The sequence below is a fragment of the Gopherus flavomarginatus genome, chromosome 5 (genome assembly GCF_025201925.1).
Source record: "Gopherus flavomarginatus isolate rGopFla2 chromosome 5, rGopFla2.mat.asm, whole genome shotgun sequence".
NCBI lineage: Eukaryota > Metazoa > Chordata > Testudines > Testudinidae > Gopherus > Gopherus flavomarginatus.
Window position 1 is genome coordinate 17171807 of NC_066621.1, and position 130766 is coordinate 17302572.

Here is a 130766-nt window from a genome sequence, read left to right on the forward strand (position 1 = left end):
GAGAGAGAGAGTGGTATAAGATGTGTATAAGAGAGAGTATAAGATGTGGACGGGGAGTAAGTTACAGCACTGTAAAGGCACCACCAGCGCTGAAACTCTCAAGTGTAGCCAAGCCCTAAGGCTGGTTTACTTCAAGGGAACTGTGTTGTTGGTTTCTGGGTAACCAGTGAGGTGTTATAGAAACTGGGTTGTGTGGATTTGGTAAATCTTAGGCCTTGACTACACTGGCGCTTTACAGCACTGCAACTTTCTCGCTCAGGGGTGTGAAAAAACACCCCCCTGAGGGCAGCAAGTTACAGTGTTGCAAAGCGCTAGTGTAAACAGTGCCCCAGCACTGGGACTGCGGCTCCCAGGGCTGCAAGCTAATCCCCTCAGGGAGGTGGAGTACCTGCAGCTGGGAGAGCTCTCTCCCAGCTCTGGCGCCACGACCACACTCACACTTCAAAGTGCTGCCGCGGAAGCTCTCCCGTGGCAACGCTTTGGAGTTTCGAGTGTAGCCAAGCCCTAAGGCCTGAAGAGTTGCAGTGCTGGTAGTGGCTTTACAGCGCTGCAACTTACGCCCCGTCCACACTGGCAAGGCACATACAGCGCTGTATCTCCCAGGCAACAGCGCTGGTTGTACTCCACATTCAGGACCTGCGCCAGTGTTTTTGGTGCCCTAGGCGCAAGGCCATTTCACCATCCCGCGCGCTGCTCCCGCGGCTTTGGTAGAGCTGCCGCAGGAGTGCCTGCGGGAGGTCCACCGGAGCCGTGGGACCAGCGGACCCTCCGCAGGCACACCTGCAGCAGGTCATCCGGAGCTGCCTGCCGCCCCCCCCAGAAAAATGCAGCCCCAAAATAATCCTGCCGCCCTAGGCGATTGCTTAGGTCTCCTAAATGGAAACGCCGGCCCTGTCCACATGGACGAGAGGAATAAAGAGAACAGCGCTGGTGCTACAGCGCTGGAGTGCCAGTGTAAACAGTGATTAATCTTACTACACTGTAACTGACCTCCGGAATTTTCCCATAATGCTTTTAACTAAAGAACTCTCTTTGTTTTGTTGTGAACTTGGGGCTCCTGGAGCTGCTTATCTAAAAAACAAACACAGCAGTTGTTTGCTGGAGCAGAGGCAGACAGGGAATGTCCACAGCTAGTGTTTGCCTGAGGAGGGAAGCAGCATGGCTGGTGGGGGAGGGAGTCCCTCGGAGCAGCTGCTTGTCTGGTCTGAAGGCTATTTGCATTTAAGAGTGAATGAGAGAGGGGTGGGGGAAGTGGTCGGAATTTGCAAGGCAGTTGCTGACACAGTGTCGGCTCCAAAAATCCACTCTCTCTCTCTTTCTCTCTCCCTCCCCCAGGCTCCCTGTCACACTCCATCCCACCTCCCTCTTTTGAAAAGCACGTTGCAGCCACTTGAACTCTGGGATAGCTGCCCATAATGCACCACTCCCAACACTGCTGCAAATGCTGCAAATGTGGCCACACTGCAGTGCTTTCCCTACACAGCTGTACGAAGACAGCTTTAACTCCCAGTGCTGTACAGTTGCAAGTGTAGCCAAACCCCTGGTCTTCCCTAGGGGGCGGGGTCGATGTAAGATATGCAACTTCAGCTACGGTAATAGCGTAGCTGAAGTCGAAGTATCTTATTTCAACTTACCTCCCGCCCTCATGGCGCGGGATCGACGTCCGCGGCTATTAAGAAATGTTGTTTTGACAAAAATGGAAAATGTCTCCCTCAAAAATCAGGATTTCTTTGAAATTTTGTATGTTTTAACCCCAAAACACCTTTCAATTGAAATATTTAAAAGTTTGGAGTTTCTTTTTAAGAAAGTGGAAGAAATGTTGATGGAAATAAAATGTTTCCATTTACATGGAAATTTTTTACAGGAAAAGAAATGAACCAACCAATTCTATTCTAGAGCAATGTCTATATGAAAGACTTTACAGTGGCAGAGCTGTGCCGATGCACCTGTGCCACTGTAAGATCTCTCGTGTAGCTGCTCTTTGCCAGTGCGAGAAAGCTTCCCCATCAACATAACTAAACCACCCCCAATGAGCGTCAGTAGCTATGTTGGTGGGAGAAGCCGGTGGAACTTATGTGACCCCGGTTTGTGTGTGTGTGTACGTTTTCACACCCTTGAGCAACATAAGTTTTGCTGACATATGTGGTAGTGTAGATATGACTTAGATTTACATTGGGGTAAGTGAGAGCAGAATCTAGAGAATGTAACCTCATATAACTGCTCGGCTCCACCATTAGGATTGCTATGGGTTTGGGTTAAACCTCTTGAAGCTGGTAGGCATAATGGCCGTCTTTCATTCAGGATAAATGTAAAACAGAATGGACTTCCTTCAAGGCATAAATAGCTGAAACAATAGAAACCTCCACCCAAAGCAAAACCACAGGCAAGACGGGAGTAGGAGCCAGCTTTGAGGCCCAAAGGGAGTTCTGTTGCGCTCACAGCAGAACAGAATTTTTGGGCTGAAATTTTTCCACAAAAATGCAGTTTTGTTTCAACCAAAACATTTTGAAAATTTGTTTTAAATTCACCAAATTGTTTCAGTTGAAAAAACAAACGAGTGTTTAGTTATGACATTTTATAAATGAAGCTTTTTGAGTGAGTCACAACAAATTTTGTTTAGAAATGTACTCCTAGTTTATTTATTTATTTTATTTATTCATGAATAAGCTCAAAAGCAAAACCAAAGGCTTTGTTCTGGGTTAAACAATGCACTTTGACCCCAAAATTTTTTTTAAAGATCCAATGATCTAAAAAAAAATCAGTTATTCACACAGCTCTAACTGTGATCCGATAAACTCAGGATTGAGGGATCGATTGGACTGGAGTGGTGTGTCTGTGTGTGTGAGGGAAGAAGAGAAACACCACAGAAACAAATTCAGGAAAGTCCTGGGAGAGTGGCTCTGAGACAGAGCATAGAAAGAGGGAGATTTTGGGGCTAAGTGCTAGCTAGAAAATGGCTTGGAACTGTGAGCAAAAAAACTTTCTCCTGATGTTTGATTCCTGTTGTTTTCACGGAAACAGGACTTTGTATGGTCTTCGCAAGTGAACCAGATTGCATCAAAGAAATACCTGACTCCAACATGACTTTCTTCTCCTAAGCAAAACAATCAGCAAGGCCTTGAATTTTGGCTAACCGCTAGGGTCAAAAAGAGAGAACTGTATCAAATTTCTATCCATTGCAGCCAGCAATGGATTTCTTCATTTTTGGCAAGGAAGTTTTGGAGCAAACAGATAAGGCTCCAGTGTGTTGACATTTTGACAACACCTTTCTTTTGTTGTGAGCAGATGTTTGCTTCTGAGCAGACCTTAATTGTTTGATCTTGCTGTCAAAGGTGCTAATTGCTTTACAATCTCAGCACCCGACAAAAGAAACAAACATCTTCATACTTCACGGGAGAAATAAAATACACCAAGTGTTGACGTTGGGTAAGCACCGTGATATGAGAATTTGGGTGCCAGCGCATAATGGAGCAGGGGGCAGTGCCCAGGATATAAAAGTAGGAATTGTAGATTAGATGCGTCAGCCTAGTTTTGCGGCAGTGACCGACGTGTTCTGATCAGGAGCTGCTTGGTGGAAAAATCGAGCACCATGAAGTGGCTCATCCTGGCTCTGGTTTGTCTCCAGCTCTCAGAAGGGCTGGTGAGGTGAGTATTCCAGAACAAATATTGTAGTGAGGAGTGCATAGAAGTATCCACATAGTAAATAAATGAAGCATTTCTGTATTCCGCTAAGTAATGTCCTTATGTTCCTTACAAAGTGCTACTAATTGTATGATATTTGTAAATATATTTCTTCCTCTGCTCAGGTGTCCTCACTTTGGGTGGTAACACACTAATCTGTAAGAGGTACTTAAGAGGAAGGAACAGCATTATGGCAGGATACAGAGAGGAACAACATGAGAGATGCTTGGGAGGACGAACCATTTCCTGAGCTGCTCTTGTTCTTACAGAGTCACTCTGAAGAAAGGAAAGTCTATGCGAGAGGTGATGAAGGAGAAAGGAGTTCTGGAGGATTTTCTGAAGCATCACAAAGTTGATCCTGCCAGGAAGTACCACTTCAATAATTACAATGTCGCTGATGTCCCAATAGCCAACTACCTGGATGTGAGTATTAAAGCTCTCTCCCTGTCTCCTTTCTTTATGTAGTCTTCCTAGCCTTCTTTCCTGCCTTATTACCTAGTCAATCTATGTACTTCTGTGGTTATAAGTCAAAAGATCCCTCTTTTCAGTCTTTGGAAATCTGTAAATATATTGAAGTGGTTTGGATGAAAAAATCTAACAGAATACAATGAACACACAGGTTCTGCTTCCAATTGTATTTCCGTTTGGAGTAAAAGCAGAGTCTGGATTGCCCTGCTTCCTCCCACTCCCACTTTATCATTCCCAAGTGTTTGCTGTGTTCCCTGAGACACATCATGTGTCTTCTCCAGAGACTGGATGTCAAGAAGTCACAGTTCTGTTCCTGGCTCTGACTGACTTGCTGGGTGAATTGAGCAAGTCACTTCTCTTCATACCTCAATTCCCCCATATGCAAAATAATGGACCACCCCTGTGGACCTTAATTCCTTAAAAGCTGTAAAGACCTTTGGCATCTTCAAATGGAAGATGCTAGAGAAATCAAAATTTTGGAAATTGATTAAGAGCACAAAGGAATCCCCCGGCCCACAAGTCTTCTCTCTTTGTAGTCCTTCTACTTTGGAGAGATCAGCATTGGAACTCCGCCCCAGAACTTCTTGGTTCTCTTCGACACGGGATCCTCCAACCTGTGGGTGCCCTCTACTTACTGCCAGACTGAGGCCTGTTGTGAGTACTTCTCAGCTGTTAAATATTCAGTAGATGTGTGTCCTGGGTGCATTGCTTCTGAGAAGTGGAGTCAAATTCCAACTAGGCAAGAAGCTACAGCATCTTCCAAACCAAAAATGATCCTCTCAGACAATATTTGTGAATGTCATACTAAAATATCTGCTAGCCTGCTAAAGCTCTTTTCTAAACCTTGAATACAGTATGAATCACTCTTTCCTTATAAAAGGTACTACAGTTTTCTAAAGTGGTAGTCCAAAACTCTACAGCTGAGATACTGCACTGTAGAATAGTGTAGTGTGTATACTAAAGTTTAAGCAGTCGTGCTGGGAGACAACAAATGCTGTGAATGGAATAATTATTACCCAGAGTTTTAGCTGGTATAAATTGACTTCAACAGAGCTACACTTATTTATATCAGTTGAGGATCTGGCACATAATTCTTAAACGTTATGGTTACAGGTACAATATAGGTAAATAAAGAAGATGGGCATTAAAAAAAGTCTGAGGTTATCTGGCTTAATATCCGTGCTTTGCTCTGTCATATAAGAACTCCTGGGCTGAGTCTTGGTCCTGTTCTTTCACTCCATGGGAAGTCAGCTGTTGGAGAAATGCTGCCTCGTCAGGGCACTCAGTCCGCAGTTGGATGGGACCGGCTCAAATCACATTGCAGCCACCAAAGAGAATGGCCATGATGTTGTAATCTTGTTTTTAATCTAGCCAATCACGCAAGGTTCAACCCCAACCAGTCATCCACCTTTTCCAATATTGGAGTGACCTACACCCTGGACTATGGGTTTGGAGACCTGACTGTGGTTTTAGGTTACGACACAGTGACAGTAAGTGAAAGTTGCGCCACCCCCGTCACACATTGTCATTTGAGCTGTGTCTCTGGCACCGTCAGAGAGCATTGGGATTAAAAACATGTGGGGTTGTGGATAATAAAGTCTTGTTTTGAATGCAACTTATTGAAGCGCGTACCCCACATAGCAGCAGAAATACGTGATCTGCCTTTCTAGTTTAACTGCAGTGGGCTTGGAGACATTTATCTGAGGACACTTTATGAGCTAAATTCCACTGGCCTCCATGTTGTGACACCAGCAGTGAATTTGGTCCTGTACATACGATTTTTATGTTGTTAATTAGACCCTGTTAATACAGGACATAATAAGGGCTTGTGTACATGAGAAACTTGCACCAGTTTTAACTTAAGATGTGAGTTTAAACCAACTTAGTAAAATCGGAGCAAACCCCAAGGTGGATGCCCTTGTGTTATTTTGAATGGCTTATTTTGGTGTCATTGAAGTTGATCAGGAACATAAGAGTGGGTTAGCTTCGTTAAGCAAAGTGACATAAAGCCACGCTTAAAGCGAGAGAAGAGCTTCTGCAAAGGAGTTCGTACCAGTTTAGCTGAACTGGTTTAAAAAATGATTTAAGTTAAACTTGTCTTGTGTAGACAAGCCTTGAGTTAACCAGTGCATAGGTCAGTTAGGAATAATGCTAGCTATACTGACAATTACTTGGCACAAATTCGATTTTGCTGTGCCTTGAATTTTCTTTTCTGATTGAGACACTGTCCTCAGCTGACTCCCATCCCATATAGAGTATATGCAGCTGCACAGAGAAGCATTAGGTCGGCATCTAACCCTAATGATGTGCTTTATCAGACTGTCTTGAGTGTCAGCCACCCTTGAGAATGAAATGGTTGGTTGTTTTTGTTGTCAACATTTAGAATAAAATTCTAGCCAAGAGCAATGATTTTTTTCCCCTGGTAGATCCAGAACATCGCCATTGAGCACCAGGAATTTGGTCTGAGTCAGGATGAGCCTAGCAGTCCCTTCTATTATACGTATTTTGATGGGATTTTGGGAATGGCTTATCCTCCCGTAGCCATACCGGGGTACAGCACACTTATGCAGGAGATGCTGCAGCAGGGACAGCTTACTGAACCCATCTTCAGTTTCTATTTCTCACGGTAAGATCTCTCTCTCACACCCCTCCTTTGTATTTTCAGTCTATATTTCCATCTCTCTCTCTCTCCTTACCATATATTTACCCTTTAGTCTGGTTTCTTACTGTCAATCCATCACCCAGTCCCCCCATCCACATGTATCTTACGCCCCATGCTCCACAGGGCAGAATTTGATTCCTGTCTGATATTTTAACCATTTTGTGTTTCCAGGCAACCCACGTATGATTACGGAGGGGAAGTCATCTTGGGAGGCGTTGACACCCAGCTGTTCTCTGGCCAGATTACCTGGGTATCTGTTACCCAAGAAGTTTACTGGAAGATTGGTATTGAGGAGTAAGTTCTGTTTGCAATCCTCCCTTTATTAACGTGGGCGTGAGCCTTTCCTCTTTATTGTCCAAGGGCACTTTCCAGCTGCAATTAGTGAAGTCAGCTGCCTTTGGTGAACTCTACTTTTCCATGCTTGAGGCTGAACAAAGGAGGGTTTCTGTCCCATTCTCTAGCTAGCCTAGAGAGATTATTACTTACACAAGATCTGATCTTGGCCCAGGATAAAGGTTGGGTCTGGATTTCAGACATTCTCAAAAGATTTTGAATCCAGGGTTTTGGTTCAAATAATGCTAAAAGTGCCTCTCCTAGGCCCCAATTCAGCAGAGCTCTTAAGCAGTATTTTTAAACACGTCTAAGTCCTGAAGCAGCAACTTAGAGATAGGGGCATGCTTACGTGCTTTGCTGAAGAGAGAGGGAGATAAGCATGCACTGAAAGTTAAGTGTGTGCTGCTGTCCTTTGCTGAATCGGGGCCAGTGACAGTGCTTGGCTCTATAGAATAAGAGGTCACTGAACTGCACGTTACGGAGTATCTGAAGCCTTGTGCTCTTGGCTCAGCCTGCATCAGAGGCATTCTTGTGGCTGATAGACGTGCACAGTGAACTCTGTTGGGTTTCTCTCCTTAGGTTCACTATTGGACAGCAGGTGACTGGCTGGTGCAGTCAAGGCTGCCAGGGCATTGTGGACACTGGGACGTTTCTGCTCACCATCCCACAGCAGTACATGGGGGACTTCCTGCAGGCTGTGGGTGCCCAGGAATCCAATGGAGAGGTAGGAGCAACAGGTGCCTTGCCGCACTGCTGAGGACGTCTGTGAGGGATTTTGCAATGTCTGACACGAGGAATCCAAGACACAAGAAGATGAGACTGATGGGCTTTTGGGTGATCATACAAGGGTTCCTAGAAGAGCTCAGGGGTTTAAACCAAAAGTTTAAAGCTGGTGACAGCATTAAGTACATCTGGGGAACAGAAAGTCTCCTCTGCGTTTGGGGAGAGAGCTTCTGATCTCCCTTTCCCCAGTGTAAATCAGAAGCAAGTCTGCTGAACTCAGTGGTCCAGATCATTGGTTGGTGTAAATGGGCGTAGCTCTGGAGTGACGTTGATTTACACACCCTAAGGTGCTGTCTCAGTGTAAAGTCAGCATGAGATCTGAAGCAGGCCGAGTGGGTGTACCATTGTGGGTGGCCACACATCAGGCAGAAGAGCATGTGTGAAGCTGGTGAACTGCTGCCTATGTAATGGCAGAGTGCTGCAGAGGGGTTTTTACTAGAGCTGTGTGAATAACTGGTTTTGCAGTTTCTCCAGACAACCAAAAATTCCGGGGAGATATTTGGTTCTGCTCCAAAAATGGTCGTCATCTTTCAGCAGATTGGTAAAGTTCATGTCAAGCCATCAAATCTGGTGTGAGCATTTCCCTTGATAACCGATAGCCCCCTGGTTAGGGAATGGGAGAGCCCCAGGTCTGAACTGCTGCTCTGGAGCAGGGACTTGAAATCAGCGTTTCCTCTCTCCCAAGGGAGTGCTCTAACCACCAGGGCCAGGCTATTCTGGGCTGTTACCTGCAAAAATCTAGGGCACTGTGCCTATACGCTATCGAGGGCTCACGGCATGACCCGGTTAATTTAGGTACCCCCACCTTCTCCCTACCGAGGGCTTAGGGATGAGTATAAAGCACCTACCCTTACTCACGGGGCTCAAGGAAAACCTGGTCAGTTTAAGTACTCGTCCTTACCCACGGTTCTCAGGGCCATACGGGTCTGCGGGATCTTTTCCCCGTCAAGACCCTCACACAGCTGTGCTCTGAACCTCTATTTATTAGCAATGTACAGAGAACACATATGTCAAGCCAATCTCTTATGCTCACCACTCCCAATATACAGACAAACTTCACCCAGTCAGGATTCACTCATCCGGGAGTGCCAGTTGATGCCTCTGCACGTCATGGTCATGCAGAGCGCTCAGAGTTCTAGCTCTGGTTCCCAAAGAACATTGCTTTTTATTTGCATTACATAGGTAAACTAGCGACCACCTTTAACTTCACTAAATCTATGACATTATTCGATCCCCCTAGGTAGCAAAATGTAACCTGTCGTGCACTAGTACCTATGTTTCCTCCTCCCTGCTCAGATCTTTTTCGTGCTTTATCTTTCATGCCCGAATTGTCACCTATTTATAATCTTCTTTGTTTGTGCACATGATCAGCATAAATTCTCGGGTCAGAGCTTATCTGATCTATTTCACCGTTTGTTGGGGTCTTTCTGTATCCTCCCTAAAACTTCCCAGTGCCTGGGTGTCGCTACGTTACAGCCCTTGGTGTTATAACTCTTGGTGGGGGCATTCCTGAGGTGGGGATGCCTTAAGCACTGGAGTAATTTTTTCTCAATTTTAGTGGCTGATCAAGGCTAGTTTAGTATAGGGGTGAGTCAAGTCACAGGCTTACAGGGCTGGGTTGCTCTCGATTGCTTCTGTTGAAGCTTGTTCCCCTTTGTATAAAAGCTTAAATATTTATAATGCCAAAGAGATTTAAATCATTCTCTGCCTGATTCTCATGTTGAAATGGAACAGCTTCAACAGGAGAGACTGAGAGAAACACACCCCGTAATAGCCTAGTGGTTAGAGCACTCAGCACAGGAGAGCTCTGAGTTCAAGTCCAGCTACCGGGTGGGGATTTGAATGTAGACTTCCCATCTCCCAGGAAGGGCCCTCACCATGGGGCTAAAAGTTATAAAGAGGGAACACATGTCTGAGCGTTGGCATGTGGTTTCCTGGCCCTGAAAAACTTTCCACAGCTGAAACTATCGGGTCAAGTTCACAAATAGTTTTGGTCTACCTGAAACTGCATTTTTCAGCAAAACGCTTCTCCCAGCTCTAATTTCTACCCTCAGTTGGGTGAAACTGTAGATACCATATAGTGGCCATTCTCCTCTGTTGGGAGCAGCCTCTGCTCTAGGTTGTTACTGTCTTAACCCGCTCTTGTTCTTTTCTTCCACAGTACATGGCTGACTGCAGCAACGTCCAGAACATGCCGACCATCACCTTCATCATTAACGGATCTCAATTCCCGCTGCCCCCCTCCGTCTACGTCCTCAATGTATGTATTACTTTAAAGGCAAAACCAACTTCTATCTTACAGAGACAATGAACCATGCATGGTTTCCCAATCAGGAGTCAGAGCTTCTCTGCAAAGGCAGAGACTTTTCCCCCATCACCCCACCCCACTGTAGCGCTGTTTGCCTGTCATTTCTAACAACACTCAAAAAACGATGGGGTGTTTGTGTTCCAACAATGCGAGCTTATGGGATCCTGCTCCTGCTCCCATCAAAACCATTGCGAAGCTCCTAAAAATTCTGCTGGCAGCCTACACAGCCCTAGAGACGTGTCTAACTCTTTTTCCCTCTTACAGAACGATGGCTACTGCAGTGTTGCAGTTGAGACCACTTACGTATCTTCTCAGAACGAGCAGCCAATCTGGATCCTGGGTAACATCTTCCTTAGGGAATATTATTCTGTCTTTGATATGGCTAACAACAGAGTGGGCTTTGCCCCATCAGCCTAGCCCAGCCAGGCCTCACCAGAACCGGATAAAGGCATTCCCTTTCCTGTCTAAATCTTCTCTCCTGGACACTGTTGGAATCAGACTGAGTTCATATGGACAAATTGAATCATTCTTAATGTACCTTGCGTACAGCCATAACTTGCTTTTGGCTTGTGGGTAACAATCAGTGCTCTCCAAATGTATTATTGTGAATAAACTGCAAAGAGTCAAATTCCTTTTTGTTGAGTGAAGATGGAGCCCAGCTGTTTGTTGGTGGTATCACAACCTTATCATCACACACCACTTGCTACTCAGGTATAAAGGAGGAAATTAACCTCTCAGTGATCCATTTCTGCCCCAATTTCAAAATAGCTAAGCACTTAGCAGCTCCCATTGAGAACAATGGATTAACCCCCTCTTTTGTTCCTATTAGGAAATCTTCTGCAGCACAGAATGACCTTTCTTTGCACAGCTGTAATGGAGAAGCTGATTCTTGACTAGCTGGCAAGGGGATGTGGGCAACTTCATCCCCTGATGTTTGCAATAGGTTTTGAGATTCTCAGATGAGATGGGGATAGCAGGCCAAAATGTGGTTGCTGTGAAGGAGGTAAAGATCCTGTTTAAGCTCTGTATTTACACGCTATTACCATCGCATAGACACCCTGAGGCTGTGCCTCTGTTCCTATCAAGACTACCCTAACCAGTGGAATAGTATGTAGTAGGGCTCTCAAGCAATTAAAAAAATTGATTGTGATTAGCCATGCAATTAAAACAATTAATCACGCTGTTAAACAATAATAGAATACCATTTACGTAAATATTTTTGGATGTTTTCTACATTTTCAAATACACCTCTACCCCAATGTAACGTGACCTGATATAACATGAATTTGGATATAACACGGTAAAGCAGCAGGGAGCCCCAGGCCCTTTGAAGTACCACCCACGCCCCTCTGCTTTACCACATCATGTCCGAATTAGTGTGGAGCCCCAGGCCCTTTAAATCACTGCCTGAGCCCCACTGCCAGAGCTCCAGTGGTGATTTAAAGGGCCCAGGGCTCCCTGCAGTGGCTGGAGCATGGGGCCCTTTAAATCGCTGCTGGGGAAGCCGGTCCAGTCCAGCATGGCTTGCTTTAACCTCTGGATACAACGTGGTTTCACCTATAACGCCGTGAGTTTTTTTTGGCTTCAGAGGACCATGTTATATCACGGTAGAGGTGTATACTGATTTCAATTACAACACAGAATACAAAGTGTACAGTGTTCACTTTATATTTATTTTTTATTACAAATACTTGCACTGTAAAAAACAAAAGAAATAGTATTTTTCAATTCACCTACTGTGGTGCAAACTCTTTATCATGAAAGTTGAACTTACAAATGTAGAATTATGTACAAAAAAAAACTGCATTCAGAAACAAAATAATGTAGAACTTTAGAGCCTACCAGTCCACTAAGTCCTACTTCTTGTTCAGTCAATCGCTCAGAGAAACAAGTTTGTTTACGTATCAGAGGGTAGCCGTGTTAGTCTCATGCATCTGAGGAAGTGGGTATTCACCCACGAAAGCTCATGCTCCAAAACGTCTGTTACTCTATAAGGTGCCACAGGATTCTTTGCTGCTTTTAAGTTTGTTTACATTTGCAGAAGATAATGCTGCCCTTTTCTTGTTTACAGTGTCACCTGAAAGTAAGAACAGGCATTCGCATGGCACTGGTATAGCCAGTGTTGCAAGACATTTACATGTTAGATGCGCTAAAGCAGGGGTGGGTGGCCAACCTGTGGCTCTGGAGCCACGTGCGGCTCTTCAGACGTTAATATGCGGCTCCTTGTATAGGCACCGACTCTGGGGCTGGAGCTACAGGCTCCAACTTTCCAATGTGCTGGGGGGTTCTCACTGCTCAACCCCTGGCTCTGCCACAGGCCCTGCCCCCACTCCACCCCTTCCCGCCCCCTCCCCTGAACCTGCAGTGCCCTTGCTCCCCTCCAGAGCTTCCTGCATGCCACGAAAGAGCTGATCTGGAGGTGTGGGGAGGGAGCAGGAGGCGCTGATTGGCAGGGCTGCTGGTGGGTGGGAGGTGCTGGGATCAGGGTGAGGGAGCTGTTGGGGGGCTGCTGACATATTACTGTGGCTCTTTGGCAATAACAATATAACAATAATAACAATATAAAGTGAGCAGTGTACACTGTGTATTCTGCGTTGTAATTGAAATCAGTATCTTTGAAAATGTAGAAAAACACCCACATTTTTTTTAAATAAAATCCAGTTGGTATTCTATTGTTTAACAATGCAATTCAAACTGTGATTAATGGCGACTAATTTTTTTGAGTTAAGCATGTGAGTTAACTGTGATTAATCAACAGCCCTAGCACATGGAGTTCCTGATTTCCCATGACTGCAGCTTTAGTTTTGCCTAAGGCTGGTTACTGTTTCACATGTTGCCAGTGCAGAGCCTAATACGAAAACACAAGCTCAGCTTGAAAGAGGTGATGGACTAGGAAAGAAAACAGACAGTAGTTGTCCAAACCCTGCTCCCGCTGAAGTCTCTGGGAGTTCCGCCATTGACTTCAGGGGGATCAGGATTCGGAGGGGCAGCGCAGGCCGGCAGAAGAGCTGCCAGGATGGCTGAGGACTCAGCGGGTGGGGGTTCTCTCAGCTGATGCGTGTGGGGAGCTGTCCGCTGAAACTCCTCACCTGCTAATGCTGCGTTTGCAAATCGGCCTTTGGCTACCGCTGGAGAAGGGGATCCTGGGCAGGAAAGTGTGAGAGAGATTATATACTACAGTCCACAGCATAGTTCAGTTCGTGTCTAAAGCATGTTGTCGCTTTGTGTGCTACTGGAAGGTGCTCTGATACTATGGTGATGAGCACAGTATAAGAATCTATGTAGACTAGACTAGAATTTCCAGGAAAATGCAATGCAGCCCTTCCAGCATTGTATGTGTGTTACTATGTCTCTGGGTCCATTGGATGAGACTTTATGATCCACAGTTATTGGATTCCAGGTCACTTCTGTAAGGTTAAGGATTTACCCTGGAGAACTTGCTTATTACTATTTAATATGTATATTACAGTAGCAGCTAGAGGCCTCAATTGAAACTGAGGTCTTATTGTGCTAGGTGCTGTATGGACATATACGAGAGAGTCCCTGCCCCAAAGAGCTGACCATCTAAATACACAAAGGGTAGGAGGGGAAACTGAGGCGCGGTGATTTCTACAGCAGGTCAGCAGCAGAGCTGTGGCAATAATGCAGGTCTCCTGAGTCCCAGTGCACTAGCCGCTGCCTCTTGGTCAAAATATCCTTTCTCCTCATGGTTGTGTATTGTGTTCTGTGCTAATTAGCTGCTGCCATCCATCCCAGAAGCAGCTGCATTCTGGTAGTGCTTTGGTAGTCTGTCTATAAATGTTGGTTTCCCAGCCCACTCTTCTTCGGCCCATTTTGCCTGAGGGAAAGTAAGCACACAGTGACCTCAAAGCCGGAGGGCTTGAATGCAAACGATCAGCATAAAGGACCCAAAGAGTCAGATCCTGCTTTCATTTAAACTTGCATAAAACCAGCAAGATTCCACTGATGTTAGTGAGGTTCCTTTACTCACAGTTTTCACAGATGCAAGAAAGCCCAATTTGGCTTCATCATTTTACCACTGAGAAATGTCCCTGGGCCTCTATATTTGGCACAAGGAAGGGCATGAAAAGCTTTTAGATGTAGTCATGTGCCAGGGCAAGGGCTGTGAACTGGGGTACTTTGTTTCAGTTTCCAATGCCCCTCATTTCAGAGCCAACTGTTTGCCACCAGGAAGCATCTTGGCCCCTTGTGGTGGCATGCTGAGGCGCATGCATTGCTATGGCAGAATCTATAGGGAGCAGCGGGTTGGGAACTTCCTTGTCTGAAGGCTGGGAAAGGAAAGTGCTTCATAAACTAGCCAGAAGGCATGAATGTGCCAAAGCAGAACTGCGAGAGCGTGCTAATGTTGCCCCAGATTTGAGAGGGGGGGTTGGTGCACAAACCATATTGTGTGCATTCAGCCAGCATGAATTAATAAAACAGAACTCCACATCGTTAAGGGTTAATTTGAAGAAGCAGAGCTCCTGGAAGCAAGTTCAATGTTACCTATAGGTTTGCAGTTTCTGCTAATTGGAATGGGAGGAGAGGAGAAAAGAGTCAACATATTGAGACTGAAAAAAAATAAGGGGATGAAAAGCTTGAATTTGGATGCCTTTGAGAGAGAAGCTTATTATGACTAAGATTGTTAGGAATGTTTGTTGATAAGTAGTTTACTGAAGTTAGGAGAGGTGATGATCCAGTAGAGCAGGGGTTCTCAAACTGGGGGTTGGGACACCTCAGGGGGACATGAGGTTATTATACGGGGGGTTGTGAGATGTCAACCTCCAGCCCAAACTCCGCTTTGCCTCCAGCATTTATAATGGTGTTAAATTAAAAACACTTGTTTATATATTAATAAGGGGGGTTGCGCTCAGAGATTTGCTATGTGAAAGGGGTCAGCAGTAAAAATGTTTGAGATCCACTGCAGTAAAGGGTCAGTGTGTGTTTTGTAAAGTTATAAAAATACTAGATAATAGAGCGTACTTTGGAGCAGTTCTCTGAAGCTATCCTGTGAGACTCTTTCCTGACACCTTACTCCGCAGTGGGGAAGCCACCGGCCATCCTCACATTCCAAACCAGTCACATTGAAATAATGTGGCATTGGGGTGTTAGGAAGACGATCTGGTCCTGATAATGCCCATCACCAGCAGATAAAGAAACAGATCTTAAGATGGTTAAAGAAAACTTCATTTGATAGCATCCTGCCAGGAAGAAATCACTTATCAATGGTTGTGGTTGTGAAACCTCCATTTCTGTATTGTTTTATCTTTATGGCTCCCACTTTTCTATTGTTAATCTGCCTGGTTCTCTAATTGTTTCTGTCTGCTGTATAATTAATTTTGCTGGATATAAGTTAATTAGGATAGTGGGATATAATTGGTTAAAGAATTATGTTACAATATCGACAAGGAGTCCGGTGGAACCTTAAAGACTAACAGATTTATTTGGGCATAAGTTTATGTGGATAAAAAACCTCATTTCTTCAGATGCATGGAGTGAAAATTACAGCTGCAGGCATTATATACTGACACATGAAGAGAAGGGAGTTACCTCACAAGTGGAGAACCAGTGATGATAGGTCCAATTCAATCAGGGTGGATGTAGTCTACTCTCAATAATAGATGAGGAGGTGTCAATTCCAGGAGAGGCAAAACTGCTTTTGTAATGAGCCAGCCACTCCCAGTGCCTATTCAAGCCCAAATTATGTATTGTAACATATGTTAGGATTGGTTAGTTAAATTTCAGTAAAATGATTGATTAAGGTATAGCTGAGAATATTACCATATAAACTGGGGTCAAACAGGAAGTGGGGGCAAGGGAAATTGGAATCATGTTTGCTGGGAGGGAACGGGAATAGGGAACAGGGACACAGGCAAGGCTCTGTGGTGTCAGAGCGGAGAAGGGAACACTGGGGAACAGATTCTTTCGGTGTATAGAGATAAGCTTGACTGGTGTGAAGGGCTTTGGAATATGCTTGCTTGGAAACTAACCTCAATAAACATTGCATTGTCTGCGCTTCGAACTTCTGGTCTTCTGCTTTCTGTCTACGTGACAAGAACCAGGGGAGAGGGTGCAGGCAAAGCCTTCTAACATACCATCTCAGATTCTAGATAATTATGTGGGATGTTCTAAGCCTATTGCTTATGTCTCTGTGTGCATAAATCTAATAAATTATAGTTTTAGATAAGAGCATGCTGACTTGTATCAATTTTCATCAGCTGAAAGCGCTGTGTTACCATTGATTTATTCCTGATGCTGACTGGTGTGAACCTATTAAGTCACCATTGCTGTGGGTTCTGAAAACCCTGGGTAAAGCTATTTCCAATGCACTGCTGCCTGCGCCACTGTTGCTGTCCAATGTCCCTGGGGCCTCCTTGTATTACATCTGTTCAAACAGAGGATCAGTAAAAAGCTGTTGTCAGGGCATGTGTGATCCAGCATCCAAGAAGGGGTTAAAAACGTCCACCTGTGTAGCTACAGGGATATCTTGGAGAGTTCCTGGAGGCCTCACCGTTCCTATTATTTCAAGTGGCAAGAAGAGGAAGGCTTACACCACATACAGTCAACCGGTGGAGTGCCTTGCCAGAGGATGCTGTGAAGGCCAAGACAACAACAGGGTTAAAAAAAGAACTAGATAAGTTCATTGAGGATAGGTCCATCAATGGTTATTAGCGTGGATGGACAGGGATGGTGTCACTAGCCTCTGTTTGCCAGAAGCTGGGAATGGGCAACAGGGGATGGATCACTTGATAATTACTTGTTCTGTTCATTCCCTCTGGGGCACCTGGCATTGGCCGCTGTCCGAAGACAGGATACTGCACTAGATGGACCTTTGGTCTGACCCAGTATGGCCGTTCTTATGCTCTCACAATGAGCTTTGTCCTCAGATCCTGTGCAGATCTAGGACTGTGGGACTTAGCCCCTGAGTTCATGTTACAGAAGGTGAGTTGGTGTCAATGACACTTACCTGTTTTGAAGTAACTCCTTAGGAAGTTGGGGCCCAATTGTGATGTCAAGCACAGTGCCCTCAGCTGCAATCAGTGGGAATAGCTGAAATCCTGTCCTGGGAAAACAGTTCCACAGAATTTGAATCCTGGGTTTTCCTGCCTCGTGTTTGCTGACGGACGGTAAAATCCTAGCGATGACAAGGCAGTTAGGGGTTTTCACGTGTTGGAGCAGCTCAAGATTAAGAAGTTGGTAGAGCCTACAGTTTACCTTTTCCTGGTCACGTGTTAAAATCACAACACCTTTTCTTTGCTAGATTTTACCTCATTTCAGGGCTTATCTACGTGGTAAATTACCGTATGGCAAGCGAGGGTGTCGATCTACAGTGAATCTTTTTGCTATGCAGTAATGGCTACTGCTACAGTGCACAGAAAGTCTCCAGGTACAGCTTGGTGCACTGTGCTTTCAAATAGTAAGCCAAGCCACACTCTCGCACTTTCAGTGTGCCGGAGCAGCGTTTGCGTGGGATATTACTGCGTAGGAAGATGAGGCCCTGCAGTGTCACGCCCTGGCTTGCTCCACAGTAGTTTGCCATGTAGACAATCCCTTAATACCACGTGTCAGCTTTTCTGAGGTAAGAACACACCTTTTTCCTAGTGGTGACAAGGCCTTCCAGCACTAAGTGACTTCAGATTAGAGCTGGTTGAAAAGTTTTTGTCTTAAGTTTTTTTTGTTTTTTGTTTTTGTTTTGTTTTTAATGAGCAAATCGAAGCTTGCTCCAAATAAAATTCTGATCTTAATTTTTAAAATTTTTTAAACAAAAGAAAAGAAACGCAAACACTTTACACTGTTTTTTGTTTAAGTTTTTGCTTTTCGATGGAAGGTCAAGAAATTTTGATGCAAATTAAAATGTTTCCCTTTCATTAACATTTTTTGTAGGAAAAATAAATTTTATATACATTTATACACTTTACATAACTGCCCCTTCATTAGTATTATCAATTTCCATTCAGTCTAAAGAATGTCTAAAGAATGTTTTCCTTTGTTTTTGAAAAGAATGGGCCTGTGTTTGAAGCGAACAGATAATAGTCCAGTGTGCTGATTTTTCGATAAGACATTCCTTTGTCAGACGCAGAAGTTTCCTTCTTATTGGACCTCAATCATTTGATCTTGCTATCGAAGGCATTAATTGCTTTATAATCTCAGCACCCAAGAAAAGAAATGAATTTTTAAATACACAGAAGGTGTTGACATTGGATTAGTGCGGTGAGATAGGAAATTGGGTGTCAGCAATTAATGGGTATCCTGGGTACAATACCCATGGTATAAAAATAGGGACTCCATATCACAGACTTCAGCCCACTTCTGCTGTGGTGACTGACACATTCTGTACAGGAGCCGGCTGGTGGAGAAATCGAGCACCATGAAGCGGCTCATCCTGGTCTTGGTTTGCCTCCATCTCTCAGATGGGCTGGTGAGGTGAGTATCCCAGTGCCAGTATTGTAGTGATGAGGACATAGAAGTACCTAGACAGGTAACAGAAATACGTCAGCATTTCTGTATTCAGCTAAGCCATGCCTTTATCTTTCTTTAGACCGTCTATAATTTCTGTGATATGGGCAAATCTATTTATGCCTCTGCATGGCCTTCCTCACTTTGGGCGGTAGAACATTGACCACTAAGAGGTCCATAAGATGAGGGAACAGCATCATGGCAGGGACAACATGACAGGTGACAGAAGGATGAACGCTTTCCTTGCTGATTTCTGAGTTCTCTTCTTCATTCTGTGCAGAGTCACACTGAGGAAAGGCAAGTCTGTCCGAGAGGCGATGAAGGAGAAGGGAGTGCTGGAGGACTTCCTGAAGAACCACAAAGTAGATCCAGCCAGAAAGTACTACTTCAATAATTACAATGTTGCTGAGGAACCAATAGCCAATTACCTGGATGTGAGTATTAAGGCTCCTTCTCTCTCTTCCTTGGCTGTTCTATAGCTCTAACTAGCTATTCCTTGCTTATTACCTACCTACCCACACAATTACCTAATGCATCTATGTACTGGTATGGTCCCATTAGTCTCAGACCTTGGAAAACTGTAAGTATTTGTAGAAAAAGGGATGCTTGGGTTCTGCTGTTTATTTTCTGCTTTGTTACTCTCAAGTATTTGCTGTATGTTCTCTGGGACATTTCCAGAGAAAGGTGTTAGGATTGTAGTATGGACTGGGAGTCAGATCTGGGGTCTGTTCCTGGCTGTGCTACTGAATTCTGGGTGAGCTTGGGCAAGTCACTTCCCCTCTTCATGACTCCTTTGCCCAGTATGCATCAGGGGAATAATGGTAAACATCTTATCTCACCCCTTGTGAAGCTTAGCTTGTTAATGGCACTAAAAACCTTTAGGAACCTCAGCTGGAAGTAGTTAGAGAAGGACAAAATGTTATTTTAAAATGATTAATAGTGCAAAGGAATCCACCTGCCCCCACGTCTTTTCTCTTTTTTACAGTCCTTCTACTTTGGAGAGATCAGCATTGGAACTCCGCCCCAGAACTTCTTGGTTCTCTTTGACACTGGCTCCTCCAACCTGTGGGTGCCCTCTACGTACTGCCAGAGCGAGGCCTGCTGTGAGTACAGCTCGGCTCCTTAGCATAGGTGCATGTCCTGGGTGCATTGTTCCTGAGAAGCATAGTCAAATTCCAACCAGGCAAGAAGAACTGGTCCTCTCAGACAGGCTTTGGGAATGTCATACACCCCTATCTGCTACTCCTGTTCTGGAGAGCTTCACTAAGCTATGGCGACAATATGGATCGCTCTTTCCTCATAAAAAGGTACTATGGTATTCTAAAGTTGTTGTTAACAACATCAGCAGTGGTGCTGTAGTGTGTTCTGAAGTTCAAGGAGTCACGCTGGGAGGCAACTACTGCTTTGAATGGCATAACTATTGGCCAGGCTTCAGCTGATGTAAATTGACATAGGTGCATTGGTTTCAAAAGAGTGACATTGATTTACAACAGAGGACCTTGCCCAAATTCCTTAGCTACTCTGGTGTTGGGTGCAATAGAGATAAGAAGATAGATAATGTTGGTGACGTACGAACTCATGCTCAGTGGTTAGTGCAGGGGTCAGGTTAGAGGAGAAGGTGGTAGTCAGGAACTGGAGCTCAGGATCTGAACTAGAGTCAGTGGCCCCATGCCAGAAGCAAGGGTCAGAGAGCCGAAGTTAGGAATCAGAGCGGAAAGTCAGGACCCGGTTTCCTGGAGCAAGGCAAGGTGGGAGGCACAGGAGCTATCACAGCTGTAGGCAGATGCTTTGAGCAAATGCTGTGCCACTGCTGCTGCCTTAGGCAACTAGTTTGCTGACTCTTCACAGCAATCAGGAAACCTACCACAGGCCAGCTGTGCTCGTTAGGTTGCCCAGGGCTCTGCTACAAGCCCTGATTCCTAACAGATAGTTACATACAGAATGAGGTGATGCGCTTTGCATTAGTGCTCTTCTCTGTTATACAGAAACTCCTGGGCTAACTCTTGGCTCTGTTCTTTCACTCCATGGGAAGTCAGCTGTTGGGAAGTGCTGCCCTGTCAGGCTATTCAGTCACCGGGTGGATAGGAGGCGGTCAAATCCAAGAGAGTCACCATGATCTTGTTTTTAATCCAGCCGATCATGCCAGGTTCAACCCCAACCAGTCATCCACCTTTTCCAATGATGGACAGACCTACACCCTGAGCTACGGGAGTGGCAGCCTGACTGTGATTTTGGGTTACGACACAGTGACAGTAAGTGAAATACGCACCGTCCTATCCTGCATTGCCATTCACACTGTCCAAGACCAGAAGGGGCCGTTGCGATCATGGAGTCTGACTTCCTGTATAACACAGCCCACAGCACTTCCCCAACATATTTCTTAGAGCAGAACTTTTAGAAAAACAGCCCATCTTGATATCAAAATTGCCAGTGATGGAGAATCTACCACAACCCTTGGTAACTTGTTCCAATGGTTAATTACCCTCATGGTTAAAAATGTATGCCTTATTTCCAGTCTGAATTTGTCTATCTTCAATTTCCAGCCATTTGATCATGTTAGACCTTCCTCTGTTAGCTTGAAGAGTCTGTCATTAAACATTTGTTCCCCCAGAGATACTTTTAGGGTGTAATCAAGGCACCTCTTAACTTTCTATTGGTTAAGCTAAACAGATGGAGCTCTTTGAGTCTATTGCTATAAGGAATGTTTTCTAATCTATTTGGGCTGCATCTCTAAAATCATCAGACTGCGTTACTATTAAAAACAGCAGAAATCACTGATAAAACTTTTCTCTAGAATATGTGATACATTGCTCTAGTTTTACTGCATGGGACATGGGGACATTTATCTGAGGATACTTCATGAGCTAAATGAATCCATGATTGGATTCCATTGGTTTCAGTGTTGTGACACCAGGGATGAATTTGGTCCTGTACATTTGATTTTTATGTTGTTGATTGGACCCTGTTAATACAGGACAAAATAAGGGCTTGTGTACATGAAGCTTGCACCAGTTTTAACTTAAGGTGTGAATTTAAACCGATTTAGTTAAATCAGTGCAAACTCCAGTGTTTACAGTCCTATGTCTGTTTAAGAGTGGCCTATTTGGGTATAGCTGAATTGATCAGAAACATAAGAGGGCACAGTCATCTGATTTTGTTACTGTAATTTTGTGTAAAATTCCAGGTTAGAGCGATTATTTTCTTCCCTGCTAGATCCAGAACATTGCCATCACCAATCAGGAATTTGGTCTGAGTGAAGATGAACCTACCAGCCCCTTCTACTATGCCTATTTCGATGGGATTTTGGGAATGGCTTATCCTGCCATGGCAGTAGGGGGCTCCTATACACCTATGCAGGAGATGTTGAAGCAGGGCCTGCTTACTGAACCCATCTTCAGTTTCTATTTCTCCCGGTAAGATCTCTCTCGCTACCCCTCTCTCTGTCTCCATTACCACATATAACACTCTATTTTCCCATTTCTCTTTCACATTGTACCTATCTCTCTATATATCATATACCAACTCACTCACCCACTCTTTATCTGACTCTATGTATCTATACATCTGCTCACCCACCCACCCACCGCTATGTCTCTTTTCCCACTGGGTGACACGGGATGGATCACTTGATGATTACCTGTTCTGTTCATTCTCTTTGAAGCATCTGGCATTGGCCGCTGTTGGAAGACAGGATACTGGGCTAGATGGACCTTTGGTCTGACTCAGTATGGCCATTCTTATGTCCTGTCTGTCGGTCTACTACCACAAGTACCCCTCTGTTTATTTTCTGTCTGTCTAACCATTGACCCCCACACATACCATCCCACTCCCCATCCACATATATGTTACAACTCCTGCTCCATAGGAGGGTAGTTTGTGTAACACATGTCTGATGCATAACCATGTATGTTTCCAGCCAACCAACATATAATTATGGAGGAGAAATCATCTTTGGAGGTGTTGACACCCAGCTGTTCTCTGGCCAGATTACATGGGCACCCGTGACTCAAGAGGTTTACTGGCAGATTGGTATTCAGGAGTAAGTTCTGTTTGCAACCCCTCCACCCCCCCTACCCTTTATTAACATAGGCATCAGCCTTTCCTCCTTATGGTCTGTAGGGAGCCTTTCTGGCTGTAATTAGTGGAATCAGTTGCCCTGTGTCAACTCAAACTCTCCCTGGAGGAGGATGAATTTGGATCAGATCTGGATTTCAGGCACCCTCGAAAGGAGTTTGGATCCAGGTTTTTGGTTCTAATAATAAAAGCTCCTAACCTAGGTTTCTATTCTGCAAACCAATTTGAACTTTAAACACATGAGGAAATCCCATTCATGTTAATGGGACTTAAGCATTTACTTAAAGTGAAGTGTATGCTTAAGTGTTTTGATGAACAGAGATGGGCTTAAGCTTGTACTAAGAGTTAAGCATGTGCTTCTGTGCTTTGCTGAATCAGGGCCAGGGACAATGCTTGGCTGTATAGAATAAGGGTCCCAGGGCTGCAGGTTATCGTGTATCCAAAACCTGGTCTCATCTTGTATCAGAAGCAGTTCCTTTTGCTGACAAGTTGCTATAATGATGTTTCTTGTATTTCCCTCCTTAGGTTCGCTATTGAACAGCAGGCGACTGGCTGGTGCAGCCAAGGCTGCCAGGCTATTGTGGACACTGGGACGTTTCTGCTCACTGTCCCACAGCAGTACATGGAGTACTTCCTGCAAGCTGTGGGTGCTCAGGAAGCCAATGGAGAGGTAGGAGCAACAGGTGCCTTGCCGCACTGCCGAGGACGTCTGTGAGGGATTTTGCAATGCCTGACATGAGGAATTTGAGACACAAGAAGATGAGAATGATGGACTTTTGGGTGATCAGGCACAGGTTCCTAGAGGAGCTCAAGGACAGAGTCTTAAAGCTGGTGATGGCACTAATTACAGCTGGGGAACAGGAAGTCTCTCCTGAGTTTGGGGAGAGAGCTCCTGATCTTCCTTTTTCCAGTGTAAATCAGAAGTAACTCTACTGACATCTGTGGGCCCGAGATCTGGCTGGTGTAAATCAGCACAGCTCTGGAGTTGTGCTGATTTACCTCAGTTGAGGAGCTGGCCCAGTGTAAAATCAGCAGGAGATCTGAAGCTGGCATGGTGAACGTAAGCGTGTGTGGGGCTGGTGAAGCTGCTACCCATGTGAGGGCGGAGTGCAGCAGGGTGGTTTCTCCCCTCTATTGGCTAGAAGGGTTGATACCTGGCAGTGCTACTTGCATCTACTGAAGGCCCTGTAAGGGCAGCTTCTGCTCTCGACTGTCACAGCTGTAACCCTCATTTGTCTTTCGTTTCCACAGTACGTGGTAAACTGCAACAACATCCAGAACATGCCTACCATCACCTTCGTCATTAGCGGATCCCAGTTCCCGCTGCCCCCCTCTGCCTATGTCTTCAACGTATGTATTATTTTAACAGCATAAAACACTTTTATCTCACCGAGACAGTGACCCAGCAGGAAGCCAGAATTTCTGTGCAAATGCGGAGACCTTTCTCTTGCACTGCAGCTCTGTTTGCCTAGAGTGGGGTGGTTGCATTCCAACACTGTGAGCTTGTAGGAGGGCCTGCTGCCACTCTCATCAGTCACTACAAAGCTGCCACTAATTCTGCTAGGGCTTCCATGGCTAGCTTACATAGCCCTCTGCCTAGTCAAACAGCCCTGATGCCACCTCTCTCTGTTTTTCCCTCTGATAGAATAATGGCTACTGCACAGTTGGGATTGAGTCCACGTACCTGCCTTCCCAGAATGGGCAGCCCCTCTGGATCCTGGGAGACGTCTTCCTCAAGGAATATTATTCTGTCTATGACATGTCCAATAACAGAGTGGGCTTTGCCCCATCAGCCTAGACAAGCAGTTCATTCACCTAAAGCGGACGAAGCCTTTCCCTTCCTCTTTTCCGCTGGACACTGATGGAATCAGACTAATTTCATATGGACAGATTGCATCCTTCTTCATATGCCTTGCATAGCTTTTCTTTGGTTTGCATGCAACAATCAGTGCTCTCCAAATGTATCATTACAAATAAACTGCAGTGAATCCAATTGTCTTGTGTCGTCTTTGGAGTTTGTTGAGTGAAGGTTGAGCCCAGTTGTCTGTTTGTGGGTCCCGCAACCTTATGATGGTGCACACACTACTCACTGGGACACAAAGCAGCAAGTTAATCTGTTGGGTCCTTCTACACTGCCGTAAAAACCCTGCAGTACCGAGTCTCTGAGCCCAGCTCTGCTGACGTGGGCTGGGGCTGCAGGGCTACATATGACAGTGTAGAGGTTCAGGCTTGGGCTCTGAGACCCTCCCCACTCGTGGGGTCTTGGACCCTGGGCTCCAGCCTGATCCTGAACAGTTACACTGCCATTTTTAGCTCCGCAGCCTGAGCCTCGCAAGCCCGAATCAGCTGAGCCAGGCCAGCTGTGGCCATGCTCTGGGTTTTTTATTGCAGTGTAAAGGTACCCTCTGTTATACACTCTGGGCCAGACTTTTGAAAGAGCTGGGCACTTAGGCTATGTCTACACTTCAGTGCAAGCGTGGGCTCAGACCCAGACTTGAGCCCAAACCCCTTTCTGTCTACACACACATCCCTCAAACTCGGTCCCAGACCTAGGGTCCTATCATGAACTTTCCCATTATAAATCAACCTCTGTGGTCTATGAGGGCCTGCTTCCAGACAGTTATAGCAACCCGTTTCTGGACTGGTAATGCTGCCCCCTTGCATTTATTGTTACACAGGAGGGTTAGGCCAAGCTGCTCACAAAGTTCTGTATGCAAGTTCTGGACCTGCTGCTGGTCATCTGAGGTCAGTATGACAATGTGATCCCACCAGTCTGTGTTTGTGGCCCTGTTCCAGAAGGGCTGGTCTGCACAGGGGGCATCAGTGGCTATACCGGCTGTGTTGAGCCACATCAGCCAGTTCATGTCTGCTGATGTCAAAATGTCCGCTGTCAAAATGTCCACCAGTAAGTCATGGAAGCGCTGCCCGTTTCCTGACACAGAAGTGAACGCGCAAGCCACAGAAGCTCTTCAAAAGGCTCCTCCTCCATGTTGCTGGCACCTGTAGATGGGAGCGCACAGAACAAAATGGCGGCCCGGCAGGTTGTCTTGGTGGGCTGTTCAAACTTCCTGTAACACGCTGGGTGGACAGGCAAGATTTCCCACTCTACACCACAGTGAAAGGACTAGAACAGCCACATTTCAGCAGGGTGCTGGGAAGTCCAGGGAATGGTTGATTTGATGCGTGTCTGCGTGCTACAGTGTGCGCACCAGAGCTCCAGGTTTGCACCCAGATTAGAAAATACTTAAAGTAGGGTTAACCATCCGTGTAGATCAGTAGTTCCCAAATGGGGGTTGGTGAAATATTACTGGGGGTTCTCGGGAAAAAATTCCCTAATGGTGGACAGAGCTGTCCCTAGGGACTCCGGACAGCATGGGGCCAGCAGCCCAGAGCCCCTGGATTTCCAAGAGCCCAGCAGATAAAAGCAAGTATATCGATCACACTGAGGAGATTTAAACTTCAAGACTCCTTATAAGAAATGGAAAGGGAAGTGGATATTTTTTGCTGTTTTTAAAATGAAATTGTCAGCTAGTATTGTTTTTAAACTTCTTATGAAGAACAAGTTTAAGCTTTGTTGTAACATGTGTTGTCTGCCTGGACTGTTTAAGACCTGAATGCTTGTGTAGGAGGAACTCTTAAGTTCGCTTCTTAAATACCTTCATGCTGTTTCACATCTGATACTCTTTGATTTCCAAGATCACTGCTTTTATAATTTATGCTCAGGTAAAGGAGAAAATCCCTGGAAATATAGTCATTTTTAGGAGGGAGTTCGTGAGACTTGACATTTTAGTGAAAGGGGTTCACGGGTTTGTTAATGTTTGGGAACTAGTGGTGTAGATGCTCAAGGTCTGGAGTTTTTAAACCAGGGTGAGCTGACTTGAATCCCACTAACCTTGGGCTTACATTGCAGTGTAGACAGACCCTTTGAGGACAATGGAGAATTCCTCCTATATTCCTATTGGAAACCAAAGTTCTGAATTCTCTTTCTTTGCACAGCTGTGATGGAGAGGCTGATAGTTACCTAACTTACACAGGGAAGCTTCATTCACTGATGATTGTAATATATTCTGAAATTCTCAGATGGGAGAGGGCATAACAGGACAAAATGTGGTTGTGGTGAAGGACGGAAGGACCCTCTATGTTCCTTATGCATGTACAGTATTCATAAGAATGGCCATACTGAGTCAGACCAAAGGTCCATTCAGCTCAGTATCCTGTCTACTGACAGTGGCCAATTCCAGGTGTCTCTCAGAGGGAGTGAACCTAACAGGTAATGATCAAGTGATCTCTCTCCTGCCGTCCATCTCCACCCTCTGACAAACAGAGGCTAGGGACACCATTCCTTACCCATCCTGGCTACTAGCCATTAATGGACTTAACCACTATGAATTTATCCAGTTCTCTTTTAAACACTGTTATAGTTCTAGCCTTCACAACCTCCTCAGGCAAGCAGTTCCACAAGTTGACTGTGAGCTGTGTGAAGAAGAATTTCCTTTTATTTGTTTTAAACCTGCTGCCCATTAATATCATTTGGTGGCCTCTAGTTCTTATATTATGGGAACAAGTAAATAACTTATTCACTTTCTCCACACCACTCATGATTTTATATATCTCTATCATATCTCCCCTTAGTATCTTCTTTTCCAAGATGAAAATTCCTAGCCTCTTTAATCTCTCCTCATATGCGACCCTTTCCAAAACCCTCATCATTTTAGTTGCCCTTCTCTGAACCTTTTCTAATGCCAGTATAATTCACATGCTGTAACACTGCATGGACGTCCTGAGGCTCTGGTTCTGTTTCTAGACAAGACTATCCTAACCAGTGGAGTGATTTGTGGTGCCCCTGCCTTCTCATAGTTGCACCTCTGTAGATTTAGTTTTGCTTGAGACCCGTTACTGTTTCACACGTTGCCAGTGCAGAACATAATACAGAAACACAAGCTCAGCCTTAAAGAAGCGATGAACTAGAAGAAACCATGAGCAGAAGCTGTGCAAACCCTGCCCCCATTGAAGTCTCTGGGAGTTCTGCCGTTGACTTCAATGCACTCAGGATTCGGTGGTGCAGCGCAGACAGAAGCAGACAGCACCAATGAGCTGCCGGAGTGGCTGAGGATTCAGGACAGAGGAAGTTTCTGTTATTTGATGAAGCTGATGGTGGGGAGCTGGCTACTAAAACTTCATCCTTTACCAGTGAATGGACGAGAAAACTCCATCAGCCATGAATGCAGCATTAGTTAATTGGCCTTTGGGCACCAGTTAAAAGGGGCGTCTGGCCTGGAGAGTGTGAGAGAGATTAGATATTACAGTATACAACGTGGTTCAGTCTGTGTCCAAAGCACGTCGTCACTTACTGCACTACTAGAAGGTGCTCAGACACTGTAATGATGAGCATGGGATAAGAACCTCTACAGAAAAGAAATTCCTAGAAGGTGCAATGTGGCTTTTCTGCTATTATGTTCCACTCAATATGTGTGGGGTCCATTGGATGAGATCTAAAAATCAGGGTGGTTTGATTCCAGGGCACTTTCATAAGGTGAAGGATTTTCCCTAGAGGCCTTGTTGTCGTTATCATTACTTAATATTGATATTACAGTAGCACTTAGAGGCCTGAATTGAAACTGAGGCTTATCAGGGCTGCCCGTCGGAGGTGGGGGGCAAGTGGGACAATTTGCCCCGGGCCCCGCAGGGCCCCGTGTGCCCTGGCCTGGCGGCAGTCCGGATCTTTGGCAGCATTTCGGTGGCAGGGGGGGCCCTTCAGTGCTGCTGAAGACACGGAGTGACTAAAGGACCCCCAGTCGCCAAAATACCACCAAAGACCCGGACCACCGCAGGGGTGAGTACAAGTGCCGCAGCTCCCCCGCTTTGTCCTAGGGCCCCTGAATCCTCTGGGCGGCCCTGAGGCTTATTGTGCTAGATGCTGTACAGATACATAAGATCCAGAGCAGCAAATTAACCCCTCTGAAGCAAAGAGAGAACATGCCCATGGTCTGACATTTTGATAGGAGCTTTCTCTGTTCTGAGCAGCCATTTGGATCACAATCATTTGACCTCGCTATCTTTGAAACATAAGCCTGGCTTAATTTGCTTAAGCTACATTGAAATAAAGCTAACTGTTTATCGAAACGAGCATTCACCGAGGGGTTTGCAGTGGTTTAATTAAATTGGTTTTAAAAGCTTTTTAAGTTAAACTAGTGCAACTTTTTCATGGAGCCAAGCTCTGACTTAACCAGGGCGTGGGTCAGTTAGGAATAATGTTAGCTACACTGACCATTACTAGGCATAAGTTCCACAGCTATACAGATGCCCCCCAACTTACGCAATAGTTCCGTTCCGGAAAGCCTTGAGTAACTCAAATTTTGTGTAAGCCCGAAACGTATACCCATATGTTACGCAAAAATTTCTGCAACTTGAAAATCCTATTTCTGGCTTATGGAACTTTTCCATAAGTGCGAATTTGAGTAAGTCAGGTCTTGCGTAACCCAGGGAGTGTCTGTATATATAAAGATATAGATATTTATTTGTTGTTTTTCGTCTATATAATGGTCTTGAATTTTCTTCTCTGAGACAGTGTGGTCTCCACTAACTCCTGCCCCAGATCAAGTATATGCAGCTGTTAAGAAAAGCATCAGATCAGCATCTAACCTTTGTGAGATGCTTTATCTCATTTTTTTGAGCATCACTTACCCTTAATAATGAGACAGTCATTTTATTAAGTTACCATAATTTTGTGTAAAATTCTAGTTGGGAGCAATTATTTTCTTCCCCTCTAGGTCCAGAACGTTGTCCTCAAACACCCAGGGCCGTTCTTAGGCATAGGCAACATAGGCAGCTGCGTAGGGCACCTGAAAATTTGGGGCACCACTGGGTCTTAGTGTCCACCCTCTTGTTTTCCTATCCCTGTTTTGACCTTTCCTGCAGGCTCCCACAGATGGCTGCTCTAGCCTGGTGAGTCTTCCTTGGGAGGGAATCTAGTAGTTAAAAGTGAAAAAACCTCCAGCCTGCCAGACCTATTAGCACAACATTGAAACTGTTAAAGAGACATTCAAGGGGTAATAAAGCCATTTAACAGGCATTTGCCAACCCCAAGGTATATACTGACAGGTTTCAGAGTGATAGTCCTGTTATTTTAGTCTGTATCAGCAAAAACAAGGACGAGTCCTTGTGTCACCTCAAAGACTAACAAATTATTTGGGCATAAGCTTTTGTGGACTAGAACCCATTTAATCAGATGTCCACGAAAGCTTATGCCCAAATAAATTTTTATACTGTCAGTTTCTGACTTTACTGACAAAAACAGTTGTGCATTAATGTAATATTTACACAGAACATGTCAGTCTACAGGACCTTAGTTTAAAATTTGCTTTAAAAATATTTCATTAGTGAGCTGGTGAAGATTATAAAATCACATTTCTAAAAAATGCTTGCATAGAGTTTTAGATGCACAATCATCTTTAGCCTTAAATGTGTGGATCTTCACACATAGTTTTTTAAATAAATCCTTCAAAAGACCTCCCTTATCTAAAATACACATTTTAATTACTATAGTTAAAAAAAAAGTGCTTCCAAGTCTTCCTGTTCTTTCTGTCCATCCCTTCACCACCTCTCCCCCCACTCCCCACTGAAGAGAGCCCTTAAAGGGACAACAGTCCTTCCCTTCCAGATAGCTGGACAAAGAGTTCCCTTTCTTTACTTCTGACTATCCGACAAACTAGTTTTAAAAGAACCCTCCAGCAAAATCAGTACCTTAGTAAGACAAAATCCTTGTTATACCTAAAATCTTTGGAAACATATTTTTTTAAAGTTGGTGAAATTTCATAACCATGTCTCTTGTTATGGAGATCACACAAAGTAAATTACTGTTCCCTTTTTCTAAAAGCAATGAACATTGTTATGAACACACTAAACCTCTCTGATTAATTTAAAAGAAAGTCTTTGTTTCAATGAGTTAAATATGTAGTAATTTGGAATGCTGGCTTAAGATTTGAGTACATTTAAAATATAAATTCAACTTAGAAATACTGATGAAGAAATGTAAAACAGAGAAGAGCTGCATCATGTATTCCATTATATGTAATGTTGTATTCAGCAGGACAGCTGACTCACCCTTACTATGAAGTTTTTGCAAATAAATCTCTGACAAACTTCAGGGCATATCAAAAAACCTGTGACTGACAGTTTTTATTCCCAAATTTTAGTGCTTTTAATTAGGTACTTTCTTCATGTCCATTCTGCATGAGGGAGAGTGCATGGAAGTCTCTGTGGGGAACTGTGACTCTCCGCCACCATGAGGCAGGCCGGGCATCTCATTATCCTTTGCTGTCAAGTCCCTCCTCCCCCTCCCCCACCAGGCTGTGAGCTTGGGCTGCCATCCGGCATAGGGGCACCAGTTTAATAATACTGCCTAGGGCCCCATAAATCCTAAGGACGGCCCTGCAAACACCAGGCATTTGCTCTGAATGAGGATGAGCTTTCCAGCCCCTTCTGCTATTCTTATTTCAATGGGATTTGGAGAACGGTTTAGTCTGTCTTAGTGATAGCAGGACACAACACAGTTATGCAGGAGATGGTACAAAGCAGAGCCAGCTTACTGAACCCATCTACAATTTCCATTTCTCCCGGTAAGATCTCTGTGTCTCTTGCTATAATTCTCTATATCACCAAATGTTGCTTGTCTGTCTTCTGTGTCTGCCAACGTATAATTATGGAGGGGACATCATGTTTGGAGGTGTTAACCTTCAGCCTTTCCCTGGTCAGATTACATGGACATCCATTACTGTCAGTTCAGTACTGAGGAGTAAGTCCTGTTAGCAAATCCCTGTTATCAAAGTGGGCATGAACTTTTCCTTCTTATTGTCCTTTGGGGAGGCTCTCCAGATGTCATCAGTGGAGTCAGCTGCCCTGTGTCAACCCATTCTCTCTGGGCAGGAGGCAGAACAAAGGAAGAAACCCCTGTGCCAACCTCAAGATAAAATGGAGGGATTACTGCTTAAAGAGTGGTCTGAACTTGGCCCAGGTGAGCTTGGCATCGGGATCTGGATTTCAGACACTCTCAAAAGGTGCTTGGAGCCAGTAATGATAAAAAGCTTCTATCCTAGGCCCCAGTTCAACAAAGTTCTTCAGCATGTCCTGGACTTTAGATACATGAAAGCCCTTAAAGTTAGCTGCATGCTTTGATGAACAGAGAGGGAGGTAAGCATGCCTTGAAAGTTAAGTGAGTGCTTCTGCCCTGTGTTGAATCAGGGCCCATGACAGTGCTTGGCTCTATAGAATAAGGGTCTCTGAACTGCAGGTTGAAAATCAGAAGCCTTGTGCTCTTGGCTCAGCCTGCATCAGAGGCATTCTAGTGGCTGACAGACGTGTACAGTGAAATCTCTTGGGCTTCCCTCCTTAGGTTCACTATTGGACAGCAGGTGACTGGCTGGTGCAGCCAACGCTGCCAGCCCAGGCTATTGTAGACACCAGGACGTTTCTGCTCACCAACCCAGAGCAGTACATGAGGGTCTTCCTGGAGGCTGTAGGTGCTCAGCAGAACGACCAGGATGTAGGTGCTACGAGCGGTTTGCACAGATACTGAGGAAGTCCTGTGAGGGTTTTTGCAAGGCATGATACAAGGACTCCAAGACCATAAAGCTGGGCTGTGGTATGTTCAGGCAAAGATTCATAGAGGAGCCCAGGAGCTGGAGGCTTAAAGCTGGTAACAACATTAACTACATTTGCAAGTAAGTTCAGAATGTCCTTCTCTGAGTTTAAATTTGGAGAGAGAGATCCTGACCTCCCTTATATTGCTGTAAATCAAAAATAAATCTACTGAAGCCCAGGGGGCCTATCACTGACTGGTGTACATCCACGTAGCTCTGCTGAAGCCTGAGGAGTTATGTTGACTAACCTCAGCTGGCCCAGTGTAAAATCAGCAGGATATCTGAAGCAGGCTTGGTGAACATAACCTTGCTGCTGTTCCCATGCAAGGCAGGGGGCAAGGGAGCATGTGTGATGCTGAAGAAGCTGCTGCCCGTGTGATGGCAGAGTGCAGCAGGGTGATTTCTCCCCTTTGCTGGATAGAAACATTGATACCTGGAAGTGCCAATCTCCTCTGTTGATAGGCACTGCAAGGGCATCCTCTGTTCTCATTTGTTAGACTTAACCCCTCTGTCTCTTTGCTTCCAGAGAACATGGTTGACTGCAGCAATGTCTAGAACATGCTAACCATCACCTTCTTCATTAATGGATCCCAGTTCCCTCTGCCTCCTTGAGTTTCGGTGCAGATTCAGAGACCTTTCCCCCATGCTGCAGCTCTGTTAGATTGTCCTTTCTAACAGCTCTCTAAATGATGGAGTTAGTCTTCTAGCAATGTGACTTTCTAGGAACCTGCTCCTGCTCCCATCAAAGCCACTTAAATCTCCTGGTGCTTATGCCAGGGCTTCAGGGTTTAGGCTACATAGTCAAATCACAGCACTGAAGCTGCCCCTCTCTGTTTTCTCTCTTACAGAAACATGGCAGAGGTTGAGATCACTTACTTGCCTTCTCAGAACGGGTGACTTCTTTGGATCCTGGGTGATGTCCTTCTCAAGGAATGGTCTTCTGTCTATGACATGGCCATCAACAGAGCGGGCTTTGCCCCATCAGCCAGGAGTCAGCTGGAAAGGACCACACCATTCCCTCTCCTGCCTAATCTTCTCTCCTGGATGCTGATGGAATCATACCAAGTTTATATGGACAGAGTGTATCATTCTAAATGTACCATGGGTACTGTGTGAACCTGCCTTCTGCTTTTGTATATTAATCAGTGCTCTCTACATCTATTGTTGCAAGAAAATGGCAATGAGTCAAATTATCTCTTGTCTTCTTTGGCGTTTTGTTGAGTAAAGATTTAGCACAGCCGTTTATTTCTGAGTCTTGCAGCCTTCTTATTGCACACAAACTAATCAGTGGGTATAAAGAGGCAAATTAATCCCTCTGTCATATGTTTCTGGCCAGACTTTCAAAATAGCAGGGACCTCAGTAGCTTCCCAATGCGAACAGTGGAAAATCTCCAGTATGTTCCTGTTGGGAATAATGGGTGCTACTCTGCGCTGAGCACTTGTAAAACTCTTGCCATTTCATGTAGGTGTTTAAATGGGAACTGAACATTATGGAAAATATGGTCCTTCCTAGTTGACTTTTAATTTTAAGGGCCAGACTTTCCAAAACAGCCTCTGAAATGGCACTAGCGGATTTCCAGGTCTATGTTTCTACATGGACAAATATCAGGTTGGAACCTCAGCTAGTGTAAATCAACCTAACTGCACTGACTTCAGTGGAGCTGAGCCACTTTACACCAGCTGAGGATCTGGCCCTTGCATCTTTGCACACAAACGGATTGGGGAAGGGGAAACCTTGTGGTTGAGGCACAAGATTAGGGCTCAGGACAATTGGGCTGTAGTTTCCTGATCTACTTTAGACTCCCTGTGTGACCACTTGAGATCACATCTTAAACCTGCTGAATACCTTGAATTCACATCGAATTCAATGGGAGTTGCAGGTGCTCAGCACCTTTCAGGATTTGACCCATTACTTATCAGGGCTTCATTTTCCCTACTGTAAAACAAGGATAACACTGACTGACCTCATGGGGGATTGAGAGATTTAAATTAGTTAATGTTTGTAGAGTGCATTGAGATTATCAGCTGCAACGCAGCTGAAAAAATGTCAGCTGTTACCGTGTGACTGCTTAGATCAGGGCGCAACATACAGAACTGTTTGATTTTCATGTGTAAATGCAGTTTGCACACACAAGTCCAGGTGTTTGCATGCGCACACACAAAAACGTAGAGGTGAAAATGTATGGATATAATTTTAGGGGTTGTCTGAAGGTCTTTTGAAAAACTTCATCCTGAACAGTTGCTCTCAGTTCGAGATGAGCCTAAATTGGGGAGAGGAAAGTTCTAAGCCACCCAAACTTCGGGACAAGTTGGCTTTGGTTCTGAACTGCTAGCCTCACTCTATGACTCCTCTTCAGTCCTCATAGTCTGTCTCTTTATTACTAACAGAATCACAGCGTTGGGCGAATGGCTTTACGATCCCTGTCCCACCTGGTTCATCAGCTGCAAGCAGCTTGCAGGCTAATTTGGCTAGGTACTACAGCAGAGAGGAAACAGAGTGAGCCATCATATACACCATTTAGCATCATCATGGAAATCCTCAGCAACCCGTCCACATGGAAATATGCATAACTTGGGAGGTGTTGGATGTGCAGACAGAGCAGTGACATGAACATCCCTTTATCGTCTTAAAACCTCAGTGCTTTTCTGCACATAAACATCAGGTCCTATGCATTCAGGGTGGGATTTTCCAAGGAGTCTGAAAGGTCTAGATGTCCAAACCCCAGTGAAAGCCAGTAAGATTTGGGCTCCTAATTCCATTACACTCCTTTGAAAATTCCAGCCTCAGCAGCTGGCTGTATTCACCTAAACTGGGGTAAAGATTGCTCAGGGCCCAGCAGGAGAATCCATTCTGTCTTCAAATACTAACACTGAAAAGTTAACTCTAAAGACCCATGGGGGAGAGTGAAGGTTCTATTAATACTTTGCAGAGACAGAGGCCTTTCATCTTTGGATCTCAATAGTGAGATAATTTCTCCTCTTCCCTGCAAGGAGGTAAATAGTTTACAATGGGCAAAACCATGGCACAGAACATGGAATTGACTTGCCTGAGATTACACTGTGAATCAGTGACAAAATGGGGAACAGAGACCAGGTGTTCTCCTATCTCTTCTGCTACTTCAGCGTGTGACATGAGTGTAACTGAAAGCTGGCTTTGGCTCACTGATCACACTCTTTTGAGAGATGTATCATGGGCTCAAGGCACCAGGAACAGCCTGCTTATTATGTATAACTGATGATTGATATTACCATGTTCTGGAAGGTTTGATCTCGCACTACTATAGTGGGGTTTCCTATGTGATACAATTACAAACAGATTCAGTATTTCTTATTCCCCTGATCCCTTCCACATTCAGCCACCCACCAACCCTTTCTGGGTGTGTTTCCAGAATCCTTTGCACTGATTCCCATGCCTAATCAATGGAGGTAGCTGGGACATCAGGAGAAGACGGTTTAAGAGATGCTCTTGAGGTCTGAGCAGGACCCAGCTGCAGCCAACAGAGCAAGCCTGTTTCAGGAATGGAGCTGGTTCATGAACTGCCCAGGTGAGCAAACTTTGTACTTCTTTCTCTTCTCTTGACCAAACATTTATACTAAAGAAGTGTGTAAGGAGGGGAGCCTGAGGGCTGAATTTGCTTCAGCTGAGTTACATACTTTACAAATATTTTACATTAACATTTTAAAAAACATGTTATTTTCATCTACATGGTTTAAAAGCCGCAGGAGCTGAATGCTCTGATTGAGGGTATAAATCTGGCTATAATGCCATTATCTTCAGTGCCGTTACTCCAGACTCTTTTTGGTTTAAATGAGAACACAATTCACCTCACAACATGGACAAGGACTAAAATATTTAAACTCTAGTGAAGTATCTCATAAATAAAATCCATTTCACTTAATTTTATAAACATGCACCATCTAGTGGATGTTTTATTTTCTGAAAGAAACTTTGGACTGAGGTGACTAAAATACCTGAGTCTTTTGACTTCTTGATCACTCCAATTTTCTTCCTAATTTATCAGCAAGTTTGTCCCCCCCTTATCAGATTCTAATCACCTCATGCTACTGTAACTGGCAATACTTGCTTTTACTGAAAGGTCAGTGGCGCTGTAAAGGACTTTCTCAGCATACTTAAGGAAAGAAAACACACACAAAGGTTTGCCCTTGGGTGAGTGCAGTGATATGGGAAACTGAAGTGTAAACAGATAGGGCACCATGGGACAATGCCCAGGGTGTAAAAGTAGGGATGCTAGACTTCAACTCACTTCTGCTGCAGTACCCAAAGTGTCCCATATAGGAGCTGGTTCGTAGAGAAACCAGTCACCATGAAGTGGCTCATCCTGGCCCTGGTTTGCCTCCAGCTCTCAGAGGGGCTGGTGAGGTGAATATCTCAGCTCAGAGGCTACGGTGGTGATTGCGGTCAGAGTAATTCACTAGCCAGCCAGATAGCTGGAGCAGTGCACATGTATGCAGCAAGGCAGCACCTGGCTTTATCACTAGCAGAGTAGGTCATGCTGGAAGTCACCCTTGAAGAGCCATGGTAACTAATACTATGTTAAACTCTCAGTGAAGACAAGGCCATTGCACCAGCTAGTCATGTTTAACCCAAGGGCAAACTCTACAATTAACTATCAGCTGCTGACATGATACTAAACACAACAGTCCCTGTCTATAGTGAGTGGTAGTTCATGGCTAACCTTTAATTGCCACAACTTCTCAAGCCCTGTGAGTGGCAACATAATTAGCGGTGGGGGGACCCAAATGTAGGGAACAGCATCATGGTAGGTCCCTAAAAGGACAAATGCTTGAAGGATGAGCAATTTCCCTGCTGAGTCCCTGGCCTCTTCTCTTCATTCTGTGCAGACTGACCCTCAAGAAAGGCAAGACTATCCGAGAGGTAATGAAGGAGAAGGGAGTGCTGGTGGAATATCTGAAGCACCACAAAACCGATCCAGCAAGCAAGTACCGTTTCAATGAGTACAATGTTGCTTTTGAACCAATGGTGTATATGGGTGTGAGTAATGGTTTCTTTCTTTCTACACAAATCACTCTCTGTTCATCTCTCTTCCATAGGCCCTGTCACCACAGGATACATTATCTTTAAGGGACATGGCTTGTACCATGTGCCAGAGAAGATGCCCCCAACTTGCAAGATCTTTGACAGGCATCTTGTCACATTTCATGCTCATTTGGCCAAAGGGTGCATCTGAAACTCAAATCTCCCATTCCCTTTGTGAGCACCCAGCCCTCAGTGACCATCCTGAAGAAACAGGAAATTTATCTGATTTGGGGATTACTGTCTGTTCTCCAGAGTGTACAAGGGTCCAGCATTATTTCTGGTGTAACTCTCTGGCTGCACGGGGAGTTACACCACAACTCAGTCCAGCTCACCATCCTCTTTGGGAGAACCTTTGTTGAAATTCATATTGCAATGTGCCCTCTCTAGGCATCCTACTATGGGGAGATCAGTATTGGAACCCCTCCCCACAACTTCCTGGTCCTCTTCGACACCGGCTCATCCAACCTGTGGGTGCCATCTGTGTACTGCCAGAGCCAGGCCTGCAGTGAGTAATCCATCCCGGCCGTCTTTTAAGAATTTTGCTTCTAGGTGATTAGAGCCTTCAGTTAATGCACAGACATGTCCTCAGGACAGCTCGATTCCTGAGAAACTGAATTCATACTGAATTCTCATCAGTCAAGAGCCACAACCAACTGGATTCTGAAGGCCGATCTCTTTATAATAGCCCCTATAATGAATCATAAATTCCTGGCCCTTTCACCAGATGGCTGCAACACACTTTCCAGGCATCAGGAAGTGTTATTACCTCCAATATATAGATGGGTAACCAGAGGGATGGAGCAGAAATAGAACCCTGGAGTCAGGGCTCCCAGCTCCCCCACTTCAGCTAGGGATGCCATGTGTCCGGTTTTCGAACGGAACACCCCATTGAGAAAGGACCCTGGTGGCTCTGCTCAGCACTGCTGACCAAGCCATTACAAGTCTGATTGGCGGTGCTGCGGGTCTAAGGCAGGCTAGTCCCTACCTGTCCTGGCACCCACTGTGCCCCACCCCGAGCACTGGCTCCACACAGGAACTGCAGCCAATGGGAGCTGGCAGGTGTGTGGTGTGGGGGCAGTGCCTGTGGGCAACAGCAGCGCATGGAGTTTCTAGCCCCCTCATCTAGGAGCCAGACTTGTTGGCTACTTCTGGGGCACAGCGTGGAGCCAGGACAAGCAGGGATCCTGCCTTAGCCCCACTATACTATTGACCGGGAGTGCCTGAGGTGAGCCCATGTCCCAACCCCAAGCCCTAACCCCCTGATACAGCCCTGAGCCAAGCCTGTGCCCCCAAACTCAGAGCCCCTTCCTGTACCCCAAATCCCTCATCCCTGGCCCCACCCCAGAGACCACACCCGCAGCCCAGAGCCCTTGCTCCTCACCCCAATCCCCTGCCTCAACTTACAGCCCCCTCCTGCATGCCGAATCCCTCGGCCCCACCCCCAGCCTGAAGCCCCCTCCTTCAGCCCAAACCTTTCATTCCCAGTCTCATCTCAGAGCCGTCACCCCCTCCTGCACCTCAACTCCCTGCCCCAGCCTGGAGCCTCCTCCAGCACCCTGAACCCATTTCTGATCCCACCCCGGATCCTGCACCCCCAGTTAGAGCCCTCACCCCCTCCCACACACCAACCCCCTGCCCCAGCGCAGTGAAAGTGAGTGAGGGTGGGGGAGAGTGAGCCATTGAGGGAAGGGGAAAGTAGTGAGTGGCAGCATGGCCTTGGGGAAGGGGGTGGGGCCTCTGAGCAGGGGTAGGCTAGGGTTTCTGGTTTTGTGCAATTAGAAAGTTGGCAACCCTAACTTCAACCCTTCAGAGCTAGGAATTAAACCCAGGATTCTGGTCTCCCACTTCTATCCTCTAACTCTGAGACCACAGAATGTATGAATACAAATTTATTTGGAAAGCAAGATGGGGGGACAACTAGTGGTAAAATTGTATTGTGTTTCTAGGCAATCATGCAAGATTCAACCCCAACCAGTCCTCCACCTACTCATCCAATGGGCAGACCTTCTCCTTGCAGTATAGCAGTGGCAGTCTCACCGGGTTTTTCTGCTATGACATCATGACAGTAAGTGTTATTTCTGTGACACAACAATCCGTCGAGTGAGTCAGTCTAGTGATGACTAACAATCATTAGGATCTTTCTGGCTGAAACCTACCAACACAGAACCCTGGGGCGGCACTCCGCCACGAATCCCTAGGCCTTCCCTCCCTCTCACAATGGAGTTGTTCTGGTGTGAGTGAGAGGAGAACCAGGCCCCAGGGCATATTGTGGCTACTAATCTGAGGCCTTTCACAATCCCTTAGTACTGATGTGAGTTACCGCTGAGGAAGCTTCCCCTCGTCCTTCCTGCTGTGGTAGCCACTCTGCTCCCTGCGCCCCCCCTCCCACCACTAGTGGAAATGGTGACAAGGAGACCTTAGAATGGCATTAGTGAGGCCACTTGGCCATAGGACAATCATGAAGCATTCTACCTCTCCATACCTCACAGGTTGTATCAGTGAGATAAGGTGCGTGAGGTGATATCTGGTATTAGATCAACTTCTGTTGGTGAGAAAGACAAGCTTTCAGCCTACCCAAAACTCTTGTGTAGCTCAAAATCGTGTCTCTCTCACCAACAGAAGTTGGTTCAGTAAAAGCTATTCCCTCATCTCTCTCATATTCTGGGATTGACATGGCTACACCACCACTGCAAACAGACTTAGTGACACTTTCCCGCCCTCTCTTTAGCTCCAGAACATCGCCGTCACCAACCAGGAGTTCGGTCTGAGCAAAAACGAGCCTGGCACCAACTTCATTTATGCTCAGTTTGACGGCATTCTGGGTATGGCTTACTCTAGCCTGGCGGTAGGAGGTGCTACCACTGCTTTGCAAGGGATGCTGCAGGAAAACCTGCTTTCTCAGCCAATCTTCAGTTTCCATCTGAGCAGGTAACAGAGCAATCGAACCATCCATCTATCCTATTATTTATTTTAGTGACAAGAAATAAAGGCAGTCCAGGCCCCAAATCGCTCACACTGGATCCATCTCCCTGTGTTTTCTCATGTCTCTCTCCCTGCTTTGTCTTTTTTTTTATTTTGTCTTTCTTTTTCTTTATTTTTCTTTTTCCCTCTGTTTCTCTCTGCCTCAGCTAACCACTCTTCGCTCTCTGTGTCTCCTTTCTCTTCTCATTGGTAACTTAGTCAGTTGTAGAAATGCTAACCAAGGACATCATCACTTTTGATGTAACCAGTGTCGATTGTGATGGCCCATGTGGCGCTCCCTTCCTTGTACTCCACTGGCCTTGGCTGTATTGTGTTGTGAATGTAGGTAATGTCAATAGCCAGAGGGACATGCTTTCTTTTTTTGCGTGTTTTCATTTAAGTTACCTTGAATTGAAATCCCATCCCCGTGTTAACTGTCGATCTGTCTCAGACCCATGTGCTTTGCTGGGAAACCAAAGACAAACAAGAAGGGGCTTTTCTGTATGCTGACAAATCCCCATCACCAGGCAGGGAATGATGTTCTTGTCCTTTTAAGTCTGGAGAGCTACTGAAAGCCTCTAATCCCGCCAGATATACAGTGTCTTTGCTAGATCATTTAGAGATTACTGTGTGTAGCTGATCCTTTCCCTTTGTGCTCACAGCCAGTCAACCTCTCAATACAGTGGGGAGGTCGTTTTTGGAGGAGTGGACAGCAGCCTTTATTCCAGGCAGATTTACTGGGCTCCCGTCACTCAAGAGCTATACTGGCAGATCGGCATTGATGAGTGAGTTGAGTTTCCGATCTCTAATTTCAAAATCATTCATCGTCTGTAGTGGGCTTCTGCAACTGAACATATGGGGCCATATTGCTCGGTCTGACCCTTGCACGCAGCTCAGGAGGGGACTTTATCATCCTCAGTATAAAATGCATTGATGCCCCCATGAGCAAGGAAAACTCATGGCTCTAGGGGTTCAAAATAAGGAGCTGAATTCTTGTTTTGACTCATACTTTTCCCACTGAGCTCAGTGGGATTTCGGGGGTGCGACACAATGCATAAGTTGGCCCAAGAGCTAGTACTGGAGCCTGGCTTCCTAGCAGGTAGGCAATGCTGAGTAAGGATCCTTAAGCCATTAGTGTATATGGGGAACCTCTCACACTTGGCTCAACGTTTGCACCGTGAGCCCAGCTGCATTTTTCTCCTCCTTAGGTTCGCCATCGGTGGACAGGCAACAGGGTCGTGCAGCCAGGGCTGCCGGGCCATCGTGGACACAGGGACCTCTCTCCTCACCGTCCCACAGCAGCTCATGAACAGTTTCCTGCAGGATGTAGGTGCTCAAGAGAATAAGTACGGCGAGATAGGTGGAGCAGCTGCACTACAGAGTCACTGATGGTATCCCTATGCCAGTAATTCTCAACCCGTGGTCCTCTGGCTACTTGAGGCCCAATCAGCACACAGCTGTGGCCCATGTGAGGTCCTCAGGGTCATAGAGGTAGTATATATATTGTGTGGATGAGGCCCACATAACACACAGAGAGCTGCATATGCGGCCCACAATGGTTAAGAGGTTGAGAACCACTGCTCTATGCTCATGGAATGCCAGGAATTGAGAAGCACAGCACATTGGGCCTGGTGAGGCTGAGTACGCCCCCCCAGTGCTTATGAGAGCCTGGGTAGAGGAAGGAATGAAGCTGATAATCAGCTTTTCTATCTGCCAAAAGTGCTCAGTGCACTGTGAAGGCTGGGGAACCTCCTCATGGTCAGTGCTACAGTGTCCCTCCCAGAGTCCCAGCTCTCTGCTGGTACAGGCTGTTCAGATGACCTTGCCTTTCTTTTCACAGTATGTGGTTGACTGCAGCAGTGTCCAGAGCTTGCCCACCATTTCCTTTACCATCAATGGAGTTTCATTTCCTCTGCCTCCCTCGGCCTACATCCTCAACGTACGTATTATGGGTTTGGAAGGGACAAGCTCCTCTGATATCTCTTTAGAATCTAATCGACAGAGAGGAGAGCCGTGATTCTTAGTCAGTAATAGGACAGTGTGGAAATATTTCTGATGATATGATATCATACAGTGCAGTGCACTACAGTGCCACATAGCAGAATGCAAAGCAATGCAACGCGGTATCATGCAGTACAGTACAATGCACTGCAATATAGACTAATGCAATGCAACAGAGTATATTACAGTGCACTGCGAAGCAGTATGGAACAATGCAATGCACTACAGTACAATGCAATGCAATAGAATAAAATTGAATGCATGTTAATATAACTTAGTTTAGCATAGCCTTCTTCACACAATAACTGTGTTCCAAATAATTTTACACAACTAAATAATCACTAGGAGAGGGAGGAAAAAATTAGCTGACACAGGCAAAAGAGAAAAGGGATGTTTCCAGCTGAGTCTGGGCATGAGATGGAGAATCAATGAAGAGCAAGCACAAGCAGTTAGTTCCAGATTACCAGACTCGGAGCTGCAAAGAATCATGACAGGTGGAACAGAAGAGTAGGAATAACAGATTTCTTTGCACCTGATCCTCAGCTGGTGTAAACTGGTGTAGCTGCATAGACAACAATGGAGAATCTGACTCTTTGTTTATATAAAATAGACGTTTGTGAGGAGTTCAGATAAAGCTGTGGTGAGTGAGGTATAAATACCTAGATAGAGAGAAACTTTCAGTATTGCCAGCCACCAGCATATAAAAATCATGTGTGAGACTGCAAATATCATGAAATTCACTTACAAATCCTGAGAATTTTAAAACAATACATTTCGGGTGCTTTTTATTTGCCTATTGAATTCTGAGCCTTTAAGGCCCATTTGCTTCATGTTTTCAACTTTTCATTGCAACCATGAGAACTCGAAATGTACTTTAAAAAAAAAAAGAAAAGCTTAGACTTGCATGCTTTCTCCAGATTCCAGCAGCTGGGCCTTTTAAAAACCACACCCATATTGCGGGAGTTAGTTAGCTACAGTGCTGGAAGGTTGGATGGGGTGGCAGAGAGGAGGCTGATGCTACGCAAACAGTGGGTATAGAGAAGGCAGAAGTTTGAGATCCTCTCTCCTTGTGTGTTTGGAGTATGTGTAGCCCATTGTGGGCGCTGTGGCAATATAATAAATAAATCACATATCAGGCTGGCAGCAACAAGCCTGTGGCGCATTTTACAGATGAGGTGGGCAGCTCTGAGCTGGCTCCTGCAAGGAAGAGGGTGTCAGCAGAGCTGTATGGGCCTGGGGATGCTGCAGTCACCTGTTTTTCTTCTCCTTGCTCATTGTGTAATGGCCAGCCTGTCACTTGCATTCTCTCAATCCCCGCAGAGGGCGCTGAAACAGGGGAGTGTTTATACGAGTTGGATGTAATTTGTTCAGTTTTCCACCCAGGGCTACCTTGTGCTCATGATGTCCCAACCCTTCTGAGTCTCACTCATCATGTCCTACCTCTTTGGTTCACAGAACAATGGTTACTGTTCCGTTGGGGTTGAGCCCACGTACCTGCCTTCTGAGAACGGGCAGCCCCTCTGGATCCTGGGAGACGTCTTCCTCAGGCAGTACTACTCTGTCTGTGACATGGGCAACAACAGAATTGGTTTTGCTGCCGTTGCCTAGACCTCCAGATCATCACTTGAGCTGGGCTGGGCAGCTTGTCTGTTTTTTCCCACACCCTTCAGTTCCTGTGGATGGATCCTTCTGAACTAACCTTCCTCTCGGCTCTCTTTTTCCTTCCTTCAAACAGTAATAATAACCTTTGCTGCAATAAATCATTAAAAGCAATGTATGCCTCGAAGTCTGTCATGCATGCCTCAAAGTCTGTCTCAAAGTCTGTTCCTGCCCAAGGGGGTGCGAGAGAGCAACACGTATTGCTACAATGCTCAGGTTCTACCTGTAATGGTCCGCAAGGTCAGATAACAGCAGCCAAGCTGACACTCAGCACCTGCCACAAAGAGTTTGGGAGAGGTTATTGGGGTCTCTATAGCCTCAGTCTCTCCATGCTGCAAGTTCCCCTTCCTTTCCCTTTCATGGTCTGCCTCAACATACATACTATCTTTTCCCCGTGGATCTTTGCCACTCTGTTGTCTGGAAGAAGGAGACGCTGCTGCCAGCTTCTCATCAAAAGGCCAGTGAAGAGTACAGCAACCTTTGCTCTGCTATCACAGATAAATGATCACTTTGCTGAGGCAGCAGTATGACCCACAGAATTGCTTTAAGACCCCCTCAAACAGCAAAGCATTTAAGCACATGCTAAAGTCCCACTGAGGTCCATGTTCAAGCATGTGCTTAAATGCACAGCAGAATCGGGACCTTAATGCAGAATTGCCCTGCAAACAGCTTGCACAGCATTCTCGAACCCCTGAGCAGTCGCCGATTGTTCACTAGCCTATGGGAGTGTCTGTGGCTTTGCCACAAATACACAGGAATGATCACATAGAATCATAGAATATCAGGGTTGGAAGGGACCTGAGGAGGTCATCTAGTCCAACCCCCTGCTCAAAGCTATTCACAAGTTGTTCCTGAACAATTCATTAAGTGTGCCCAAATATCTGAGTGCGTGCATGAATTTTTCATTAATCATTCATGTGTATTTGCAAATAATTGGGGAGCAGAGCGGGGCAGAGCTTCATGACTTGACTCTGGATTTGAACTTCCCCAAAGTTTGGAGGTATTGGAATCTATCCCAACATGCAACCCCACATCTAGATGTTGCAATGTCCAGATATTTGTCCTATAGGACAATTGGAGAAGATGGTAACTGTAGGCAATGTCTTATGTAAGGTGATATCAATGCTGCTATATTGCCATCTAGCGGCCTAACTGATACTCTAGTGGTAAGGGCGACAAGGTGGCTCTTTTATTAGACCAAATTCTGTTGATGAGAGAGTAAAAAAAAATCTCCTGCTCCCCGCCTTGTCACTGTAATATCCTGGGACCAACAGGGTTACAACAATACTGCATACAACCGAGTGGGTGACCAGAAGTAACCTGTACAGCAAAGACTGCAATACCAACTTGGTGAAGCAGCAGGACAGCTGCAGACAGTTGCAGTGAGATCTGACCCTATAGTCATAGCGATATTTAGGGGAAAGAGAAGACAAAAATGCCTTTAATTTCACTAGCGTGCACTGGGGTATGACACAAACTGGATCAGGTGAACAGTTTATGAAACCCAGTCTCCCGCTTCCTGCTAAATCCAACACCTGATGCGTCACATGATGGGGAACTCTCCCACACTGCTCTTGGGCAGGGTTACAAGTGGGAGGGGGAACTTCCTTCCAGCTCCCTGCAGTGATCAGTTTACATGGGATCTTATCTGCATAATGACAGACATTAATACTGGTCATAAAAGTATCCCATCCTTTACAAAAAATCTAACCGCTGGTATTTGACTCTATTACCTCCTGTGGCATGGAGTTCCACAGGCCAACCACACACTATAGCCCCGTTTTTATAGTCAAAGAATCAAAAGGCTGGGAAGGAACTATCAGCTCATGTAGTCTGACCTCTTATATAGCACAGGCCACCATAGGGTGACCAGATGCCCCAATATCAGGTACTTTGTCTTATATAGGACCATATTACCCTCTCCCCAATTTGTCACACTTGCTAGTTGGCCACCCTAGGCTAGTAGTTCTCAAATTTCATATCATCGTGACCACCCCACCCTTCTGACAACAAGATTACAACACAACCCCAGGAGTGGGGACCAAAGACTGAGTCTGCCTGAGCCCCACCACCCTGGGCATGCAGGGAGGGGCGGGGGGCACATAACCTTAGCCCTGGGCAGTGGAGCTTGTGCTCGAGACTTGCTGGGGCCCAGGGCCAACACCAGCCTTGGTGATCCCATAAAAATGGGGTCCCAACCCACAGTTTGAGAACTCCTGCCGAAGGCCACCAACACCACCCACCCACTAGACCCACCCACTGAAATTAAACCACGGGAGACTAGACTACTATGTGCTGCAGGCAGGGAACAGGAGGGACTCAGGTGCACCAGTGCCCGAGGCTCTGCAGTGGCAGGGAAATGATTCAAAAGAGCCCAGCACTCATTTAGACACCTAATAAAAATACTCCGGCCAGGGCTACACTACAGACCTATATCGATATAATTACGCTGCCCAGGGGTGTGAAAAATCCACACCCCCGAGTGATGTAGTTTAACTGACCTAATCCCTGGTATAGCCAGCGCTATGCTGGCGGGAGAGCGTCTCCCACTGACACAACAACTGCCTCTCACAGAGATAGATTAACTATGCTGACGGGAGAGTTTCTGGAGCAGCTTCACTTAAGCACTACAGCGGTGCAGCTGCATCGGTGCAGCTTTTGAAGTGTAGACCAGTCCTCAGACTTGCAAAAGGGCTCAGCAGCAGCCACTGAGAACAACAGAGACTTCTCCCACCCTGCGAGAACAATGGGAGCTAATGAGAGCATTTTTGAAGCGCTAACAGCTTCTTGTGAGAGGCCTAAATGGGAGGCGAGCGCCTTTGGAAAGCTGGCTGTTTAGGTCTGATTTGCAGAGGTGCTAAGCACGTGCAGCCCCCATTGACTTGTGAGGTGACTTGTGAGGTGTTTAAAAACCAGGCCCAGGGCATGTCTACACTTAAAATGCTGCTGTAGCACTTTAATGAAGACTTTCGCATCAGTTTAGTTAATCCACCTCCCCGAGAGGCAGTAGCTATGTGACAGGCAGTGGCGCATTAATGCACGGCCCCCAGCCAATTTGAGAGTCCTCATAGGAACGCTGGAACCTGGGTAGAAGTGGGGGGACAGTGGCGCCAGAACTGTGGCTCTGCCCCCTGCACCTCCTCTTCCACTGCGGCCCCGCCCCTGCTCCACCTCTTCCCCCCAAGGCCCTAGGATGACCAGACAGCAAATGTGAAAAACTGGGACAGGGGGTGGGTATAATAGGAGTCTATATAAGAAAAAGACCCAAAAATCAGGACTGTCCCTATAAAATCGGGACATCTGGTCACCCTACAAAGCCCTGCCCCCTGGCCAGGCCAGAAGCCAGAGACAGGCAGTGGTAAGAACTGCCCAGGGAGCTTAGGCTGCTGTGGGGCGCTCTGGACCCTCCACCTGCCCTGGACGGGGGCTGGGGTGTCCAAAAGCAGCCACCAGCCTGTGTCTCCGCCCCGCCAAGGCACGATGCTGCTGGTGGGACCCAGGGGCAAGGGCTCTTCTCCAGCCTCTTGTCACCTCCCTGGGGTCTGCAGACACACAGCAGGGAGAGGAGGCCCTGCCCTGGCTGGAGGCAGTGGGGAGCCCCGGGAAGGTCACAGGCAGCAAGAAGCTGGACAGGGAGGGCTTTTCCAGGACAGCTCCCACTGCTACTGGCCCAGCCTTAGCGGCCACCGCACTTTGCCCAGGCTTGCTCAGTGTCTGCAGCTGGCTCCTGGCCTCCCGCTGCCAGGCTGCCCGCCACCAGGTCCCTCCTGCTCCCAGTGACAGGCTGCCCCGCTGCCGGCTGGGATTTGTGCCCAAGGCAGCAACCATGTACAGCACCACTCCTCCTGTTGCCTCTGGCCTGAGGCTTGCAGCTTTGGGGGGGCAATGCCTCTTTTCCCCCTGAACTATGCCCATGCGGCCACTGCTCTGTGCCTGCCTGAGGCTACTACACTCATGTTATAAAGTAGACAGGCATGGCCCTCCCACTTTCAAAAGTGTGGGAAGACATAGCCCACTGACGTCCCTGGCTCTGGCACCCCGGGGCCCCCAGGGTGTGAGGGGCCCAAATGTTCTTCGTGCCAAGAGCCCCAATAAATCTTAATCCGCCTCTGGGGACAGGAGAAGCTCTCTCACTGACATAGCGCTTAGGTTGGTATAACTACATCACTCAGAGGTGTGAATTTTTCACACTCCCTAAGCGATGTAGTTATAACAAAAGAGGGCTGTAGTGGAGACCAGACTCCGGTGTGAAGAAATGTCCCGGATGTATTTCCCTGTTTGTCTCATCTCTATTTATTATGATTCATTATTAACTATGATTTATTAATTATTATTATTATTTTGTTTCGTATTGAAATAGCACCTAGGATCCCTGGTCTCAGATCTGGACCCCTGCTGTGCTTGGCGCTGTACAAACCCTGAAGAAAAAGAGGCCTCAATACCTCTTAAAACTTTCCCCATGAAAATCAATTTTGCGGGAAAATATAGTAAAAATGAAAAATTTAAAAGAAAAGTTATGTGGGGGGGGGGAGGAAAGAAAAAAAAACCCAGGGAACAAGGACAAAACTACAAGTCCCAGCATGCAATGGGCGCCGGGTGGCTCTGGAAGGGTAACCGCCTCTCAGCGGCCCCGGCGAACTACAAGGCCCGGCATGCCCCGCGGCGGCGCGCCCCCGGGGAGTGCTGCCCTCTTTTGGGTGCCGCGAGGAGGCGGGCGAGAAGGTGCCTGACAGCGGGCGGGGGGAGCGCTGCCTGCCCGGGGTCCCAGCAGGGGTGACGAGCCCGGCCGGAGGCGCAGCGCGGGCGGCAGCGGCTGGAGCGGCCCCCCCGGGCTGTCCGGCCAGGCGCGCGGGGCTGCCGGGACTTGGAGCGAGTTGGGGAAAGTCCGCGGCGGGCGCTGACCTTCACGGGAGGGTAAGTGCGCGGGGCGGGGGCGGCGGCCCCTGCCTGCAGAGCAGCCCGTGGGGTGGGTGGGGGGCGAACGCAGCTGGGGCACAGGGGGTGTTGGGGGGACGCCCCCGAGTGGGGCAGGGTGCGTGACCGGAGAGCGGCCCTGGAGCTAGTGGCGGACCCGGGACCGGCTGGGGGCGAGCGGGCAGGTGGGCTCCCTGCCCGGGGAGGGGGGTGCAGCCGGGGGCCGGAGTGGTGGTGGCAGCAGGGGTCTGTAGCCGCTCAGGGAGAGAGGGGGCAGGCTGGACTCCGGTACTAGCACCCGAGGGGCAGGCATGAGTGGGTAGATGGGACATCCTCCCGGGGGGGGGGGGGACACCCAGTGCCAGAACCAGGGGCTCGGAGCTGATCACAGCAAACGGGGCGGGAGTTACCCCTTTTCCCAGCAGACCCCATGGCTGTGGGAGGGGGAAAAGCAGGAGGGGGGGTGTATTTGGGGGGGGGGGTGTCTGCTTTCGCAGCCGCGCAGAAAGCAGATTAAAAGTGAGTCTTATGGATCTTATGTAACTTGTTACGGTGGGAAGCCAGCGCTTGTGTATGAGCGTCAGGCAGGGCTGCGCTGCTCAGCAGAGTTGTTTCGTACTTGTTCCTTTTGCCTTCTGGAAGTGACTGCTCAGGGTTTTCTTTAAAGATGAAATCAACTTTGGAAAGTCCTTCCCTGTGCTTGAAAACAGCACCAGAAGTCCAGCAGGAAGGAGCTTTCTGCTGTCATTGATACTGACAAGTGTTTGGAAAATATTGGGTGGCAAACTCTCTAGGCAGTTGTTGTGTGATTGCAGTGGGATGTTTAGACTGAATGATGAATAAATATTTAGTGCTGATTTGAGAGTCCAGCTCGCAATGGGCGCAGTGTGGATGCAACAGTGCTTTTTGCTTTTAAAGCACTCTGCAAACATGGTCTGTGCTTTATTATTTACTATCTAAGGATTGAGTGTACGCATTTGGTGATGCATGCCGCATCTAATGTTTAGAATCTGAGGCCCTGATCCTGCAGTTGTGTCAGGGAAGAGGTGAGTGGTGCCTGTGCAGATCCTGTTTCAAGATTAGAACCTTTAACACACAAAACAAATCGTACCCAAAGGGCTGTATTAGAGCTATTGTTTAAAATTGTATGTGAGTTCATTATTAATAGCATTGTTAATAATAACTTAGCACTGCTATTATACTACTGTTATTATTTAGATTGTGATAGCTGCAGGCACTTTCCGGACACAAAGGAAGATACACTGTCAGCCTTAATCTGTGTGCAGTTTTAACATGTTTTCAAAACATGTTGCAAACCTTAGCTAGCTAGTACTCACCAACCCCTTCTGAAGTAGAAGGCCCCAGTCCTGCCTTGGGATCCATTAATGTAAGCCCCTTTGCTTGTACTGATTCCCACTGACTTCAAGTGTTGTTAATCCCCATTTTATTGATGGGTAAACGGAGGCAGAGAATCCATATTTGCTGTTACTCTGCACCTTGCTATTTACACCAGTGTAGAGTGGATGTAAAATGCTGCCCTTCTGATTTGGTGTGGTTTTCACATCCATGATGCACTGGCGTAAATGACTCCACAAAGTACAGGTCAACTGTGAGTTCGGCCTAGGGAAGCTGGTTACTTGATAAGCAATTAATTGTGTTAGTGTCAGGGATAAAATGCAGGGGTGCCTGGCTTCCAGTCTTGCGCTGTTAGTGGTGAGACCACACTGTGCCAGATTCAGATTGGGTGCAACTACAGCCTCTGATTGATTAATTATAAAGCAGGAAGGATTGCAACAGCCCTCCAGCATGTTTCCTGATTCCACTGAACCTCAGTAAGTCAGATGATGGAGAAATTTCCCTTTAAAAAAATGTGGGTTTTTTTTATTGTTTCTTTTAAAATGCAACAGATTCTTCATGTGACCAGGAGGGCTTCTCCTTGAATTGTTTGCATGATTTTGGGTTGCTTCTTGCCTCTCTGAGGGCCTGAGACCTTTTTATTGAAGAGAGTTGAACAGATGGTAAATGGTTAGCTTTTTCTTTCTTTTTTTTTTTTTTTTTTTGCCTTTTAATTTCCTCTGCCATGTTTGTTTGACTTCATGCCACAGTGCTCCTGTCTGTGGGGGCTTGGACTGGGGCTGGGTGGAAAGATCCCTGCTTAGTGCTTCTCCTTGTACTTCTGTTTATGAATGCTGGATCTACACCTAAACATGACTCTCTTTCTCTGTCAGGTGGGCGGATCTGATAAATAGCAGTAGTGGCTTGCTTTATTTCCAGAGCATTTGTGTCTCCGATTCAAAGACAATTAGAACAGGACTACTAAGGCCCTGATCCTGCAGTCAGATCCATGTGGGCTGGGCTTCTGTGCTTAGGGCTCTGGCTGAGTGGATCTAACTGCAGGATCAGGGACTTGTCAAGTGATTATTTCTACTATGCAGAGTTCATGTCAATGAAAGGGTCTGGATTGACATCCCTGCAGGCTAACCACAGAGCAGGCAGCAGGGAAAGTGGTGCCATGTACTTTTAGGGCTAGGGAGTGGCCACTGTTGAAAGCTTTTTAGGTTTTGGGAATAATCCAATTGGACAGCAGAAGCCATGTGATTTAGGTGACCAATTGTGCAGCACCAAAAGCAAACGATGAATCCCAAGTACTTGAAGCAGTAGTCAGGGAGCACTCCTTGGCAAGCAGCTTAGTAACATGTTTACTGTGGATAATCTGCAAATACAAAAAGGGGCGGAGCTTGTTCCATGAATTGTTAAGAAGATAAAAATGATGAGACTGGGTCAGACCAATGGTCCCTCTAGCCCATAGCCTGTCTTCTGACAGTGGCCAGTGCCGGATACTTAGAGAGAATGAACAGAACAGGCCAATTTATCGAGTGATCCATCCCGTCATCCAGTCCCAGTTTCAGGCAGTCAGAGGTTTAAGGACACCCAAAGCATGTGGTTGCACCCCTGACCATCTTGGCTAATAGCCATTGATAGACCTATCCTCCATGAAGGTATCTAATTCTTTTTTGAACCTGGTTATACTTTTTAGCTTTCACAACATCCCCTGGCAATGAGTTCCACAGGTTGTATGCTGTGTGAATAACTATTTCCTTATGTTTGTTTTAAGTCTGTTGCCTGTTAATTTCACTGGATGACCCCTAGTTCTTGTGTTATATGAAGGGGTAAATAACACTTTTTCTCCATGCCATTCATGATTCTGTAGATCTCTGTCCTATCCCCCTTCTGCCTGGCCCCTGAGTTCCTGGCCTGGGAGACTACCCCCTGACCCCTTCCCCGCTGTTCCCCCTCTCCCGCAGCCTCCGCTCACTGCGTTGCCAGTGCAATGCTCTGGGGACGGGGGCGGCGAGCTCTTGCTGGGCTGTGCAGCTGCAGAGCCGCGGCCTGACCCGGTGCTCTATGCTGCGCGGTGGCATGGCTGGCTCCAGTCGGGCGGTACAACTGCCTGTCCTGGTGCTCTGGGTGGTGCGGCTATAGTGCTGCCACCTATCAGTGCTCCAGGCAGCACAGTAAGGGGGCAGGGAGCAGCGGGTGTTGGATAGAGGGCAGGGGAGTTCGGGGTGGTGGTTGGGGGCAGGGGTGTGGATGGGATCAGGGTGGTCAGAGGGCAGGGAACAGGGAGGTTGAATGGGGGCAGGGGTTCCGGGGGGGGGGGCAGTCAGGAAGAGAAGGAGGGGTTGGATGGAGTGGCTGGGGGCAGTCAGGGAGAAGGGGTGGTTGGATGGGACAGGGTTCCAGGGGGCAGTCAATAGTAAGAGGAGGGGTTGGATGGGGCGGTGGGGGGCAGTCAGGGGCTGGGGGTCAGGGGACAGAGAGGGATGGGTGGGGCAGGGGTCCTGGGGGGGCTGTCAGGGGACAGAGAATGGGGAGGTTGGATGGGTCAGGAGTCCTGGGGGGTCCGTTGGGGGCTAGAAGCAGTGGGGAGTCGGCGGGGGGCTGGGGGGCTGGACCATACCTGGCTGTTCGCGGAGGCACAGTCTCCCTTAACTGGTTCTCCATACAATTTTGGAAACCTGATGCGGCCCTCAGGCCAAAAAGTTTGCCCACCTTTGCTGTAGAGGCTCTTGCTGTATGAGTGATCAGTTTGTGCGTTGTGGGCCGATCACCTTGTGGGAGGGTGAGCAAAAGGGTAGCAGGTCAACTTGTGTGTCTACATAGCTGGAAAGTACACACTCTAACATCCAGGGTATTTGCAGGGGAAGTCAGGGATGTTTTCAAAGGGACACTGGGCTCGCCTGATTCCAGGGTTTGCCCTTATCAGTAGGAAATTACACCAAGGTGTGGCTCGGTGGGACAGCATGAGTCCAGTTTCCGGGTGCTTTGTTTGAAGCCTCCGTTTTTCGATGCAGAGCAGCAGGTCTGCTGCGCACATGTCCCAGCGATTGAAATTGGGCGCCGCCTCCCACCCTGCAATGAGGTTTGCAAAGCCGGCCGGGGGAGTCAGCAAACTCTCTGCAACGCTGTCTGGAAAGGGAAGAGAGAGAGCCATGTATTTCATAGGAACTGAAGTGATTAGTCATTGTGTGTGTTTGGAGGTGAGGGTCAGCCACAGTGCTTGGAGGATGTAATGGTAAAGCCTGACCTGCAGCAGTAGCAGCAGCAAAACCTATTGTATATTTTAAAACAGAGAGGCTGTGGAGGCAGTGCAGGGGACTTCCCCCGCGCCACGCTGGGGAAAGAGGTTGAAGGGACACTCCTGTAAACGCCCTTCTGCTTCCCCTACACCTTTCCCCACCTGCCGAGAAGTATGAAGCTGGGGCTCAGCCTGGGAAACCCGGTGCTCTCCTGTCGTGGCTTTGTGTTGGTTGACCTCTTGTCTCGTGACATGACTCTGTGTGATGTGCTGGGAAGCTCTGTGCAGTGTTGTGCCGTGTCCGGGGTTGTTGAGTCATAGGGTGTGATGCCAGCCCTGGGCTGAGGGTGCTGGGGCTGCTCTGGCAGTTAAGATGCATTCAGCTCTTTGCAGATCTCTGGAACGCTGGCTCAGCATGGCTTTCCCCGGGGTTTGGTTATTGCTTTAATGGCATGATTAGCTGAGGTTTATAGAGTCTCTCAGCACCTGTAGCCGACAGGGAGGCTCTGGAGAGGAACGTAGGTGGTGAACTGCAGACTGTGATATGATCTTATTCCTTGTAATCTAATTTAGTCCTAGTGAAAGTTGCTAGAATGACAGCCCTGGAGAATAACAGCTTCTAGTTCAGAGTACGGCCCGGGCCGTGGCAGGGCAAGCGTCTCCATCACGATGCATCAACTGGCTTTTAAGGCGGCCCCTAGCAAGTAGTTCTCCATGGCCTATTTGGTTGTTTTCCCTTCTGATGAGGCCAGGTACAGGGGTGGAATGAACTCCCACAGAATGGTCGCAGACCTCACTATCTTCCCCTCCCTCTGCAAGGTTGTCTTTCTTCAACCTGCCTTCTCTGACGTAAACACAAAGCAGCGTGGACGTTTGAAAAAGCCAGCCCCCCAAAAACAAAACTCTCCACTCCAGGCACAGTTCTTCCCCTTGGATAAGGATGAGAGAGTGAGCGAACCACACCTATTAGTCATGTCATTTAATGCACTGCTGGAAGGTGCCCATGCACTGCCGTGAGGAGGGCAATAAAGGAACTTAGCTGGAATAGAATTGGGATGGGGCCCAGAAGGCACTGGACTGACACCCACCAAACTGATTCCATCTCAGGGCGATCCAGCTCCCTCTTTCCATCAGTGTCTGTGTTGCTAGCTCTCGGTCACTTTCTTCCTGTTTCTGTCCATAGATACGGTGTATTTGTAAATCTCCCACTGGGATTAGCTAAAGTCCAAAGGCCTCCATTAAACACAGAAAACTAGGGTGAGTCTCACTTTCTTCTCCATATAGATTTCCTTTAGCAACACTGACAATCCAGATTTTGGTCTGTCTAGGTGCTTATATGGCCAACATTTGGATAGCATCTGAGCGCTCCCCAAGTGTGTTTAGAAATAGCACTGAAATCTCCCTTCTTCCTCCTGGCCTGTAGGAGAAATGGCCTGATTGTGTATCAGCAAGTGGGTGTGTTGTGTGTTCATGTGGTTGCGTTGTGTTGTGTTGTGTTGCGTGTGTGTGTGCGTGAGATGATTACTAAGAGGAAGCTGAGTCTTAAGCTTTGCATTTAGTTCTGAGCACAGTGAGGCCTATGTGTCTAATCTCATTGTTCTTCATTATCTATGTACTGTGGTAGTACCTAGGAGCTGGAGTCATTGCTCAGGACCCAATTATACTAGGCACTGTACAGATGCAACAAGAAGATGGTCCCTGCCTCATGGAGCTTACAATCAAAGTATAAGGCAAGAGATGACAGGTAGGGACAGACAGACAGATAGGGGAGTGCAGGGAATGAGACAGTCTCTTGAGGCAGTGAGTTCCACAGTCTAGGTCAATCTCATGTGAAAGTTCCATCTCCTGCATTTATGAGCCTTTGCCTGTTGGTCAATCATTTCATTGTTCTGATGGGATGTACCCATTCTGGGCAGTGTGGGTTCCAGAGAGAGAGAGAGATCACCTCTCAGGTAGTCAGGACCAATCCAACTGGAGTTCTTGTGTGTGCTACATCAGTAATTTTTTTGGCCTCTTAGACTTAACAACTCTCAGACTTTTGATACCCTGCCACATGCTGCTGATAATTCATCAAAGGGTTCCCACAGAAATTCCCCCTCAAGAAACTATGGCTGCTTCCATAGAAATAAATAGCAAAACTCCCATTGATTTTTAAAGGGCCAAGTCATTAGTCTTTAACAACCCCCCTGTCCTGGGTAAGTGTGTTTCATTCCTTTGTTTCCTCACTTAACCAATGATGTTTCCTCATACTCAAGAAAGGAGGCAGCACCAGCTGGCAGAAAGAAGTCTGTTTAGGGCATTTGCTGGAATTGATCCTGAGGAGGATCTGAATTATACTGGTAGGAGAGAATGTGGGCAATTGTAAGTCATGGCAGTGGGAGTTAAGACTCTGGGGTATCCTGGCCTATTCTTAATGAAAATGCTCCCTTGCCATGGGTATGTGAGCCCTAAGGATAAATACTCTCTGGGCGGGCTAATCTAGCCGTATCCAGGGGGCAGACATCTATTGTAATGTTTGTTATTGTTACACATATTTATTGTGGCAGCACCTAGAGGGAAAAGGGTGGGAGAGGAAACAGAGGGGAAGTGACCTGCTGGAGATCAGACAGCAGGTTAGTGGCAGAGTTGGGAGTAGAACCTAGGTCTCCTGAGTCTCAGTTTGGTGCCCTAGCCACTAGCCCATGCTGCCTGTCAGTGATACTGATTACTCCATTATTCCAAGTCTGGCAAGGTGTCAGGAACTGTGATTTTCCAGGGCAGGATGCCTCTCTTTGTAGCACTCCCCAGTGCAAAAAGGCAAGGCCGGCTGGAGAAAGCATGGGATTGTGTTTTCCCGGGTCTGATTCATGCTAGCTCACGGTCACCGTTTCTGGTGAGGGGCTGCCATGGTGCCATATTTGTTTTTGGAAATTAGAAGGAATTGTACAAGCTGCAGAAGCTGATATACTCAGCGTTTTACGGTATTGTACAAGAGTGCATGGGTTGAGGCTCGACGCACGTCTAACGTAGCACTGCATCGCAGCTGGGCTACGCAACAGGCAAGCAGACGTGCTGGGGTACCGGCTCTTGAAGCTGTAGATGGCGTAGTCAGACAACGCAATTGTCCCTGTACTCATGGTCAATATTGGTAAAGCACAGTATGCGGGGAGGGGGAGGAGAGAACCTAGGATTTCATGAGCAACTGGATTCCTCTTGCACCAGGTGTGGACAGTCCGCTCAGGTCATAGCTCGAGCTTGGTGTCATGTTGGGGGAAACAACATGGTTTCAGTGGAAGCTGAAGACTGGATGAATATGGAGACTGCATTTCCCCATAGTGATAACAAGAGATCGCTCTATTGCAGTTGATGGCTCTCTGAGTGGCGCACTCTGGAAGGCAACTGATGCCTGCAGGACTCTATGCCAGCATAGAAAACCATGGTACCCCAACCGTACCATATTAGCACCTTCTAGGTTAGGACTGTGTTGCATCAGCATGAAGAAGCTTGTTAGCACGTCTTCCCACTTTTTTAAATCACCAGAAGGCAACTCCCACTGCCTCGTCCTGCTTCCCGGTTGGCTGATGGCTGTTTCCCAGGAAAGGTTTCTGGTGAGCCACATAGTGACTGAGAGGAAGATGAAAGCTGGAGGGGGCCGTGGTAGAGAGTCCAAATTTGCTGTTCTTATTTTAATAGCAGGAAATGCTTTCTGAAGTGCAGAAAGAGAAGTTTGGGCTTTAATGTGCTGGAAGACAAAGGGATTTTTTTTCCCTGATGTATCACAGTGACAAGAAGTATGAGTTAACTTTTTTTTTCTTCATGTATCTTCCTCAGCAAGATCCCGGAAGATCCCCTGTGATTTTATAATAATGCCATGCCTTTGCCTCCTGACAGATTTTGAGGCCTTGCAGGTTTCCTGTTGGAGGAGAAATCAGTGAGACTGAGACAGGGCGTTTTCATAGTGTGACTTCTTTATTTACACAAAGACACACTAGTCTGGGAACCCCGGTGGTCACAAACGGCATACAGGCAATCCCTTTTAGAAATCTCAGATCAAACACCTATGTCCTGTTCTCCAGAAGCAATCCTGCACTGAGAATTAACTCTAGAAAGGGAGAGACCAGTCCTTCTTGCTGTATGCAACAGCTCCCTCCAGGTAATTTGCCTCAAAAAGCTAGTACAAATATCGCATATCTTCAGAGACACTGCTTCCACACTAAAAACCCCGCCCCCGTGTTACACAGTTTTACATTGCCATCTGCTGACTGCCCCATAGCAACGATATCTCATGTTTATATAGTACCTGTCACCTTGAAAAATGCCAAAATTTGTTACAAACTTCTTTGAAATTTTTGCATTTCAACATTGCTTTTGCTGATGTAAACAAGTAATGTACCTATAGATAGTACATTATAAAGAAAGAAAAATGCCACACAATTTCCCTGTGAATAGAGGAAGAGAGAGAGATAAAGAACCACACGTGACAGATGTTAATCACATTGCTCAGTGCATGTCTGGGAAGCACTCGTATTATGGTGATGAGAACAGTACAAGAACTTCAGAAGAATGTAACTTCAGAAAAGTTTAAGTGAATTTAGCACTGGACACAGGTGCTGAATTGACTCCTGGATTCTTTTCAAGATTCTATCATTAACTTGCTCTGTTTCTAGCTACTAGACCATTAGAAATAAGGCTTGCATTTTTAACGGTGTTGATGATTCACCATTGGAACAAACTAGTGGTGATTCTCCATTCTTGGTGTCTTCAGATCCAGATTGGATGCTTTTCTGAAAGATAAGCTTTAGTCAAACATAAGTTCTTGAAGTCAGCCAGAGATTATGGGTCTACTTCAGGAGCAAGTGGGTGAGATTCTGTGGCCTGTGATGTGCAGGAGCTAAGATTATATGATCATGATGGCCTCTTCTGACCTTGAAGTCTATGAGTCTGATACAGAAGTGTAATTCTTGGGCCTGTGTTATATTGGAGGTCAGATTAGATGATCACAAATGCCTTCTGATTTTAAAAATATGTGGATCTAGACCATATTCCAGCCTTGAAGTATATTTTGGGGAGGCCTTCATTGGCTGGGTAGGTTAACTCCAGGATGCTGCTCATTCTCTGTTCTGTCTGTGCCTCCGTTTTCCTAAGTGGGATAATAATACCACCTAAATAAGGATGATAATACGTAACTGCATCCCAGGGAACGTGTGCGATTTCATTACTATTTTTAAAGTGACTTGAGGCTCTTGGCTAAGAGTTACTCTCGAGGTATTATTATTATTGTTGATTATGTATTATCAGCTTTCATCATATATTATTAACAAGAGCAAAATCCAGCAGGTTTTTGGGGGTTATTGGATATTCTTAGGCTCTAATTTAGGTTATGTGGTATAAATCCTTGCTTTTATGGACTTAAATGGTGTGGAAAACTTGGCACGAGGCTTTGGAGTGATTTTTATTTTTATTTTGTTTTAATTTTAGAAGCAAAACACCTGGGGTGGTAATTCAGTGATTTGTGGTGGTTTTGCTTTTTTAAAGCTTTTATTTAAAATATATACCGTATATACTCCTTCACAAGCCGCATTTTTTTAGTAAAAAAGGGAAGCACCAGAGAAGGGGGTTGGTTTATGAACTGGTATAAAAGGGGGGAGACGTGGGACACAGCCCCATCCCCCAACAGAGGGGGCAAGGAGAGGCAGCAGAGCCAGAAGGGAAGAGGTGGGGCCAGAGTCTCTCCTCTTCTGGCCACGCTGCTCTTCCCCTAGACTCCGAAGCAGCTGCAGCTTCAGGGCTGGCAGGCTGCGGCCGTGCTGCTCGGCCCTGATTGCTGGAGCATATTGTGACCGTGCCGCCCAGTCCCGCCTGCTGGAGCACGCTGCGGCCAAGCCAGAGACATCCTTCCCTGGCCCACCCCAGCTAAGGTGGGAAGGGATGGGATGGGGAGAGTGTGGAGGTCCTGGGCTAGGGGTGGGACAGGGAGGGGCTACATGGGGAGGGGTCATGTGCCGAGGTTCCAGGTTAGGGGTCGGGTCATGTGGGCGGTGGTCACAGGGATTACTCCCCTGACCTCCAGCTTCTTCCCTTCTAAAATATTTCCCCACCAGTTGCTGTCCCGGCCCGTCAGGGTAAGCCGCTGGCAGGCCAGGACACTTTGTTTAATAAGGTTTACCTCCATGCCTGTAGCGGCTTAATCTGATGGCCCGGGAACCAAAGTTTGCTGACCCCTGAATTATAGAGTCGGTTTATGAATGGGTCATAAAAAATTGCCATATTTACTTATCTATCTTGTGGAGGTCGGCTTATAAATAAATTGGCTTACAATACAGTTCTTAAGAAATTCAAACAACTTAGAGCCAAATGCAGTGCTGGTGCAGTTCCTACGGACATTGCTGTGGTCCGACGGTTGTAATGGAGAACAGAATGTGGACACCCAGGATTTAAAGAGACTTTACCTGGGTAGTGGGTCCAACAGAAGAAAAAAGGTGGGCTCAAACCTAATGGAAATAGTCATGAAATGGATTTAATTGCATTTCTCTGCATCTCTCTATCCATGCCTTTCAAATGTCCCTCGTCTTGGGTCTTGTCTACATGAGAACATTGCAATGGTTTAACTTAAATCAGTTTTTAAACTAATATAATTAAACTGGTGTGAATGCCATTGTTGATGGTCCTGTTTTGGTTTAAGAGTGGCTTAGCCTGATTTGTCTGAAACCTGTGCCCAGTCAATGTAAGTGAAACTGAAAAATGCCACTTTTTTGTTGGAATAAGAATATTCACACGGGGTGTGACCAATTGAACTGAATTATTATTTTTTGTATTGCGGGAGCAGCTGGGAACCTGAGTCTGGGATCCAGCCCCCTCTGTTCTAGGTACTGCACAGACACAGAACAAAAAGACAGCCCCGGCCCCAAAGAGCTTACAGTCTAATCTGTTTAAGTTCATACTTTAAATTAAGCTGGTGCAACTTTCTTGTAGAGGTAAACCCCAAGACCCAGAGACACTAATGTTTCATGCAGATTGAGTGTCTCCCCACTTTTATTGTTGAAAATTTGCTTCAGACATAAAGAATCCTGAAACTGAAGTTATAGGTAGTCATTTATGTTAAAGGGAGGAATTCCAGAATATTTCAGGATACCTACACGAAGATTTTATTATATTGCATGCATCTAATCTAATCTATCCGTCTTCCTCCCCCATCACTGTGATATGTGGGTAGCTCTGTTTTGGATTTAAATAGCCCCCGAGAGGGTTGAAAGTTAAGCACAACTGTGCAATTGTTGCATGAGAACCAGGAATGGAAACTTAGTAGAAACAGAAAGTGAAACTGACCAGGCTGGCTTCAGGGTTGTATATGGAGCTAGCGCCCTAGATGGTACTGCCAGCACTTGTGCCATCAGTGTTGAAAAGTGAGCCAATCAAGTGTTTAATGTGGGTGAGTTTTTGCTTGAGGAGGGAATTGCTGATTCATCCTTTGTATTTCTGAGAGCAGGGTGCCTCATTGGTGCAGGCTGGAATCAGAGCAGCCAGTCACCTGACTGATTTGTCAGATTCCCTAGCAGCCTGGTGGGAACTCTCAGAAAGGCCTCAAAGCTGCAGCAAGACTGAGGTAAACAGTGTGTTGTAATATTAGCAGATGATAATGCAAAAAACCACAGGCAAGCCGGGGGTGGGGAGGAGGAGGATGGAGGCAATAGGAACAGATATGCTCCCCTCCCCTGACTGGAAAGACATGTTTACAGCCAGAGAACAGAGAGGGGACTTTTTGGAAAGGTGGGAGGGAATGGGAAGAGATTCCTCTAGCTTCCTGAATCGCTGAGGACAGCATTAGCTTTAGACCATTTCCTCCTAGTGTGAAGGCTACTTCCCTTGTCCTTTGAGGGAAGATAATGGGTGAGGTTTGGTTTCAGCATGGAGTGACTGGGGGGGGAGGAAGGGGTGTGAGAGGAGACCCTTACCCTATCCATGGGGTGAGGCTCCCAGAAGATGCTCAATGAATTGGGACCGCAGAGTTGTGTAACCTTGTGTGGAGGGAGCTGTTCCATGCTATTGCCCTGCAGAGCTCTAGCTCAGGCCAGAGGGGCATGGGGAGAATGATGCGAGCCACTCTGGGTCAGTCGAATTGCCAGATATTTCTCCAAACCACTAAATATATTTTATTAGCCATTAATATGGGAAATACAGCCCTGTCACCTCACCTCTTTTCTTGTCTGCAACAGGTTCAGGGCACAGGGGGCTGATCCATCTGCTCCGAGTGAAGGCCCTTCTCTTGTCTTTCAGGACTCTAATCTATGCCCTTCTGCTCCTCTGGATTGTTCCTTTCATAGGCTCAGTCTCTTCGTGCCTCTCCTCAGTATACCCTCCTTGGGAAGCTAAGTGACAATGTTGATAATCAGACCCAGCTGCTTGGGCCAGAATCTCTCAGCTCACTAGTGATTTGAGTTGGCACCTGATAGTTGGAGCCTTGTGGCAGCTCTCGACCCCACTGAGAACCCAGGCCTAGAGGGTGCCCTGTTAGGGCTAGACCCTGATCTTCGTTGTGCCAGCATCACTCTATAGTTTTCAGTGGGATTACTCTGAGGTCAGACTCAAACGTCACCTTCAATAAACACTAAAATGCAGGGCTGGGGGTGAGGTGGAGGAGGAGCAAAGCTGGTGTTGCTGATTTCTCCATTGTCAGTTACATTTTTACAGCTGAGAACTCTGCCCTCCATTAATTAACATGCCTGAGAAGTGGGCTCCGGGCTGGGACAAAGGTAGATCCGGGTGTGAAAGCAGGGACAGTTGTAAGGGCTATTTGGGAAGTCAAGTCACACTCTGTCCTTTTGACTTGTTTATTATTGGGTGTGAGTAACAGCTGCAGCTCCTGTGTCCAGAGAGGCCAAGAACTCACAGAGCGACGCAGGCACGGTACAATTACATGCAATCCACCTTGTGTTAACCCTCCCAGCAGCCCAGTAGGGGCTGGCTGATGCACATTTATAAATACTACCTGCTTCCCAGCACTGTGATGCATCTTCCAAAACAGCCAAGGTGAGGGGAGATGAGGGGGATGGATGGAAGTTTCATGTAGGTCCATCTCCCTTAGGAAGATTCCTTCAACAATTGGCTGCTTTGTCCCTTTCGTTTGAGATTGCCAGGAGCTTACAGGTATATCTGTGCTTCTAGCTGGAGCTGTAATTTCCAGCTCAAGGAGTCCCAATGCGAGCTCAGAGCTAGTATACTGATCTGATTCTGATCTGCATTACCCCTAGTTTACATTGCTGTATCTCCTTTAACCTGTCCGAATCAGAGCAGATTCAGATTTTGCTTGAGTACTGATCTTCTGTGCTAACTACTGGACCATGATCCATCTTTTTTTTTTTTTTGTAGGGTTCCCCCCCTTCTCCCGCTCCGTTCATATGAGCTGTACAGGGATCGCTCCTCTCGGGGTAGCCATTAGAAAGTGTGGCTTTTGCTGAAATTAATCTGAAGAGCTGCCATTTCCCTCGTGTCTGTGGGGAGAGCCTTTCCCAAGGGTTTGGCCAAGGTCATTCTGATTTTTCCCTTTGCCCTTTTGCTCAAGGATAAAAAGGATGGGGGTGGGTGGGGGTGTTCTAAACACTCGGTCCCTGAGTGTTGCTTGGTTCCCTTTGCCTCGTTTCCTGGGTCACTGAGCTCGAGTTGATTTATCTTAAATGGAGGATTGATCTCCTACTGTGTCTCCAGGGTGTGTGGTCTTGTGACTTGGTCAGGACAGTGTTTTAGTGAGCTTTGCTCACATGTCCCCTTCCCTCCCCCGCTGCCTGGCTTGTGATGTTTAATTCTGGCGGGGGATTGCCACCCCTCCTTGTGAGTGCACAGCTAGCCAAGTGGACTACAGAGTAGTTCTCCCTTTGATGGACGGCTCCCCAGGCAGAGTGGAACATTGGGATGATCAGCTACGGTGATCCCTGTGTGTTTTTCTGTACCGCCTTCCCGCTTCCAGCAACTTGAGTGCGTACCCAGAATCCTCTGCAGCAGTTGCATGGTTCCTAAGTCAAGGGATGAGGGGAATGAGTGCGAAGGCACCCAGTGTTCGAGGAGGACCAGATGCCAGGGACGGGCATGGGGCCAAGCCGATCCTACTCCTTCCTCCTCCCACATATAGGCACATTGGAGGCCACGACCTCCAGCTGTGCTGGGGGCCATGCTTTGAAGTGTGATTGATCATTGATCTCTCTGCCCTGGGTTTGCTTTCCCTCACCTAGGATGGGGGCACTGGCAGGTTTAGAGAGCTGCTTTTGTTAACTCTGTTGCTGATACCACAGAGAGCAGCCAGGGGCATGGCGGTTTGACCAAGGGGATGGATGTACCTGCCACATTGAGTCAGAACCAGATCCTCCTGTGTGCCTGGGGCAACACCTGTCCAGTTCAGGTGTCTGTGGATGCTCCGGAAACCCTGACACAAGTGCACCCAAGGTAAATAGGGCTTGCATGTCCCCCTCAGCTCAGGTCCTGCTGTTCCACGCCCGCCTGGAGGGTAACGTTTTCACTGTGCTAAATGTCTGGGCTGCTTCTGACTGTGATATTTAAAATAAGGGAAGGGAAAACATTTGGCCTCTGACCCAAGTGCCTGTTAACAACACAGTGGTCCACGTTGCTGAGATGCCGGAGCTAAAAACAGGCCCTGTGACTCAGTCGCTCGTTGGCCTCCTGCCCTTATTTGCTAAGGTCTCCCCTCCTGAGGGGCTCTGGGGGGCCTGCCATGCCTATTAAAGGGCCGCTTCTCCCTTTCAAGGCTGCGTGTCTCTGGTGACATGAAGGGGGCCCAGCCCAGGATGCCGCCCGTGCGGCTGTGGGCGGTTGTCTTCCGTCCATCTGCCTAATCGATTTCTCCGCTCCTGCCTGCTTTAGCTGTGAGGTAGCAAGGGCAGAATTTCACAGTTTGCCACTGGGCTTATGCAGCTGGGTGCCAAGGATGTTTGGAAACAGCAACATCAATCAGCTTTCCCCTTTGGTCTCCATCCCCTTGCATCTCAGCCCCTTCACAAAGCCAAGTGAATGGCTGGCAGGTTTCATTCCTGTACCATCTTCTGGTGAGCAGCAGGGCATTGTTTCCACATAGGTGTGTGGCCCATGTTTTGCCCACGTTGCTTAGTCTAGGGGCCTGCACTAGATGGGATTGGATCGGAGAGTGACTCGGTTGAACTGTCGGTAGTGCCCGTCACGAAACGTCACTAGTGTGACAAAAATAATAATAGTATGTTGGTGGTGAACCATGAATGCACAGCGAGTGTGCAAGTGGTGCAGAGCTCGGACACCAGTGATATACTACCAATGCACAACTACTATGTCAGTACACAGCTAGTACATCCTTAGTGCACAGCAAGTGTGCCAGCGGTGCATTACTAGTATGCTAGTAGTGAACCGGCAGTACATAAATAGCATATTAAGGCTACCCTGCCAATTCACGACCAGTTTTCCAGAAATATGCCTCTGCTGCTCCTCCAGTGCACCAGCAGTTGGCTCTTTCACTATTAGTACACCCAAACTACTCTGCTGGCACTCCAGCATGCCACCAGCTCATGAGATGGACTCCGGCAATGTGAGCGTGCAAACCCCTATTGCCATTGGCCTTTCTGGGGTTGGGAGGGCTTTCCCGTGACTGAGAAGTACCACAAAGGTGGCAGGCGCTATGGAGAAGATAGTAAGGATCAGTCCTAGAGTTTAAGGCCAGAAGGGACCATTAGATCATCTAATCTCACCTCCTGTGTCTCACAGGCTAGCCCTCCCTTCAGTGTTCAGCGTGCGAAGAGACATAGCCTCGCGGGAAGCTGCCTGAGCCACAGAGATGGCTTTCCGATGATACAGCCTTCCAGGGCCTGCCAAGGGCTGTAAATAGCCCAAGCGACAGCAGTCAGTCGTTGTCTCAGTGTAGGCTCATAGGATACGTCTCCTCAGGTTTGCCCTCTGCTCCCCTACGTAAAACAAGACTTGCAGTCCTTTGGGGACGCTAGCCTCTTGTTCACAGTGCCCCTCTCATGCCTGCCTGGGGTGGGATGTACCTCTGGTGCTAGCTGCTTTGACCCTTCTGTTTCAGAGGGCTTGGGTGAGGAGGCTTTCCGCAGCTTGTGGTCTCATCTCTCTGCTCATTTTGGGCCTGATCCTGGGAATTGCAGGGCATGGCAGTTTGGAATCCATCAGGATCAGGCCTTTGGAGAGGTGGCAGGATTAGCTGGACTGGCCCCTTTGTTGCTGTGGCTCACTGAGAGATGCGTGTTGCGGTAAACTGACTGGCTTGGGGATGGGCTACTGTGGAGCCTGGCACTGGTTCTGATCCCACCTGGGTCAGTAGAGACCAGAGTTGTTTGCATTTGGCTATGCTATGTGATCAAGATGGGAGTCGGTCTGTGGGGTAGCAGACAGGTGCCCAGGTCGCATAGGTTGCCATCATGTGGCTGGGAGCAGGGGGGTGGGAAGTGCTGCCCTTTGTGTCAGTCTAACAGGAGGAACAAGGACTGGAAAGTCTGTCACACTGAACTCCCCACTCATGCCCCACAGGGTCCTGCCAGGGGAAGGCTGGGGCCAATGACGGAAGCTTGCTTTGCGGCTGCCAGTGCTGTCCCTGCTCTGTGCTCGTAATGGGGGACTCCTAAACCCTAGGAGGCCCCCCAGCCGAGGGGGGCATAGGATGCCCAAGAGATCTGTGCCCATCTCCATACACACGGGGAGAGAACTAGCCCCTGGCTTGCAGTTGTAGGTGCCCAGTTCTGATCTATGTGAACGGGACCTTGAAGGATTCTGCTGATGAGAAGGGCTCTCAGCCCCGCACCCTCCTCCAGCAGCGTGTGGATCAGGTCTGTATGCATTAACTGATAAATAAACAGAGGCCTTCCGTGTCCCTCCTAGCTATTTAAATCCACATACAAGTGAAAAGATAAAGATAGGCCTTCAGTTCAGCTGGCCTGGGAATACTGGCAGCGGGAGCCCTGCTGTAGGGGCCTCTCTGACACCAAACACAAAGTGGGGAGGTAGTAAATAGACTCTCCACAAGGGAGGGTGTGTACTGGAGTCCCTGGGCAGTGGAGCCAGCTGTGTGAGCCTTCACACAGAGTCCTTGTCGCTGTCCCCCTCTGAATCGGACTCTCGCCCTGGGGGTTCCCGCTGGTGCCAGCTTGGAGTGAAAGGCTCCTGGTGTCAATGCCGCATCTGTCTGAGCTACCGTTGTGTCTCTGCAGTGTTCCGATGGCCACAGGGAGCGCGAGGCTCCTGCTATTGAAGTCTAGGTGGGGGCGATATTAATGAGAGTGTAGCAGGGGGGTTGGGGAAGAAACAGCTGACTGTGTGCGTGCAAGAGCCGTCATCCTTCCCCCAGAGTATGGGAGCTAGCTGTGAATGTCCTGCACCATTACCTGGTCACTGTCAGCTGTGGGTGTGCCTAGGGGCAGGGGAAATGCTGCAAATGGGGTTTTGGTTTGTAGCCACAGCTGCTCCTCATCTGCTTAGCCCCGCTTTTCCACATGCATTGTCTTTCTGAGCGCAGCAGCTTTGCATGCTCGTTTGCCCCTGACAGGTTAGTGCCTTTTCACGTGGGTTGGGGGCAAAAGCTGCGACGGTTGTGCTTCCCCCCCAGCTTATGCAAACCACAAATGATGGGTGCGCAGGAGACCAAGGCATGAGACAGCCTACAGGTTTGTATGTTCAGAATGGACAGGGGCTTGGGTTGTTAGGAGCAGAGATGAGGCCAAGCCAACGTGGCCCCCCCCCCCCATCAAGGCACCCTGAACTTGGGGGCCAGTTTGGACCTGAATCCGGACTTTGTACCTGTCGGGTCGGGAGCTGACAGCCATGCCCCGGGCCACTGGAAATTCTAAGGTCTGATTCTCTGTGATCCCACAAAAGGGAGTGTAAAACACTACTGAATGAGAGTGGCAAGGATTTACATCTGCTCTGTTCTGGTGGAAATAACCCCCCGAGGTGTAGGGAGAATCATGCCCCTGGTGTGATCACTGACAACACCTGTGCAAGGTGGATGTAAAACTTTAGCACACCAGGCTTCTTCCCTCATTCACACTCGGGGCAACAGTCAATGTCCTCTTTGCCTAGGTGGCATTGAGTCTGCAGGCGGCAAAGCAGGACTTGGCTCGGGGTGTTGGCTTAGCTCTACATTAACTCCTAACTGCTGGCCGGGGACCCAGCTCATGTCCTGATCCTCAGCCGCTGTAAATCAGCACAGCTCTCTTGAAAGTAGTGAAACTATGCTCACTTACACTCGCTCAGGATCTGACCAAATATGCCTAGCCACTGGACTAGAATGCGATTCATTTGCAAGGGCAAACGCAAATAGCAGAGCTCACTCATCTCTGAAATGCACCTTGTTTCCCTTTGAATTCCCCAGCTTTGCTATGCCGGGGTGCATATTAGCTGTCTTTCCCTACTGCTTCCCCATCATTGATCCCACTGGTGATAGGACAACAGGGGTAGACAGGACTCTGGCAGCTCAGGGTCTGGCCATTGGGATGCCTAGCCTTGCTCAGAGCAAGTCTAGGTGACGCAAGGGTTAAAATGCTGTCACTCTGTCTACTATAGAGCTCTGTTGATAGAGCCCCGCAGGTGGTAGCAAGAGGGAGTTTTAGGGGGAAATCAGGGGAGTTTTACTGGAGAAGATAGCATAGTGTGAGAGAGGAGTTGGTCCCATGGCTTCTCACCATTTGTGGCCATGTGAGCTCAGCAGCCTCTGTTTCATTAACCCTTTCACTGACCTCCTCTACCCAGAGTAACACTTGATTGCATCATGTCAGGGGCTTCTCTGCTGCCAGAAGTGCCATCTTTGGCGTGAGATGTGAAATCAAGGCACTGACCTCTTGGTCAATAAGGATCACATGGAATTTTTCTCAAGAATAAGGGTGTTAGTGTCAGGGTCCTGGGCAAATTCTAAGTTGGGTAACTGGATCCTTCCTATTAAAATTCCACCCTCTCTCCCTGCAGTTTCAGTAAGATCCACGATTCTTCCTGCTGCTGCTCAGAATTGCTATGCAGCTGTTAAACAAGTCGCTCCTTCCCCAGAGGCAGCTGCATTTCAGCTGTGGGAACGCTGAGTCCTCCAAATTCGTAAAGCGCTTTGAGTGCCATTTAAACAAAGGGCAAGTCTAGTGCTGAAAGCACAGGTGTGGGGGCTGGTATCTCAAAGACTCCCCCTGGCCTTGGGTAAGTCACTTGTCTTTGCCTTAGTTTCCCTGTCAGTAAAATGTAGCTGATAATTCCTGCCACACGGGTGTTGCATGGCTTGGTTAATAAATGTCTGTGCAGCGCTTTGATATCAGTGGGCAGAAGTTGCAAAGGAAGGGCAGATTATTATTTCATAGAGGTTCATTAGCCTCTAGGAGAGGTGTGTGGGCCTAGTGGTTAGAGCAGAGGACTGGGAGTCAGGCCTCCTTGGGTCTATTCTTGGCTCTGCCACTGACTTCTTGTGTGGCTTTGGGCAATTTCTGTAGTTTTGCTTCGTGTCTTGGCTTGCATATCTGTAAAAGGAGGATAATGACCTGTCTGGTGGGGTGGGTTGTGAAGCTTGCTTAATTGATTTATGACTGCAAAGCACTGTGAGATCCTCGGATAATACCATGTAATAATAGTGCCTGGCTGTTATGAGTGCCATGATAAGACTATGCCTGGGTTGAACAGAGCTGCCGAAGCCTTACGTGCTGGCAGAGAGGAACTATAGACATGCGCCCTCGACCTCCTGTCCCCAAGCAAGGGGCATCTGAGTGTGACTGCAGAAGCTTTGCCTCCTTCCTACATGTCACAGGTAGCTGCTCACATCCCCTCCAGCTAGCGGGCAGCAGTTGAGAGGTGCGGGAAATGTGTGTGTCTTCTTGGAGAAGTCACAGTCCGTGCGGTAGGAGGGCAGGAGATGTGGTGACACCTCGTGGCCGTTGGGTCTGTTTGTTTATTTATTTTAGCCTGGCTTAGTAATTTCTTCGTCTTGTTAAGAGAATGAGACAAGTGGTCCCAGGGGCCTTTTGCAACTTCCTCTCTCCCGCTGCTGCCGGGCGCTACATTAAAAGCGAGGCCCTGAGGAAATGAGGAAATGCAGGCGCGGTCTAAGAGTCGGACAGATTTACCCAAACAGTGAGAGGGGGATGCTGCTGGGTGTCCCTGTACTAGTGAGGATCTGATCTCATCTCTCTACTATTCCTGGCTGTGAGGAGCCACTCTCGGCATTCAGGTAATGATAATTTTGAGCAGCGGGCATGTCGCACGTTCCTCCGGGCGCACGCCCAATAGGTGCCAGATACAGCAGAGCAAGTGGCTGCCCTTGCAGGACAGGAGAGTGGGGTGTGGGTGCAGGGGGCACTTGTGGGACTATGTGATGACAGAGCTTGTTGGTTCTCCCATGCTGGAAGGAGGGCTGAAAGCGGGTGTGGTTTAAAGTGCCAGGGGGCTTTGTTCGTGGGACTCCTTGTAGGAGAGTAGCCAGTTCTGGGTGGAGAGGAAAAAGGCTCTGCAACTTCGTGGTGCCCCCAGAGAGCACTGTGATTGTGGGACCGGGGTTCAGATGGCAGGGGGAGCTGTCCGGAGGAAGACGGATGTCCGAGCTTTCAGCTGTTTTTTGTCATTACAATTTCATAGTGGGGAAAACAAGAACAAACCAAAGCCACTGGTCATGGTGGGGTGAGGATGGGAAAGGCCTGGCACCTGTCAGAGCAAATCTCAATGCAGAGTAAGCGTCTCTGCTCTGCACCCTGTCTCGGTTGCTGGTTCTTACTGGCTCTGCGTCCTGAACCAGACAAACAAGCATTCCGTTCAGAAGGGAATAGGGGAAATTTCATCACCCCTACGTCTGTGTGCCTCCCTCGTTGTTGCTCCCTATTCATCTCCATGGTGCATGCCAGCACCACTGCAGTGCCCTCTGGGCACCAGCTGGGTGGTGCGGGGGTGCAGCTGGCAGCTCTGCCTACACTTGCTGTGCAGTGCAACCTTCGCAGTGTAACGTGCAGAGCGTGAACACCTCCATGGGATAAAACGCTCCATGCCATCTGTGGGTGCAGGGCCTGTTTGTTACAGCTATGCAGGGTGGCAGTGAGCTCAGTGTGGAATAACCAGCTGAGAGATGCAACCGTGCAGTGACCTCTGTGCCAGCTGTGAGTAGAGCCCCCTCCTTGACTCCTCCTGGCTCTGGTATCCTGTGAGCCCATCGCTGGTGACACAAACCTAGAGCAGGGACGCTCAGATTGTCTCCTCCGCCCCATGAGCCTGTGATGTGACCCCCAACTTTTTAACCGTGAGCTGGGGCCTGCGTCACTGTGCCCTAGGGTCTCTGTGGCTGTGCCTAAGTTTTAAACTCGAGGATGGTGGTGATTGCCTGTGCTTTTTTTGGGGCCCTGCAAACTGGGTGTGGCTCTGAGCCAGTAGCAGCTGCTTGGCTGGGGTGAGTTTGGGTGCCCCTGGTGTTTTAGGTGTGTCTGTATATCTTTTGGGTCTGCTTGCTGGGCTTCTGCCAAAACTGTGTGAGGCTTTTGGTGCCGAGCCGGGCTACCCCTTGGTGGGGCACTGCCCTTTCCTTCCCTTAGTGGCATTCAGAAAAGAGAAACAAGGAAGGAAGATTGCTTTTTTGTTTTTGTATAAAGAAACAGTTATTTTCATTTCTTTCTTTTCTGTTTCCTTTCCTAAACACTTGTGTTTATCAGTGAAGCAGCACAAACTGAGTGTCAAAGGTCAGATCTCCCCCCACCCACCGGGCCTTCCCCACTCCCCATTGGCTTCCTGTAGCAACCTTTCCACTGCTTGCGAGTCAATATTTTAATTGATCTTTCCATTCATAGAACGCCATGATCAACCATGGCTGAGTGGCTCAGGGGATTAGCAATGGGCCATCAAGCCTCCCCGTTCTCGGCCTCCAGTTTGTATCTGTTCAGCAGGCCTTTGTGGAATGAGCTTGGTGGCTTGTAGTTCCGTCTCCAGCAGAAAGGCGTTGAAGGCACCGCGGTTAGTCCCTTGGGTTGGGCGTCTGAGCAGAGAGGCTTCCACCTGCTCCCCAGAGATCTTTTGAGAGTAGGGTTGTGGGGCACTATGTAGGAAGCTTGCCCTGCTGTATGTGGCACTGTGGATCAGTCTCTGGGGCAGGCACTCTGGCTCTCTGTGCTCAGTGGTGCTGGAACAGTTCTGTGTAGTCGGGGGGCTGAGAGCCATTGAACCAAACTGTAAACTTTGCATACAATGGAAACTGCTTCAAGCCAGGGAGTGCGGTAGCACCCCTAGTTCCAGCACCTATGCCTGTGCTCTAGGATTGTGGGGCATTCCACACAAATCTGTTACTCCGCAGGGGATCCTGTCCACCTGTGCGTAGCATCCGGTGCCCAGGGATGTAAGTCAGAGTGACTCCTAATAAAGCTGATGTATCAGTGACACCAGATCACACAACCTCACCTCCCTGTAACGGCACAGCTGCTCTGCCCTGGGCAGTCAGACTGTGCCCTGAAAGAATGGTGCTGTGCATGTGCCTTGGCAGCTGGATGTATATTATCCGTGGCAGGGACAGGCAACCGTGCCCAGGATATTGCATCCAGGGGCCCTATCACCAAGTGTCTGCTTGGTACCTCTGCCTTACAGCTTTTATCTGTGGTCCTTCTATGGATATATTATTTATGGTGCATTAAATGTATCTTCTATGGTGAGGCCCAGCTTTTCCTCTGCTATGCAGGACAGAGTTCCTGCCTGTGTGAATCTCTGTCAGCCATTACCAGAAGCATAGATAGTGCTTGGAGAGGCAGCATCCCCTCCTTCTGTCCTGAACACGCTGTACGCACAGAATGAAATTGAGAGTGGAGGGGCCAGCAGGAAGAGCTGCTGAAATCTCATATGAACCTTGATATTCACCCCTGTGCAGGGGAACCCTGCATGAGGCCTACAGGAGTGTCTGTCATACCTCCTTTTCAGCCTCCCAGTGAGTACCACGATAAGGCTGGCAGTTGGTTCCCCTTGGCTAGGGTGGGGGCCTGTAACCTGAGCCATCCTGTGTGCTTTGCATGTGCTATATCTGGAAACTGGCTCGTTACAAGCTTTATTTTTAGTCCTGATTTTTATTTTGTTTGCTTCCACTGACTATGTGGCTCAGATTTTCCCCACGGGCATTTGGTGGCAAGGAGGGTCCCATTGCTTGGGAGATCTGGACGGTAGGAGATTGGGGGTGTGGGTAGTTCAAAATGGCAACACCTTGCTGTGTGAAGGAGAAGCTGAGCCATAAGCAGCGCTGGGTGTTAGGCTGCCTTTCCTTCTGTATAAATAACTGCAGGGCATATTTTATAATGGCACGGGGCGTACTGAGCCAACTGAGTGATAACTAGCTTCTCGGCAAGCGCAGCGGTGCCTGGTAACAGGCAGCTCCACAAATCTGGTCAGTTGCTGAGCTATGGCTGTGTGCAACTTTGGAAAATACACCCTGTTGCCAAGCAACTGTCCTGATGCACCAGGAGTTGCTCTCTGTTGGTAGATGCATGAACGGTCAGTAAAAACGACTTCAGGGGTCTGATTCTCTGGTGCATCACAAGTGTCATTTGCACCTGTGCATAGGGAGTGCAAAGTCCTCCCAAAGCACAGCCTTCCACTCCCACTACCGGTAACGTTTTTGTACCTGTGTTGTACTCACTTTGCACAGGTGCAAGTGACAACTCAGGTAGGGAATCAGACCCTGCGGGCTTTCATTCCATGGTGACGCATGCTGTATAAAACCGATCATAGACAGATGGGGGCCAGTTCTGTCCTTGGTTACACCAGTTCTGTTCTTGGTGGAATTATTCCAGATGGACACTCGTGCAAATGAGAGAACAATAAGATTACGACCCCCGTGAAAATGAAAAAGATCCATCAACAAAATGTACATCAGTAAATAACAGTGAGATACTTTTAAGGAAGATTAATTATTTATTCTGGCATCATCTGTTGTATTTCAGTCCATTAATTTAATTTACTGGGGATATCAAAAATAAGCGGTTAGCTCCCATGCTACAAACTTCTTCTCTGCAAAATCGCAGTGGGTGTGATTGTCTCATTTACTCTGGTGTAAAATGGATGAGATTGGGATGAAGCCTAGTATTTTATGTTTACACAGCAACTTTTCCCCACAGGATCCCAAAGCGCTTCACAAATTTAGGGCATGGTCCTGCAAACCTGTATGACTAGGGGCTGGTTTACACTGCAAAGTTAGGTTGGCTTAGCTACATTGCTCAGGGCTGTGAAAAATGTCACGCCCTGTGCGATATAATTAAGCTACCATATAACCCAGCGTGGCCATTGCTAGGAGAGGTGGATTTACCGCATTGATGGACGAACCGCTTCCATCGCTGTAGTAAGTATCTGTGCTGCAGCTGTGCTGTTGCAGTGTTTCTAGCGTAGGTATATCCTAGATTTTTCCAAAGATCCGAAGGCCAGATTTACATGTGCTCAGCGCCCAGGATTGGGGCCAGGCTTTCTAAATGGCTCAGCACCTAAATGTGTTATGTCTTTTTGGAAAAATTGGCCATTTATTCTGCTACCTAAATGGGAACACAGCTCTTTAGAAAAACTGATTCTTAGTGTAGCAGATCTCCAACAGTGATCCATGCTATATAAATCCAAACTGTTGGGCTTTTGTGTGTTCTTTTCTCTTTACTTTGGAAATAGGTTCTAAAGTGCTAAATTTGGATCTGAATCCAAATTCAGAACTGTACAGATATTATATTTAAACCTACCCTTGTGTGAACTGTTACAGATTTGCCGCATTCCACCCCAGAGACAGCTCCGTTTCAGTGTTAAGTGAGGTGATCCCCATGTAGTATTAGAAGATCAACTTCTAAAGCTCACTGGAATCCTTTGGGATTAATGGATTTTAAATGCGATGGGCCTGAGTCTGATTGTCCTTTTAAATTATCCCTGTGTAAATCTGGAGTAACCACATTAGTATCAGGGGTAAGTGAGGAGAATCAGAGAAATAGGTCAGTTTTCTCCTGCCATAACTCTTTTTTGGCCCAACGTGTTGTTCCTAGAGTCCCACCTGCCAGAGGGCAAATGCCATCATGGTATCAACGTGGAAATTCCCCAACAGGTGATAGCAGCAACCTCCCTGCACCTTGGCTCAGGCAAGGAATATACCCCAGATTCTTCAGGGAATGAATCTTCCTCTCTTGGTCCCTGGCTGGCACCCAGTGGGTGATCAGCATTGTGTTAGCGTGAGGTATGAATCAGCCAGTCCCCACCACGATGTGTCTGATACAGGCCCTGCAAGCCAGGGAGGAGCAGCTCTCTGCACTGTCAAGTTCTTGGCCTGACCCCCAGCTGCAGCTCTGCGAGGCTCCCATTTGTAGCTCAAGGCTGTACACATAGTGCCTTTGTTAGCCTGAGCTCCAGCCAGTGGGGTTGGGACACAGAGCATGTCAACTGCAGAGCATCGCTTCTTCTGAGTGGGCCACTCCGTCCCCCAGGCAGGGAACAAATTCAAGGATGTCACTGGAGACTGTGTAGGGGAGTGAGCAGCCCTTTAGCTCAGGGATATCTAGCAGGATGATACAAGGGGCCAAGACACCAGTCCTCAGCAGTGTAGTTGGGGACCAGGCCCTGGGTATCGAGTTCCTAGTGCACATTGGGCCCACTCCTGCTGGTCAGGATTCTTTTCCTCCTTTGTCTCCCTTACTGCTCTGCACCTGCTTCCCGTCCTCCTCCACTTCCCATGCTGCTCTGGACCCTCCGCCTCCCTGCTGTTCCCTAATCCATCTGAGTTTAGGATCCACCCTCTGCTCACCATTCATAGGCTGGGCAATGTCTGTAGGGGTGTGTGAACAAGACTCCAGCTTCCGAGATCCCAACAGGACTCCTGTGCAGGTATTCCAGCCCCACAGCTGACCAGACCTGTCCGTCTCCCTGTCCCTACTGCTTGCCCTCTGCACAACTCCAGGCTTCCCTTTGGCGTAGGTTACCGGACGCCTGTATTTTCCCAGCTCTGGACTTTGTCCGAACAGTGTGAGACTGAGCCTTGTGAAACAGCTCAAATGCAGTCTGGCTGGGATGGCTGTGAGGTGATCTTCAGAATCTGATGTAAATCCCTCACCCCTATTGAAAGCTGCTTGTGCTGTCTTGTCACCTGGTGTAAATTGGCATTGCTCTATTGACATGAATCTACATGTGCTGAGGATCTGGTCTTCTGAGAAACATAATGTACCCCTGCGTGATGGGGTCCTGGCCTGTGACTGGGGCTTCTAGGTGCTGTGGTAATGCACACAATAAACAATAATTTATCATGGTGCAAGAGATGCAGTGAAGCTAAGGGAAAGGGGAAGTTATCCTACATCTGGTGTGGGGTCAGACCAGACGTAGCAACACATGCTATCTAGAAAAGTTCACAGACCACATGGATATGGGTGTATGTCCGGTAGTAGAATTACCCTGCCAGCATGGGACAGATTAGTGATCGTAAGGACCAGCCCACAGGTAGTGACCCTAACAGGACAGGAACAGGGTATTAACCCCTTAGTGCCTGCTGTGTAACCAAGAATGTGGTTGGTGGTGAGTTAAAGGCACAAGGATGAATGTTTCCCTGTAAGCAGCATGGTCGGCCTCTGAAACGACCTTTTCTCTCCCTGTAAAGTGGTCTCCCATCCTGGGGCTGGAGGTACCTGATAATGGGGAGGGGAGTGGTACTGGTTGATCTGGCCCGAGGCACCTCTACACCTGTGTGGGTGAGTGTTCTTGGGGCCCTCATATGACCTCCTTCCGACCCTGGCGCCTCTACCTTGCCCCACTGTTGACATGAAATCCAGTGTCTTCCTAAATATATAGAAGCCTGGAATCCAGCGAAGGGTCATCCAGGGACACAGCATGAGCTGAGTGATTTATAGAAGGCACCTGGGCTGTTTGGTTGGTTGCAGCTCCCCGTTTGTGCCATTCAGGCTCTTGCAGTGCAAGAGCAGATGCTGCTGCAGGGAGAAAGCATCACTCCCAGAAGCATGATGGGTCCCTGCCTCTCCTGCTCCCGCCCTGGGGCAGCCACACAGCTCCTTGGAGGCTCATCTCTCTGAGTTCCTTCCTCTCGGTTTCTCAGCCCCAGGTCAGCAGCAGCAGCAGCAGCACCAGCCCAGGGGTCATTGAGACCCATTGTAACCTGAGAACATGATCTTTGCCTGGGTGGTGGAGGAATTGCCCTGCTTGCTGGAGCCCCCTGCCCTGAGCTTCCAACAGGGAGGGTGGCTTCTGGGGCGGGTGTCCAGAGCTCTGTTTCAGATGATCCTGTCCCAGATTCTGGGGCAGAAGGCAAAGAAATTCTATTCTCTTCCTCTTTTTTTCTCTTCCTTTCTTTCCTTCTCCACTCCCCATTCGTTCTCTTTTGCCCCCTCTCTTCCCTTCCCTGCCCCTCTCCTCTGTATTTTCTTCTTCTCTTCCTTTCTCTCCTCTCCTCCTCCCATGTCTATACACTCTCTCTTCTTCCTGTCTGCTTTCCCACTCCCTCCCCTTCCCCTCCTTTGTTTTGCGAGTCCTCTGGCCTTACCTCCCAGTGACTGACAGGAGGCACTGCTCTGAGCGGGGCCAGTGGGAACAGGTGCTCGGGTCGCAGGGCTGGAAGGAAACCCAATCCCATTGGCAGGGCTGCCTTGCTGGCTGACTACTGATGCACCCTACAAGCCCCGAGGACGGGCCTGGGGGCTGCTGCCCAAGACAGAGCAGCCAGGTGGTGCCTTTCGGCTGAGGACTTGGCTTGGTTGGGAGGAGCGATTGCTTAGATTCATGTCAGGCCCTGCCTAACTGGGATGGGCCCTCTCCCTGGCCTTGTCCAGGTTTAATCTGGGTTTAGACTCGGATGCGATTGCACTAGTGCCTGTAAGACCTTGCACGAGGAAGGGTCCTTTTTCTTTCCCCTTGCCAGAGGCCTGCCCTTCTGCGAGTCACTTGTTTCCTGCTCCGGAGTAGGAGCTAGTAAATGGGATATCACATTCTACCAGCAGGGAAGGACGGAGCTAACAGAGATAGGGAAGGGGTTACAGAAGTGGGGAATGTGGCTGGAGTGGTGGAGGGAAGGGGGCAAGGTGGCTGGGTGAGAGCTGGAACCTGAGAACGATCTGAGCTGTAATCTACCTCATCTATGTCTAGCTATACTTAGATCTCGTTTGTTGTGGCTATTTGTCTCTAGATCTAGATGTTACTGGATGACATTGAGGCTAATGCCTCTCATCTTGCAAAGAATAACAAGAATCTTTAATGGTCAACAGCTCACCAGGACCTCACTTGTACTGAAAGAAAGCACTGCTCTGGGCCAGTGGTTTCGTTGGCTCTCAGAGGGAAGAGCACTCCCTAGTGAATCACCAGCACCACATCCTGTGGCACCTTGGGCTTTCCTAGGGCAGGTCTCTCCTCCAAGTGGTGACAGCTCCCCTCCCGCAGCTTAGTTCAGGAGGGTTCATGAGACCCTAGTCTGTGGTGGCCATTCTCCAGGCTGAGCTTTCTGCCTTGGGTTTTCACGGCCCTTGTGACTCCAGTAGTTTTCATTCTCATTCTGTCAGACCTGTTAGCCTCCCCGCACTCTGCGGGTGAGTCAGAGCGAAAGCAGAAGCTGCTGAGCGTTGCCGAGGGTGAAGCCAAGCAGAACCGGCCGGGCTATTTTAAAACCAGCCTGATTTTCCCCCTCCCCATTTCACATCAGGGGCTTGCCCTCACTTCGGCTTCCCTTTTCCCCTCACCCTCACCTCTCCCTCTCCTCAGGTGATTGGCTGAGGAATTTCCTAAGGGGAAATAGCAGAATTCTCCACTGACCAACACCCCCTGTTTCTTGTAAAGCAAGTTCACAGTTAGGGGAAGGAGGGAGGCACTGAGTGGCGTAGATTTCTTGGTTGTCTTAAGCCCTGAGTGTGTTCACAGGCAGCCCCACTGAGAGACCAGTGGCAAGCAATCACAGTCATTTCACTCTTGCTTGTTATCTCTTATCCTGTATGTAGAGTGCAAGCTCTTTGAGGCAGTGGCTGCCTTTTTGCTCTGTGTATGTACAGCACCCAGCACAGTGCGGCTCTGACCTTAGTATAGGGCCTCTAGGTGCTACACTCATAGAAATAATGAACAATAATGGTGACCTCTTAAGCATCAAGATGGATATGCAGGAGTTTGCACCCACTGAGCTAATCAAGATCAATGCCTGGTTAGCTCACTAGATGCAAACCCCAGCTTGCTCTTGGGGGTGGGGGGGGTGGGGGTGGCGTGTGATATGCAGGAGGTCTGACTGGATCTTGTGGCCTCTTCTGGGCTTAAACTGTATTTATTTGCGTGATGTATGCTGGTCATGCCAAGCTACAGCATTCTTATCAACAATGTTCAGGGCATGACTTGCCTAAGCATAGGGGCCAGCCCTGGCCCAGCTACACCGACTGCTAGGCACTGATGGCTGACTCAGGGCATGTAAATAAGTTCTTCAGTCAAGATACGCCATGGATGGTTTTCCTGTCCCCTAGCTTATTTTACAGTGGTGTGAGGTAACCTCCTTGCTACCTGCTAATCTGTGCATTGATCCTCTGTGCCGGTGCATGTTTCCGTGTAGACTCCCCAGTGCTTCCAGTTGTCTTTGATCTGCCGATATTTCAGTTGCTTTCATGGCAATTCCAAGTTGGATCCTGAAAGGCACAGAGTACCCTCAGCCCCCCAAAGGAACGTGAAGGCACTCGGCACCTGACAGAGTTCACCCCCCATGTCATCTCTCTTTCATCTCTTGGTTGCATCAGCAAGGAGGGAGAAATGCAAACCCGACCAGAAACCTGGAGTCAGGAGGAGCAGGGTCCCTTGGACATCATGTGGCAGAGTGAGGAGGCAAACATTGCTGGGGGCTCTGGTACTGCAGTGATGAAGGGGCCATGTAAGACCCTGGATGGAGAGGGGCTGCATTGTGCTCTGTTGCGATGCCATGAATCTGGAGTAATTCCACTGAAGTCAGTGCAGCTGTTCCACGTTTATGACAGGGTCGTTGAAAGCAGGGTCTGGACTAGATGGTTGGCCCCGTTGCTGGGCATGAGGGACGGATGCCATCATTCTGTCTGCACCGCCTGGGTCTGCTCCCATGGGAATGTGGACTTTGGGCTGCAGTGACGGGACAGGAAGGGAAGCAGGTTCTGGTTTACGGTGACTGTCAGGGACAAGCCTGCGTTGTAATCTGAGGTGGGTGGTCATAGCTTGGTGCACATCACATGACCCCCTCCTCCCCAGTAGATAGCCTGTTCTGACTCTGAAGGGCCCAGAGTGGGCTACTGGCATCCTGTAGGACCCAGCCTCTGTTTCGGCAAAGAGACAGACTCATCCTGGAGCGGAAGCAGAGCTTACTCAATTCTAAGCTGAGAGCCATTCTGTTCTTTCATTTCCTACTCCTCCCTCTCCCATCCTGCTCATCTCTAGGTTTGTCCCTACAGCTTCCCCCTCTTTGGGCTCTTCCAGCCCCTGCTGGTCTTGGACATGAGCTGGGGATGCAGATTCAGAGCCTCCAATGGCAGCACTAATTCCTCCTATTCCCTGACCCAAGGGGACCACCTGTGCATGTGAGAAGGCAGTTGGGCCTCTCTGGTCCAGGCAATCCTTGACCTGGTTGCTGCTAGCGAGTGCTGGTGGGTTCTGTGCTGTGGATACCGGTATGCAAGGAAATGGACTGAGGCCCACTCTCATCCCAAAGGTGACAAAGCAACTTCACAAGGGCTGGATTTGAAATCCCTCACCTGCACAACTGTTTTCCTATCAGCCTCCCCAAGCCACCCTGTCCTCAGTGGAAGGGATTATTAACTGCTTCATTGCCAAAGCGTGGCCCAGGTATGTTCATGAAATGTGCTCCTCCGGTTCAGGGTTTCATTTTCACTTGCTCTCCTGGCTATGTAGAGTTGCGGTGTGTGGCTTTTAAACAGCTGCTGTTTAATAGGGAAGCAATTTCAAGACCGTTTCCAAAATGCTTTTGGGTGCCTCCAAAGATGGGCACCTATGATTTGTTGTCATTGCTACTCTAAGGCTTTTCCTTGCATGGGACACTTAATGTTTATGATTATTACTCCTCACTTGCATTAGCTGGTACTTGTCCACAGTCAGCCTCATTTTATTAGTTCCAGTCCACTCTTGTCTCTCCATCTCCATGGCGTTTATTTCTGCACTTCCCTTGACTCTGCTGCCCCTCAAGGCTTAGCATCATCTTACAAATTTCGCCATGTTCTCTGCTCTGTCTTCTAGCTAGTTTGCAAAAGTCATCTAACCGAAATGACACTTAATCCCCCTCCCAGTGGGACCCCATGGGCACCTCTCACAACTCTTCCCCCCACCCCCAGGGAGATAAGCCACCATGTATAATTAATTACCTTCCTCTTGCCGTTCAATAGCCAGCTTTTGATCCATGTAATCGTATTTCTGTCCAAGCCGGCTTGATTTAATTTCCCCCTTAGGATATCTCGTGGCACTGTGTATCAGATGCCTCATTGAAATCCAGATATATTGTATCCACCACATCTCCTCTGGCCAACATTATGTATTTTGTCTAAATAGAAAAACCCTTTAGATTTGTCTGACTACATTTATTCCTAAGTAAACCTGGGTTATTTGGCTTCTATGTTTCCCCTTTAAATATTTCCTCATTCCTTTTGGTAGAGGATGTGAATTAATGCACAAAGAGGGTCTTTACCCTGATTGTTCTTTGTTCCCTCTTTAAAAATTGGTATCAGGCTGGCACAGGTTGTGCCCTGGAATGAATGGGAAAAAAGACCAAATAAGCTACTAGTTGGTGCTGTTTCCCTCTCCCCGCCCCCCGCCCCCATGGACCCTGGCCTCGATTTATTTATGTTGTTTTATTTATTTTCAGAAGTGACTAATGCTTTTGGATGCCTAGCTAGAGACACCGTAAAGGGGCAGAGAGGCTCAGTGCTGACTGATAATCAGGCCCCTTTAAGAGGTCTCAAGTTAGGCCCCCAAATCTCTAGTGCAGTGGTTCTCAACCAGGGGTAGGCAGAGGCCTTCCAGGGGATGCACCAACTCATCTAGATATTTGCTTAGTTTCACAACAGGCTACATAAAAAGCATTAGCAAAGACAGTACAAGCTAAAATGTCATACAGACAATGATTTGTTTATACTGCTCTGTATACTGTACACTGAAATGCAAGTACAATATTTATATTCCAGTGGATTAGTATTATAAATATATGGTAAAAATGAGAAAGTAAGTAATTTTTCAGTATCGGTATGCTGCAACACTTTTTTTGTATTTTTAGGTCTGATTTTTGTAAGGAAATCATTTTTAAGGGGGGTGAAACTTGAGGGCGGGCAAGACAAAGCAGACTTCTGAAATGGGTACGGTTGTATGGAAAGGTTGAGCGCCACTGCACTTCTGAAACTCTTGGCCTGTGTCTTTTGCCTGAGATGTAAAACTCCGGCCCTGCCCACCTGTAGGGCATGAGAGAGCGGGAGGATTGCCTAGTGGTTAGGGTACTAATCTGGGACTTGGGAGACCTGGGTTTAGTTTCCTACTTGCCCACAGACTTCTTGTGAGAGCTTGGGCAAGTCACCTAGCATCTTTGTGCTTCAGTTTCCTCATCTGCCCTGCCCTGCATCACAGAGGGTTGTGAGGAGAAATGCTTTAGAAAAGACTGTGAGGTGCTCAGATATATGGTGCAGTAAGTGCCAAGGATAGATGATGCTGCATCTCTCTTTCCCCCACCACCCCCATAGATCTCAAGTTTCTTATAACAGTGGGTCATTATCATTGTTCCTGTTTTACCAATGGGGGAAACTGAGGCACAAAATGAGGATGTGACTTGCCTGGCTTAGGTCACACCGTAAATCAGTGGCTGTGCCAGGACCAGACCCTAGAGCTTGATTCTCAGTTGCTCCATTTTCATGCTGGAGGGAAGGGGGCTTTAAGCCACTTCTGCACTGCCTGGATTCTGGAGCCATGCATGGGCCTGCCCAGTCCCCTACAGACCTCGGGAAGCAAAGAATAACTACAGCACAGTACACTCTGCCCATGCCTCTGACGCCCCATGTCAGGGGCTGGAAGCAGAGGCCGTATGGAGCCCTTTCACTAGCTCACACTTGGTCGTGCAGTGTCTTTTCTCAGGGGCCCGTTCCACACCCTTTGAGGCCCCTTTATGCTGCCAGAATAGCACAGAAGGGCCTTGATATCACTGAGACTCAGCCCCACTGTCTTTTGATTTGTACTCCAGTGCCCTATCTCCCTTGGGTCATGTATGGCTCTTTTTGCAAACGTTGTGATGTTAGCTCAGGTGTCCTGGACAAATTCCCTTTGAGCTAATTGCATCCTGCCTCCACGAATACCTTTGCAGTTTCCACTGCACTCATTTTCTCCAAAATGCAGTGCTGCTGTTATTGGGCATCCTTAAGCAGCACCCTGTATTTTGCCTCAGAGGTGACTGCGTTTTAGTGGTGCGAGAACTGATTGCTATTATAGCAGCAACTCTGTAGTGAAGGGGCAGAGACAGTTTCCATTCTGAGCCCGGTTTTGATGTGTTCCCACCCCCTAGAATATTAAAATACTTTGGGGCCTTTCTGAATGAAAAACACTCCTCTGGACTGGATTATTATCCAGAGCTGTTGATTGATGTGTGTGTGTTGAGGAGCAAAGATATGGTATTTAAAAACAATACACCTGTTCAGACAGTGTCTCCATGTACCCCGCACCTTCCACATCAGATAGGTAGCATTAGCCACGCGTTGCAAACAGGGAGAATGAGGCGCAGAAATTTTAGGGGACTTGCTTGTGGTCCGAAAGCCACGGATGGAGCTCAGGGGTCCTGGCTCTGAGACTTGTGCCTTAAACAGAAGATCATCCTTTCTCCTGCTTCCTTGGTTATCAGCATCATGGGTTCCCAGGTGTTCAAGTGTGCAAACCTTGGAGAAGAGAGAGAAGCAAGTGTCAGAAGTGAAGCGCTGACAGGACTGTGTGGGATGGGAGTTAGACAAGTCTTCTCCCCCTGCTGCATTTTTCTGCTCTGGATTGGCCTCTGTAGGACACTTTTTGCATTGTCACAATTCATGGGAGTGGCATGTCTTGGCTGAGTGGGAAAGGTACCTCATTTCCCCCTGACCCCACTCAGTTCCTTAAAAGTCCATTCAAAATATACAGGGAAGCATCCCTTCCCTACATTGGCAGATTCACTGCTCCTGCTGCTGAATTGTGCACCTCCTGCCTTCTTCATCTCTACTAATATCTCTCCTCTCCCCTCCTCCCCCGACATGTCTTCAGCCACTGCAGTCTGGAGGGAAAATTCTGCTTTGAACCACTCACCATCTTCCCCAGGTTATGGATGATGGGCTATCCCAGTGTGAGCTAGCAATTGGAGCAGTGCACTGGGAGTCAAGACCCCTGGGTTCAGTTGCACAGCCTGCATGGGCGGGTGGTTTAGTGGATTGGTTCCCAAACCTTTTCCTAAGGTGACTTACTAACTGCATAATATATTTGTTTTTGCGACCCATCATTACATACATGCACTCTCTGCCCTGGCACTGCAACCCTAACCCCAGTGAGCCATGCCTGCACTGACCCAGCAGCTCCTGTCCCTCAGGGCCGGGCCGGGCCGAGCTCTGGGTTCACGGTGGGCTCACCCCCACCCCTGCAGGACCTCCCTTCTGTCTCAGGCCAGGGGAAGTGTATGTTGGCTTAGGCAAGGGCCCTGTGATGTGTTACTCCGGCCCTGGATGTGGTGACCCACTTAGAACCTTCCTGGGACCCACCGTTTGGGCGACTCTTGTCTAGTGGGTAGAGCAGACGGTCACATGTCAGGACTCCTGGGTTCTGTTCCCATCTGGAAAATGGGGGTAATGACACTGAGCCGTACCTACTTCCCAGGATGGATGAGTCAGTAACACTCAGTTATGGCTCAGGTAGGGCGGCTCCCTCTGGAGCCCTCTCGTCTCTGCAGGCTTCTTTAGCACTGCTTTGCTGCACCCGAATGGGCTCCCATCCCCTTTGTATGGACAAACAAGAGCCCTGTCTGTATCTGGCTGCGTCGCTCTCCGTTGCCTCGTGCTGCCTCTCTCGCCTCCAGACTCTTGCGTGCAGGCTCCTGGGACAGAAGGGGCATTGTTTGCATTGTTCCAGGGTTAAGGTTTCCCTCTGGCTTTGGGTTTAATTACTCCTGACAGTCTCCACACCACCATGCTATGGGGAACACCTCTAGGTTTAGGGGACAAGGGAGACTGGGTATGAGTCGTTCTAGGTCAGCAAGAGACAGTTAAACCATGTCATTCCACTTCCTGTGGAAGGCTTTTTTCTTTCTTCCTCTTTCTCTCTCTGGCTGTCTCTCTCTCATGTTCTTTCTCCTCACAGCTTTCTTTTGAGTTCCACCAGCAGCACATCAATGGGATTTCCCTTGAAATCCAGGAATAACTAACTGGCTATTACCCTCTTTCTTCTCTCTCTGGCCTATTCTCTTGTCTTTCCCTTTGTGCTCCCACCCCCACTCCCAGCTGGGTTCCTGGCCCTTGGGTTTCTCTTGTGGCAATAGAGACATCACCTGGAACCTTTCCATGGACATAAGAGGGTGGGTGGGTGGCAGAATATCTGGAACCGTGACTGGTTCCTTGTCTCAGAGCTGGGAAGTGCCTCAATCCAGGGCATCGATTTCCAGCTTCCAGGAGAAACCAGCACAAAAAGATCAGTGAGTGCTGGGGTCTGGATTTGCCTCACTGCAACAATTCCACGCACTGCTGGTTTTCTTCACCCACCCACTTTCTCTTGCACCTATCAGGCTCTGGCTCTGATTAGGAGCTCTCTCCCCTTCTTCTGCCAACTAGCCCGGTTTTGACAGCAAGGCAAAGTGAGTTTGTCATGAAAGAGCCTGGCATCCGAGTACACACAGGGTCCAGGCCTGAATCATTTCCTCTCCCAGAGCAGGGACAGCAGCAAGTCCAGGCACAGCGGGACTAGAGAGATGAAGGCCAAGATTGAAAAGAAATGAAGGGGCCTGAACTGAGGCTCCTTGGCTCCTACTTAGATATGTGACTATGTGCAGCTGCTATGCCCACAGGACCTTCTGGTGCCTGGCATTTCTGAAAATCAGGCATCGCTTATCTAGGTGCCGAAATATCGACTAGGGCACTGCATTTTAGACCCCCTATTTTTGAAAATCGTGGCTGAATTTCCAGTCCCTCAGCAGAAGATGGCCTATTGAAATCTGTGGAGTGAGAACATCAGGCCTGAATCACTGGAAACTCGTCAGCCCCCTTCCCTAGCAGAGGGCTGTGCCTTTGTTCCCTTGATATGGCAGCATCCCTTGGGAAAGGGATTTGGGTCAGTGAATGGGGAGCATGCACCATGGCCTAATGGATAGAGCTCTGGACTAGGACTCAGGAGACTTGGTTCTATTTCCAACTCTGCCACTGATTTGCTAGGTGAGTTTGGGCAAAGTCTCATCCTTGCCCTGTGCCTCAGTTTCCCCATCTGTTCAGTGACCTCTTTTATAAAGCGCTTCGAGCTCTCCTGATGAAAAGCGCCAGATAAGAGCTAGAGATTATTTTTTATTCGAGTGCCTTCGGTGGGTCATTCCAGATCAGTGGCCGAAGGTGGAAAGATGATTTTGGCCCCAAGTTTAGTGCTGTGGGGGTTTTTTTGTTTGTTTTTTAACCCCCAGGATTTTACAAACCGAAGGACAATTTTTGAAGCTGTCATAGGAAACAGTGGATGGCTTTTTTGTGTATTCCTCTTTTGGGGGTTGGTTTATTGCTGTGGCTGTTTGTTTTTGCTGGGGCCCAAAGATGGAAACCCTGTTCTGCTTGGTGTTGACTGGGAGTCAGAGGGTCTTTTCCTGAGTCGGGGAGGCAGTTTGACACACTGGTTAGAGAACTGACTTCCCGTGGTTCAGTTCACAGCACTACAACAGGCTGCCTGCATGTCACTCAGCCTCTTTGTGCTGCAGTTCCCCACGTATAAAGCAGGGATAATAATCCTTCCTTTGCCTCATGTATTTCGATTGTAAACTCTTCCGGACAGGGGCTTTATTACATGTATGTACGGCACCTAACGTCCTCATAGTTAACCCTTATATCGCGCTTTTTAGAACGACTCCCCAGGGAATAATCACAGGCTGGCGCTGCCTTAGTAGGACTAGACTTGCAGTCCTTATGGAACACTGGGGCCCTGATCTTGGCTGGGTGGTAGCGGTCACTTGGCTGTGGATGCAGCTGTCAGAGAAATATTCTGGGTGGCCGTGGGCAAACTCCTTTGCTGCCCTGTTCCTCAGTTTCCCCATCTGTAAAATGGGGATAACATTACTGACCCTCTCCACATGAAGCACTTTGAGATAGCTCGGTGATGGGCACAACCCAAGAGCACTGCCATTAGTGCCCGATCCCTTGGGCTTGATTTAATCCTATTGCAGCCTTTGCTATGATCCAACCCATCTTGTTTCTCTCAGCAATTCTTTTGTGCCGCTGGAGGAGCTGTAACCTGCCCCACACGTGCATGATGGCGTCACGCATCGGCCTGCGGATGCAGCTTATGCGGGAACAAGCACAGCAGGAGGAACAGAGGGAGCGGATGCAGCAGCAGGCGGTGATGCATTATATGCAGCAGCAACAGATGCCGCTGGCCCCCACACCTGCCATCAACACTCCAGTCCAATTCCAGTCCCCGCCCTCTGTGCCGGGAGAGGTCTTAAAGGTACAGTGCGGATTAGTTTGTTTCCTTCTCTGCTGGGGGAGGGGAGGGGAAAGTCTTGGCCGTGTTGAGAGCTCTAATTGATTTTCCCTGCCTGGGGTGTATGTGGATTTTTAGGTTCAGTCGTACCTGGAGAACCCCACCACGTATCATCTGCAGAAGTCACGGGACAAGAAGGTCCAGGAGTATATCTCTGAAACCTACGGGAACAAGTTAGCTGCTCAAATCAGTCCTATCCGGCAGTCTCCGAAGCCTCCCCCTGCTGCCTCGCCAGGCATCAGGCCCGGCCATGTCATGTCCTCTTCAGCCGGCAACAGTGCCCCCAACAGTCCCATGGCTATGCTCAACATCAGCTCCAACCCGGAGAGGGAGGTAAGGAAATGGCTTGGCTATAGAGCACCAAGATGACTATGGGAGAGGAGGGGAAGGATTTAAAAGTGGCATGTGATCAGGATCTCTCCAGTCCTGGCTTCTCTCAGCAGGAGGCGCAATAAGGAGCAGAGCGGAGAGCTGGGATTTCCCAGCAGGGGGCGCGGTGGGACATGAGGTACATATACCTAGCTAGCATGTACATGTCTGTCGCATATTATGCGCATTTAACATGCGCAATTTCAGCTTTACACAGTCGGCAAAAACAAAACAAAAAAACTCCCAAAAAGAGAAAAATAACAGTTTTAATACTGTACCTGTAGTGTGGGCGATTCCACTCGCCATTCAACTCAATGTAGTTTTGACTATACGCAGTTTTCGCTTTACGCGCTAACCGCGGAACGGAACCCCCTCGTAAGATGAGACTCGCCTGTAGCGCATTTCATGGACAAGGTAGCACATAGCATCAAAAATGAAACCACTGAACCGAGGAAACCCTCAGCTGTCTCTGTTTTCGCCCAGTGACCCCGCACCTCCAGCCATGTGCTCTATCAAAATGCAACTTTCTCTTCCAGATAGACGAGGTCATTGATGACATCATGCGTCTGGATGACGTTTTGGGCTATATTAACCCAGAGATGCACATGCCCAACACCGTGAGTGTCTCTGACTCCTGGCCTGTTATCCTGACTCTGGAGGGAGGGGAGGAGCCTGCATTTGACATGTGCTGGCTAGGGAACAATTACAGTATATGTTCTCTAGCTGGAAGAGCTCAGTCTCCTGTAACCCTAAAGGGTAGCTGCAGGAGGCCCTCCAGGGAGAGTAGTGACTCTGCTACCCATACCCTCTGGGCCGGATTGTCTGTGGCTCTCTGCCCCTTCTGTTGGTGGCTGAGAGCCAGGGTAACCGCTATACACTGGTGCAGTCTAGCAGACCTGGCACGGGGGGCGTGGATGGAGCACTGCTGTGTTCTTGCTATTCTTAGCTGCCAGGCCAACCCCTCGGGTCTGTGGGGAGCAGAGAGTAAGCTAGAGCAGCCTAAGTGGCTGCTCTAACTCAGACTGGGGGCCAGACAGGCTTTTGACTGGGCTCAAAATATAGGGGGGCTCACCGGAGGCATAAAGCTGCCTTTACCACCTTGCCCCCTCAATTCTTGCCCTGAGCGGAGCTCAGCTGGACCTGAGAATCTGGCAGCCAGGGTGCCTGCATTGATTGCTGCTTCTGGCTGTCAAGGCCGCAGCCTGGAATTTTGTTGCACCATATGTCAGTGCTGGCTCTTCCCAGCAGGCAGTGGGAAATCATGCATCATGGTGTGTACAAACTGACTGAGCCTCTCTCCCCTTGCCGAGCCCCTAGAGTTGTAGTGATTATTATTGTTGAGTAAGTCAGCAACAAGGGCTAGTCTGAGCTGGCTGCAGCCTGACCTAGAGACAGTAAACATCAGGTTGGCACTGCTGTGTGTGGGCTGGGGGAGGGGAAAGCTGTGCAGTTGCATGACTGACTGCTGTGAGACTCCACGAGCCCTTTCCTTATGCTCCTACTTTTAAATGAGCCCCAAAGGGCTGGGAGCGTTTAACAGATTCCAAGCCCAAAAGGGACCATTATAATCATCTAATCTGACATCCTCTACGACAGCCCTAGAACCTCTCCCAGCTGTTCCTTTTATCTCAACTGTTTCTTGTGCGGGAGCTGACGCCTGATTTTTTTTTTTTTTCCCCAAAGACTTCTGGTCTTGATTTAAAAAAAAAACCCAGATTCTGTTTCGTGCAACCGTGACTGTCCCGCATTGTGCAAACTCAGCAGGGTTTGAGGCCTGCACTCCCAGCACAGGCTGCTGCCACTTAAACTTCTGGCCTGACTTTGAGGATCACAGTCTGGTGGTTAGAGCAGGGGAATTGGGAGTCTTGATTTCAGTTCTTGATTCAGCCATTGTGTGTCCGTGGGCGAGTCCATTTACCTCTGTGTTGCCATCTGTAAAATAGGGCTAAGGATACCTAACTCTCAGGGTGCGTGGTGAGGCTTTCTTGATTGTGCTTTGAGATCCTGTCCTTGGATGGAAGGCACCATAGCAAGGTGAAGATTGATTGATTGATTGATTTTTTTAACATCCTCTCCCTTTCCGTCATCTAGCGTCCCACCGTGAGAATGTATCATGCAGCTATGAGGTTACTTAATGCTTTGTAAATGTTTCTAGCTGGGGTTTTCAGTGGGGCTTAAGGGAGTTGGTGCTTAGCGCCCAGTGAAAGTCAATACCTCCCTTAGAAAATCTCAGCTTGATGGATTCAGTGTCCGAGTCATCACCACCCTGGCCCGTGTGAATTAGGTCAATAGCCTTGGTCTCATTTTGCACATAGGGAAACCGAGGCACGGAGTGGTGAAGTGACTCACCTAAGGTCTGGCAGAAGAGGGAGTAGAAATCAGGAGTTTCCAGCTCCCAGTTGCATGCAGCTGCTAGATTGTGGTGCCCTTTACGCTAGGCCTTGTGATTTGGAATCTTCCTGGAGATCCAGCCCTAAGCCAGCTTTCTACCTCCCTGATCCCATCTCCTGCTCCTCCTCCTCCTGGACAAGCACCGTACTAGTCACGTGCTCCCTTGTTTTTCAGCTTCCAATGTCCAGCAGTCACATGAATGTATATAGTGGTGACCCCCAGCTGATGGCCCCCCTGGTGGGTGTCACCAGCAGTTCCTGCCCCGCTGACCTCACTCAGAAGAGAGACATGACAGGTAACGCATGTGAGTTCTGACTGCAGCCTATGTGTGTGTCCGTGTTTATCAGGTCAGGCCAAATCTTGCGTCAATGCTTGTGCCACTGATGGTGGCGAGGGTTACGTGGGGTGAGGGTCAAACAGAATTCTGCCCAGCCCGTTTGACATTAGGTACTGAGTGATGCTGGGAGAGATGGTGAGAACACAGCTTTGTAACACAAGTGGTGTGACCTCTTGGGTCTTTCTTGTAGATGCCGAGAGCCGTGCCTTGGCTAAAGAGCGTCAGAAGAAGGACAATCACAACCTGAGTGAGTGGATGGTTCATTCTAGCTGCATGGCTGGGTCTCCTGCCCTAGTTCCCTTCAGCCCAACCCCCATTCTTTTCCTGGAGGCCCTTCTGTCTGTATCGCTGGTTTCCTACTCATCTGTCTGAACAGCCCATTCCACCTAGCACCTCTCGTGCATGGCGTGCATGTAGGGATCCCCACAGCATCCCCCGAGCAGGGCTTCATCTAACCCAATACCCTGGCTGACAATGGCCAGCCCCAGATGTTTCAGAGGAAAGTATAAGAAACCCCATTATTGTGATTATTTTATTTTTATTGCAGTAGTGCCTCAGGTCCCCAGTCATGGACCAAGCCCCCATTGCGCTAGGGGCTGTACATACAGAACAAAGAGACAGTTCTTGCCACAAAGGTCTTACAATCGAAGTAAGATGAGACAGTCCCTTCTGGACAGTTATGGGATAACCTGTTTTGGGGGAAGTTTCTTCATGAGCACTGTCAGGCCCTCATCACTGGCTTGTGCCCTGAAATATGAGGGTTTGTATCCCATAGATATTGGTACCATGTCTAATGTAACTCTAATACTCTTTCTCCATAGAAATGTCTCTTCCTTTGTTTGAATAGTGCTAAGCTCTTGGTCTCAATGGTTTCCTATGCTAAATAGCACCCTAAATCTCTCCCACCCCACCTCCGAGCCCCCTTGTCTTACCCAGTACCTCCTGTGACACCACATGCTATCCTCAACCACTTCTCTCCCATCCAATGTGGCTCTACACGGCCCCACCTTTCCCAACGTCTCCTGCAACCCACCCTCCTCTCTAAACCATCCCTCACCCACTGAATGTTTCTCCATCTAGACCTTTGCCACCCCACCTCTGACTGTCTGTGCCCGTGGAATCAATCACAGGTAAACTGCAGTCCTCCAGAATTTAAGAATGCATGTTTGGTGACAGCGACGGGCCAGCTTCTGAATAGTTCTCCTAGTCCTTTCGCCCAAAGTTGGGTGAGGAGAACAAGGGACGAAAATCTCTCTGGGGAACTTGGTGATTCCCATAATCCAGGCTGGGGACAGTGGGGGCTGAGCATGGTACAGACTGCAGAGCGTTGAGGCTGATCCCAAATTCCTAAACTTGGGTCAGTTTCCATCTTTCTCTTTCTCTTCCCTCTCTTTAGTTGAGAGAAGACGAAGGTTTAACATCAATGATCGCATCAAAGAACTCGGAATGCTGATCCCAAAAGCCAATGATCTGTAAGTATCACTGCAAGCAGTACAAGTCGCCTTGTCTTAGATATCTCCCGTGGATTTGGTGGTGCATGGCAGAGGAATTGTTAAGGATGGTCCAAATGATGTTGCCCTGGGGGACAACTTATTCTGTAGATCTGGAGAAAACTTTCTAATGGCAACTGTTGAATGTTCGTCCCAGAGAAACAGTGGTGGTCCCATTGTTTGACATGTAAAACTTGACTGGACAAGGCACCTGAGGATTTACTGTGGAGATCAAGCCTGCCCTGGCCAGAGGATGGACTAGATACAGATGATTGTCTGCTGTGTCCTAGTAACAGGTTGTTCCAGTGCCGAGTCACATTCTGTTTCACACACTGAGAATTTTCATTCCTTCATCTGATCTTCCAGCTGGGCAGCTGCTTTGATACTGGCCGGTCGGGTGTCAGTGTCTGGTCCCACCTTGGATTCCCTAGGAGTCTGGTACTTGGTGTTTTCAGAGATTGGGATAGTGGCATGTGTGTATTGATCAAGGCCAGTGCCATTCCTTACATCAGTATGTCCAAGAAGTAATTCAGGGTATTACATTTGCAGAGGGGCATTTCAGTACAGCAGTGCTCTGCAGAACTTGTCCAGCCTTGGAGCTGGTTAGAAGGAACTGACAGGACAGACTGTAATAATTTCTCCCATGCTGTACCCCAGGGATGTTCGCTGGAACAAAGGGACGATCCTGAAGGCCTCGGTTGATTACATCAGGAGGATGCAGAAGGACCTGCAGAGGTCACGGGATCTGGAGAATCACTCTCGGCGTCTGGAAATGACAAATAAGCAGTTACTGATCCGTATCCAGGTGGGTTCCCATCTTCCCCCCGACCCTCTGTTCTAACTCAGCCCGAGGGTAGGTCCTCGTAATGAGAGACCCATGGCCGTGCCATGGGTCACCTGGGTCAGTTGACTTGGGCTCACGCAGCTAGAGCTGCATGCTAAAAATTGTAGTGTAGCCGTGCAGTCTTGGGTTGGAACCTGGGCTCTGAAGCCCTGTGCAGGAAAGGGCATTGGAGGGCAGGCTCCGGCCTCACCTACGTTGCTGTCTTTAGCTCTGTGAGCCTGACTCAGTTGACCCAGACTTGGAGACTAGGTGCCACCGTTTTCTTTTTTTCTTGGTGTAGACGTACCCTAAAACACCGTCAGGGGCTCCAATCTTGTTCCTGCCCCTTCCTAGTGGGTCTGGGCCAGATTCTGGGCCCTGAAATTGGAGCATCTTCATTGACCTAAGTGGAGTCTGTCCAGACTCACGCTGGAATCACCTGAAATTCATTTTTGTCCCTTTGAGATGCTCCATGCACACGCTGAGCCAAAGCTAATGAAGTCACTGGCTAGATTCCCACTGACCTTCAGTGGGCTTTGCATCAGGCCCCCAGAAATGCTGTTTGCACAGCTCACTTACTGCAGACATTCAGGTGTGGTAGGGGCTGCTCTTGTCTTGTGACTTGTGACTCTGACTTGTGAGTGCTGCTTCCCAGGCCAGGCCCTTGGCTTGCAGCTGACTGGTGCCCACCAGTAATAGGGATGAGTTAGTTTGGGAGAAGTTCCATTCGGCACAAGGAACACTTGCAGCTCGTGGCATTCGCGTGGGAGCCAGGCTTGCTGTGTTCATAGCTGTCCCTGCTGTGGGGTGGCCTGTGCTTCCCGGGCTATGGCACTTGGGCTAATGCTTTCAAATCTGTTTGCTAATGGCAGGCTTCAAATCCATCTCTGGGCACCTAAAGAGAGGATTTTAAGGAGCCTCGGTGTGGATTTAGGAGGCTCACCAAGCTGCCAGGTTGACCTAGGGTTTATGGTACCTGGTGGGATGCTGGCACCAGCTTTAGCTGGGAATTTCATGTAGGGTAGCGAGCAGCCTGCTTGCACTAAAGCACTGAGCCCGCAATGTCTGCCTCACCTTACCCTTGGGTCACTGACCGCTGGAATTCAGCCTACGAAATAGCAAACCTGGCAGGGACTGGGGACTGTATGGGTTAAAGTTTGAAGTGCTGTTTTCTTCTTTGTCTCTTTCTCCTTCTCTCTTTCCCCAGGCATCCCCTCCCACTCCCCCTCTTTGTGTAGTTTACTATCTTCCTCTTCCGCTGTCTCCCTTGGAATCTTTTCACCTCCCTCCCAAGGTCCCCGGCTGTCTGCCTTTTCCATCTGGCCTTGTCACCAGTTCGATCCCCTGACAGGGATGTTTGAAAGGGGTGGTGAACCTCGAGGATTTGAAGTGAGCCACTCTTAGTGGCAATGGGAAGAGGTGGGAGTAACCACAAAAATGCTGTTAGTGGTTCTGGGAGCCATGGGTCTTATTTGCCGTACTTGGAGTGAGTGGTGGCCAGGGCGAAGGTGGTCAAAAGTGCCTGACTTAAGACATCTGAAAGCGTTCTGTTTTTCAGAGGGGTGGGTGCTCAGCCCTGTCTGAAAATCAGGCCCTTTGAAGGCATCTCAAGTTGGGAGCCCAAATCACTACTCACTTTGGACAGGCTTGGCCTGTAGTGTCTGCACTGGCAGCTTTGTAAACCCTATGGTCTTTAATGTGACAGTGGCGCCTTTGACAGTGGCGCCTTTGACCCATTATGCCTGGCTGCCAGAGTCTGTCAGTTCAGCTCAGGCTGGGGGAGGGTTCCGCACAGAGCAGTTAGTGGGGCGAGACCATCTTGGCTCCCTCTGTTCCCTGGTGTGTCATTGGTGCCCCTAGTAAGGACTCCTGGCTTGTGTGCTCTGTCCTACAGGAGTTGGAGATGCAGGCACGCCTCCATGGGCTGCCCGCCTCCTCCAGTGTGAACGTGGCAGAACTAGTTCAGCAGGTCGTGAAGCAAGAAGTGACGGGAGAGGACGGGTCGATGGAGTCTCAGCAGCCCCAGCTACCTCCAGACCAGGAGACGCAGCAACAGCAACCCCTGCCGCTGCTGCCTCAGTCTTCCTACCAGCTGGACTTGACCCACGGCCTGAGCTTTGACGATGGCTCCAGAGGGTTCCGCGACCAACTGGACCCCAGCCACAATGTCTCTTTCCCCTCTTTATCCAAGAAGGAGCTGGACTTGATGCTGATGGAGGACACCATGTTACCTCTGGCTTCTGACCCCTTGTTCTCCGCCATGTCCCCCGAGGCCTCCAAGGCCAGCAGTCGCAGGAGCAGCTTCAGCATGGAGGATGCTGACATGCTGTGACAAGGAGCTGCTCAGAGCCTGAGGAAAAGGACGAGGAGTGAGGCTTGTCTGTGAAGACACCACACACACACACACACACACACACACACACACACCCCCAAGAGGACCCCAGTCCACACTTGAGCGTAAATAGAAATACATTTCTTTATGCAAGTGTTGTCGCAGTCACTGGGAAAGTCAGACCCTTGTTGCTACAGCTTGATCTGCAAACTTTCTTGCTTTGCCATTAACTGAGCAGAGCTCCCTGGCTTCGAATGACCCTAGATTTACAGCCCAGATGCCTTGCCTTTCAGCTAAACTTCCCACAAGCCACACACAGTGCAGGAGTGGAGGCTGGAAGCCAGCCCATCAGGTATGAGAAGGAGCCTTCGTGTCCTTGTGGAGGCTAATGGGGCTTGTCGCTCAGAGCGCCTTGCTGCAAATGTGCATCCAGCCAAGCTTTACCACTTGAACTTGCGTTTCCTCAAAGTCTTCCCAAGCCCTAGCGCTATCGTCCTGAAGACGTTGGCAGAGACTGCCTCGTACCGTGTTCCCGCATTAGGCTTCTCCTTCTCTTTCTGGGCAGGGATGTGCAGCTTTCCTGAGGGAGGGTGTGGTGTCCCTGGTCGTCGCAGCGTAGGGGAGATGTGTTTCTCAAGGCTCATTGGGTAAGAAGGTGCAGCGGGGAGGAGGAAGAGGAGGAGGGTAATCTGAACAAATTATTTAGTGATACCAGAGGGACACTTTCAAAGCCAGGAGCAGGACTTGGATGCAACCATCTCATTTATTTGTCACCAGGGTTTGTAAAGGCACCGGCTTTGAGAGTTTACCTTTTGAGACCCACTCAACTTCTGCCCCATTAGAGATGGATTCCTAACCCTCGAAAGCGTAATGGGGGTTAGGAACCCATCTCTAATGGGGTTGGGATTCTGGTTTGGGCCCATCTCTGCTTCCTCTCAGTCTGTTCAGATGCATCCTGAGACTTCCAAGTGATACTCGGTCAAAACCATCAGTGTGCGCCTGGTATGGAACTAAACCCTTATTGGTGTGTCCAGATACCAGCTTCTGGCTTTGCACCCACACTTATTGGTGCCAGCCATTTTGCACTATAAAGCACTTGGGCGGCTTTTTCAAATGCACGTAAGGGTGTGTTCACACTGCAGCTGGGATAGGGTGACTAGAGAACAAGGGTGAAAAATCGGGGTGGGGTGTAATAGGCGCCTGTCTAAGACAAAGCCTTGAATATCAGGACTGTCCCTATAAAATCAAGGCATCTGGCCACCCTAGCTGGAGTGAGCCTCCCAGCCCAGGCAGACTCGTGGTAGCGGGGCTCACGCGAACAGGCTAAGAACAGTAACGTGCTGGTTGCGTTGCGACCTAGGGGTTGAGGCGGGCTTGTACTCAGGCTGGCGTGCATTGCTGTCTGTGCCGTGCCATTTATATTGTGGTGTTTAGTGTGCTAGCTGGAGCAGAGCAAGCATGTGTTCGCCTGCCCGAGCTGGGAGGAGCGCTCCCATCTGCACCTGTAGCCGTGCCCTGAGTGACTTGTGACTACCAAGTATGTCTTTGGGCTGCATCTGAACCTGAGACCTGGGGGCATATGTGTGTGGGAATCTCCCCTACGAAGCACACCTGGAAAAGGGGTTTGCATGTGCCCTTGTACACTGAAACCTCCAAGTTAGGACCCTCATACTCAGCATCCCTAGTGCCTGAACCTAGCAAATCAAGCTAATGGAAGGCACCCTAAATAACTGGTTCAGTTATCGTCAGGGTGAGCTTAGATCTCTTCCGTTAAAACACTCAGTGGGCCAAATCCTGGCAGGCTTTGAGTGCCTTCTGCTCCCAGTGAAATAAGTGAAAGACCTGACTGAGTTGTTTTCTTTCTCAGTCTTTACTCAGGCAAGCCACCCATTGGGGCCAGTGGGAGGTTTTGCCTGAGTTGAGGGGCCTCTGTTCAGTGTCATCACGAACACGTGGAAGATGGCCACATGAGGTCAAGTGACCTGGATCCAAATGCTTTCTGCTGAAATGTCCACGGAAGGAATTTTTCTGCCCTTAAAGAGTACAAACCCAGCCAGCAGGGCTGGCTCCAGCTTTTTTGCTGCCCCAAGTGGCAAAGCGGAAAAAAAAAAGATAAAGCTGCAATTGGCAGCACTTTGGCAGCTCTGCTGCGCCACTTCATTCTTTGGAGGCAATTCGGCGGCAGGTCCTTCACTTCAAGAGGGACTAAGGGACCTGCCGTCGAATAGCTGTCGAAGACCTGGACGTGCCGCCCCTTTCCATTGGCCGCCCCAAGCACCTGCTTTCTTCGCTGGTGCCGGGAGCCGGCCCTGCCAGCCAGGGGTAGAAGCTGGGGGAAGTTACATGGGGTGGAGGGGAAGGATGGAGGGGGAATCTGAGTTTATTGCTCAAAGAGCTTGGCTCTGAAGAGGAGGAGAACAAGGTCTCTGTTCTACAGGGTTCTCTGGCAGCACTGAGGAGCTCAGTGATATGGGGAAACTGGTGTTCTAAATCTCTCAGGTGGGTGCTCCTCCAAGCTATGCCGCCCCTTCTTGAGGTTGATCCCAGAACCAATATCCCTTTGACGAGGAACTGCCAGGGAAGGTTAAAAACAACCTCTTCCCTCCAACAAGTCCCTCTTCGACTTCCTGTGTCTTCATGTTCAGGTTCTGCTTTCTCTCGTTGGGCGTGGCATCCTAGAAACCATGGAAATTAGCCTTGCTGAGGTCAAAAGCAAATATTAAGGAGTTATCCTACTCTGGGAAAGGTCTCTTCTGTGTCGTCATCGTGGCTCTCTGTCTTCCCCCTCGCCTTCAGTTGCTTCCATGTTTCTGTCAACACAAGCCATGTTCTTGCTGATTGGAAGAAGATATTTCCATCCCTGACCAAAACAAGGTTTGGTCAATTAAGAGAATGGAATCGAGGACTCCTTCAACAGGACCAGCACTGGCTCCTGACCTCATTCATGTCGTCATAATTCTGAGTTGGGGCTCTTCAGACAGAAGGCAAATCGGTCTTTATACCATGTCTTCTGGATCCTTAATGTAAACCTGTATCTGGGCCCCCACATAGAGACTGGGTAACAGGGCAGCCACCCTGGTGTGAAGCAGCAGGAGGAGGATTGTACATTGGTAACGATTGCCAAAATCTTAGCCAGGGCTCTTTGGCTTCTAAGAGTCAATCCCCTCTCCCGTCGGCTATCCTCAGATAGTTTTTGGCCTAAAGAGCCAAACCACTGAAGAGTTTCTTTGCACAGCTTTGTAGTTCAGTTGTTTTCTGCTTTCTCACTGCTGTTTATGTCGGCTCAGCCACAAGGAGAATTGGGGTGGGGAAGAGGGGTGGGAGTATCACTTTTATTTAAAAGAAAACATGACAGTATTCTACAGTAAGAGCCTAAGGGGTATATGGGGAAGATGGGGCAATCTTTAGTAATGATTAGGGTTGTCAAGTGATTAAAAAAATGAATCGCAATTAATCATGCAATTAGAATACCGTTTCTTTAAACATTTGTGGATGTTTTCCACTTTTTCAAACATATTGATTTGAATTACAACACAGAATACAAAGTGTACACTGCTCACTGATATTTATTTTTTATTGCAAATATTTGCACTGTAAAAAACAGTTTTCAATTCACCAAATACAAGTACTGTGGTGCAATCTCTGTATCATGGAAGTTGAACTTACAAATATATAATTATGTACAAAAAATACCCTGCATTCAAAAATAAAACAATGTAAGACTTTAGAGCCTACAAGTCCAATCAGTCCTACTTCTCATTCAGCCAATCACTCAGACAAACAACTTTGTTTACATCTGCAGAAGATAATGCCATCTGCTTCTTGTTTACAATGCCACTTGAAAGTGAGAACATGCATTTGCATGGCACTGTTGTAGCCGGCGTCGCAAAATATTTACATGTCAGATGCGCTAAAGATTCATGTGTTCCTTGATGCTTCAGACATAATTCCACAGGACATGCGTCCATGCTGATGATGATTTCTGCTTGATAATGATCCAAAGCAGTGCGGACTGATGCATGTTCATTTTCATCATCTGAGTCAAATGCCACCAGCAGAAGGTTGATTTTCTTTTTTGGTGTTTTGGGTTTTGTGGTTTCCACGTCAGAGTGTTGCTCTTTTAAGACTTCTGAAAACATGTTTCATACCTCATCCCTCTCAGATTTTGGAAGACACTTCAGATTCTTAAATCTTGGGTTGAGTGCTGTAGCTTATCTTTAGAAATTTCACTTTGGTATCTTCTTTGCATTTATCAAATTTGCAGGGAAAGTGGTGTGGGCAGCATTATCTCCCGTAAATGTTAACAAACTTGTTTGTCTCAGCGATTGGCTGAACTGGAAGTAGGACTGAGTGGACTTGTAGACGCTAAAGTTTTACACTGTTTTGTTTTTAATGCAGTTATGTAGCAAAAAAACCTACATTTGAAAGTTGCACTTTCATGATAGAGATTGCACTACAATACTTGTATGAGATGAATTGAAAAATGCTATTTCTTTTATCATTTTTACAGTGCAAATATTTGTAATAAAATTTCAATTAGTATTCTATTGTTTAACAGTGTGATTAATTTTTTTGAGTTAATTGCGTGAGTTAACAGCGATTAATTGACAGCCCTAGTAATGATATTACATTATATACCCCAGTAACTGCCTTAAGTATTGCAGGAAGGCTACAGCAAATTGTAGTGTTTGGGGCCTTTACTGGAGAATGATGTAATATCTTTCTTTTATTAGTAACGTCTGGATCTCAACCCAAAAGTTCAGGAGCACTCGGATCCAGGCTTTTTTTTAGATCAGGCCCCATCTCCAGCCCTGATTCTGCACTGAGAGCTGCGTGGGTGGGCCCCCTGCACGCACACAATGCTCCCTTGACTTCAAACCGTGGTGACTGGTGCTGGGCCAGGACCTAAAATCGTAAGGGAAAACTCAACCTGCCAACTCCCTGAGGAGGAAAGAGCTCGGGAATTGGATTGTAGGGTGCTGTGTGTGCACGTGACCATAGGGTACAGCTGTGGGGCAAACGCAGGTCTGTGATAGGAGTGAGATGATCGCCAGGGTGTAGGCATTTCCCGAGCTGACAATGAGAAGTGCCAGTAGGAAGTGACGTTTGCATGTGATGGCAAAGAGAGCGAGTGAGAGAAAGCGAGAGAGAGGGCAGCACCCTTTCACCTCTTGAGATGGGCAGTCCCCAGCCCCTGGCAGTCAGGAGAGTCAGCATAGAGCAGGGGAAAAGGACGTCCCTAGCCTGTGTTCCCTTGCCCGTATAGTTGGTAACAGGAGAGGGAACGACTGGTCAGTGTCCCGAGATAGGAGTCCCGCAAGGGGAGCTCTTGCAAACGTCAGTGATATAAATGCAGGGTTTCTGTGGGAGGTGAACAGACAGGATTCTCTGTGGCTCTTTCAGTGAGTGGGGCCTGCAGGATGAGTCATGAGAGTGTCCGTTGTGCCATGTTAAACCAGGGCACGGGCTCCGTCTGAGTGAGCCATTACCTGCCTATGAACAGGAGTAGTCCTTCAGGGCAGGCCCCTGGAGCCCTGTAGACTTGTGTTAAGTGCCTACGGATGTGCAGTGTTCATCCTCAAATACAGCCATTAAACTCCTTTACGCAACACAAGCGTCTGTGTGGACGCAGTGTGACCTGTACACATTTAAAGTATCACCTGGAGAGTCTTGTGGACTTCTGCTAAGTGCCTGTGGGTAGGTGGCATGCATCCTTTGCAGCAGAACCTATAGAACCTTATAGATCCACATTAAGTGCCTATGGATGCACTGCCTATCTGCAGAGCCTCGCACATGTAGACTTGTGGATGTAGGCTAAAAATCCAGCAGATACTGGAAGTGGTGCACGGTCAGAGCCAGTTTAGGAAGAGTTGGTGAAGTTATAGCCAGTGAGATAGGGTAAGGTTCCAGGAAAGGTGGGTGGGGAGCCGTGCCAAACGGGATGAGAGTCAGATTCTTGGAAGTTCTGGTGGAGCCATAGCCAGTGGGCTGAGAGGAATGTACCTAGACAGGCCTAGTGTGCTTTGTTGCTCAGGTGCTCTCATGAGGAGAGTCCCTTAGAGGAAAATAAAACTGCCTGGTTTGAATCCAAAGCTCTTTCTGAACCCATAGCAGGTTGATTCTGTGTTATAACTGTGCACTGTTCACGGCATGCTTCAGCAAACATAGGATGCGATATATCGTGTGCATTATGCCGTGTGCTTGAGTGGCTTCAGGACACGGTACATACTAGGGATGGGCACATATGTAACCTTCACTTAAGATGTCAGCTTGAATCACTTGACTTTTCTGTTCTTGAGGTCTGAAACCATGGCATGCCTTTACACTTCCTGTTGATGGGTGGGACAGGAAGTGATGTCATCTAGCGGAAAGATTTTTTTCCCCGGTCTGTTGCAGCGTCTGCAGTCTGACTGAAGCCAAGATTTGTGTGGGAAGACCTGACATGATAAGATTTCAGATATGATGCGGACCCAACCGTCTCAGAAAAGTATGTGAATTTGGGAGGGCAAAGCTTGGAAGCCAAGGTTTGCAAAAGTGACTAGTGATTTTGGGTGCTGTATTTTCAGACAGTGCTGAGCACCCCACCCTCTGAAAATCAGACTCCTTTAAGATAACTTGAGTTGGATACCCAGAATCACTAGTCACTTTGGAACAACTTAGCCAGACACTTTGTGAAGTGCTCCTCAATAGTATATACCGTAGTGCAGCATGTTTCATGGACTGTGAGTTGCAGTGTGTGCTGTATGCAGAATGGGGTCAATGTCTGTCAGATACAGTATATACTGCACTCAGCTCATGGCTATGGGATGCAGAACATGCCACACCATTATCCCCTGCTCCAGCCTGCGTGAGAAGTGGGGTGCTCCCCAGGCCATGAGAGAACAGTCAAGGATTTTTTCATCTCTTTTGTGTTTTGTTTTTTTTAATGCACTGTGCTCTGATTCAAAAATTTTACTACTGTTTTATAAATAAATGTACAAAAGAATGAACTAGAATGGGAAAAAATCATTAAAATATATTTATTTACAGCCTATCTATGTGTAGAGGTTTATTTGTGTGGGGCAAAGAGCAGCAACCATGATGATCCCATGCATTTCCACAGTGGCTGTCATCCCAGAGATCTCAAAGTGGTTTATGAAAGCAAATCAGTATCACTTATGTCCATTTTACAGAAGGGAAAACTGAGGCACAAAGTAGGGAAGTGACTTGTCCAAGGTCACATGGGCCAGAATTTTCAATAGGGCTCATCTCCCATAATCAGGGACAGATTGTCCAGAGAGTTCTAGTCACTAGATTTGGGGTCAGGAAGGAATTCCCCGCACCCCAAGTCAGATTAGCAGGAATCAGATTTTTTTCACCTTTCCTTATGGCACTGAGTGTGACTTGTCTGCTGGGATCACCTGGGCATTTTTCACCTAGTCAGTTCCCTGACATTGCAGGGGTCTTGGGCATTGGTGGCACCTTGGTCTCTTTTCTCTGCCTGTGGCACCCAACAGTTCAGTGTCCTGAGGACTAAAATGCTTTAGTTTTACTGAAATCGTAGGGCTCAACATAGGGGTATTAAGGGGCAACTGAATGGCCTGGGATATGTAGAAGGGTCAGATTAAATGATCTGGCCTTAAACTCTATAGTATTCTTTGAAACTGTTTAGGTGCCTAGATACATAGCCAGGTTTTTGGAAGAGCCCTGCACATGCTGAGTTATTGAAAATCTGGCCGTGAGTGTCACAGGGGGGAGTTGCTGGGGGCTAAAAATCTGTTTTTTAATTGGGTGCCTGAATGAGAGCTGAGCTTTGCTGAAAGCTGGTCCCACGAGTCAGTAGTTTTGGGACAGTTTGTGACCGGTGGACTTAGTGTTCAAATCTTGACTGCCATCAGCCACCGGTACTTTTGAGTTCAGTGGGATCAGGATCATCCCCTTCAGTTTGTCCTTCCATTTGTCAAATGCTTTTTTTACACACATCTCTTCCCATGCACGTTTTCTCTGATGATGCTACGGTTTTTATGCACGAATATAACCCTGACATCTAAATATGCCTGGTGATAGAGAAATCTGTGTCTGTATCCATCATTCAGGATCTTTTCCAGGGTGTAATTTTTGCCCTGTGATGCTTGTTACTGAGCAAAACCGGATCCTTATTTATACAGGTGCACTTTGCATTTGAAACATACTGCACTTGTGACTTGGGAGCACAAGATGGTGCTGTTGGCATAGCTGTTCCAGGTTTTGATTTTGAAGCTGGAGCTCACTTGCCTTCTGCAAAGAAATCAATGAGAGGAACTGGTCTATAATTATTTTCCTTTGTCGGGGGTGCTGAATAGTGACAGTCAGAAGCCCTGTAAAGATGCACATAACTCCCAACTTTTGGGGGGAATTCAGACTATTTTGAGTTATTTTTAAATGCCGTAGAATTTTGTTTGCAGTGTTGTTGTAGCTGGGTCGGTCCCAGGATAGTAGAAAGAGAAGGTGGGTGAGGTAATATCCTTTTATTGGGCTAACTTTGCTGGTGAAAGAGACAAGCTTTTGAGCCACACAGACAAAACCCTCTCAATCCCCCTGGGAAGCAGGGCAGGGATATTATATCCAGTGTGCAGATGGGGACACTGAGGCAGGCTCTGACTTGCCTCAGGTCAGGGAGTCTGCAGCAGAGACCCAGGTCTCGTGTCTGAGGCCAGTGTCCTAACTGTGTAGACATTCTCCCTCTAGTTTGTGTTGTGCTCTCCAAAGCACACCAGCTCTGTGGTGTTATCAGCTGCCACCCATCCTCAGTGGGTCAGTTTGGGAAGATCTCTGATATGTACGTGCAGTTGCCGGGGGGTGCTGATGGAGAAAGTGTGTCCAGACTCGGGCACAATGAACGTGACAAGTCTGGCCTGGCTCTGTTCCGCGGCATGCTGGCGATGTACCCCTCTGGGTGATGGACGCATGCCATCCTCCATCCCTGCTGTGGTGTGGGCAGGGCCTGAGTCGGTGGCATACTGCCAGCTTGCCAGAGATGTAGGTAATCATCTCTCTCTACCTAAAGCACTTCAGGTGGCTGTTGAGCAAAGCACCCTTTCTGGTGCTACTGGGGAGAAGTGTGAGTCCCACCTTCAGCCTTGCTGTAACTGGCTTGAGCACAGGGACTGCAGCTCTCAATCTGAACATTTACGCTCTCCAGGTGGGATGCAGGGAATGGCTTCTGAATATATTCAGGGGTTCTCCCGCAGTGTGGTCAGGTTTTCCTGAACAGTGGGGGTGTCTGAGGATAAAGGGAGAGCGCGATGCCCAGTTTCCCCTCAAATTTCTTGGGCTATATCCATGCTACAACCAACGGTGCAGTTCCCCTGCTTATGCCCATGTACTCAGCTGTGTCTCCACTGCCCCTACCTGTGCTATGCTGCTGTTTTATGCTGACGCAAGCTTGATGGGAGCTAACGTGTGTACCCAAGCAGCGCACTCTCACCCCTCCCTTGTAGGGTCGATGTAGCCTGGGTGCTAATGCCCTGGAATCATGACCCAGTCGTTAAAGGGAAGGTTGCAGAGGCAGGACTTCTGCAGGACTTGTGGGCTGCACGCTGGGCTCTGGGGCGGGGCTAGAGCTTGAAACACACAGGTTTTTATGCCTCCCTGTGGTAGGGAATGTGGTTTAGTGGATAGCCCACTGGCCTTGGCTTCAGGAGCCTGGGGTTCTAGTCCTGGCTCTGCTGTGTGCCTCAGTTTCCCCTAGCTGTAAAATAGGGATGCTGCTGCTGCTGACATCCTTTGTCAAAGGCTGTGAGATCTACTGATGGAACATGTTTGGGTGGAGCTTTTAGTGGTTACAGCAGAGGGGTTGGGAGTCAGGACTCCTGGAGGCTGCAAACAGCTCCTGGCTGGAGCCTGGTTTAGCCATTCCAGTGAGGAGCAAGCAGGCAGGATGCATGGGTTCTCTGTCCAGCTGCACCACTCTGTGATCTTGGACCAGGCAATCAGGCCAACAGTTTTCATAGTGGGTAGCGAAGGCTTGGCCCCTAAGCAAATGGCCTGGTTTTCAGAGGTGCTGACACTAACGGCTCTCATCAGCTTGACACTTTGAAGATCAGCATTTGGCCAATTTAGTGTTAAGTGCAAATGAAGCTCCTCCATCGCTGTGTGAAATACAGCTTGGACCACAGGGCTGCCGTGGGTAGAAAAGCAGAGTTTCCCCAGCCCCTCAAACTCCCCCTCCCACCAAGCAGCCATTTACATTGGGCCCATTCTGACATCCTGCCGTGTGGCTGAGGGGGCTGTGTGGCTGGGTCTGGTAACCATGGTGACACCTTGCAGCTGCTGGCCTCTGATTAGCAGTCCAGCTGGCTAATTAAACCCTCTGGGAAGGTGGGTGCATGTCTCTCAAACAAACCAGATCCTACCTGAGGAGTGGTGCATGTGTCTGTTAGAGCCTGCAGAGAGGGCTGCCTTCAACTTCCATGGAGGAGCAGGTATTTTTTTTGTATTCCTATGTTATCATGCAGGGACACACAGTTTGAGCTTGCCTCTCCCCATCCAGCCATCTCCCCTCAAAGTTCAAATTCATGCATGTCCTGGAGATAAATTTAAGGGCCTCCCCTGAGTCTACCCAGCAGCAACCCTAGCAGGGTTCTCTCTAACAGTGGCTTGTTCCCCCAGCCATGGAAGCAGAGGGACTGGGTCTACAGCGGGAACATGCCAGCCCTTCCAACCAGGCTGCAAAGTTTAGGAGCAGAGAGGAGATGAAGCTGCCTCATTCTGATCAGGTGATCTGAACCGCCTGAAGTTCACAGGAGTGGTTCAGAGCTGAGTGTTTGGGTCATCCCGTTCCAATGAGACAAAATTTTCATCTGGATCTGGGTGCAGATGTCATGTGCTGTAAAGTTGGGTGCAAATGTCATGTGCTGTAAAGTTCGAGAGTTGGATCTGAGCCCATCTATAGGCAGAGGGAAGTAGGGGAAACTAGCTTATTGGATCTTTTTCTCCAGGCCTTTTGGTTAGAACCGAGGGCCTGATCCAATACCCATTGCAATCAATGGGCCAGACCTCAAGTGCAATATTGTTTTAATTTCTCATTTGTCCTCTGTTAGGTGACTACATCAGCAAGCTCATCTCCCTGCTCTGGCAGCTAATCTGCCTTTTCCATATTCCTGTAGGTTAACTTTTTCAAGAGCGCTTAAGTGAAGGTCTTGTCTGTGCGGCGCCGCAGTGCAGACTCCAGGGATGTGACCTTGTAGACCTTGCTGGTGTGAACTAAAAGGGGTTGATGTAGTCCCTTTTCAAACAAGACTATGGTAATATGCACGAGGTACCTTGTTGTTTGCACCAGCAGGGTCTAAGCTGGGTAGTTAACGTGCTCCACAACTCGCAACCCTGTAGTCTGGACTGTGGTGTCGTGTGGACAAGCCCTAAGTCTCACTGGGGATTTGAGTTCCTCAATCGTTTTTGAAACTGGAATTAGGCTCCTAAGTCACTTTGCTTTTGAAAATGTTATCCCCTGGTTTTTGAGGCCGGAGATGGAGGATGGCCCAGGGATTAGGGTGCTGGTCAGGAACTCAAAAAGCCTAGGTACAATTCCTTTCTCTACTATAGGCTTTCTGTGTGACTTGGGCAACTTATGCTCTGTTCACCATCTATAAAAGGGAGATAAATGCTTTTCCCAGGTGCATTGTGAGGATAAATCCACTTAGGGACTGCGAGGCACTCAGATCCTACAGTCAAGGTGGCAGCTAAGTACCCAAGGGCGGTAGGTTCCGTTTTATCATGAACCACCTCACAAATCAAACCAGAATCAAATCCCTCAATAACAACCTGCTGCACCATACAAGCAAGGGACTGAGCATATGCTCACCAAAACTTCTCACATGTCTAAAGCTTCAAGCGAGTGAGCTCTTTGCTAGTGAGGCATTTTAGGAAAAAGCTACTCGTGCGAGTGGAGCTGCGGCATTTTTGTCTGTCACTCGTGAAAAGTTCCGGCTGTGGGTCAGCTCCTTACTGACAATAGAATTTAAAAAACTAAAATAAAAAAGAATACCTTAAAATAGACTTCTGGGATGGAAAAATCACACAGGCTAATCTTGGAAACTTTGTTAAAGGCGGGGGAAGGGGGGGAGTGAAGAGGAGAGAGAGAAAGTAGTTTCAGACACTTACAAAAAAAACCCTGATTTGATTTATCTGGGGAGTGTGAACACTAAATAGAGAACAGCGCCTGAAGTGTGAATTATTTCCTATATTAACACAGAGAAAAACTGATAGCCTTTTCATGTCAAGAGAATAGCGAGGAAGGGAGGGGGGGTGAATGACATTGTTCAATCTCTGGGTTTGCTCACTCTTTATCAGACTGAGATCAAAATTTATTCCCAGGATGAGGCCTGCGGCCCGGCTGAGGCCCTAGAGATTTTTAAGGGCCTAATTAAGAAAACAGGATGAAAATGGCGAAATAAGAGGGCAATTTACTTCTTGCAGAATAGGGAGATCAAATCAACTTATGAGCAATTAATGTGCACAAGGAGAGAATAAAGGGATGCCGGGATGTGGTAGAGGGCCTCATTTTAATGACATGCTCTGGTGTTGGCATAGAGGATTACTCTGAAGGTCAGATGTAGATTGAAACGACCTTGCAGATTCTTAACCCTCCTTCCAATTAATAGAACCAACTCAGAAAAGCAAAAGACCCTGGCTTGGAGCGCTGTCATCCCTTTACGTTCAGAAGGGGGTGGGGGGAGAGGACGAAAGGGGGTTTCCTTCAGTTAAACAACAGCTGCCAAAGATGGGGAACTTGGGCAGGCGGGAGAGAAGGGCTCTTAATTACTACATACGAGCCATCCAAAGGAAAAAAAAATCAGTGTCAAGGCTCCAGCTAGGATATAAAAAGGCAGGAGCGTGCGAGTTGGGGTTGCAATTCTTATTAACTCCCCTGCAGGGATAGCAGCACATGGGTGGCGTGCTGGTTAGGAGTCATGTTGCTGTTCTCTTCCTTGGGGGGCACTCTGGGACAAGGAAGCAATGCTGACAGGATGAGGGTGGTGGTGGTGTGGTGGTGGGGCTTTAAGCCAGATTCACAGTCACTGCTGTAGCTTGTGTAAGCTCTTTGCCGCCGTGCAAAGTGTGTGTGAATCACAATGGTCTCCTTTTGCACAGGTGTAAACGACTACACGGGGCAATGGGGACCAGGGCTCCTTAATCCTGCCAATGGTGCATTTCCAGCAGTCTTCTGCACCAGTGCAAAGTGGGTGTGGCTGTGGATGCTATGAGTTGGTGGTGTTTTACCCGCACTGGGTACAGGGATAAATGCCCGTGCAAGTCACCAGCCAGGGAGAATCAACCCAATATGTTGCTTGAATGATGTCAGCCCATTTCCCTTGTTTTGTTTGTTGATGGAGTCTAGTGCATTGAAGCTCTTTGATGGTCATGGCTGAGGCCTCAGGGAGCGACTGCATTCCAGTAATCGATAGAAAGACCTAAACTCTGGATCCAAACCCTGGGAAAGCTGATGTTTGGCTCTGACTCTGGTGTTGGGGACCCCTGGCCATCTCTACTAGCTGGATGCATGTCACTGTCCTGGCTATAAACTCCTCTTAGTTACTCAGCTCCTTTGGACATCTAGGGACAGAGTCTAAAGGAACCCAAAAGAAAACGCATGTGATTAAATAGGTCAGTTTCCAAAGGGCTATGCAGTATCCCGAAGCTCCCACTGAGAACAAAAGGGAACAGCCCCTGCCCAACTAAGAACCGTGGGGAATCCCCTCCCTCCCCCTCAGCAGGCACTGAGAACAATGGGGAACACCCCTTGCCCCCCGAACCGTGGGGAATCCTCTCCCTCCCCCTCCGCACTGAGAACAATGGGGAACACCCCTCCCCCTGCTGAGAACCATGGGGAATCCCCTCCCTCCCATCCCCATTGAGGGCAATGAAAGCTGTTGGTACTGAACAGGTAGTGACTGCAAGACCACACCTGGTAACGCTTTCTTGGCCCCTTGTTATTTTGCTGGGCAGTGTCACCCGGCGACAGCTGCATGGTGCAGACAGATGTGATGAGCTGAACTGGAGGGGGTTTGGGCTTTCTGAAGTTGCACCCTGATCTGTGGATATAGCTACCTGACAGTGTAAGCCCAGGGTTAATGGGCCTTGAGTCTATGGACCCTGGGTTTCCAAGTCCAGGGCTTGAGCATCCACCTGACATATTGACCTTACGTTAAGAAATTTGGAGCCCAGGCCCCACCAGCGTCCGCCCTGTGGTACGGAGATCTGAGTTCAATCACCCATATCCCAGACTTCCTAGCGCCCTCCCAAAACATGGCTGCTCTAGCCTGTCCTTTGTTCATGGTGCATTGTGGGGAAACTGGACTGTCGGCCCCCATGTGACACATCTCAGCTGAGATTAGGGTCCCACTGTGCTATGCGCTGGACACGGACAGAGTAATACAGTCTCTGCCCCCAAAGCGCTTACAGTCTACATAGGTTAAACTGTACATTATTTTTATTATTGAGTGCAAAAGAACCCTGCATAAATAAATTACAACGATCTGGACGTGTATCTGTGCATATTTATTTGTTTTTCCTAAAGTTAGTTAAGTATTTTAGGAAAAATTCTCAGAGCGCCCACCAGCAAGAGTTGGTGGCTGTACTCTGAGGCCACCAAACAATATGCTGTGAGAACCGCTGTCCTAGAAGCTGTTTCTCCAAATCACAGTAACACCATGCAATTACTGCAGAGGGGGGGCTGCAGGTAAGGGAGATGGGGCAGCATCAAAACATTATGGGGTCTCAGATCTGGAACGATAGGCTCAGCTGAAAGATACTGCTGTGGTGCCCAGACAGAGCTGGGTAGGGGAGGTCCGGAATCACAGCTGGTTTATGCAGGGCAGAATTGAAGTGCATTGGCAGAGCTGAGGTGCGGCACAGGACTAGCATAGCTGAGATGTTAGGTTTGGATTGATACGCAGTGATTGATATACATGAGGGGAAACTGATACAGCACTTACCTGTGGCAGGGGAGCATAGGCTAGTAGTTGGAGAATAGGTCTAGGAGTCAGGATTTCTGGTTTCTATTCCCAGCTCTGTTACTGGCTTGCTGTACGGAACCATGCCTCAGTTTCTCTGTCTATAAAATGAGACTAATAGTACTTGTCTTGCAAGGATAGTTGAGAGACTTTTTATTAATGACATCCTCGGCCGATCTCTTTCAGGTTGGGATCATACGTTCTGTGATGTTGCACCCACCACCAAATGGAAGGATCAAAATGACGGGCGAGCACTGTTCTGTTGATATCTAGGACTAGCTCTGCACTGGGGGTTCAGACCTCTTGATGTATGAATGATATGTTACAAAATCAAACTTTGTCATAACTTTCCTAGTGTAGTATTGGCAATAGTAAGGTAGCACCTGGAGGCCCCAGTGAAGGTCAGGGCCCCGCTGTGCAAGGTGCTGTATTTACACTTAGTAAGAATCATAGAATATCAGGGTTGGAAGGGACCTCAGGAGATCATCTAGTCCAACCCCCTGCTCAAAGCAGGACCAATCCCCAACTCAATCAAGAGATTGTCCCTGCCCCGAAGAACTTGCAGTCTAATCTGAGAAGAGAGACAAAGGCAGGGAGAGGAAAGAGGCACCGAGAGGGGAAGTGACTTGCCCAGTGTCACAGGGCAGAGGTGGTTTGCACCCCTTCTTGGAGAGAGCTTCAGCAACACAGTGGCAATGGGTATGTGGGAAACAGGATAGACCTGGGGTCAGCAACCTTTCAGAAGTGGTGTGCTGAGTCTTCATTTATTCACTCTAGTTTAAGGTTTCGCGTGCCAGTAATACATTGTAATGTTTTTAGAAGGTCTCTTTCTAGAAGTCTATAATATATAACTAAACTATTGTTGTATGTAAAGTAAATAAGGTTTCAAAATAGTTTAGAAGTTTCATTTAAATTAAATTAAAATTCAGAGCCCCCCGAACCGGTGAAAATCAGCTCGCATGCCGCCTTCGGCACACGTGCCATAGGTTGCCTACCCCTGGGATAGACCCTGATACTTAGCATGACAGTAGTGTATTGGCTTTGCCAAGGGAAAGGCACACTGGCCCAGTATCAGAGCCCCTCCATGCAGTTCTTAATCTGCCCTTACTTAGGCAAGAGTCCTTAGACCTGGTCTACTCCAGGTCAGCTTAGCTATCTCACTCCTCGGGGAGGGGGTGAAAAATTCACGAATTCCCACTGGAAGCCAATGGGGGAAAGGAGGGGGCATAACTGTCCCCAAATAAGTGCTGAGAAGAAATGGAGTAAAATCAGACAAGCAGCTAGGATTTGGCCCATTGTCCTGGCTGGATCTGTAAGGTCAGTCACCTCTTAGTAGCCAGCCTAGCATTGGTCAATCAAGGGCACATTTTCTCCTGAATCTCCTCTTCCCCTGTTCTGTTTAGGCCTCTCACAGCGGAGCGCTGTGCCTCTCTAGTGCAGGTGGGAATGCTACCCTGGTAGGAGATGAATCAGGCCCCCTGAATTCTGAGCTAGCCCTCTCAGTACTGGGACAAGAACCATGGGGGGCATCCCAGATGGGGCATCTCTCTGGGACCTGCCACCACACTTGCTCAGTGTCAAAGGAATTTCCTGCACTTGGATTCTCTTCAACTGAAATCGCTGCACTGTTGCAAACCCCTGGTCTACAAAGTGACTTGCACTGGTGCAACATGTCCGTGGTAGGTGTTTGCACTGAATGGTTCAGCTAGCAGTGTATCTACATCTTTCCAATCCAACTCCTTAGCGTAGACAAATTCTTTGTTCCTTGGTGCAAGGCAGATAGCTGCCACTGGCTCCAATCCCTCCCCTATGGCTTGCCACCATCTTTCCCTGCTTTTGTGATAGTGGGTTTGGTGATGACGTGAATGCTATGCCCACCAGGTACACCAGGGGGCAGCATGCCAAAGGAACAGCCCTGCAAGCACTTCAAACCATGCTGTACTGAGATGCTTTAAGTTCTCTTCAGTCACATACATTCCATGTACCACTGCCCCCCCACCCCTCTACCCCAAGCAAAAGCCCGTCTCCTTGGCCACTGACTCAAGTTCAGCCTGTTGTCACCGAGATGGGTATGAGGTCACAATAGGTAGTTGGGGGAGGAGGATGATGTCACAATGTGTTTTCATGGAGAAAGATATGAGGTCACTTTCAAGAAGGATGTCTCAACGCTGGGCTGGTAGACAGGGAGAGTAGGTGGGATTGGCTCCCAAGTTTAGCTCTGATTCATGGGCAGCCAGCTGAACCTTGAATGGACACAGGATTGCTCAGGGTTTGAGACAACGGGCTCGACCATAACTATGGCAGGAACTGTGGAGGGGAGAAGGAACAGCAGTGCTGGGGGACAGGCACCAAGAAGAGAGATTGAGGTCCTTGCTGGTGGAGATTTGGAAAGCCAGCTCTCTGTGCCAGGCCAGGTTCTTTCCCAGAGAGCTACGGGAAGCACAGGGAGGCACTATATTAGAGACAGGGACAAATGGTCCAGGAAAGAGAGCCCCCCACCCACAAGGCAGAGAGGTTTCTGTTGAGCGGTCTCAGAATGTCCCAAACACATACTCCCCCTTCCCCTCCCAAGGCCAGATGAGGTGTCAGGATGGGAGGATTAAAAATAAACCTGACTGGAGACAACAGAGGCGCTGAGCAGCTGCCGCTCCCTTTGAAGTGTGGGTACTTGGCACCTCTGAAAAATCAGGCTCTGAGAGTTTAAAAATCAACTTGTGTAAACTGCCAGCACGTCTAGGGAGAAAAGCATTGCTCCTGAAAGATGCTTGGTTTTGAAACAGGCCAGCGGGGAACAGAGGAGCTGCAGGACAGGCGCCCTGGAAGCTGGGAGTATGAGCAAAGCCGACACTTCCTTGCAACAAGGGGTGGAAGTGAAATGCTCCATGTACTACTTTATTGCTGGATCACAATGTCACTCCTCCAGGGCTGGGATTCTACCCAAATGGGGCCGAGGAAGGAAACCCAAGGAGATGGCACTCCTCCTGCAATCCAAAGTGACATGCTGCTTGGATAGGCATACCTGTACTAGCATTGAGCTAGTTCGCATGGCTAAAAATAGCAGTGAAGGCCCAGCAGCATGGGTTTTAGTGAGGATAGTACAAAGCCATCCCTGGTTATATCCTTGGCTTGCTAGCCTGCCCTGGGATCGATGGCAAAAGCACTCCCCTCTCCTTGAGTTCTGGCGGCTGCATTCCTACCCTATCCCACCCCCACCTCTTAAAGGCACATGTGTGTAAATCACTTGGCACATCACCCCTTTAAACTCTTTACTCTGCCAGGGAGTTATGCTGTTTGCCCTTGGGCATATTTAGCCTACGGGGAGCCTCCTCTTCCTCCTGGCACTCAAGGGTTATGATCTGCTTTTAGGAACATGAGGACAAACAGACTGGGTCAGACCAATGGTCCATCTAGCCCAGTATCCTGTCTTCTGACAGTGGCCACTGCCAGGTGCTTCAGAAGGAATGAACACAACAGGCCATCATCAAGGGATCCATACCCTGTTGTCCACTCCCAGCTTCTGGCAAACCAAGGCTAGGAACACCAAGAGCATGGAGTTGCATTCCTAATTGTCTTAGCTAATAGCTGGGGGAAGGCAGAATCCAAAGCATGCAACTATTTGTATATTCTAGGATCTCTCCCTAGCTTTGATGAGATCACTTCTGTAAACCGGAAACAGGTGGTAGGCTAGAAAGTTTTCCTTCATTTTTGTTTCTGAGATCCCAGGGCCTGCTTGTGCCTCATGCTACGCAGGAAGGTATAGTACAAGGGGACTGATTCTGATATCACTGATGTCAGCTCTGCATCAGTGTAATTCCATCAGTTTCAGTGAAGTTACTCTTGATTTATGCTAGAGTAAGAGAAGAATCATGCCCAGTAGGGTGACCAGAGGTCCTAATTTTATAGGGACTATCCCAATATTTAGGGCTTTTTCTTATATAGGTGCCTGTTACTCCCCACCCCTGTCCCAATTTTTCACACTATCTGGTCACTCTAGGGCTTTACCTCTAGAATCAGCCCCCTCAAAGTCTAATAGTCACGCTCAGGAAACTGGAGTGGACAAAGCAAAGGACAGTATCCTGGTGGCAGCAATCCCACAGCCAGGGGACACGGAGACAATTTAAGAGACACTTCAAATCTCTGATTCTGTGGGCTGAACACTCAGGTCTTTGAAGACAGTGGAAGTCATGCCTGAATAAGGACTAAGAGACAGGACCTCAGGCTTGGGCTGCGTGGCTCTGCAATGATCTGCTATTTGAGGAAGACCAGTATTATCCTGAGAAAGCGTCACTGCGGAATTGGCCAATCCACGTGTGATGGGGTTGGGGGCTGGTTTTACAAGGGGCTATCTCATTGAGAGTTGCTGGATCTTAGGACCTGGGTTTGAAGGGCCAGAGATGCCTTCGGGAAGCTATTCTGCTTCTAGGTCTTGTGGTATTTCTGTATTTTCCTCCCCTTCACCCACCCTCACCCTCCTTTCTTTCTGGCTAAAGATGAGCCGCTTTAGCTGCCGAGTAAATCTGCTCCGGCTGCTCCTTCCCTGCCTGAAGTCATAATCCTCCGCTGGTGACATCACCGGGGATTGTTGTGGGAACGGTTGCAATGAGGTCACAAACAGGGGATTACATTTTCAGGTGGGGAATAGGCAGCAAAGCTGGACTCGCTTTGAAGAAACAAGAGTAGCTCTTTGCCTGTAAATCTCCGTGGGTAATAAAGAGAGAGCGAGAGATGAGAAAATATCTGATCTCCATCCAGAATTGGTTCCAAAAAGAAGGAGTCAGGTTGATTCTCCGGGTGAGTCCATGGCTCCAATGGAGTTACACTGCAGAGGCATTTGGCCCAGTGTTTTACCATATGTGGCTTTTTAAGGCATTAGGATTCTGCTAGCGAACATGGAGCCCTTGTGGACAGCTTAATTATAGCCAGGATTACTGGAGAGATAGGAATAACGAGCAGAGCCCCAGTAGCAACTTGCCACCAGCCAGTGACACCAGCAGATCCGGAGACGAAAGGATTATGACTCATCAGGCAAAGGGTTGCGAAGGAGAGCATGCTGCAGTAGGATTGGCGCTGACAGAAAATGAGGCCCAGGTACGGAGGCCAGGAAAGGCAGCTAGGGCTGCTAGCCCACTGGAACAGCAGCTCACGTGAACCTCTCTGGAGCAGAAACGGATGACACCAGAGATGGACGAGGCAAGCTCAGCATCCCTCTGAGACTGCTTCTGGTGCTATGTCTGATGGAGACTTAGAGAGCAGGGAACATAGCACCGGTCGAGATGCCAGCTTCACACCCCTGGAAAGTATAGTAGGGTGACCAGATGTCCTGTTTTATAGGGACAGTCCCGATATTTGGGACTTTTTTATATATAAGCTCTTATTATCCTACCACCCCCGTCCCGATTTTTCACACTTGATATCTGGGCACCCTAGAGTATAAGCATCTGTCTGTCCCATGCACTGCTACAGGCTCGGGACTGACTGGCTAAACAGCAGTTCTACAGAAATGGACCTGGGGATTACAGTGGATGAGAAGCTGGATAGGAGTCAGCAGTGTGCCCTTCTTGCCAAGAAGACCAATGGCATATTGGGCTGTATTAGTAGGACCATTGCCAGCAGATAGAGGGAAGTGATTATTCCCCTCTATTTGGCACTGGTGAGGCCACACCTGGAGTATTGTGTCCAGTTTTGGTCCCTCCTACTACAGAAGGGATGTGGACAAATTGGAGAGAATCCAGCGGAGGGCAATGAAAATGATTAGGAGGCTGGGGCACATGATTTATGAAGAGAGGCTGAGGGAACTGGGGTTATTTAGTCTGCCGAAGAGAAGAGTGAGGGGGGATTTGATAGCTGCTTTCAACTACCTGAAAGAGGGGGTCCAAAGAAGATGGATGTAGGCTGTTCTCAGTGGTGGCAGATGACAGAACAAGGAGCAATGGTCTCAAGTTGCAGTGGGGGAGGTCTAGGTTGGATATTAGAAAACGTTATTTCACTAGGAGGGTGGTGAAGCACTGCAATGGGTTACCTAGGGAGGTGGTGGAATCTCCATCCTTAGAGGTTTTTAAGGCCTGGCTTGAAAAAACCCTGGCTGGGATGATTTAGTTGGTGTTGGTCCTGCTTTGAGCAGGGGGTTGGACTAGGTGACCTCCTGAGGTCTCTTCCAACCCTAATCTTCTATTCTATGAGAACTGTACAGCATGACTGGTGGCAGGGCAAGCTGCCGATGGCCCTGCCAGTGCACCTCACCCTTGACCTGGAGACGTCTCCTCCGGGTAGGTGGGATATTGTGTATATAGCACATTCAGTCGTTGGCCCCTTTGCTGAGGCTGCCATCACAGAGGCCAGCTGTCTTTTGGTAGGAATTGTTTAGACCTAGATCAGAGCTCTCTGGCTTGGGTCTGTTTCTTACTGCAGCGCAAGCAGGCCTAGGGATGCCACCTCTGTGGTACAAAAAAAAGAGGATACCCAGGATGATCACAAGCCCCTAAAACTGGATGGCTGGCAATGTGTCCTGAGCACCCTGATGGGGTTCCCAAGATAGCTACCTCCAAAAAGGGATGGTCCTGGGAAAACCTGGATGTCTAGCAACCCTCTGCAGGCCATGAGGAAAAACCATGTGGCAGAGTCCCCTTCTCAGGCCAACAAGCTCATTAGTTCTGAGGTGCTGGATGATTCAGTTTCCTCAGAGCCTGGAATTAGATCAGTGGAGATATGAAGAGAATTGCCTCCTGGTGCACGCTCTGGATTCCCTCCTGCAGCAGGAGGGTGACTTTGAAAGGGCTCATCCACCCTTCATGACGTCAAACTATACCCTGATTTTCAGTGATGAGGAAAGCAGCAGATACAAAAACAGCTAATGCTGCATGGGAGCTCAGTGACAGTTATGGGCCTATTCTGGCACCCACAGTCAGGTTCAGCAACCCAAAGGAGCCCCAACTGCTGCCCTGACACTAGTTAACCATTGCTCTGCTCACTGTCCACCAATCACTGCTGTACCTTCCATTGCCACAGGCCTGATGCCTTCTGAAACAGAGCAGCTGCTTTCAAGCAATGTCTCTGGAAAGTTTGCCAGCAGCTAAGCGGTTAATGCTGCTCTCTTAGGGAGATGCCTATGTATATTTCAGAGGGTACTAAGGAGAGGGAGCAATTTGCAAACCAAGGAAGGCTCAGGCTTAACAGTGCAGTTCAGAAGACGTCAAGGCAGAGAACAAGGATGACCTGGTGAAAAAGGCACTGGCCTGGGAATCAGGACCCCTCCCTTCCCCGGCCCATCAGCTCTGCCAATGACTCATTGTGTGATTTTAGGCAAGTCCCTTAATCAATCCGTGCTTCGGTTTTCCCATCCACAAAATAAGGATGACGATAATACTACTGACAGGGAGGGTAAATTAATTGCTATTTGACTGATTAGCACCTGGAGCTCCTCAGGTGGAAGAGGCTGTATAATTGCAGAGTGTTAACATTAAAAATGTCCTGATCCTGCTTAATCTATCAGCTCCTGTGTGTGACTTTTGGGGCTGAGTCTGGTGACAATTAGAAAAGGGCCCTGCAGTGCCAAAACCATCAGACCTCAGCCAACCTTGCTCTGCCTTGCCTCATGCATGATGAGCAGAGCTGAGTGCTAACCACAGACTGGGGAAACCTTAGAGCTGGTGATGCTGAGCTCAGGTACTACAGTGACGGATGGGTGCAGTAAAAGAGACACACATAGCCAGATTGCCAGCTGGCGAAAACTGGCACCACTCCATTGGATTCAGTGGAGCTACGCCAGCTGAGGATCTGGCCTAGGGATTATAGTTGATGATAGGCAGAAAGAACCCAGCTGGATTTTCGGAGCCTAGGCTGGGGCTTACCGCACTGGTCTCTGGAGAAATCACTTGTTGACTTGTCAGTTAAGCAAAATGGCTCTGGAATTATTGAGAGAGAATGAACAGAGGACCCCTTGATGCCATCTTTACTGTCATTTTTCTGACTGCAGAAGCACACACCAGAAAATCCAGACACTGGACTTCAGCTTGGAGTCTTGGAAAATGGGAACTTGGTTCTTCTGCTCACAGGCAAGCTGAGATCCTTAGATCCAGGATCCTCGACTCCTGGGGAAACAAGGTCTCAAAATTAGTTGTATATAGATTATGGTAGCACCTAGAGGTTCCTACTGAGATTGGGGCCCCATTGTGCTGGGTGCTGTACAAGTGTAGCAGAGACAACCATTGAGATCCCAGTACATTTGTTCCCCTAGTAAGCTGGGTCACTGGCCCCAGTATCCTTGGCCCATAGGAAAGCTGGAATTCCAGGAATCTTGGACTCAAATTTGCACTGGAAAGATGGGTCTTGGGGTCCCAGGATCTCTGACCCACCAACTCTTGGGAAACTGGGAGCTTTGGACATGGCATCCAGTGGATTCCTTGGCCTAAGCTCCACGGGGGAGGGTGTCTGTCTATCCCACAGTCCGAACTGGAATTCTTTCCTTCTTTTCCCCCACATTCCAGAACCAGTTTAATCAGCCTGTAGTTTTCATTTCATGCCTTTCTCCTTTTTGAGGGGGCAGTGAAATTTATACAATATTTAAGCAGCATAGCAGAGTCCTGGAAGATATTATTAATGTAAAAGGGACAGGCTGCAAATGCACTTGAACCTGGTTACAATTAGAGGGTGATTTTTCTAAAGGTCAATGAATTCAGATAATATCCACAGGGGGGAAAAGAAATTTAATACCTTTTTAGTGAATTAATTAATTATAATATTATATCGGCTTGGGGTTCTTTTCCAGAGTGATTAAGGGAACGATCTGTCTTCCGAGAGGCTGGGGGAAAGGCAGTGAGTGAACGGAAGACTGACAGAGGGAGCGAGCAAGAGCAGGAGGGAGAGGGAGTTTAATGCAAGAATAATGGAGTCTTTTCTTTCCTTTCAAAACTTACTGTATTTCAAGGCCGCACATTCTGGCCTTGCTGGGCTCAGACCCTTTCATTATGGTCTCACTCGAGCCATAGACAGTAGAGGTCATCCTTATTTTTATCTTTTAGGAAGTGAATTTGGAGGGTTTATATATATATAATAAAAATATGGGTATGTATCTGGAAGTGGTAGAGAAAGCAGCAGCGAGGGAAAGGCATGCTGGAAGCAGGGGGCATGCATGTGTCCCGTCCCATCCCATCCCATCCCACACAGCTCAGTCCTGCCCTTGCAAGATCCCGTCACTGAAGTCCTGTCCCCCGTACCTCAGTCCTAACCTGCTGCACCCCCTCATCTATTCCATTCCTGTCCCCCTGCCCCAGCTCTATGCATGCTCCTCAATCCTGACCTGCAGCCCCCTCCCACAGCTGTAATCTTGACTCACGCCCTGGCAGCTCTGTCCTGACCTCCATCAGACCTGTTATTCCAGCATCACTCCCCTTGCCCCCACCTCCAGCTCTGCCACAGCATCTACATTGTGATCAGCAACACACGCAGTCCAGCTCACCACTCCCAGCTCCTGTTACAGCGCAGGGATCTGTACTGCGAACTCCCAACACTGACCTTGCCAGTGACCTCGAGATACAGCATAGACTGCTGCAAGCTCTGTGCACTACCCTGCTCTGGGCTTGAGCAGTGGCACAGCTAGAAGTGGAAATTTGGTGGACTCCCAATTTGTGGTGCATGGGTGATGAACTGTCCCCAGGGCATGCCTGGGGGGTGAGTGACCAAACTCCCCTATTCATGTTTGTTCCAAGGGCAGAGGCACGATGAGCTTGGGGAGGCAGTGGCGGGGGAGGAAGAGGGCATTGGGAGCAGAGAGGCAGCGGGGAAGGGACACGCTGCTGTGTCTGGAGGTGGCTGCTCAGCAGATGCTGCAGCTTTTCCCTCTGCCACTGGGCAGGACCCACCCATGAGCTGGTGGTACGATCTGTCCAGATCCCTGGAGTCAGACAGGCTCTTTTCCTGCCCTTGCCCCACATCTTCCCCACCAGCCCCACTCCAGAGCTGCCCCACACCTGGCCAGGTGTGTCTGCCAAGGGGAGGGTGCTGGGATGGGACAGGGGCCCTGATGACCCGGTTTTAGCTGCAGAAGGGAGTGGGCCAAGTGTGCCTCCTCCCCCTCTGCCAGGCAGTGGACATGTTGAGTTGGGTAGCAGGCAGGGGGCGTGAGGCCGGAGCGGGTGAACTTCACATGGCTTGGGTAGGCTGTGGCCCACTCACAGTGATGCCCTTGCTTGAGGCTGCAGCTTAGGCATCTGCCCTGGATGTCCTCCTGGCTGCCCCTCCCCTGACTTGCAAGTACAGCAGGGGGATCTGAGCAGCTAGCTCCTCCTCACATAGTTCTCTGACCCCTGCCCGCGCGTCTCTGCCGGGACATCCTACTTTCCGGGGAGCATTTCTCCTCGCTGCTGGTGACTGTGCAGGCAGCTGTGATATCGGAGGCCCCTGTTTCCCAAGTGCCCCTCAAGTGGGAGCAGTGCTCAGGACATTGCAAAGGGTGTGAGGCTCCCTGTTAGGACGGTGTCTGGAGGCCTCCAGATAAACTCTCCTCAGCCTTGGGTGCATCTTCAAGCAACCCCGCTTGGCAATAGGTAACATGGCTCACTGGACATAGCCCTTGGACTCTGGGATTCTTGGCGCTGCCACTGGCATGCTGTGCGACCTTGGGGGAGTTTCTTCCCTTCTCTGTACCTCAGTTTCCCCCATCTGTAAATCAGGGTTACTGAAACCTACCCTTTTAAAGTGGTTTAAGACTTGTCTAAACACCTTTTCTAATGTCATCCCTCCTTCCGCCCAGCATGTTTTGTGAGGGGGCAGCATGGTCCACAGAACGCAGGACTCCTGGGTTCTGTCCTGCACTATGTGACCTTGGGCAAGGCGTTGCCCCTTTGTGCCTCAGTTTCCCCTTCTGTCAAGCAGGGACAATGGTACTCGCAGTAGAGAAGCATTTTGAATCTGCACTTACACGCTTGAAAGATTTTTATTCTTTCTAGCCAGCTCTAACTCCAATTGGCCCCTGGAAACCCAGCAATAGCTTCAGACCAGAGTCCCTTGCTCCATAGCCTTCCCTGGTGTTAGTTTATCTGCAGTCCAAGCCGAGGCTGAAATTTACACTCTCCGCTAATCCACCCAGCCACTGAAATTAATTAGAGCCTTGTACATAGAAATTAACATAACCTTTCTGGATATATGTTCTTATAGTGCAGGAGGGGGGCAAATTCCCTCAGCTGCCTGTAATTGGAGTTGCTTTTTTCTAAACCTTTCCCCTTGTTTTTTAAAGATGTGGACATTTCTACGCATTAATCACAGATCCTGGTAGCTGGTAAAGTTTAAGAGGCCTGTAATTGCGTTCTGTCCTGGCAGTGTGTCTCTTTAGGGAGACGGGGTGGGGGTGGGGAAAGAGGGGAGGTATATCATATGTCATGAATATTCAAGTTGGCACATGTAGGCGGGAGAGAGTGAGGAGGACTGAGGGTGTGGCAGTGGGGAGAAGCTGGGAATTAATCTGCCTTCTCTCTGGGAAACTGCAGTTCCTCTTGGCATGGGTGACATGCAGAATGTTGTGTGTGCGAGTGCACGTGTGTGTGTCTGGGTGGGTGTGACCTCAGAGTCTAGGCTGGGAGAATGCTTAGAGGTTTTTTTGGTTTTTAGACCCTGTTATTAAGAGCTTGTCTACAGGAGAAATGGACTGGAATAGCCCTTGCGGCCGAAGCTGTTCGGCAAGAGCTACTCCAAAATAGCTCCCCATATGGATACTTGTCTGGAAAAATGAGTGTACTCGCAAAGCGATGTCATTATTCTGGAATAAAATCACCTTTATTCCGGAACACTGTATCCCCACAGGGAACTAATCTGGAATAGCCACTGCAGTCCATTTCCTCCTGAAGACAAGCCCTCAAACCCATCAGGGCCAGGAAGGAGCATTTTGTTCTGCATTCTTAGATCTCGATGGCTGCATAGTTATACATAGATTAAACACCCCCACCTCCTGCTATCCCTCCTCGTCCCCTCTCCTCCCATTTCTCCTCCTTCCCTCTCCCTGTGTCCACCCCTGCCCCCAGGCCTCTCTCTTTTCATACATTTGCTTCCATTTCTCTCTGCTCCTTCCCCAGCCCCCTGCCTCTCCAGTCCCATCCTTGCCTTATCTGGCTTTTTGAATATATCCGTTTTTCTCTTCCATTCCTGCACTAGTTTTAAGCAACAGTGAAGAGGCTATTTTAGTAGACCACTTGGCCTTCTCAAAGCTAGTTGTGGGTCTGTAGTACCTACCTTCCAGGACCTTCCCCCCAGTATTTCATGGTGTTGGTTCGGATGGGGAGCTTCATAACTGCCTTGTAGATGTTCATTGGGTTGAAAGGTGGCAGATGAAGGCCTCAGAATCAAAGGCTTAATCATCTTTAGATACATCTGCTCCTGCATTTGACCCAAGGTAACTCTACTGCAGTTGAAGAAATGGCCCCTGTTTCTACACCCACTTTGCCTGGTGGGTGTAGAAACCAAGACAGTAGGTGCCACACTGGGGCTGTTGCAGTACTGTGGGAGCAGAACAGGTGGCTGGGCTCAGTAATGGCTTTGATCAGTGTGCCGGGTGCTGAAACCTTGGGGAAAAAAACAGGCCCCTGATCTGAGTGCTGAGCCCTTGAAAACCAGGTCCTGGGCTCTTGAGAAAAATCTGGCCCCACCGGCACCTTAACGGTGGCTGAGAGATTAGCCACCTGAGGGGGATTCATGGGGGGAAAAGGGCACTAAAAAAAGGCCAAGAAATTAAAGGGTAAGAAGGGGGCTCCTCGACCATCCTGATGAGCAGTACCCCATGGAAGGCCTTGGTTTGATTTTCGCAGCCCAGCCCCTGGCTAGCAGGAATTTGGAGAGCTATGGTGACAGCCTGTTCAGCCTCGGGCCAGGAGGGACTCTAGTGACCCCACAGGTTGATTACCCACATCAGTGCTCCCCGAGGTACTGTAGCTGCCATCTGGCCCACCTTGGCACTTATGCAGCTTGGCCATACCTTGGAAGCACACTACAGACCTTCAAGGTTAGGGGCCAGATCCTGGAGTCACTCCACTGAAATGGATGGAGCTACATTGGCTCACACCAGGTGAGCATCTAACTCAGCATTTTCACTTGTGGCTACTGATTTGTATTTATTGCTTCTGTTTTTGGCCATGTGGCTGCATATAATTGACCCTCACAGATCCCTGTGTGGGTGTAGCGGTGTGGACTCAGCGGCACAGCGCTTCCTGCTGGTTGCCTCGGGAATTAGCTCCTCAGCCTCAGAGCACCCCCTGCTGGCCTGTGTCTCACCTGCCACAGGCCCAGTTTCCCTCCTGGACCCCAGTGCCCCTTACCTTAGGGTGCTTCCCAGGGGAACCCCCTCCCCCTATGCCCACCTTGCCTCAGTGGCTACTGCCAGTCATCATCTAGTCCCACTTTCTCTGGGGCAAACTGCAGTCTGTAATGGCCACTCATCATGGGCAAGGGGGTTGGACCTGCTGCCTTTGCCTATCCCTGAGCTGCACCTCTGCAGCCCCAGTACCTGCTTAGGCCTTAAACAAGGCCTCTGCCTGGGGAGTTGCCAGGCTGGAACTCCCCAGCTCCTCTTGCCCTTCCCCAGCACAGCTCTGCCCCAGGTACCCTGTGCTCCCAGGCAGCCAGGTCCTTCCTACTCCCAGGCTGGAGTAGGAGTGATCCAGTGCCTCCCTTAGCCCTTATATCAGGGCCTGATTCGGTGTGGCCACAGCTGTGGCTGCTTTCCCAAACAGCCTACCCTTATCCCCAGGAGCGGGGTAACTGCCTTGCTACAGTGGGGTTCATTATTATTATTATCCCCATTTTTCAGATAGGGAAACTGAGGCACCAAGTAAGAGAAAGTGATTTGCCTGGGGTTACACAGCAAGTTGGGGGCAGGGCTGGGATGAGGACTCAGGACCTCCTGTCTCCCAGCACTCAGCTCACTCCCCCTCACCTTGCTTTCTGATTGTGAAGCGCTTTGAGAGCCCCCAGGATGAAATCACCTGACAGAGCACATCCCAGCATTCATATCATTAAAAGGTAGGCTGTACATTGACTGGGTACATAAAGCAGAATAAGGAAAGCCAACACAGGACCCTGCCAAATACCCACTGGTCCAAAGACATGTCCCTGTGCTGCATCCTTAACTCATCCCCTTGCCCTTCTTCTCTGAATGGAAGCTGTGTGAGGAGTGGCTGGTTTGACAGCCCAGACTCATGGTTTCCTGCCTTTGGCTGAGGCCCTGTGGTCCTACCAGTGAAATGTTGGAGAGGGAACTTGTCCTTTATTTACCACCCTTCCATCTCCCCTGCTACTAATGTCCCCGCACCCCTGCAACATGTTTGGGGGAGCAGAGCTTGGCATGGTCCCTGGCAAGCTCTGAGGGGAGAGAGAGGCACCCTGACCAGGCTGACCCAAAATCTCTCCAAAGTGGGTCCAGCGTTGGCCTGTGGATATTCAAGGGGGAATCCGTACCACTGAGGCCTGGAGAGAACGAACTGTGGGGAACCTGAGAGCAGCACTGATGCCTTCAGCAGCTTCTCCTTCTCACGGGGCTTGGATACGACTGAGAGAAATTGCTTGCTAGACCCGTGGGCATCTCTCTCTCTCCCTCCTTCCCCATCTCTGCCCCTTAGAAACCCACCATCTTTTATCAAACCAGCCCTTTCATGTCCCCTCCACCTCCCTCAGCCAGCGCAGTTCTGCCGGAGAGAGCCGGCTCGCTCCCATTGTGCTATCTTTGGGTCCTAAATTAAAATTTATGACATCTTGAAATGAGCAGTGAGGGTAATTTTGCTTCTTAGCGAAGATGCTAATGAGTCCCCTTAATGGCGTGAATAAGGAGTTGACGGGTCGTGTGTCACTTTGCACAGCCCGCGCCGGTGGTGTAATGGCCGCAGTAAGTGTCTGTAATTATACCCTGTCTCGCTGTATTTTGGCAGCCGTGGTGGGAGAACAGGCGGTTCACTCACATATAAGAGAGGAGGGGGAAGGGGAGAGAAGGAGAAATCCCAGAGACCCCTGCACTTCTCCCTGGTCTCTGGGTCCGTCTCTCAGTCCTTGCGTCTCTTTAATGCACAGGCTTTCTGGGCTTGGCTGGCAGCGTTTCTGTCCTAAAGCGCAAGCTGGCTAAAGATTGGTTTGTTTGTTTTTTTCACAAAGTCCCTCCACCCCCTGCTTCATCATAGCTGAGGCTGGCAGTGTTTGTCACACAGCAGAGGCAGGAGAGGGCAAAGACCTGTTCGATCAGTAAGTGCCGAGCAGGAAACAATCTCCAGGTGTGGGGTCCAGGGATGAAGTAATGGAGAGCCCAGAATGAGCACAGCTTCCCCATCACTGCTCAAAACAGAGGGGAGATGTCCATCCCCACTTGGCTTCGGTAAGCAGCATGTGCCCCCTTCTCTCCCTGGCCTGGGTGTTGCCCCACAGTTTCCCCACCTCTATTACTGATGCAGCAACTGCTTCCCTGCTGTTCAGTCTATTTTAACCCATGGGACAGGAGGTATCAGCCACGTGAACTGATGCTGCCCGAGCGGTTGGTTTCATTCCTGGATTGATTCCGATGACCGGCGGGGTTTCACCGGGGAAACGTCTGACCCTTGATCTCAGCCGGAAAAGCCCCGAGTTTACCCCTGGAATTCTTGAACCATTTGTTGTGCCACTGAAACATTTCACAGGGAGGCAACTATGGTAGAAGGGAGAAATCTGCCCTGTTTACTCCCTGACATACAGAACAGGTGATTGTGACCTGGGCAGGAGGTGGACTCTGCCAATACATTTCATCGCAACTCCCACTGATTCCCTCCAACCAGCTCCTTGGCCCTTATTCCCATCCACGAAGCTCAGCATGAGTACTAAGGGTACATGCAGACTCGGCAGTACCATCACTTCTCCCACTGTGTCAGGCTCGATTTTCAACAGACTTCAATCCTCATGTGCTAAGCTCAGTAGAAAATCTGTCGCTAAGGGTTTGTCTATGCGTGGTGTTCATCAGGAATAATCTGCTTCCAATTCACACCCTAATTTATTCCAGAATAGTTTCATGTGAAGACAAGTCAATAGTTTTGGGGGGCTCCAGCTTTGCCAGGGGTGGCAATTCAGAGCAAGGTTAGATGACATGATTAAAATGCCAGACACGGTTGCGTCTACTGTCGCTAGCAACTCTGCTAGACCCACGCTGGGGAAGTTCTAGTGCAGACTACAAACTCTTTTGGGGCAGGGGCTGTCTCTGTGTTCCCTGTTTGTACAGCACCTAGCGTGAGAGGTCCATGGCTGTGGCTCTGAAGCACTACCACAATACACGTAATTAATTAACAGATAAAGTCCAAGTAGCTAGAATACACAGCAATAGACACAGTTTTAGTTGGCTCTCCAAGCAGTCAGGAGTTTGGCACAGAAGGGCGTCCAGCATAGGAGGGATTTGCAATCCCTTTGCTGTGTGGAGTATATTTACACAGAATTGTATTTACACAAAGTCAAGTGACATATAATGAGACTCATAGACTCTAAGGTCAGAAGGGACCATTGTGATCATCTAGTCTGACCTCCTGCACATTGCAGGCCACAGAACCTCATCCACCCATCTTGTAATAGACCCCTAACCTCTGGCTGAGTTACTGAAGTCCTCAAATCTTGATTTAAAGACTTCAAGTTACAGAGAATCCACCATTTACTCTAGTATTTGACCAGCCTGGCTGGGTTATTTTTTTTTTTTAATGGATTTGCTAATTGCCAGAAAAAGAGTTTGATCTACTGGTTTTTGTTTTACATGTGTCTAAAGATTTGCATTAATAGCACAATGCACTGGGAAGCTAATGTTAAAAGTTTCCATGTCCAAGATAAAGATACTGCTGTATTCCCAGTTCTGCAGTTTTAAGTGATAACAGATCAAAACTGTTGAAAACACAGCAGCTGTCTGTTCACCACCAAATCTTCAGACTGAATAAAGGAATTGCCTAAGTATTGAAGTGGTCAAAAGTGAGCTTTGCATTAGATGCAGCCTTAGCTATTCCTGTCTGGAATTCTATGACGTTGCTGTTAAAAATAAGAAATGGCTAGAAATGGCAAAATCGAATGGCAAATATAAATTCAAAAAATAGACTCAATGGATTTTTTTATGTATAAAGTTCCAAAATTCATGTATGTAGTTAAAATACAGATTCAATGCAGTTTGGGAAAAAATAATCTCAGTGAAGACGGACACAAACAAAGCAGCTTGGAGAACAAACCCAAGGTAAGAAAATTATGTTATCAATCTTATCTATATGTTATCTCTCTAGATACTATCAGGGTTGCCCGGGGTGGAAAGTGGGGCAATTTGCCCCAGGCCCCCATGAGAATATATTCTATAGTATTGCAACTTTTTTTTTATGGAAGGGGCCCCTGAAATAGCTTTGCCCCAGGCCCCCTGAATCCTCTGGGCACCCCTGGATACTATAAGTGGCTGTTGAAGGGGGGCGTTGCAGAGTTTCCTTGTGGTTAGGAGTTGGGGTTGTGGCTGGCTTGCCTTGTGTGAGTGAGGGAGTGACAGTATTTTGTTTGCATTAACCTGCCAGGGTTCAAGGGAGTACAATACCACAAAGCAAGTATGATAGAAACCAGCACAGACATGGAAAAACAGCCACCTCATCCATGTCAATCCAAGATTGCTCCCTTAGGTTTTGTGCAGCCTAATTTTAAATTTCTTGAGCAGTTCCCACCCATTCCTGTGCCTATGAAGCCCTGGCCCAATGCAGCTCACTGTTAGGACATCTTCTCTCATTCTCTCAGTATTGCCAATCCCAGGCATTCAAAAACTATGAGCCAGGCCTCCCCAGAATCGTAAAATTAAAAAAAAAAGAATGTTGAGTTCTTTTTCTTTGCCTTCTGTTTGATGAGCCTTTGAGCTGCACTCAGGTGCTGTTTTCAAGCTCTTCTCTGCTGTGGTGAGGGCTAGAAACTTACCTTTTCCCCTTTTAACAAAAGCTGAGATTCTCACCTGACTCGAGGAGCTGGGGCTTTAGCCAAACCACCAAATATTCTGAGACTCGCTATAAAAGCATGAGAGTTGGCAGCACTGTATTAGGGTCTAGCCCTGTCCAGAGCAGGTACAGAATGAAGGCATCTTGTACCTCCTGTATTCAGGAGCGAGTGCAGGTTAGGGAAGACCCAGCTGACTGTACAACTATAGACCATCCCCACTGGGCTCAGAGGTCCCTGTGTTTTCCCCTGGAATGCCTCTTGTGAGAGAAATATAAAAAGTCCACAGAATCCACGTCGCATGGTGGGCTGAGCAGAGGCATGGTGACTTGGGCCTGCAGGGCAATGCTGAGTCATGGCCATGTAGCCTGCTCTTTAGGAATCTAAATACCTTTGAGAAAGGCCAGACTTAGGGGCAGGCCACCCAGGTGACCGCTGAGGTGCCAGGTGTGGGGGGCTCTGGGCTCGGGGGGCTGTGTTTTGTTAGTTTGTTAGTGACAAAAGGGAAAATAGAACATTTGAAGTGACATGTTTCAGGTATTCCGTACATGGAGTCACTTTTCATGAACCTCCTAGAATGTTCTGGACCTTTCTGGAATCTTGTGGAACCTTCCAGACTTTCTGAGAACTACATTTTCCTCAAACTTCCTAGAATGTTGTCAGCCAGGCCCTTGTGGGTAGATAAGGGGCGGGGCGTCGCCAGTCCCTCAGTGAGATAAAAATATAGATTTACAGATCCTAGTGTGCAAATTTACCATCTTATATGATAGGGATAAATCATGTACAGAAATGGTGCATCAAAGTTGAGAAATGGGCTACAAATGCAATAAAAAATAAGGTATTCAAATGGGTGCAGGGACAATTTTTATAGTGGGGGGGGGTGGGTGCTGAAAGCAATTGAAACAAACTGTAGACCCTGCATATGATGGAAACCACTTCAAGCCAGGGGGTGCAGCAGCACCCCTAGTTCCAGCACCTATGTAAAAGTTTAACAAATGGAAGGAGGGCTAGCCTTTACTCTAGCCTTTGAGGATTTGGTCTGTAATGTTTTACACCCATTTGCACATGACTCTACAAAACAGAGCAGAATTGGGCCCATTCATTTCCTCCTTATCGTTAATGAATGGACCTACATCCTCTCCAGTGTGACCCCCACCCCAGATAAGTTTGTAAGAGGCCTTGTTATTCCTCTTTACCCCTCAAGTTAACATTAGTTCATCCTGCCATGTTTGGGTGCCCTTATCTCTCTCTCCCTGCATCTCTTAGTGGATTTTGTGGTTGCTTCCAACTTTCTTATTATTTAGATGCTGCAGGTCAGAGCTTCAGGGCCCCATTGTGGTGGGCCTGGCACAAACACAGAGTGAGAGCCAGCCCCTGCCCTGAAGAGCTTACAAATGAAACAGGCCCAGAAAGGGGGAGAGATAGGAAGTACTATTATCCTCGTTTTACAAATGGGAAACTGAGTCACAGAACGATCACATGCCTGTGTGTGACAGCTGCCATCTTGGCCAACGTGCCAGAGATTGCCAGCACTGCAAGTGTCTTTCCAGCCTGTGCTGCCAAGCCAGGCCCTGGCGCTGGGAGCTGTAACCGGCTCACATCCTCGGTGAATCAGGCACAGAATGGGACAGATGACACACAGTAGCCCAGGGGTTACACTAGGAAACTGTGACAGAGCCAGGATTCAGATCTCCTGAGTCCCAGTCTAGGGCCTTAACCGCAAGACCTTCCTTCTATCTCTAACCTCAGAGCTCAAAGCCAGTCCTGGGGAAGCCCTAGTCAGTGACTCCTGCACCTTCTTTGGGTGCACTCCTTGATGATCACAGCATAGACCAGGCCAGGCCTAATGCAGTGCCTTCTGCAAAGACACAGCTCAGAGCGGCCAGGGGCAGTTTTCCTTGGCACTGTGTCTTATGCTATTGTACCATGAATTTTGTGCATATGGGGGCAAGGAAATCCTGTGACACAGAAATTTTGCTCAGACTTTCACCTCTTTTTCCCAAGAACATGTCTCTTCATTGCACTGTTCCCTTTATGCATCCGTTACACTCTCTTCTCTGTATATCCCTGCGCTTTGGAGATGGAAGCCAGCGTTCCTTGCCTCACGAGTGAATACCGTGGTTTTCCGCCTCACCTGAACAGCCGCTGCAGAAACACTGAGCCCTTCGTTGCTAAGCGAAAGCACTGGTTCAGTACTAAAATGTGCAGTCCAGCGTGCAGTAGCCCAGAAAATCATTCAAGAGTGCCTGTAGGGAAAAGCATTAACACACCCCACAGCAGACTGAGTGATCCAGTGGCTTGGGCACTAGGTTAAGATTGAAGAGGTCTGGGTTTAATTCCCAGCTACACCACAGGCTGTCTGCATGACCTCAGGCAACTCCTCAAAGGTCTTCAGGTGCCTCGCTCCCATTGATTTCACTTTGCCTCAGTTTCCCATCTGTACAAAGGGCATAATAACACTGCTGTACCACACAGGGATTGTGAGGTGAAATACAATGAAAAGAGTGAGATGCTCAGATACTGTGCTGATGGGGGTCAGATAAGTACCTGAGATTGACTGATAGCCTAGGAGAGCTAGTGCAGGGGAACTGCATGACCGTGGCTCACAGATCTCCCCCATGTGATTCTGCAAAGGCATGCAGAGTTTGTAGCTTGCAGTGCTCCAGGGCTGAGCAATTAGACCAAGACAGAACAGTTCACGATAGACCCTGGGTACTGTTCAGATCAAGCTGGACCATCACCTGGCATTTATAAGCTCCAGTGGCTTTAACCCCTTATCAAAGACCCAGGAAGCTCCATTGATGCATGGAAATCCTCTCTTGCACATACCAGACCTGTGCCTTACTTCTCTTGGTTGCTAACATCTCTGGGCAGCTATGATCTATTTTATGTTGATGTATTTAAGAGTAGGTTAGATAAATGTCTATTAGGGATGGTCTAGACAGTA

General features: G+C 48.4%; 4 protein-coding genes and 1 pseudogene across 6 annotated transcripts; all 5 read left to right on the plus strand.

Annotated features, from left to right (window-relative positions):
- The first annotated feature begins 3564 nt into the window (after positions 1–3564).
- On the plus strand, positions 3565–10717 carry LOC127052958 (pepsin B-like). Its single transcript, XM_050957111.1, has 9 exons — positions 3565–3645; positions 3951–4104; positions 4686–4803; positions 5521–5639; positions 6576–6775; positions 6983–7105; positions 7724–7868; positions 10089–10187; positions 10500–10717. The coding sequence occupies exons 1-9, from the start codon at positions 3590–3592 to the stop codon at positions 10650–10652; spliced, it is 1167 nt and encodes a 388-aa protein (XP_050813068.1). The 5' UTR covers positions 3565–3589; the 3' UTR covers positions 10653–10717.
- A 7861-nt stretch (positions 10718–18578) lies between these two features.
- LOC127052959 (pepsin B-like) lies at positions 18579–24564 on the plus strand. Its single transcript, XM_050957112.1, has 9 exons — positions 18579–18659; positions 18973–19126; positions 19678–19795; positions 20826–20944; positions 21906–22105; positions 22609–22731; positions 23292–23436; positions 24018–24116; positions 24412–24564. Exons 1-9 carry the CDS (start codon positions 18604–18606, stop codon positions 24562–24564), a joined length of 1167 nt encoding a protein of 388 aa, XP_050813069.1. The 5' UTR covers positions 18579–18603.
- A 1082-nt stretch (positions 24565–25646) lies between these two features.
- LOC127051457 (pepsin B-like) lies at positions 25647–33016 on the plus strand (annotated as a pseudogene).
- A 3713-nt stretch (positions 33017–36729) lies between these two features.
- Positions 36730–44033, plus strand: LOC127052960 (gastricsin-like). Its single transcript, XM_050957113.1, has 9 exons — positions 36730–36785; positions 37268–37418; positions 37851–37968; positions 39410–39528; positions 40192–40391; positions 41087–41209; positions 41633–41776; positions 42261–42363; positions 43881–44033. Exons 1-9 carry the CDS (start codon positions 36730–36732, stop codon positions 44031–44033), a joined length of 1167 nt encoding a protein of 388 aa, XP_050813070.1.
- A 4758-nt stretch (positions 44034–48791) lies between these two features.
- TFEB (transcription factor EB) lies at positions 48792–101959 on the plus strand. 3 transcript variants are annotated; one of them, XM_050957107.1, is made up of 9 exons: positions 48792–48997; positions 86924–87150; positions 87265–87519; positions 88092–88172; positions 90121–90250; positions 90474–90530; positions 91680–91755; positions 92431–92578; positions 94491–101959. In XM_050957107.1, exons 2-9 carry the CDS (start codon positions 86953–86955, stop codon positions 94926–94928), a joined length of 1383 nt encoding a protein of 460 aa, XP_050813064.1. In that variant the 5' UTR covers positions 48792–48997; positions 86924–86952; the 3' UTR covers positions 94929–101959. The 3 variants fall into 3 exon arrangements, with proteins under 3 accessions (XP_050813064.1, XP_050813066.1, XP_050813065.1); XM_050957109.1 differs by having other exon boundaries at positions 90121–90241; XM_050957108.1 differs by lacking the exon at positions 48792–48997 and having other exon boundaries at positions 86906–87150.
- Positions 101960–130766: the final 28807 nt, after the last annotated feature.

Bases quoted from the DNA above. Each gene is read 5' to 3' on its own strand.
- LOC127052959 (XM_050957112.1), top strand. From the start codon at position 18,604: ATGAAGCGGCTCATCCTGGTCTTGGTTTGCCTCCATCTCTCAGATGGG. The intron at 19,127-19,677 runs GTGAGTATTAAG...TCTTTTTTACAG, and splicing joins CAATAGCCAATTACCTGGAT to TCCTTCTACTTTGGAGAGAT. The intron at 19,796-20,825 runs GTGAGTACAGCT...TTTTTAATCCAG, and splicing joins CTGCCAGAGCGAGGCCTGCT to CCGATCATGCCAGGTTCAAC.
- LOC127052960 (XM_050957113.1), top strand. From the start codon at position 36,730: ATGAAGTGGCTCATCCTGGCCCTGGTTTGCCTCCAGCTCTCAGAGGGG. The intron at 37,969-39,409 runs GTGAGTAATCCA...TTGTGTTTCTAG, and splicing joins CTGCCAGAGCCAGGCCTGCA to GCAATCATGCAAGATTCAAC. The intron at 41,777-42,260 runs CGAGATAGGTGG...GCCTTTCTTTTC, and splicing joins GCTCAAGAGAATAAGTACGG to ACAGTATGTGGTTGACTGCA.
- TFEB (XM_050957107.1), top strand. From the start codon at position 86,953: ATGATGGCGTCACGCATCGGCCTGCGGATGCAGCTTATGCGGGAACAA. The intron at 91,756-92,430 runs GTAAGTATCACT...GCTGTACCCCAG, and splicing joins ATCCCAAAAGCCAATGATCT to GGATGTTCGCTGGAACAAAG. The intron at 92,579-94,490 runs GTGGGTTCCCAT...TCTGTCCTACAG, and splicing joins AGTTACTGATCCGTATCCAG to GAGTTGGAGATGCAGGCACG.
- LOC127052958 (XM_050957111.1), top strand. From the start codon at position 3,590: ATGAAGTGGCTCATCCTGGCTCTGGTTTGTCTCCAGCTCTCAGAAGGG. The intron at 3,646-3,950 runs GTGAGTATTCCA...TTGTTCTTACAG, and splicing joins CTCTCAGAAGGGCTGGTGAG to AGTCACTCTGAAGAAAGGAA. The intron at 6,776-6,982 runs GTAAGATCTCTC...TTGTGTTTCCAG, and splicing joins TTCAGTTTCTATTTCTCACG to GCAACCCACGTATGATTACG.